Below are 132914 nucleotides of genomic sequence, written 5' to 3' on the forward strand. Positions count from 1 at the left end.
TCAAATTCGATACTTCAGGATGCCCGAATGCTCGTTGCATTTTTGGATTATTGGTTCTTGATTTGCAAGAACTTTATTCACCTTCCTATTGTGTTGCTACAGCTTTCTTACACTACCCAAGAGACATTTCAGCTGTGGCTTTGTGGACATCTCAAATCGCCTCTCCAAACTCATCTTTGGAGTGACTGAAGCAATTTTCTCATACATTCATCATTGGTACAATAGAAATGGACACTTGCATATTTGTTGTGTTCATATACAATACATGAAATCGGTCATTTTATGTGGATGAATTGTGCAAAACATGAAGGCATGATTATAAAGGTTTAAGGAGGTTTGACTAGATTGAACTTGGAGACAACAACTCTACTATTCAGATGAAGAGATCAAACATCAAACTTGAAGATCTCAAGCCCTGATTATGCATCATCACTATGTCAAACAAGTTGAGATTTCTAGGAAGATTTTTCTATTTTTCGCACATACTTTGCACTATATCATGCACCAAACATACTGCCTATACTTTGCACTGTACTCTAGATAAGTGCTTGTCTTATGCCCTTGTACTATCCACATGTAATTTGCACTGTATCATCCAGCATTACACTGTATCATTCAAATTGGCATATAGCCATCCTTTGTATATATATTTTCACATAGATATATATAGTGGCTCGGGTTTTTCCCTTGTACTCCCCAAGGGTTTTTTCATCCATAGCTAGAGGGCCTAGTTTGAGTGGGGGTGTTAGAGCTATATATAGCTTGCCCTAACTTAGCCTAGTTCTCAACTATATATATGCCTATGATCTATGAATAGAATCACTTTTTTGGGAGCAACTCTTGTGTCGGTATCTCTCCTCTTTCCCTTCCTCTCAACACAACTCTTGTGGCTGTCTCTCTCCTCTTTCTCTTCCTCTCAACATATCAGTGGACACATTACAGCTTGGGCACATTACAGTATGATGGGCAAAATGCATTGTCTTTTAGCTTGGGCACATTATAGTATTATGGGCAAAATGCATTGTCTTTCAGCTTGAACACATTACTATATGATGGGAAAAATGCATCTTAAGCACATTACAGTATGATGGGCAAAATATATTTTCTTTCAGTTTGTACTTTAATGCCTTATTGGCTATTTTATTGAAGTATTGTTTCTAAAGTCTTGTGAATTATTTCTCATGTAAGGTTTTCTACTATTATGGAGCACTCTCAAGAGATTAGAGCTTTTGTCTCTAGCACCACCTTACATTTCAATAGGAAAGAGTATGCCCCTAGTAACTTTGAAGGGCAGTGGACTCACATGCACATGGGAAGAAAAGTTTGGTTTCTCATTCAAAGAAAAACTGAGCTACATCTGACGATGTCGAGGAAAGATATGGAGCAAAATGAGGAGCCATGGAATGCAAGCTTCTCTAAGAAAGATATAACTTCTAGCATCATTGTGGGAATTACTATGGAACCAAACAGCCCATACTTTGATATTTTTGTGAAGTGCTCACAACCTAGTATTGGGGGTTATTGTTTTAACTTATCAAGATGTCTAAACAGGTTCACAATGCCACCTCCTCCACCATCAAACTTTGCAGAATTACAAACTCCATTACAGGCTCTCATGGATAAATGGAGTACATTTCTGAATGTAGAGGCAAGTAGGTTGCGTCAAAAGATTATGGTTGAGTACTTTAAGACATCATCACTCAAGATAGACCATGAACTCAGCCAAATGCAAGGAGGGAACAAGCAAGATCAAATGGATGCTAGTTTGGTTCAGAAACAAAGAGGAGACAAGTAGGATGAGAGAGCTCCTAGTTTGGCTCAAAAGCAACCTAGACAAGGAGCCCCACATCAAGGGTTTGTAGCAAACTCTTTGAGATAGAAGAAGAAGATGCTACGTTCGAACTGAAAAATGAAGAAGCGACACAACCATTGCAACCTAAAGAGATACAAAAGATAGAGGAAGAGGAAGGACGAGCCACGGCCACTTTGGTGCAACCTATCAAAGGAAAATAAAGATGCAAAATAGAAAAGATTAGTACTGAAAGGGCCATAGTTCCAAAGGCTACTTTCATAAAAATACAACGTTCCTCCATTCAATAAGTACAGGTAAAAGATAAAGAGGAAACAATTTCAAAGGCTACTTTGAAAAAAAGGCATCAGTCCTCCGCTCAGAAACTTCATGTACAAGATTAAGAGGAGGATAGAGAAAATGTAGAGGAAGAAAAGTCAGATCAAGAGGTTGAGGAAGATCAAGATGAGTTCATGTCAATAAAGAATCTCAATCTACATCTCGATGAGACGATCACAGTAGATGATGCCAGATATATATGGGGACAAAAGCCCTATGCTTTGAATGCTCGAGATGTGGAGTCAGCATCTATTTTTACCAATAGTAGGAATCTTGAAATATCTTATGCGATGCAAATATTCAAAGCTTTGGTGGATGGCAAGAAACCCGTGGTCTCTAATGTGGTCTTACATCCAATCATGTTCTATCCAAGTATAGGTAGCTGTAACAATGGAGTTATGTTTGAAGAACCTACCCCTTTTGAGGAGACTTTCAGCAAATTCTTCACACAAAGCCTTCGACAAATTCCGCATGAACAGGGTGAAGAGGAAATTTTTGAAAGAGGCAAAGAGAAATCTCTTGTTGCATTGTAAATTTGAGCCGATTGATGGTCAACATTATGCATACGCTTGTAATGAACTTGCTAGACAAGCAAGGGACTCAAGAAGGCTCACTGCATAGCAAATGTCAAAGGTTCTTCCCTTCAATTTTTATATGGCTACCATATCCATTTTTAAGCATCCAACAAAATATTTGATTGAGTCCAAAGGAATGAATCATGATATTTTTGCAAAATGTAAGATAACCTCGACATCGGAAATCCTAAAATGAAAGCGAGGAATCTATAGACTACACTTGGTTCTCCAGCAACACATTTGAAAAGAACTGCCACAAAAGCAAATGCAGACACATTAGTCAACTTTTATACATGTTTAAGTTCAGTTGTACCAAGGGGAAGTCAAGAATGTGAAGAATCTCTCAAATGCTTCAAGGTAGCGAGAGATAGATATGCTGACTACACAAGTATTATTTTTTGACCTAATGAGGTGTTTAAGTAAGTTGTGGTAGTTTGTAGTGCGTATGAGAAGGGTGAGGTTACTTATGAAGGTACTTTGTTACTATTACAAAAGTTAAAGGTTGAGAAAAAAGAGGTGGCAACAAGAATTTGGAGGCCCGTGAAGTATTTGCTATGGATAGTTATGTAACAATGGCAACAAAACAACTCCTCAAGAAAGAATGGTTTTTTGGCAGGAAGGACAAAGATCATTGCATGGAGGAGTGCATCAACATACTGGTGAAAAATGATGCAATGGATAGTGCGATCAGATATTTGCTCATAGAAAAAGTAATTCCTACTGGTCAATGCAATATTGACCCTAATATTGTGAAGCATATAGCCGCCTTTTTGACAGCTAAGGAAAAGGCATGGGCACATAAGTGGACGAAGAATCAAGAAGATGGGGCTAAAGTCACCACCTCATTCATGAGAGCCCAAATCCCACCACAAGTGATTGCATATTTTGAGAAGCTTGTGAATGAGCATAAACTGAGAATAACAAGTGTAGTCAACCATGGCTTTCAATTCAATGTCAACATCACTTCAGAATCTAGAAATCTTGTAGCGTACAGGGGCATTTCAGATGAGGACTTTTAAATTGATGAAACAAGCTAGGACATGACCCAACTATTCTTTATCGATGAGGTTTCTTCCAATGATATTTGCCAATTCATCGATACAATACTATATACCACCATTAGTAGAGCTAGAATTTGCAATATTGTGATTTTTCTCAATAAAGAAAACAAGGAAGAGATATACATAAAACTTTGGAGAAAGTTTATGCCTCTAATTTCAAGATCTACAATGGTGTGTATGCATCCAAGACAAGCAAGAGAGAATGTGTATTAAAGATCCAATGCCTCGAATCATTCCTCTTATGAATGCGGAGTCCATATCCTAACCAATCTCTACAACATAACATAAGGGGGACTTCCAAGAGTTTGTGTCTCATGCTAGAGGAGAAATAAATCCACAGGTCCTCTCATCATCAAGCGCACTCCAAAATCTATTAATGTCCAAAAAGTGGAAGTCTTTTGATTACTATGCTAGAATACTTGCAACCACCTAATTGGGAGGTCACCCTATTCTGGATGGGATATCTTTTCGAAGATCTTCTCAGAAAAGGATATTCCACTAATATTATTGAAAGAAAGGCTTGCATGGAACACTTCCACTTGCAAGTTGATCTAACTGTCAGCTACGAGAAAGAGGTGGAACATAAAAGGATTGGAGATGACATGGAAGATCTTGATGGCCCCCCATATGAAGATGAAGGTGATGCAGATGATGACATGGATGATCTTCCTGGTTCACAAGATTACTCAAAGAAATCATGGACACATATCCTGGTATGACACTTTCAATTTCTTTTACCAGCATTACATTTAACAATAACCTATCAATCTCACAAGCTTTTGTATTTTTTACTGACGGCAGAGGGAATGAAGAAGAAATGAGTTCACGTGGATTTAAAGTGAGGAAGGCCACAATATTTCCTTTAAGTTCAATTGATAAGGTGATTGTTGGAAAAACTGAAAGTGAAATATTTATGGCAATAAAAGGATCACCGAAAGACTTTCCTGATATAGAGAGTCAACTACTTCGCTTCTTTGGGAACTCAAAGGATATGATGGTGGCACGGCTCACGCTTAAGAATTCTAAAGATTTATCCAACCTAAAAGCAATAGGAAGCAACTTTGATATTTAGGTTGTGATTGGACAGTGACCTCAATGTCTATCGTTTGGTCCAAAAGAGTTTTAAATCCTAAGATATCGAGAAAAAGAGGTTAATCATAAAGTCATAATGGCCACCCTCAAGTTTTATACAAACTTTATCTTTGCTTAGTATTTATATATTGATTAAACCTAATGAGCTAATGTTTGATTATTTTCTTTATCTTGGCTTAGTATTTATATGTTGATTAAATCTAATGAGCTATTTTTTGATGTAGTATAATGATATCTTGGTTTCCTGTAAATTTTGCAAAGTGTGTATATATCGTAGATTCCCTTCTTTCTACATGGCTCAACAATACTAAAAAGTCACTAGAAGATATTTGCACCTAGCTGCAAACTCTCAATATGGACAACGTACGAGTTATTGTCTTTCCATATAATGAGATGTAAGTGACATGACAACCTCAAATCTGCTAGAGAGCTAGAACCGCAACTCTCACATACAAGGGGAGAGTCATAGTAGTTCCACTCTCTAAATTTTATTGAGATTTACTTTTGCGAGCTGTAATATGGAGTCAAATAATAAAGATTCTTAATTGATCATGCAGGAAACATTGGAGTTTGGCAGCTTTGGACCTACAAGCCAATAAATGCTATTTTGCCAATTCAATGCCAAGATATCATGGCAATGTGTTAGTATAAGTATACAACTTTCGTGGTACACTTACTCTTAATGCATTGTGACTTTCATGCTATGTATCCTTTGTGACGCAGTTATTCATTCCCTTGTATGTTATGATGGATAGGTCCACATCAAGGTTAATAAGTGCAATTGAACAAGTCACAAACTATGATCGTGACTTGCAAGAAGAAATGGACTTACAATGATGTGAGGTTGTAGAGCAAAATGATCCATATAGTTGTGGGTCGAGAGTTTGCTACAACTGCAAGTTGCTCTTTGACAAAATATTTGATGTGAAGGCTCACAATCCTCAATGTCTACACATTCCGATGTAGAACTATATACATTTGTGGCTCATACTGTTCGATTCATAATTGCTCAATCTCCAATTAAAATAATTGAGACACTCAAGTTTGCATCAAAGACTCTCGAGGAAGTAGAGACTCAATATACTCCCGATCCATCACAACCTTTGAAGGAGTCTACTCCCAAAGCATCACAATCGACTCCAGCCACCGTTAAATTTGAGATTCAACATACCCCTGAGGATTATAAACCCAAAGCATCAGAAGGGAGTCCACTCGTGGAAGTAGAGACTCAATCTACGGCCAAAGAATCATACCATTTTGGGGAGTCTAGCATCCTAGCAAAGTCCACGAGTGGAAGTAGAGGCTCATAATACGCCGCGGGCATCACACCCTCCCGAGGAGTCTATGCCCAAGGAATCACCATCTACCCCACTCAAAAATAGAGATTCAATATATGCCTAGGGGATCACAACCTCCACTAGACTCTATGCCTAAACCATCACAACGAAGTCTGCACTTGGAAGTAGACAAATTCTATGCATGAAGGAAGAGTCTATATATGCTTAAAGCATCAAAGCCTCGAGAGATAGAGTCTAATTCCAAAGCATCACAATGGAGTCCATAGGAAGCATCAAAATCCACTTCATTTTGAAGCTTTATGATGGGGCTTAGCATGTACATGAGTTATGTTTTGAAGTAGAAAAACTTTATTGGCAAGTGATGCATGTAAAACTACAAAGTCACAAAACTTTGTATTTGTGATTTTGTTGCTCAAAATGTTATTTTGGTTGATTATGTTAAATGTGAATACATATAATGGGCATTCATCATGGATACATATTAAATGTGTGACTTGTTTTCCTTCTCTCACAATGTTATTTTGGTTGATTTTGCAATTAAAAGCAATAAGATAACTCAAATCATACTATAGGATCAAAGTTTATTACATTATAGAGTCATAAGAGCCACACTGCATGAGAATTTGCTACTAAAAAATAAATTGTATTAGCAATTCTAATATGATCTGCTCAGCCCTACCAGACTTGTTGCATAGAATACAAACGACTATTACAAGCCACACAGGCCGAGATCACACTAGAAGATCTCATCATTAGTATCTCTTATCTTGTCAATAACACAATCTTCCACGAACTCCACATCCGTATCCTCAACATAATTACAATGAAGGAAGAAATTCAAGTAGTCACAGATTGTTTCTTTATAATCTTTTTGGAGGCCCTTATTGTTCTTTCAGCATCTGCATCAAATCGGCAATACCGAGTGCTTCGATAATGTAGGTTGCTTAAGAAGTCCAAGAGACCTTGTCGTGCTTTTATAATACATTGTAAAAGTCGCTCTCTGCTATCTTTTGAGTCTTCTCCCTCTCTGTCTGCCTCTGTGCATCAAAATCCTCTCTCTCCATCTGTGTCAATGAGAGCCTTGTCGAATTCTTACATCTCTCCTTGCTCCTTCGTTAGCAATCCATTCTTTGAGACTGTCGATTCTAGACTGCACATCTTCGGATAGGGATGCGAAGGACATCCATGGTGGGTGGAGAGATGATAAATTAAGAGTGATGAACAAAAAATGTGCTTGTAGAAGGACTAGGATGGATGAAAGAAGGGAGTCTGATAATTATATTATTCTTGTCTTCAATCACTTTATTTCATAGATTTAAACTGATTCAAAATCTATCATCTCATGTGTCTCTCACATTTATGGTCTTTCATTTTTTACTTTACTCAATGGACAACTTGCGAAGATAGTAGGAGAGAAGGAAGGAGTCTCACTTGCGGCTTTCTCACATACACAATGGGGGAATACACACAAAGGTGGAGGCTGAAAATAGTTTTCCTCTTCTTAGTTGTGAAAGCCAAAAGAACTCAAGTACAAAGAAATAGAAGAACTCTATATGTGGGTCTCAAACCAAACTCAACTAACTAAGGTGGCATACTAACTAAGCCACGAACTAGAGTACATAAGGATAGTTGTCATCCAGCTATTATTCATGGGCGGTGTACCAACCGCAGCTACAGCTAACAAGTCAGTGACATAAATGCACAACGGTCACCCTGGCATATCATGAGTGGAGCTCAATATCTCAACACTCCCCCTCGAGCTCAATCCAATTTCCTACACACCAAGCAGGTCTCTGAACTTGCGCAGCTTCTCTGCACCCAATGCCTTCATGAATATGTCAGCTACCTGATCCTCTGTGCTAACATAAACTAGATCAATAAGGCCTAGTAAAACCTTCTCTCGTACATAGTGATAATGCACCTCAATGTGCTTTGTTCTAGCATGATAGACAAGGTTATTTGCCAAGTGTATACTGCTGATGTTGTCACAATAAATGATAACTGGCCCATCTGTAGATTGATACATATCATAAAGTAGCTTATGCAACCAAGCTACCTCACATGCAACCATTGCTACACCCCTATACTTAGCCTCTGTGCTCGACAAAGGCTGTTTCTTACTACTCTAAGTGACTACAGTACTCCCAAAAGAGAACACATATCCACTGGTAGATCATCTATCAGAAATATTACCAACCCAATCAGCATCATTGTATCCATGCAACTGTATCTGAACCCCAGTCTCATAAAATAGTCCATACTCCAATGTGGACTTCACATACCTGAGTATGCATCTAGCTGCATCCAAATGCGATTTCCTTGGAGCCTACATAAACTAACTTACTAATCCAACAGCATAGCTCAAATTTGGCCTGGTAATAGTCATATAAATCAAACTTCCTACTATGCGCCTGTACATAGTAGGGTCTTCCAGAAGCTCACCTGCATCTGCGCTCAGCTTCACATTCTGCTCCAAAGAAACTGAAATAGGCTTATAGCCTGTCATCCCATATTTGGACAGCATGTCCAATCCATACTGCCTCTGCAAGAGCCGTATCCCACTTGGTGATCTAATCACCTCAATGCCCAAGAAATAACGCATCTCTCCCAAATCCTTCATCTCAAACTTCTGCTTCAATAGAATTTTCACATGAAGGATATCTTCATCACTATCACCTGTGATGATCAAATCATCAACATAAATGACAAGCAGCATAATATCTTTCTCTGTTTTTCTCACATAAAGTGAGAAATCTACCTTGGAAATATGAAAGCCAATAGTGACAAGATACTATCATATCTTGTCAGACCATGCTCTAGGTGCTTACTTTAAGCCATATATGGCTTTCTTCAACCTGCAAACAAACTCAGGATGAACAGCATGAACATAACCTAGTGGCTGCTCCATGAAGACCTCTTCTTGCAAATCACCATGCAAGAAGGCATTCTCTACATCCATATGATGTAAAGACCATCCCTTTGATGCAGCCATAGCAATGACTGCTCTTATGGTTGCCATCCTTGTAGCTGGACTGAATGTTTCTTTATAATCAATGCCATATGTCTGTGCATACCCCTTGACAACTAATCTTGCCTTGTATCTATTCACAGAACCATCTGCATTGTGCTTCACCTTATAAACCCACTTATAGCCAATTGCATTCTTGTCTTTAGGCAAAGGCACCAATTCCCATGTAGCATTTGCTTCCAAGGCATCCATTTCTTCATCCATGGCTTTCTCCCATTTTTCTTTTCCCATGGCTTGCTCAAAAGAAGTGGGTTCTAGTTCCTGTATCACTTTGACCATATAGGCATAGTGATTCGCTATAAATCCATCATATTTCAGCCTATCCACAGGATACCTAGCTCTGGTAGACCTGTGCAAAATAGGCTCACTTCCAGGTGCTCTCAAAACATCCATGGTCTTCCTTACTCCATGTGTAACAACATAAGGAATACCCAACTCATCATCAATGCTCTATTCTGAGCCACTGGATTCACCATCCACATAAGAGTGACCTACATTCACATCAAACATGGGTTGATCTACCTTCTCTTTTCCTTTTCGTGATACCTGCATACCACTATCTGCATTGCTTTGAGGAGATTCTCCTGATCTCAATCTACCTATCCATGGTAAAGTATGTAAACCACTGCTAGAGAACACTCCAGGTCCACTAATATTTTGTGATTGCTATTGTGAATTCTATGCAGCATTACCATTTTGTGCATCTACATCATCAATCACATTTACCGGTTTATACCAGCTGCTCATCTCATCGAAAACAACATCTCTACTCACTGTAAACTTACAAGTAGAAGGGTTATAGCATCTATACCCTTTCTGCTGCAGAGAATAACCAATAAAGATGCACTTCTCAGCTTTTGGATCCAACTTGGACCTCAACTCATTTGGCACATGAGCATAGGCAATGCAACCAAAAATTTTCAAATGAGAAATATCTGGTTTCTTACCAGTATACATCTCCTCTGGTGTCATGCCATGTATTGCTGCCGTGGGAGTCCTGTTCATTATGTAAACTACTATAGCAACTACTTCAGCCCAATAAATATCTGGTAGGTCTTTTTCATTTAGCATGGCCCGAGATACCTCTCCAATATGCCTGTTTTTCCTTTCTACAAGTCCATTTTGCTATGGGGTATGACTGCATGAATATTGCTGCTTTATGCCATGCTCCTGCAAGATCCTTGCAAACTCATTTGAGAGGTACTCTCCCCCTCCATCTGACCTTAGGCATTTTATTTATAGGCCTGTTTCTTTTTCAACCATAGCTTTAAAAGCTTTGAAATGCCCAAAAATTTCACTTTTCTTTTTCATAAAATACACCCAAACTTTTCTGCTATAGTCATCAATAAAAGTGACAAAATAATGACAGCCTCCAATAGATGCAGCTTTAGGAGTCCACACATCAGAGTGGATTAATTCCAATGGCTTCTTACTCTCTTGAAGATGTCTAGGAAATGGTTTCCTTGCCTATTTTCCAAATTGACAGGCTTCACATAACTTATGCATTTCTGCAACCTTGAATTTAGGCAATCCTACAACAATATTTTGGGCCTGCATTGATTTAAGTCATTGTACATTAACATGACCAATGCGTTTATGCCAGATACCAATATCTGCAACTACATCGGTCCCATGTGCAAACATTTCTGCACTCAATTCAAGCATGTCTGCATCCAATGTAAACATCCTGCCCTTCTTCTTTCCTTTTGCTATCAAGCGACTGTTATTTTCCATATCCTCAACAAAGCATCCATGAGGATTAAATCTGACCTGCAAGCCCTACTCAACCATTTGACTAATAGAAACCAAGTTCTTGGTGATATTCGAGACATGAAATACATCAGACAGGTATTTCTTTTTCCCATCCTGCATAGACAAAGGAATTTTACCAATCTGCACAATAGGATGTGCAGTATCATCACCAGTCTCCACAAATCTTGGTCTTTCCATTTTCCTTGAATCTTGCATCCATTTTGCATGACCTATCATGTGGTTTGATGCACCTGAGTCAACATACCACACATCATTGCTTTCTTCTGGACTTGTCATAGAATTGGTCATGTGATGCACCATAAACAGATGCTCATTTCTGTCATCACCCTGTCTACTAGAAGATGCATAATTCCCTTGCTGCAATTTTCCATTCATGATGTCATTCTGCTTTTTATAGTAGTCTTTAGCCATATGACCCATTTTACCACAGTAGTAGCATTCAACATTGTTGTTTGCATTTTGGCCTCTCTACCATCCACCACGACCTCTTTGGCTCCCTCTACCTCTAGAGTTACCACGTCCTCCTCCATAGGACTGGTTTTCTTGAGTTTGCTACATATTTTGATTTCTAACACGGCCTCTAGATCGGCCTGCTCTACCTCTGCCTCTACCTCCTCCAGCATTTGAGTAAAAGATAGTTTCTTTTGAAGTTCCTCCTGAAGAAGATGCACCACCATTTCTCTGCTCTTCAGAAATTAGAAGAGCAAACAACACCTCAAAATTAGGAAATTTTTCATCGACGGCAATGGATGTCCGGAACTATGCATAATCCTTTCCTAGACCATTCAAGGTCACAGAAACTAAATCATCATCTTCCACTGGTGACCCAATGGAAGCAAGTGCATCTGCAATTTTCTTCACTTTCATGTGGTAGTCATTGATGCTCATATTTTCTCTCTGCACATTATGCAACTCCTGCTTGAGCTGCATTTTCTTGGCTTGTGTATTTGTGCTGTACATTTTTGCCAAAGTATCCCATGCCTCCTTTGGCATACTTGCATCCTGAATATGCACAATCATAGAATCTGAAATACTGATAGACAGCCAGTACATAACTTTCCTGGCTCTCTCAAGCCATCCTTTAAATGCCTGCATTTCCTATTGATTGGGAACATTAGGAAGAACTGGTTCTTCTTCATTTCCTATAATGAACTCCCAATAGCCTTTTCCCATAAGGAAATTCGTCATTCTAAACTTCCATGCTTGGAAGTTATTCTTGTCAAGCTTTTCAGTGACAATCTGTGAAAGAGAATCAGACGCCATTACAGAACACTACAAAATATTCTATCACTGCAAAAAACACACGCTTTTGCCTCATAAGAGCAAATTTGCAAAACTGACAAAAGTGATATTTGACCACACAGTCACTTCCTAGTGACGATTTTGCATCAACAGGCAATAAGGATGATTTTGTAACTCCCAATATCTCTGCGCACAGGCATACGATGCAATTTCTATGGCAACTTTTCACTAACCTGCGGAGCAGTGGTCGCATAACAAAAACAAGGCCTTTTTCTCAGTGCTTGTGGAGAACTTTTGCCTCCAAAACGGGCCCCGAAATGGCCTCGAATCAGAAAAATAAATTCACTAAGGGCTTTGCCCTTATCCACAGCATATATTGCCCTCTCACCACACCGCAAAGGGCATCTCAATCTGAGACAATGCACTCTTGCACTTTTTGGCTGTGCTACCTACAGAGGTTTGCTCCCAAACTCGAACAAGGAAAGCAACACTGGTCCTCTTACCAGGACACCGCAAACTTGGTTTGCTTTCTTGAGATCCTTACCACAAACCAGGCTCTGATACCATGTGAAGATAGTGGGAGAGAAGGAAGGAGTCTCACTTGCGGCTTTCTCACATACGCAATGGGGGAATACACACAAAGGTGGAGGCTGAAAACAGTTTTCCTCTTCTTAGTTGTGAAAGCCAAAAGAACTCAAGTACAAAGAAATAGAAGAACCCTATATGTGGGTCTCAAAACAAACTCAGCTAACTAAGGTGGCATACTAACTGAGCCACGAACTAGAGTACATAAGGATAGCTGTCATCCAGCTATTATTCATGGGCAGTGTACCAACCGCATCTGTAGCTAACAAGTCGGTGACATAAATGCACAACGGTCACCCTGGCATATCACGAGTGGAGCTCGATATCTCAACACAACTCACCTCTCTAAATTTATTAAATTCGTTTTTACTTTTTTGGAAGTCTAACTTATAATATACAATAAATATCTCATGATGAGAATCTAATAATGATATCATTCTTGTGTTCCATCACTTTATTTTATAGATTTCAATGTACTCAAAATCTATCGTCTCACATGTCTTGCATTATTGTCTTGCATCTGCAAGTCTAACTTATTATATAAAATAAATATCTCATGATGAGATTCTAATAATTATATCATTCTTTTGTTCCATCACTTTATTATATAGATTTCAATGTACTCAAAATTTATCGTCTCACATGTCTCGCATTACAGTCTTGCATTTGTTACTTCACACAATCTAGTCATCTCAACTTCTCCCAATTCTTTATTCTAAATCTTTTATCTCACATTATGATTTTGTAGTTCTATAAATCCCTCTCTAGTCGTTCGTCTTCTACATCTCTCCAGCAACAAACACTTCTTCCACTTTGCTCTCGTTATCGTACTCCTCTCCTCAAGCTTACTCCTTCCATCTTGCCCACATCTTACCTCCTCTCCTCAAGCCTAGTCCTCCCATCTTGCCTTACCTCATCTCGTTACCTTCCTCCTCTCATTTCCATGGATCTTTTGGAAGTCATCGATTCCATCAAGCAAGCCATTAGCACCAGCAAAGAATGGATTACCGAGAACCAGGGGAAGAGGGAGGAGAGAAAGAGAAATCCATCTCCATTAACCGAGTATGAGAAGGACGAGTTTTCTTTTCTGAAGGGCTTAGAGAAGGAGGAGAGAGGAAAAATAAGTATGGCTACTAGTGAAATAGATAAATTGCATTCATATAGGAGAGAGCTAGCAGACTTTCAAAGTGAGATATCTCATGTGTGGTTTGTTATGAAAGATTTCCACCCCAGGAAGCTCAAGCCATTCGGAATAAACAAAGTGCTATACAGGAGAAAATCCATAATTCCTTACTTCTCTTCTGTAGTTTTAACTACATCAATGATGATGAGATGAACTCAGCCCTTGAATGGGTTGAATGTAGGATTTCAAGAGAAAATAGATTTGCCTTCCAGTGAGAGGCTTATTGTAACTTTTGGTGTTGGTCAACACCTTTATAAATATTGTGAGATTTTGCTACGTCTAGTTGTAACTTTTGAAGATGTTTCCTAAACACCATTATAAATATTAAGAGAGTTTACAACTACTGAATCTTATTTTTTGGTGTAACTTATCTAAGGCTTATTGGAACTTTTGGTGTTTGTCAACACCTTTATATATATTGTGAGAGTTCCCTTAATACTGTAACTTTTGAAGGTGTTTGTTAACATCATTATAAATATTAAGAGTGTTTACAACTGTTGAATCTTATTTGTTTTTATGTTTTCATCTGTGCTCTGAAGATTGGGTTTTTTCTTAAATCCAAAAACTAATCCAAAAGTATATGTAAAAATGAATTTGTACATTGACAAGTCCAAAATTAATGAAATAAGTATTTATATTGTGTTTCATTATTATGCCAAGAACTAGCACAGTATTCTCTCCAAGCCAACCTTCAATTTAATGATTTGCATGGGTGTGGTGCCTAGTGACAAGTGGCAAAGCTGTGGCAAAAGGTTGCGTGATGATAAGTGGTCAGGCAGCTTAGGCCAGAGACTGCGCTGCGTGAAGTAGTGCAAAGATGCACGATGTAGTGTAAAGCTTTCATGTGTCAAGATATGTGGTGTTCTGAATAAATATATTGCATCTTATTATTACGCCAGTGTAGTATCATGACGTCAGGAAAATTTCTAGCAAGAGTGTGGGTGCATGCAAAATTCAAATATTCACCCAAGAGTGCATCGCGTCGTGGCCCCGAAATGGCCCTGAAAATAATTCTGCGACTGGCAACACCCAATCAAACATTGACCCTTGATATAAAAATTATGGGAGGTAAGTTGGTGGCCACAAGGAAGGTATAGAATGTTCCATGGTCAAAAGAATGTATGATTGCAAAAGCTTTATTCTACCTTTCATACAAAAAGGTGGTGATGCCTTGATAGGCCATGGCACTCCACACTACTTTCACTTTTTCTTAAAGGATGAAAAACCAGTGATGTAGTGATAACACTATTCTCATGATACAAAATGGGAACCTGAAGAACCTTACAGTCGTAGTCTCTTAACTTCAATTTTAAGCAAAGAAATGCATCCAACATGGACTCCCACAAAAGAATTCAACATGAAATCCAAAGGTGAAACAAGAAATACAAAATTAGGATTTAATTGTAGTTTTTACACCTGGGGCACCAACTCCCTTTAGTAAGCAAATCTATCAAAATCTTGAGTATGAGCTTAATTTAACAATATTCCATGAGTAAAAATTATTGAAATTAACATGGTTGTGTTCTACACTAAAAGAGCTTCAAATATGTCTTTCCACCTTGAAATTTGGGTAACACATGAAAAAGTTACATTACTTGCAACACAGGACAAGTCTTCTATACCAGTGAGCCTGTTCGAGTCACTTGCAACACATGACAAGTCTTCTATACCAGTGAGCTTGTTCGTCACTTGCACCACAAGACAAGTCTTCTATACCAGTGAGTATATTTGAGTCACTTGCAACACAAGAAACCTTTTCCACATCAACATCTGTTACTATAATGTCCTCAATACCTGTGAGCATGCCACTATGATACTCTTGATTACTACTATAGCTTCTTATCAATTTGGATCCCATTTGTGTTATAGTCTTTTTCTTTTGATAATATTATGTTGTGTCTTCCATGACATTGAAGGAAACTGTCTTGGGCAAACTTGATTTCAAGAAAGCTAGCCCCCATTTACAAGTGCTATGAACTTGTAGTTGATACATAGTATTATGGACATCTAAATGTGAAGTACTATCCATTGCATTTTGAATGACACGTGCACTAGTTAACTTAATTATCTCCACTATACAGAGAAAACTCTGAGCATAGCCCTTAAAGTTGCCAATTGCTAAAACTTCTCCGGAGCAAGATAATATCTCTACTTTTTCCCCCTCAAAATAAGTTTTCTTGATATCTTGAAAGTATGTCTTTGGAACAATTTCGTCTTGGTCCCAGAGTGTTCTGTGTGCTTGCATATCAAATATGTCACATTGTAAGATATCTCCCAATGTTTCAAAGTCTCCATGTGGATATTTTAAATGTACTTCAGGATTTACAATGTTGGTGATTATCACTATACATATTCTCTCACCACAATGTTGGAAATGACACACATTCATAGGATCAAGCCTATGAATTCGTCCAAAAGTCACCACTTCATTCTTCTTATATAACACCACATCCATACCCTCTGTTAGGGTGAATACCTGTTTTATGTACAAAAATAGATTAGCAACTCAAAATGAACCTAATAAATAATCGTTGAGCTTATTATTACTTAATAACTTCTATATCAAAACTAGCAGAGAAGGCATTGAACCTAAACCCTACATCCTAAACTTTAAATAATTAATACCAAAACATCTTAACCACCTTAAATCCTAAACTTTAAACATTTAATTCCTAAACCCTAAGCCCTAAATCCTAAACTCCTAAACAATAAATCTTAAACCTTAAACCCTAAACTCTAAATCCTAAACCCTAAATCTTAAATCCTAAACCCTAAACCCTAACCCTAAAATACAACCAAAATTTAATGAATTTTTTTTATTTGTGCAACAGGTTGGATAAATCCCCCAACCTATTGCTTGAGCAACAGGTTGGGGGATATATCCAACCTGTTGCACAAATCAAGAATTTTTCCTTTTTGTGCAACAATTTGATACAAGCACTTACTCCATACTTCACATCATCATTAACTGAGTTTGGAGCTTTGAAACCATATGGATCATCAGCGATTGCTAACATATAAGGACGAGCTGTCACAAATGTGTCCATATCCTCTATTCATCCTTCATGAACTGTCCAAAGAAAAGGAGGCTCATCCACATCATCTAAAATATATTTGTGTAAATTGGGAACATTTTTAATTGTTTGTTCTTGCTCTCTTCTTTTCCTCCTTGTTCGACAATGAGACAAAAACTATTTAAAGGGTTGAGAAATTTCCCTCAACTTAACATGAAGGTCTTAACATGAGGGTCTTGATTATGCATTTCATACATATTAAGTAAGACCCAAGATACTTGGAACTTAAAATGGTATCAAAGAGCTCACATTTTAAAATGTAAATTATAACATTTGACAAGAATTGAGATTGTTAATCCTTAAAAATGAAATTATTGATCTTAGAATCTCACATATGACCTTAAGCTAGAACCTAGAAAGCAAAATCCATGTTGATGAGACTAGAAGTGGATTCTAGAATTGAAAGAGTGTACATGTGACCTTAAGATGAAAACTAGAAGAAGAACCTTACAAACGTGGAGGTAGGATTCTCGAATCCACTTACACATTTTTCAAATAGAAATAAGAATCTCTTAAGCTCCTTTGGGTTACTTGAATCAGGATGGTATTTCCTAGCTTCATCCCAATCCACTACAATTCAACTTTTCTATCATAATTCTCTGCATGTGCAAATAAAATTTTTTCCTGCAAAGACAAAACTACATTTATTAAGAAGCTAAAAGCAAGTTCTTGAGTGAAAACAATTATTATAACACTTGAATGAATGAGCAAAGTAAGAAAATATACCTTTCAAATGTTGCTCCCATCTCCTCTAAGGAGATGTTTCTAGCCTTCACACGTGCTAGAACTCTTACTATTAGAGATGTATCATGAATTCCTTGCAAATATCTCTCCAAGGAGTTATCTTCATGTCTTCAGGAAGAGGCTTTATGGCTTCACCTGTCTTGGCTTTCCCATGAGAGCTAGAGGGAGCCTTCAACATCTTTTGACCTTTCAACTTTCCTTGCTCCCATAAATCAAGAATCTCTTCTTGTAGGTTCCAGACATCCCCATCATGAAATGCCAACTGAAAATAATTATCATAATGCTTGATGTTAGGCTTTTGGTCAGCACCACGTGCAATATTCTTGTGTAGGTGTAGACCACATCTCTCATAAAGCGTGACTCAAAATTTATCATTAGCGATCCGGCCTTCACTTCGTTTCTTGACCCATTCATTATGAAATAATCTAATTTTTTGAATGAAAGTCATCTATATGAAATAATCTGAGTTAACATTGTGATCCATGGATAATATTGTATACTCCTCATCAGTCAAACCCATATAAATCCAACAAATTGTTGTCTTATAACTATCAATGTGGTCATATTCTACACAAAGTTCTTTTTTTGCAAGCAATCCGTGGGTTCCACCTCGAACATAATACTTGTATAAGAATCTACATGAGACTTTATCCATGAGTTCTTTGTAGGAAATTGATCCCTGTCCACCAAAACAAGTAGTGGTAGCACCATGGCTATAGGTTTTAATTTCAATTTTCTCTTGAGGTTGGAAACATGCACTTCATTGATACGTCATAGTTGAAGTGGCCTTTTTCCTCTCTTGGGATCAATGGGAAGTAGTTCAATACAATTGATGGGTAGCTCACAAGGCAAAGGATCATCCATCTTTGTCTTCTTACACATCTCGCAAGTACCATTATCTAAATTCTCACCTTGTGGAGCTGACAAGGGTGCACCTAGACCTGAGGGCACAATCCCAGCTTCACTTAAGAGTTGTTTCTCTCTTTTTTTTCCTTTACTACCTTTTGTTATTGTGCCTTGCATAGAAGTTTCTTGAACTAGCTCCTCTTCACTCGAATCATTAGTGTCGGTGTCCACATCTTCTTGCGTCTCTTCATCTTCATCAGAAGTACTTGCAAAATCTGAACCACCAAAAATACTCTCCATGTGCTCCGAAAATGCTTGACCAAAACTCTAAAATCCAACAAGAAAATAGGAACTTTAGAAAAAGAACATGCAAATTACAGTTAGAATAACTAGGAGATGAAGAGGAAATTGTCTTACCAAACCTCTTGTTTGCATCACATCTTCAAAAAATTGTTGTGTGCTTTTGGGATTGACCTCTTGTAGCTCAAAGTCCTTTTAAAAAAGGAGTACAACAACTTCAAATGATCCTAGTTCATGCTCAACTAGAAAGAACATATTTTCTCATCTTTGATCCATTACATTTATGATATGTCCAACCCATTGGAATTGATTAGTATCACTTGATAAACCTTTATGTTTAGTCACGAACAAAAAGGTAGTACTAGGCTCAACTACTGTCCTATGAAGGCCAAGAACTCCCATGGTCAATCCAACCATGCCCATACTTTGATTTTTTATTCTTTCCCTCAAAAGAATCATCATTGCCAGTAGTTTTTGAAGCCTTTGGAGTAGGAGCCTCCATATCATTTAAAGAGCACTTACCTATACGACCTTTTATTCTTGATGGTGTCGACTGGATTTGCTGTGGAAATTGTTCTGCTACTACAAGAAGAGGCTTTTTTTAAGACACTCTGTCCCTTGTTAGCATGACCTCACTTTGCTGTAGAGACTATTCAGGTGCAAGAAGCTCTCTCCTTGATGAAGCATTTGGTGAGTTGATTGATCTTGTCTTTGCAAATGATGGACTCATGGGTGCTGCTTGCAAATGAGGAGGAGTCAGGGAGCCTGAACACCCCAACCTTCCTCTTCCATCACCTCCCACCTCAGAAGGTGATGTGTTTTTTTACATTTTGGACTTTTTATTGGAGTGGAGAAGCTGGGATTGTGATGCCATTGCCTAGAAAACAAATACTGAGATTAAGAAAACTTAAAGTATTGGAGGAAAGAGAAATCAGTGAAGAAGTGCTTGTAGGAAAAGTCACATTAGCATGCCCCATCACGAAACACTTTAGAAATTGGATTCTAGAATCCAAATTAAACAAAAGAAGTTTAAAGAAGAACTAGAGAAGTGGAAAGTAGCATGGAAGATGAAACCTAGAGTGTTGTAAAAGAACAATGAGTTGCAAATGTAAGAGATAGGATTTCAGAATCCTAGTTTGAAAGGTACAGAAATATGAAAGCACAATATTTACCAAAAAACATCTCAAAAACAAAAATTGAAGAGAACATTGCAAAATCTCTCCAAATTCACAAAAAGTTTGTGAAATTGGGAGATAATAACTACAATATTTTGACCAAATGAGCACTTTCCTCATTTTAAACATATAAAAATCGTTGCTTCCACTTGTTAAAGAAAACAAGAAAGACGCTAAATAAAGAACATTTTTCAAGAAAATCCCAAGAAATTTCAGCTTTTATAGAATTTGTAAACTAAACATGATTCTTATTGGGAATTCTCACCTCTTTGTAAAGAGCATCGATGGATGGAACTTGATAACAAGGAAGTGCTAAAATTATGTTTGTTGAATGCGGTTTTTGTGTGTTGAATGTAGAGTTAGTGAATCCAAACTGAAGGATGGAATTTGATCCACTAACACTCATGAATACATTGGAGAGGTAAAAAGGAATAGAAGATCCACGATCGTAACCACTTTCCCTTCTTCTTCTCTTTTTGACATGATTTGCAAGATTTCACAGAACCTGCTAGGTGTTTCCCCTAGGTATAGAGAACTCGGATTCTAGAATCTGATTTCATGAAAACAAAGGGGCATAGACAAGTGCAATAAACAATAGTTTGAAGCTTCCGTGTGACGTAAAAGTTGTTTGTGTTGATGTTAACATAATCATGCTGATTTTTGGGATTCTAGTATCCCAAGTATAGAGAATTGGGATTCCAGAATCCCAAGTGTAGAGAACTGGGATTGTAGAAACCAACCGTCAAAGAAATACAACAGTTGCAGAGAAGGAAAGGTAGCTTCTATGGCGCTTTTCGGACTTTTGCACTATATTCCAGATGATTGTGTTCCTCCCCAATGCAACCATGCTGTTTTTTGGAATTCTGGTATCCATGGATGCTTTTGTCGAAGCTATACTTTTATATTAATATAAAATCTTGGCGAAAGTCTATCAAGCTAAAATGTTTAATTTCACAATGTTGACAAAACATAGTATGATTTTATATATATTCTTTTGAATTTCTAAGTAAAACATGTAAATCTTGGCGGAACTTTTAAAATTTTTGCATAAAAGTTTCAAATCTTGGCGAATATTTAAATTTTTATTTTAATTAGGGCATATAAACTTTTAATGCCAATATAAAAGTTTCACTTCTTAATCAAACTAGCATGAAAAAATCATCCATGCTGGTATCCCAAGAGTAGAGAATTGGGATTCTCAAATACAACTTCAAAGAAAAACAACAGGCTTCAACAAGGCGAACATGCTTTTGACCCTTTTTGAGAATTTGCGCTGTGTTCCAACTGATTGTGTTTCGTTTTGGGATTCCAATATCCCAAGCTTACAAAATGCGGATTCTGAAATGCAAATTACTAAAAAAGAAGAGACTCCCCAAGCGGAGTGAAAATTCATAAACTGGTCATACCGTCGCTAGGGGTGTTGCCCCAAACCCCACCGTTGGGGACATTGCCCCTAGACCCCTGGGGGGCTGTTGCCCCCTGAAACCCCTGCTATCAGGTGAACTACCCACAAAACCCCCCTTGATGCTTGAAGGTTAAAAAACCTTCCACTACATGGCAAATTTTGTTTTAGGATTCCAAAATCTTTCACATCTTAGTTCGACTCTAGAAAAAATCCACTCTTCCCAAACTTTGGGATTTCTGAATCCCAAATAGAGCTAAATATTTTGTTTCTTTACAACCAATACAAGCTTTAAGGTTAGGTTCCAAATCCCAATCTTCATATGAAGTGGATTCTAGAATCCTACTTTCCTTTTCACTAGTTCTACAGAACCATTTCTTAAAAATAAGATTTCCAAGTTTTGGATTCTAGAATCCAAACTTATTTTCCTTTTGGAATGGAGGACTCATCTTGAGAAGATTTTTGTTTTTCCCTTTGGATGTTGTGTACTTTCACGTGTAATTATGTTTCAATAATTATAAACAATCGGCCCAAAGTTTACAGACAAGAATATCTCCTCATAATTAACTCTATACCTCAGACTAGCAAAATTTGTTCCTTATCTTTTCCAAATATATGAACTCTCATAAAAATTACCTTTGTGGAATCCCAAAACATTAATCACAAATTAAGTAATGTTCTCTGAAAAACTATATTTTTAGAATGTAAACTAAGCAAGACAAGTAAAAGACCAACCTTTGCGTAAAATTTGTACAAAAATGTGTGCAAGCCTCTATAGTGCTCTCGAGCTCCAATTCCAACTCTTGCAATTGAGCAATAAGGCCCTCCACCTCCTTTTAAAGCACTCTTTCTCTATTTTTAGAAAGTTTAGATATTTTTTAAATTTAAGTGATTAAATTATATTAAAAAAGGTTACACAAACTCTTTCCATATCTCTAAAGCCTCATTTACAAGGTGCAATATTTCATTTGTGTTTGGTGATAGAGTGGTAACATGGAGCTCATGAGCAGTCCTAGCAAGTCCTCCCTTTCTTGTCCATCTGATTCACAAACTTCCACTTTTAGCAAGGATATTAAAGAAATCAACCATGCCCGCTCCTCAAAGAGACTTTGATTTCGACAATCAGCATGCACATTGAGCACCGATGCCAACAATGCTAAGCAAAGAACTTTAAGAAGTGCAAGGAAGGAAAGGATACTTTCAAGAATTTCCATACGTGATGCAAGTAGAGCATTTCGTTGTAGAAAGAATTGCTTGAGGTCACTAGGATTTAAAAAAATTAAGCAAGAAATGCATCATTTCTTTGGGTTGAAAAGATGGGAACAAAATTTCTTTTTGAGAACTCCAATGAGAGCCTCCTCCTCCTTGGCAACCAAGTACTTTATTAGTGATATGATGGTTTGTAGAGCAAGCTTCATGAAAGTGTTTTCCATTGGAAACTTAAGAATGGGGAAAATAATTTCAAGCAAAGAACTTCAAGAGTTTCATCCAACTTATGGCTCTCAGGAAACACCACAACTTTCATTGTTGAGACAATGGTTTCAAAGTTTTGTCTTGCTCAATAGGGAAGTCCTCCCAAATTCTACATTTACTCATTTGCCAGATAGTTTCACAAAGAAAGAAGTCTACAATATTTATGTAGATACATTCAAGAAGAGTATGCAAGAGGTTCTCTCCCTTCCCTCATTCTTGAGAGTCTGGAGGCAATATTTCTCTCATGTGAAAATTTCTAAGAAGAACAGGTTGGGCGTTTGTCAAATTTGTGCAGAACTGAAAGCAAAAAGAGACACCACAAAGACCAAAGAAGACAAGGGTGAGTACATTAGTTTCTCTAAAGGGTTTTTAATTTTTTTTTAAGGTACATAATTGAAATTTAAAAAATATTCTCATCTTTTGTGCTTTTTTCTCATACATTGCAGAGCAAATTCAGAAAGCTTTATAGATTCATAGAGAACAACAAAGCACAGAAAGACAAAAGTTGGCAAAGCATAGGAAGAAATGTTTGGAGAAGAAAGAAAAGTACTTGGGCTTAGTCATTGATGGTATGGATCCAAAAAAAACCATGCTACCTCACTTCATATGCACTCCAAAAAATGTGAAGGAGGAAAATTTCATCCAATTGCATGTTGTTGGAGCGTTGGTGTTCAACAATGTCTTGTCATCAAGAGTGTTCATCAATTTTCCTAACATTTATAATGATCCAAACTTGACAATTACAATACTTTAAAAGATCATTGGTGGATGGCCTAGTCAATTACCACCTATTCTTTACTTGTAGCTTGACAATACAAGTAGAGAGAACAAAAATCAAGTTCTACTTGTATACTTGAACATGCTAGTGCATAGAGGGATTTTCAAAAAAAATAAAATTGGGTTCTTGTTGGTGGGACACACACATGATCAGATTGATTCAGTAGATTCTCCGTCAAACTTGCAAAGAAAAGTGTCTTTGATCTTCCACAAATTTGTAGTGTGCTACAAGATGCATATGTTCCAATGCCTGCCATTGAAATAATTGCGGAGACATATGATTTTAGATCATGTGCAACTGGACCAGGTGTCTCTATGATGCATCATTTTTGCCCCTCAATGATCATATCTTTCAACATCAATTTAAAAAAGAGAAACAGGATGAAAATACTCTCATGTGGAGCAAAAAATATTCCAACCCCGAAACTTGGCTTCCACAAGAGGGACTCAAGTTCTTATTGTCGATTCCAGCATGTGCAATAAATCGAGCTAAGCACGTTGTGTGGACAAAAATGTAAATATGTGTATCACTTGTTGTATGTTGATGGGTAGGTACATAGCTATGTACATAGCTAGTAGGTGGTGGCTTTGAGTTATAGACACTCTCATAAAAACTCTATATTGATGTAGATATTCTCTTGAGTTGGTAAATATTTTTAGCGGAGACTCTTAGGATAGGATGAGGCAAGTGTAGATGCACGAAGCATCCTAGAGCATGTAGAGTCCCTGTGTAATTGGTTTTGGGCTTGGGATATTTTTATCTTTAGATGTGTCCTTTTGTGATCCTCAATGAAGGTTTTTTCTTTCACTGAGAGAGCTTCCTGTTAATGTGGAGTTTACATTTGTGAAGTATGTGTGCCCTAGGTGAGTGCCTATGACAAGTATGTGGGTTTTCATGGGCTTGAGGAGGTTTGTCGTCACTGAAATTTGAAGTGGAGGTGCTAGATTTGTGCCTTGGTACTGGTCTTTAAAAATGGTGACGTGGCTTATATCAAAAAGGTATCCATGCAATGTGGCTACGTGAGGACGAGGGAGCAGCTTTTGGATGGCGAGGTGGCGATTGCAAGCGGCATGCTACGTGAAGGTGGCTGGGGAATGATCGAGAGGGGGGAGTGCATCGCTACGGAGGGACAGAGGATCATCACGGGAGGGGGAGTTACTGGAGAGCTCTACAGGAGGAGGCTGCTGGTGAGAGGTACTATTGGTGCGGAGGATTCTCTAGGAGGGGATGCTAGCAGGAGCCGGGGGAAGGATCGCAACAACTGTAGGTTTTTTGGTAAGGGAGGGCTATGAAGAGGAGAACGGTGAGCAGGGGAGGTTAGTGGCTGCTCTGTGGAAAGCTTGGCTGGAGAGGCTTGTGTGCAAGAAGGAGCAGACGGAAGGACAGGAGAACTAGAGGCTACGGGTTGACGAGCTGGAGGCTTTTGGTGGACGAGGGAGGAGGTGATCGTGAGCTCGGGGGAGGATTGGGCATCGCCAGAGAAAGATGCGTGGCGGTGGTCTGGAAGCTCATGAATGGGGAGGCGATGCTACTACAGGAGCCAGAGGACTTTGGATGAAAAAGGGAGCTGGGTGACGAAAGGCACGGCTATGAGCTGGTTGTAGGGATGTGAGCGCAGAGAGCTGCCTCTCTTGATGGAGCGGTTGATGGGTTCGTAGAAGGAGGCGAGTGGACAACAACCAAGAACAAGTGGCAGGGAGCATTACTACTACACAAGCTGCAGGCTTAGAAGAGACGGGAGCTTCGTGACCTCTGAGAAGAAGGGAGATCGGCTGTGCTCGTGGGGGAGCCAGAGGCAACTACGGGAATTATGGCAGAGGATTTGAAGGGGGCTTCAATCGGCCTAGCCGAGATGGTGGGTTTCAGGGAGATGGGGTTGATCACAACGAGCGAAGCTTCAGTAACTACCGCAATGGCAGTGGTTTCCAAAGTAGTTGGGGAGGCTACCTAGGTCGTGGACCCGCCTTGAATGGAGACGCGACACCTCAGGAGAGGACGCAGAAGGTTGATGCCAATTTGATGGTAGTCGAGGTCGTGGCCGTGGGCCTCTTCAATAACATAGTGTGCAAGTTTGTGACTGTTTGCTCGAATAGCCTCAAGTGCATCGTCTCTTCCAAGTTTGTCAACAAAGTGAGCATGTTATACAATTGCATGTGTTTGGTGGCTGGCTGTAGCATATCTGGTGCTCGTTGTTGAACAAGGGAAGACGCCTTGGTTGAGGTAATAGGACTATGGACTGCACAGCGGATAAGGGATTTGGATGCTTTGATAGAGGAGGCCGTAAGGCATCAGAGAAAGGCAGATGGTGTCTTGCCTTCACATTGAGTTTATGGTAATTCTCTAAGGCAGTGGGATGCTGACAGAAGGTATATGAGTCCTTATGGGCAGTGGTTTGTGAGTAGAAGGGAAACTTCAGTTATGGATGATCACGTGAAGGAGATGGGCTATATCATTTCTAGTACTTGATTTATAATCTTGGGAAAGATAAAATAGGATTTCTTACCGTGGTCAATTTGTGGGTGGTTGTCTTGTGAGTTGTGGGATTTTCAATATGAGGTGCACTTCTCAGTTGTGTCACGAGATACATGGCATCTGATATTGCATGTAAATAATGAAGAGTGGATTGATATGAGTTTGCCTGATCAGGAGAGTATTCCTAAGGAAGTTTTTTATCTGGGATTATGTAAAGATGAGGATTTGGAGTAAAAGTACATTTTGTGTGTTGCGGGTGGCTTCAATAAATGTGAACTCTGGATGTGATAGACTATAAAGCTATATATAGCTCTACTGTGTTTTTTGCATCCAACGTGCTACTCTCTTCCACAAGTGAGACAGGAAGGTCCCAAAAAGATAATTGTTCAATGGATTTTCTTCAGTGCTTGAATGAAATTAAGGAGACAGTGTGGGGTGCACATGCATATATTCCAGCAAGTACACTACAATGGTGGCACAATTTTTTTGTACAGCAAGACAGACTCATTGAGGAGTTCAGAAATGATGCAATTTAGCTCAATGTACCATTTGTGTGGGTGAAATTGAAGTTTTTAACACAAGCACCATGGATTGTAGTGCAACAGTCCATGACATGCCAATTGGAGAAGAGTTATTAGCAATGGTCCATGGAGAAACTATTGGCCCTAGAAAATCAACCAAACGTCATCTACAAGAGAAAGAAATGTGGGAAGGGAGTGTAAATGAGCTAAATGAGGGCACAATGATAGCAGTTCTTACTACTGAGATGATGAAAACAATCATCCATTTTGGTTGGCCAAAGTCACAAAGCTTACCTATGAGGGCAATGTTGTTACTACTGTGGAAGTACATTGGTGCACTAAAGGGAAAGTATGATCCAGAGATGATTAAACAAAGGAAAAAAGGAAAGAAAAGTGAAACCCATTGCCGTGTGGACATTCTTAATTTGTAGGATGTAGAAATTCTTGTGTGTGGATTTTAGTAAAAAGTTCTGGACATTTGCGCCAAAAAACCATTGATATTTTAAAGCAAAAGGTGGAAGGACTCTCCTAGTTCAATGGAAGAGATTCTTATTCTTTATAATTTGTCATGTTTTCCAATTTCAATAATACAACTCTTTTTGTAATTCAAAATTCTAGCATTTTTGGGTTCTAGAGTCAAACAAAAGTACTATTTTATGCATTCTTTTCTCATAAAAGTAGTGGTTTTTTTTTAAATTCACATGGAAATATATTTTTTGTCCCAAAATTATGAATAAAGGTACACTTTTTGGTGTTTTTCCCCAAAATGGAGTTGAGTTGTAGTTTGCATGATTTTGTTGTCTTTTTTAATAACTCGTTGTTATAGTAGAATTGAGTCAGTACCTCAAAAAGATTTTTTATTTGTTATTGATAGTTGTACATGCATAAAATATTATTTCTTGCTTGGACTCTTCCAGAATTTTTTGATTTTTTTTAACTTTTCCCCACGTTACGTTGGCCCATTGGTTGAGAGCTATTTTTCATTTTAGCCAAAAGGCCCCAAAATGACCTCCCTTTCTTCCTAATGGTTATAATGGTGATCCGACAAGCTTGCAAGAGAGTGATTGAGTGATCGAAGCTTCCTCTATTTTTGTGTATTGAGGGCCCAAAAGTGATGAATACTCGGGGTCGCAAAGGTCAAAAACTGGAGCCCCAAATCATGAATAGTCCTTGACAAGGCCAGCTGCACCCAAGGGACATTTCAGAAATTACAAGAAAGTCTTTTTCCCATCTATCACCCTTACCCCAATTCCCAAAGACCAATCCCCCATGGCAGGCCAAAAAATCGATGTCAAATTTAGGCACATGGGTAAGCGCTCAACGGGAACTTGCAAGATCTGATGTCCCTTCATATCTCTGCTAAATCCGTGCTGATTGATAAATCTGTCATATGCATCTAACTGTCAGGGCTCAGTTACTAGTGCTTGTGATGAATGGGGTCCGAACTCCGTTTAGCCGTAAAGTCCAAGACTGCAGCGGTCATCCAATTGTAAAAGGAGGTTGGCGACCCCAACCGCGTATTTCAATCGATTCGGACTGATTATTTTTTGGGACTGGGAAAAATAATCTGGAATAGGCGGTACATAAAAAGTACACTCATAAGCTGCATTGGTAACGTGGTACGTTCTGTGTATAAAATATGAGAGATGTGAACTTACGCTGTTAAAAATAAATCTGGCATAGATGTATGAGAGCCTGCGTTGCGCGTTCGAAGATCGACGAGTTTCTGCGTCGATGATCAATGAGTCCGTCTAACTGTGGAGTTGGGTCCATGATCGAATAATTTATGAGAAGGCTGCTAAATAAGCCGATGCATGATGCATCATGCACATTGCATATTGCATAGTTTCAGGCTGCATAGATATCATTGGATGACCGAATAATTTATGAGCTATCTGCTAAAGCTGATGCACATTGAATATTGGACTGCGTAAATGTCATTGGATGATTGATGAACTGGCGTTATTGGCCGCTGTGTAGACTCTAGAGACGATTTGACTCAATAACACGTTATAATTGATGAGCGGCGCTGGTGCCCATCACAAGCAAGTTTGCTTCTTTAACTACACTTCATACTATCTAGGCATAGCCACATTCTCCAATGCCATAAAGCTACATTCTAGCCATAGATCCCTTTCCATTTGTAACTATTATATGAGCATTAACTCCCACCAACCCAATTGTCCATCGATGATCCTTAGTAGTAAATAACGACTCTACTCGTTGTGTTCCACCTAGTTTCCCTACATCTACGGTCTACCTCATTGCATTGTGCAACAATCTTGTCGCTATGTGCAAATTACAATGCAATTCATCCTAGTAGCTTTTGGAGCCATTGTTTGTAAAGTTGTACTCTTTCATTCGTCGTTTTACCTTTAGAGTGGGACATTGGTTATTCTTGTCGCTACTTTAAGGTGCCTTAATGCAACTATACTACTGCAACACCATTCTTTGCATTCATGCACCGGTCCCAAGCTCACACAAAGAAAAGGGATGGGCAATGGGCATAAGGACATTTTTATGGGAAATGAAACCCCTTCTCTTAGGGAACATAATGCTCACTTTCTCTCACCTACATTGAATAAATTATATATTATTTTTTGCATTCATGCACCATGTCCCAAGCTCACACACACAAGAAAAGGGATGGGCATAGCTCTATCCATTAGAACATTTTGATGCATAGCTCTATCCATTAGAACATTTTTATGCAGAATGAAATACCTACAACGAAAGCCCCTTCTGATGGGGGACATAATGGCTCGACTTTCATAAAATCAATTAATTAGTTTTGTCTAAGACACCTACATTAACCTAATTAACCTAGGCCTACCCCTCCCCTCCCTTGCGCCTCACCGTCTCTCAACCCCCCTTCCATCCCTTCTACCAAGTTGCCACTGCTTAGCCCCCCTCTCTTGCTTTCCCTCTCCCTCCGCTCAGCCCCCCCTACCTCCCTCTCCCTCCCCCTGTCTCCCTCCTCTGTTCAAACCTCCCCATCTCTCTCTCCGCTCAGCCCCTTCTCTCTCACTCTATGTTCAGCTCCCTTCTGTCTCCCTTGACTCAGCCCCCCCCCCTCCCACTCTCACTAATCTACCATCCAGCCTCCTTCTAGCTTACTCCCTACGCATTTCTTCTAGGTGTTGAGGATTTGGAGGTCATTGGAGCCATCACATAGTCATTGAAGAGAGAAAAATGTATTGCAGGCGAAGGATCATCATAGAATAGTACTACATGCAGTAGTAGTAGTCTATAGAACTAAGCATATTATTGGGGGATAGGAAAATGCAGCTGACGGAGGAGAACTCGGTCGAGATTTGGAGACTCTATTCATCAATGACGATTCGCTCTAAGTTAGCAGAGACTCCCATTGTGGTGCTATTGAGGGAGAAGAAAGAATGAAAGGGGCGAGAGCAAGGAGATTCTTTTGTAGAAAGAAAGAAAGGGTAGGAGGACTAACTGAGAGAGGTGAACAATGTCGAGAGCAAGAATATATTTTCACAGTGATGGCGATAGGAGATCTTCTTCGATGATAATTCTTACATTAGTCGATGTTAATACTTTCAATGTTGATTTGGATACTCCTAAACTTAGCTTAATTTGTCATGGTTATTTCGTAGGCTAGATTACCAACGGGATTTTCATTTTTAGTTCACTAGTGGGACATATTATTTGGTGAGAGAGATAATTAATGGGAAGTTTTATTTTTAGTTTGCTAGGGGGATGTTTAAGTTGCCTCTACAAGATTTATTCATGGAACTATTATTGTTTGTTTATAGCATCTTATTTCATTTCCTCCATGGAAAACATACTTAAGCTGCCTTTGAAAATTGACAGAAATAAGTATGGAAATAGGTAGAGCTTTCCTCTCCATGAGTCATCTCCCTTAGGGGATGTGCAAATGGGGCCAAAAATGTGTGACCATTTGCTCTTTGCCAAGGCCACATGTAATAGGAGCAAATTGATGCAACTCCGATGCAACTTTGGTGCACAACATGGCACTCCAATTTTGGAGGGTGAAGTTTTACAGACTCTAGCACCATTTTACAACCATCCAATTGCAAGTAGCTTTTATCTTAGTTCCGAGTGGCTTTATTGTTCCTTGAACAATCCAGAACAGTACAAACACTGACAAGCTACTTTTAACAAACCCGTGAAAAATGCCAAGATACAAAATTTGTTCACAAATACATTTCCCCTTGCACGTAGTCAAATGTAATAAGTGGTTGTTCAGCTAGTTGGGCAATTAGCCAGCATGAACAAGAAGCTAAGCCTTCTTCTTATATTGATAAGTTACACATTTTCATTTACCACAAAATACATCATATATGCCTACTTTACATGAAAGTTCTCCATCTTCCCATTTTTGTTTGACACTTATAATTTCCAAGCACTGCTTATTGATAAATTAACAAAGACCCTAATGACAATGAAGTCGATGTTAAATTTAGGCTTACGGAGCTACATAGCAATAATTGTTAGCACCAATTGCACATTTTGGCCTCATTTTGGGTCTATGTGCACAAGCTCTTTCTTTTTTAGTTAAATTTTATTAAGTAGATCCGGGCAGGTAGCTGTATTGATGAAGAATATGCATTATTTGAATTTCAAAATTTTAGCATATAACTACACATTTTGATTAAAAAAATAACATTTGCACATAGCACTTTGCATTTCGCATATAGCACTGTGTTATGCACATGTATAGTACTTTGTATTTAGCACATAACCACATATTTTGTAGGGGAGAGTTGGCACACTTCCTCTCCAAACATCATAAGACCAAGGAGTGTGCCCTTTCTTAGGGTTCATCTCAATTTGCATTTAGCATAAAGCAATAAATTGATTTTTTCACATAGCAATTTGAATTCAGCACATAGCACTTTGCATTTAGCTTATGGTACTTTGCATTTAGTACATAAGTACACATTTGTGTGGGGGGAGAGTTGTTTAGCACAAAGCAATTTGAATTTTTCACGTAGCAATTGAATTTGGCACACAGTACTTTGCATTTAGCACATAACCACAAAGTTGTGAGGGGGGAGAGTTGGCACATGTCCTCTCCAAAAATTATAAGATCAAGGAACACGCCCTTCCTTGGGTTGCATATAGATTTGCATTTAGCACAATGTATCAATTTGCATATAGCATATAGCAATTTGAATTTGGCACATAGCACTTTGTAGTTGGCAATCAACATAGAAAAATTTGCATTTGCATGCAACAAATAGCACTTTGCATTTGTAGGATAAAGTAGAGACTTCCCTAATGTGGTGCTATTTGCGACTATCTTGTCAACCTTATCTAGGGTAGGCAAGGGCCTTAAGGTTCTTTTTGGAACTTGATGATTGGTGGATAGTATCCATGCCTTTGTTTGTCCTGAGCCACTGCTCAAATCTCTCCTGGCATTCTTGGACTAACCATTATGGCTTTGCCAAGCTTTGCTTTTTAATGGTTGGATCGGGGTATTCATTTTGATCGACTAGGCTTACGTCCCACCATCTATGTTGGTGTGTTTCATCTACTGTAACCTAATCTTTTGACCATGGCATGGTGGGGTTTACGATTGACTGCAAAGGACCCAAGGTGGAGACCTCTTCACCCAAAGTACTCTGAATGACAACCCAATCTGAACCTTTCCCTACCTTAACTACACTAGCTCCACCTTTGCCCTTAGACTGGGAGGTGGTTGCCTTCTCCCTATTAGCTTGTTTGCGAAGTTCCTTACTCATGGCCTTAGCTTGGGTCCTTGTGATCACATTCAGTGATACTGAAGACACCTGGCCCCTCTCAATACTCAACAAGTTAATGCTAGCCTTTGTATAAAGAGCTACTCTAGGAGTTCTCCTCATGGGACAAGCTTTATACATATGATCCACCCCACAACCAGAACACAATGAAGTGCTTGAATTAGGTGGCAATAGGCTCAGGGTCTAGGCTCAAAAATTTGCAGGGGTAGGAACTTGGGTATCTTCTGCATATGAAGGCAATATCAGACAAACCATCAATAATTATAAGCTACATTTGTTATTTTCTCAGTATGTGCTAGAGTAGGTACTGAAACCTTCTCAAATCATCTATAGTATTAGCTACTAAAATAACAGTTTTTTATCACATGTTTTATGGTGTGCAAGCATTTCATTGTATTTTGTGTCTAAAGTTCATTTGTTTAATGGGTCTAGTCAATTGTTATTGAAGGTTTCACAATTTCCTGGCTTGGGAAGCAAAAAACTATTGTAAAGAATTATGCATCCATACTATCTAGTGGAGCATGTAAGCAGTTAAAATGAAAGTCTAGTTATCAGTTCAATAATTCCCTCCCTCTTTGTTGGTTTCTTTCAGCTGTTTGGGTAACCCTCCACAAATGTGGGTGATGAGTTCTCTAACCAAAAGGTGACCCCTTAGAGACTGCATCCCCATGCCCTCCGTAGTACTTTTCCTTCCCTATTAGTTGGTTATGGATCATCTTGCTGATGTTCAGGACTTTCTCTCTTATTGCCCTAATATATGGGCCAAACTTGCCACCCAACCTCTCTCTTGCTCAAAATCTTTTTTCTATGCACTCTTCTGCCCTTCTTTCTTCTTGCATGATTATAATGTTGCTATCATGCTACGGTTCCTATTTTTGTGCACATTTATTTTGGTGTTGATAAACTCAATGGCATGTTTGGGTGTTTCAAATGGAATATTTTTTGCCCGATTTGAATTCTAGTAATGTCTTTCGAGATCCATTATTGATCTTGGACCTATTATTATAACCATACTATTTTTTCTAACGGATTTCGGTTGATTGGCTATACACACCTACCTGCATCACTCATCACATAGTTTTCCTTCCTTGTGGCTACCCAAATTGCAGTCTCCGTCTCTACCAGAAGTGTGGCCACCATCACATCCTCTGGGATGGCGATTAGCACCTTCCTAAGAGATTTTCTAGTGCACTCTAGATCCTTAGCCATCTCTCGCTTGCTGGCTCTGTATTTATGATCCCAACAAGCTTTGGCTTCTATGTGCACTCTCCTGATTACTTCATCCCATCTGGAACCCTAGGGTGCTAACTCCCCTTACTAAGAAAACCTATCAAAATCTTGAGTATGAGATGATTTTAACAATATGCCATGAGTAGAAATCATTCAACACGAAAAGAGCTTCAAATATGTCTTTACACCTTGAAATTTGGGTAACACATGAAAAAGTTACATTAATTTGAAAGGAGTTGGGTTTTCATATTTTAGTGTATTTTTTGTTTTACCCCCCCTCATCCAAAAGTCCCCCCCCTTGGGCCTCACATATTATGAAAAATATGTACAAATCTTAAAATCTTGCATATTATTCAAGGTATATACCTTATGTTTTGTGGGAAGAGGGACATTAATTTTCATATTTTTCCCTTGCATATTTGAAATTTTTAAAGGAAATCCATGAATATTATATATGGACCATGTCCCCCCATACCCTAGATTTTGCACAAGGGTAATAACATATTACATATTGAGTTGGTGCCCCTGGTTTGGAATAGGGGTCTTGAATCTTACCAACCTCCTTCTTCTATTCATTCCATATCAATCTACAAAATCTCCTTGAGGATAGGTGAACTTTGCTAAAGGAAAAGGGACACATCAACGGGCTTCACCCTCGGGGAGTGCACTACTAAGAAATTATTTGTATCACATGTGTTCAAGGGGTATTTTAAAAACCCCTCAACTAAAATTTTTCCTTCAATAAAAACACCCCTATTTACTTATGAACTAAGTGATTTTTTCCTAAATTTATATTAAAACCCCCTTCTGTTATTGTAATCCTATTAAATATTTCCAAAAACTTGATTTAAAATACCCCTCCTTTTGGATGCACATGGTACACTAAATTTTTTCAGGTCAACCCCCAAGGGTTCACCTTAGAAGAGCACACGCAAAATCACCAAGAGACCAGGATGTGGTCCGAAATACTAGTTTGAGTTACTAAACAATCTCCCTCTATCATCGGATGCATCCACCAACCTTCATTCGAGGCATATGATCGACCCAATCTACCTAATCTGAAGTTTGTTCCCACTCTACGGTTCGACCAAGTAAACCCTTCCAGATCTTGATGATCAAACTTTATGCAATTCACTAGACCTTTGCTGAGTGTTAGCACTTCCCATGCATCACGTTCCTCGGGCAATGAAGGGGAAGTAGCATGCGACCTATCGTGAGAAGCTTTGGTGAAATTCCAATCCCCTCTAATGAGCCATTGTTCCCCTTCAAACTTGGATTTCAACACCTTCTAGCACTCTCATCTATCGAGGAGCATAAACACACGCATGTCCCCTACTATTAGATAGTTCAGGGCGTCTTGTCCAAAACATTTAATAATGCATCCGAAAAAAAATTAATAATCCTCCCGAGGTTACATTGTGTCCGTTGGATCTGCAATTTCCATGCAATGTGAAAACGTGCAGTTCTTATAATAGCAGGAAGCTTCGGATCCCGTCCCGTGTGGACTCCTTTCAAAGCTATTTCTATGTTGCCTTTGTTTTTCGATTTGTAGCTTCAGCTTCCCCATGTCGACTTCCCAGCTCTCCCCTCACCATCTCGTCTTTGCCAAACGATGGGCTGGTTTTGTTTCCGCCATCTGGCTCACGCAGCTTTCCGGTACTTATGGCTTCTCAAACTACTCCACTGCTCTCAAGAACGTCCTTGGCCTTAACCAGGAGCAGCTCAATCGCCTCAGCGTCGCCAAAGACCTTGGCGATTCCCTTGGAATTGTGGCCGGTATCTTGATCACCCATTTGCCCGCTTGGGCTCTCCTCCTCATCGGAGCTACTACTAACATTGTCGGCTATGGAACGCAATGGCTTGTAGTCAGCGAGCTCATCAATCCTTTGCCTTACTGGATGGTATTTTCGACCTTACTCACTCCTCTTCAAGCCACTGAACTTCTGCTAAGCTTCATTACTTACTCATCGATAATATTTCTTCCTTGACACTAACTTTCATTTTTTATGCCTGTCACAGATGTTTATACTAAGCGTAGTTTCCGGCAACACTGTCTCCTGGATGAACACCGCCATTTTTACCGTTTCTGTGAGGAACTTTCCTCGCAACAGAGGACCTGTTGTCGGTCTCTTCAAGGCCTATATGGGCTTGTCCGCAGCTATCTTTTCTAGGATCTGCGACTTAGTATTCTCAAGCTCAGCCTCCATGTATCTGCTCATGGTGGCGGTTGTCCCGACCACCTTCTGCATAATTTCTGCCCTTTTTATCCGCCCAGTGCCTCCGGCTGAAACGGAGGAGGACGAAATAGAAGAGAAACGGAGCCTCTTTCTTTTCAATCTGATCGCGTTAGGCTTGGCCTTTTATCTCGTGGTCATTAGCATTTTCCCTCCGAGTAGTACCCTTCTTGAGTACGTTTTTGTAGGCCTCCTGTTCTTCATTGTTGCCTCCTCCATCCTTGTTCCTGTCTTCCTCTTTTTCAACATCAAAACAGCATCAAACCTTTTTGCGGGACAAGAGACTAATGGTGAAGGAAGAATCGCGAAGGGTAAAACCGTTCGTGAGGCGGGTTCTCGTCATGTGAGTGCAGAATCACTCGAACAGCCTTTGTTGAACGATTCCCATTCAGAAGATACCAAAATGGAACCTTCCTATTTAGAAGAATCTACCAAAGTTGTTCCTGCATCTGGCAGAAGATGCAGCTGTCTCGAATTACCTCTGCCAGAGCTTGGTGAAGATCGCGGTACGCTGGCACTGTTTAGGAGTTGGGATTTTTACGTTCTTTACATCGCACTATTCTGCGGGGCTGGATCTGGCATGACGTTCAGCAACAATCTGGGCCAAATCGGGCAGTCACTCGGCTTCTCGAGCGCGACAATCTTCACATCTTTCTTCAGCTTGGGGAATTTCTTCGGGAGGATTGCGTCCGGGAACGTATCAGAATACTTCTTGAGGTAGGGGCATGAATGTGGCGTGTATGTTGTAGCCTCAGATGCAATGAAGCCTGGCATGCCTTTAATATCCGTTGCACCGATTACAGCATCCCGAAGCCTGATTCCTAACTTAAGCTCTGTGCCATGTGGATGTTCGTTTTGCAGGCGTACCGGTCTTCCAAGGCCTGCGTTTATGGGGGTGGCAAAGCTACCAATGATCGCCATCTTCGCATGGCTAGCGAACGGATCAGCAGCTGCGCTGTACGTGGGCTCAGTGGTGGTGGGTTTTTGCCATGGATCACTGATAACACTGACGATACCGACAGTGTCGGAGTTTTATGGGTTAAAGGGTTTCGGGACGAACTTCACGGTGACGAACACGCATCTACTGGCGGGATCATTGGTATTTTCGGGGGGGCTGGCAGGCTATTTATACGACGCACAAGCCACGAGGGAAGGGGGAGACAGTGGAGGAGGGGGATCGGTAACGTGCTATGGATCGGAATGCTATGGGGAGACGCTCAAGATATTGGCAGGATTGCTGGGGGCTGCTGTTGTGCTAGACGCCATCCTCACTCACGCCAGTAGAAAGCTTTACAAAAAACTTCAGTTTTAGTTCCTTCTTCACATTGCATTCCCCATTCAAACCTCCATATTCAAGACTAATTGTTAACCACCCTCTTCCTAATCTGATTGTATCCATACAAAATATATAAGAGAAGATTTCAGTACCCCGCAAAAAAGTCCATGTTAATCCTCATTCTCCAAATAAGACCCTCTCCTCACAAGGAGGTTTCTCTTCAGTTAAAGTTCTGCGGAGGGCATTCCCAGACGAAATATAGTCCGCATGCAGGAAAATCGCCTTGCTCGTCGGGCTGTGAAGCTCACTATTAACATCGGAAAATCCTTCGATGTTAGGTGCAAAAGTAGGATGCCCGGGTATTTCATTAACGTTCATCCAATCGTCCACCAAAACATTGACTGATAGTACGCGTCTCAATCGCAAAACAAGACGGCGGGTGATGCAATGAACCGTTCCCTCGCTCATTTCAGCCAAATGCATTCCCATTCAAACATCCATATTCGAAATCTATTTCTAACCCCCTTGTTCCCTCGCTCATTTCAACCAAATGCATTCCCATTCAAACATCCATATTCGAAATCTATTTCTAACCCCCTTGTTTTGTGCGTTATCCTTCAATTATATCTATACATAATATATAAGATTTTAGTTCCCCCCAAGAAAGTCTATCTTATTCCCCATATTCAAAATATCAATAATGTAGCCCCTCACGCATGAGGTTCCTTCCTTGAGGGAAATCAAACACGAGCAATTGCTCCTTTGGACAAGTAACTCTATATCAAAGTAGGCCACACATGGTATGTCCCTTGTAGTTGACCGTGAAAAGGTCGGGGGGATAAAATAAATTTTAAAGAAAATATAGCCCCTTATGAAATGGGTCTTTGCTTTCCCAAGACATCAGGTTGGTACAAGTAAGGATCATGCTATGGTGACTCTTCCTCTCTCCCTCCTACAAGGAGTGGCACTATAGGAGTTATCTTCCACATGGCACCTCCCCTCCCTTGTCAAGAAACTGTTTTATTTACTCCACAAGGATTGATATGGTCCTTTTGCTATAGGTAGTCTTTCACACAACACCTTGCTCTCTCTTGACAAGAAACTATACTGATGCTCCACGATGATTGATGTGGTCCTTTTGTTGCAGGAATTGGCAAGTCCTCTCACTTCACAAGAATTGACATGGTCCTTTTGGTACAAGGAGTGAGACTTGAGAGCTAGTCCTTCACAACAAGGTGTTGTCTCTCTTTGTAGCCTTTAATATTCTCATTCCTTGTCACTTTTATGGTAACAATCTTTCAAGTTCCAACCACTCCATATTTGAAAAAAACATTGGGCATGTTACACGTCACCCACACATATGACAAGGAGTCCTTATCATTTTTTGTTTCTCAAATGCACCCTCCTCCTCATTCATCTCCACCCCTTGCATTTCAAGTTCACTTCAAGGAAAAGTTAGCCTTAACATACTCATTTTTTCCATTTATTGCACAACTTGAACCATAAAAAATGTGGAACTATTAATAATTTGATAACTTTTAGAATGCACCTCATGATAAATCATCAAGCTTCACTTCAAAAGAAGTATTGTAACAAACTTTGTTTGTTTCACTTTACACCTTAGGCATGCAGGCAAATATAAGATTACCATTTATAATTAGTTTGAAGTTGAAGTATGCTTGTTATGAGTTGTTTCTAAATTTTCAAGCTGTCAAAATGCTCAATAATATAACATGGCTTCACTAGCTATCCACATCAATGCATCTGTGAGGCGCAAGAAAAGGTGGTAGGGGGAGAGAGAGAGAGAGAGAAAGAGAGAGAGAGAGGAGAGAGAGAGAGAGAGAATTGGAGGACCATGAGTGGGATTGAAATACACACATGGGGAGGAAATGGTACAAGACTTGGAGGGAGATGGGGAGCCACCTATCCACATCAATGCATCGGTGAGGCATAAGCACAGGTGGTAGGGAGAGAGAGACGATTGGAAATGGTGCATGTCTTGGAGGGATATGGGAAGGTAGCTATCAAGATCAATGCATCGGTGAGGCATAAGCAAAGGTGGTAGGGAGAGAGAGAAAATTGGAGGACCATTAGGGGGAGTGAAATACACACATGGGGAGTAACTGTGGAAAATCTTGGACGGACGAAGCAGGGGAGGGGGCGTGGGCGGGCACTCACAGATATGTAAGCACGACACGTGTGTTCAATAGAAGAGGATTTTAAAGTCTACTCTTTGCACATTTTTTGCATAGAGAAGGGTGCCATTTAAAGGTGGCATTCACACATTTTACTCATGAAAATTTCATAGAATAGGGACCCTGAGGATATATATACATGCGAGGAGTTATGAACAATGGAGAGAGTCCCCCTCAACTAACTATAGACACTTCTCCATTAATTGATTGGCATTGCACATGCAGAAGTTGGGTGGGAGCTTCATCCACATGAGATTAAGGGCCAAATATCACCAAGTGGGTACAACAACCCTTACCACTCATTTTTGCAAAATCAAAGTCAACTATTGAAAGTTGGGTGGGGGTTTCTTCCACGTGAGATTAAGATCCAAATAACCTTAGTGGGTGCAACAACCCTTAGCACTCATTTCCATAAAAATACAAGTCAATTCTTCAAAGGGTGTTTCTTCCACATGAGCTTAAGGGTCAAATACCCTTAATTGGGTGCAAGAACCCTTAGTATTGATTTCCATAAAAATTCAAGAGAAGTATTATATGTCAATATTGGGTGACTCGTACGCATGTTATAAGGATTCATAAATGTCACAATGATCGCTTGTTGATATCAGTTGAGAGATTATGCAGCATGTCAAGTTTCATTTGCAATCAAGCGGAAGTATTTTCTTTCTTGTTAGGGTGGAATGAAAGACCCCAATGGATCGATACCTATGGCTTTATCTGATAGAACCTAGGAAGTCTTTTGAGACACTTTGGGGGTAGTAGTATCCATGAACACAATGTTCAATTGCATGCTAAGGTTCATTTCTTGTTTAATAAGGTTATTTGAAAGATTTTTTTTTAATGGTTTTAAGTATTTTTCCATTGCTTGAGGCCTCAAAGATTAGCCTGAATCGCATCAACTTGAAGTAACAATGACAAAAAACTACTCAACAAAATTGACCATAGCTATAGACAAAGCATTGCAACACAAAAGAACAGCAACAAGCAATGGATGCATCTCAACTTGTCACAAGTGAGCATGTCACAAGGATAAGCAAGCAGAGCAACACCACACAAAAGCAGCTACAATGCTAAACACAATTCAACTCATAGGCACAAGATGGAATTCAACATAGGATAACAACAAGCAACACAACTTCAACACTTACATAGGCAAGCAATAGCATCAACACGCAACACACAAAAAAGGCAACAACACTACAAAGGAGGATATCTAGAAGAGAGTATTACAACTAAGCTCTCTACCTAAACTATTGTGTTGGCAAACTACAACTCAAATGATTGATGCACATCAAACACAAACAAAGGCATAAGCAACAGAGAAAGCTATGACAAAGGCAACAACTACATAAGTCACTATGATGACAGCCAACGACTACCAAAGCTAGCAAGACAGAATAGCAACAAGCACGAACTCCAGAGAAAATGCAAAGCAATAAGCAATAGGTGAGAAAGGCATATTGTAACAACCAATGAATGAAAGAAACAACAACACAATACAGCAGCAAAGCTGAGAGATCACCATCGTCGAGCACCTCCCTCCATCACCACCATAGCTGCCTCGTAGCTCCATAGCTCCAAAGTTTCTTCTTCTTCTTTCTTCAATGAAAGGATTTATTTGTATCTATTAACTTCAAAAATATTACATATCAATTCTATCTAAAAAATCCTCCCATGAGAGATACATAATGCCCTTGGTCCAGATATCACTATAACTCTTAAAAAATAATTGAAGAATAACAGGAATCAAAAAAAGTCTACACCAATAGTAAGTATCTACCATATCCAATCCATAGTAGAAGCAATCAAAACCTAGAGAGTGAGCACTGGCATCTGCAGCATTAGGGCTACTCTTCTTTAACTTTGTTATAGTTAGGTTGAGGAGCCTAGTTGAGATCTCCATGGGCAAGTCTATCCACAAATTCAAACATCCATCTCCTTCTACAACTAAGTGGGTGCTTCATTGAAGTTTAGAAACTCCTTGTTGAGTTTGTTTTGTGCCTGTTAAACCAATTACCAATTAGTATTAGTATGCACATAAAATTGATTTTTGGAAATCCAATTAAACCAAATGGTATGTGCTCTAGTTTGAATGCATAAATGCTATTTGGCCCAGATTGATTCTCCTAAAAGGATGGCGTCTTAATTGATTTTTTCCCCCTATTTGCATTTGCATCAAATTCCAAACCTTCCTAATATTTGCACAAGCTATGAAAAGGTGAAAAATGTTTTCTCCATGACTTGGGAATTGCTTGCATGTTTTATCACCCTTCCCAATTCTTTCTCCTGAGCAGTAGTCAATAGTTCCTTGTGTAAGGTAACCATAGGAGCATAGATATTTTTCAAGGATGATTTTGATCTAAATACTTTCAAACCTAGCCTTCTACCTCTTTGTATTGTCAATTAACTTCCATCTAGTATTATGGGTTCTAAAGATCCCCTCGATATTAGATAGGGGTTTGGGGATGGGGAAGAATTGTGAGGATCTAACAAAACCAAAATCTTTGCGATAGAATAGCATAACTCCCCATTTCAACTACAAAGTACCAGACCACGGTGCAATACTACTCATGACTAACCCATACTCATGATTAGCCAATTTGAATTGTTGTTTAACCTACAACCAAGGATTCCATATCATATCCTCTCTTTGAAACAACTTCCCCTAGCTTTGAAGCCAAGGCAAGTTGACTTTGATGAAGTTTGCATCATTAAGAGAGTTTTCTTTGTGAATGGCAAAGACCCAGATAGAGTCTAAGCTCATGAAAGAGCCCTTACTACTGAAAAACAATCTATATTTTTGTTTACTCAAATGCCTTCCACAATGACTTCCATAGTGTACTGCCTTTAGTAGAGCATGGTCTAAGGTTGCATACAGAAGCCAACATGGGATGGTTTTTCCATTTAGTTGCTCTCACAAGCCTCACCTAGCAAATTCTTCTTAAGAGAAGCTGAGCCTAGCCTGAATTAAGATCAAGAATGGCCTTGATTATCCATGAGGCTGAAAGCTTAGAGGCTACCTATTTGATGTCAATAATCCCTAGCCCTTCTTCACTTTTAGGTACTATACAAAAAGACCATCCAACTTTATATGTCTCCTCCCAAATAAAAGGCGTGCAATGCCTGAGAAAGTTTTTTAAACCTACATATGATGGGGACCAGCTCTAGATAAGTTAAAAATGGCAATGGGATAGATGCATTGGTTGAATTCCATTCTCCTTTGTGCTAGGTTAGTCTAAAAACCTCTCCATTTATCCAATTTCTTTTTAAACCTGACCAAGAACCAGTCCCATTGTCACATCCCAAATCAGCCAGATCTGACCTCTCACTTACACCGCGTCCCACTTCCTGCACACTCTTCACGAAGGGGGGTGTCAATGATGCTGTGATGAAGCTTCATAATGGCCAAGTGAAAGACCATGAGGGTCTATGCACTAAATTCATTCCATTAGCAAAGCTATTTAATGAAGTTGTTTGCCTTGGCTTCCACCCCAGTTGGACTGTTAATACTATCTCACCCATCCACAAAGCAAGGGATCCCATGAGCCCGAGGAACTACAGGACCATTAGGATCAAACATGTCATGTCCAAGATTTATGCATCAGTGCTTGATTCTAAGGTCAGTCGATTCGCAGAGATGCAGGGGCTTAGAGCATATAGATGGGCCGGATTCCGACATGACCATGGATCTCTCATGCTTAGATGTATTATTGAGGAGGCAAAGTGCATGGAAGCAGAGGGTTTATTGTAGTGTTGTGGATTCCCGCAAAGCCTTTGACATAGTTCCAAGAGCCCACCTCATCAAGTACTTGCAGGATGTAGGTTATGATTAAGAGATTATTTGGGTTGTCATGGCACTTTACGAGAGAATCTCAAGTAGAGTTCGGACAAGGTCTATACTTGGGGGTTCTCTTTTTCGGACCTATTTTCACCATGAGATCGGTGATGCACGCTCACTTAAGCAAAGGGTACGCCTCGTTGGCCGTATTAGAGTCAGTGCTTTCGCTCACACTTTCAAGACCCTCTGACCAAGTGCTTACATTTTTACACCCCTAGTCTGACCAATGGGGATGTATGGTAGCCCTTGCTAGGGGCCATCTCTATCAGAGTGGGCTCGTGTGGAGCACCTACAGGTCCTCATATTATCATGGATGATTCGTTGTAAGACGTCAATTCCTCACTAAATCATCCAGGTTGAGTTTGGATCATCTCCATTGCAATTGGATGCAGCATTTCAAGTCATCACCTACCTCTATCGAGTCAGGGCATATGGGGATCACACCTCTAGAGGCAGTAGATTACTATGGCTAGCATTGTCATCTTCTGTGGCACTATCAACTGCAGGTGACCAGAGATGCTGGATTGCACACATAGTGAGGTGGTTTGAGCAACTACGTCTCCACATGGACATACTTCCTCCCTTCTAGTGCAACATTGATGCGTCATTCTCCCTACTCCGCTATCATGAGGTCAACTAGGTCACGTGAGGATCTTCTGCACCTGCATACAATTCGGACCTGGTTGGAACCGAATGAGCTTCCAGTGAAGCTCATCTTCTACAAAGATCATTGCCTACATATCTCAAATGAGGGGTTTATTGACCCACCAGGATATACGCAAATTCATCTACTCCATTCACTAAGGATCTCTATTGGGCAGTTTTGGGTCTCCTCACATAGACTCGGTATTGAAAGTGGTCCGGCAAAGGATTTACCCAAGGAGAAACGCATATGCACCTTATGTAACCTAAAGGAGATTGAGTCTGAGAAGCATTTCCTTTTCAAATGCCCAGTGCACTATGAGACTCGGTGCTCTTCTATTGTATATTCTGAGATAGCTATGGGTTGTAATCCCACTTCTCTTTTCCACATTGAAGATGCTTGGCCACGTTCATTCACGAGGCAGTCAGACATCATGAGCGCCTACTTCGATCACAAAGACGAGAGGTGCCTACCTCGTAGACTTTTCGCAGAGCATGATCACAGGATTTTTTTAGCCAACCCATACAAACTCCCACCCTATAGGCCCTAAACATAATCGAGACCCAAAGCCAATGACACGACAGCTCATGCAGAGGGTTCACGCATAAATTACGCTTGGGGACATCCCTCCTTGTTCAGAGTCAGAGCACACCCAAAAGGGATCATTGTCACCCTTGTTAGACGTAGAGCAGGACTGAGCCCACAAGCAACAAATAGTAGCATACTATCTCTGACTTCATGCTCTCGCTCCCCCACCCTTGATGAGGGGCATATAGTGGACCACAGTCCAGACACTTTGAGCATATTTCACTTTGTATTCAGATGACATATGATCTAACGATGATGATGATGATAGTGAGGATGTGGAGGACTGTTATTCTAATATGACAATGTAGCATATAGCTTTTTTCTTTTTGCATGGGTATTGACGCTCAATTAGTAACTCCACCCTTTCAACTTGCTTGTATCAAGTTTTCTCACAATCTCATAGACCCATTGGTCTTCTTAAGACTTTAATAAACTTTCTCACTTTCTTTCTTACTCTCTCTCTCTCTCAAGCTGTTAAATGCACAGTATCTTGGGATTTGTTAGAATATATATTTATGCATGAGAGCATGTGCGTGAGTACATCCAAGCATGTGCACGCCCATGCTTTTACAAAAAATGTGTGTGTGTGTGTGTGTGTGTGTGTGTGTGTGTGTGTGTGTGTGTGTGTGTGTGTAGATATATACATAAATGTCTATACACACCCATAAATATGTGTACGTGCACGCACGTGGATAGATACATCTATATACATACATGTGTGTGTGTGTGCACGCACCCGCACATGTATACTCTCTCTCTCTCTCTCTCTATATATATATATATATATGTATGTATATTGCATGTGTGTGTGTGTGTGTGTGTGTGTGTGTGAATACATCTATATACATATGTATGTATATGTATATATATACACACGCACACGTGTATGCTCTCTCTCTCTCTCTCTTTCTCTTTCTATTTATATTTATATTTGTATTTGTATTTGTATGTATGTATGCATGTATGTCTATCCATACATACATATAGTATGTATATATGTTCATTGATAAAGTAGAATAAAGTAGAATAGAGGGGGGTAAATTCTTCTCTAATGATATGCAAAGGTTCATGCATGATAGGAGCATGAGAAGACAATGCCTTATACCCTACAGCAAAATCATGTTGCTAAAACAAAAAACCATTTTTTCTTTAGAATCTTCTCGATTGCCCTGTTAGTGTAGGTATTCGGCAAGTATTGCATTGGCCTCCACATCCTATTCTCACCTCTCTTTTCTTAACATTCCTAACCCTTTCTATAATAAATAAACGAGCTTCATACGTGTAATCTCCCTCTCACATATAGCATACACATTGACCATCTAGTTTAACACTCATCGGGATAAAAAGTAATACTTAATGCCTATAATTGCTTGGAATTGTTTCATGCAAATCTCTTTTTTGTCTTCTTTGGTATGGTCTCAACGGAATCCCATCTTACTTTGTTGCTCTCTTTCTATGTGGGATTACTATAGAATTTCATGTCACACCATGTATAATTGCTATTCGTATGCTGGCTACTTATTTATTTTAACTAAAAATAGAAAAGAGCGCTCCAAATCATATGGGAATGATGCTTCTAAGTTTGCTATATGTGTAGATTCATGGAGTTTCTCCAAATATGTATTCTGTTAATCTAGTGTTGTCAGACCTTTGCATTAATAAAATATAATGTGCCACTATGCTATTTCTGCTACTTCTAAAGCATCATGTCTTGCAACTATTTCTTCTACTCATACAAGCTATCATCAAAACTTTCTAATAGTTTATGTGGAGCTTTGTAAATTAAATATCGTGTTCCAAGTTGGCCTCTATTGACTATTGCCCAACGGAGCTGTGGTGCCAGAACATTGTAAATTAATAAGCGTGTTCCAAGTTGGCCTCTATTGACTATCGCCCAACGGAGATGTGGTTCCAAGTTGGCCACTTTTGAATTAATTTTCATACTAGAAGGGGGCACGCAGTGCCAAGAGTACTACCCTTCTCCCGAAGGAGGCTACACTTAATATATGGCACAAATTATGCACAAAAAACTAAAGGATACATTGCCAAGAAAAAGCATCTAACCAAAAATAACCATATGGGAGTAGAACTCAAGTCCTAGAAGAATGACCTTAGCTTAAGTCCAAACACTTCCATTATCACTATCTCAAGGGTAGTGCTAACAAAGTATACAAGCCCTTATACATCTCTAGTATCACAATCTAAGATAAGGGTGTCCAAATTCAACCAAACCCACGAGCATGTTTACTTACTAGGCCAACCACTTTTGGCAAAAAAAATGACCACATTTCTTATAGTATTTTGATTTCCCTATGCCTTAACAAGATTTAGTGTACCTCAACTTGTGATTCCAAGCTCATCCAACAAACAATGTAGACTACCTAGAACCTCCGTGAGGTAATTTGCCAAGCTAGAACTGTTTTGAAAGAATCATAATGCTCTAGCGCTTAACTCTCTACAAAGTTTGAATTTACCTAAAGAAGAGATTTGGAGAACGGATGCACCCAAGACCAAGCTTTCCTTATTTCAAGAGACTTGCTCTACACGACTTTATGGAAATAGCAAAGTTCACATCTAGTTTTAATAAGTCCTATACTAAACGAAAATTTGTTTGTGCAAAAAATCTCTCCCCTTTGGTCCACACCAACTTCCTTTTTTATAAGATACCCATACAAATAAGAAATATAACTTTGTAAGACCAGAATATATCCAATCATACAAATTCATATTTTTTGTTGTTCTAAAGTTCAGAATTTTTAGCTGCCGGGGCTGCTGCACCGCGTAAGATATTTCGATAAAGTTGAACAGCTGATCACCACTTGGACGAAAATTCAAAGAATTTGCATGTCCACTAAGGTCATAGAAAGATATACCTTTGTAAGACTAGAATATATCCAATCGTACAAATTCATAGTATTTTTAGCTGTTGGGGCTGCTGCACCTGCATAAGATATTTTGATAAAGTTGAACAGCTCATTACCACTTGGACGAAAGTCCAAAGAATTTGCATGTCTGCTAAGGTGATAGAAAAATATACCTTTGTAAGACTAGAATATATCCAATCGTACAAATTCAGATTTTTGCTGTTCTAAACTCCAGAATTTTTTGCTGTTGGGGCTGCTGCACCCGCATAAGATATTTCAATAAAGTTGAACAGCTGATCACCACTTGGACAAAAATTCAAGGAATTGCATGTCCGCAAAGGTGATAGAAAAATAAGACTAGAATATATCCATATAAACAAGAAAGCCAACCTTTAGGACCCCAACCGTACTAGTCCCACAATGATCATATACTTGTGAAGGAGAATCTTTTCATACTTTAGCATGGAAAGAGCTAGTTGAGCTTGATAAGTAGGATGTACATTTAGAAAAGCTACTTCACATCCATCTAACAGATGAACCGTTGATTTTACTGCCAATGCTATGATTGTCTGAACAGTGGTCAATTCTCTTTGTCGAGGAAAATGTCTCATAATAATCCAAACCTTTTGCCTGCGAATAGACCTTGCCAACTTATTTGACCTTATATTGATTCCAAAGCACCATCAGATTTATACTAGACCTTGAAAATCCAACTTGTGTATTCTGTTTTGGCTATCTCACAACCTAGTCCAAGTGTGATTCTTCAAAATAACTCAATCTCTATTACCATAGCAGCTCTCCACCTGCGATGACCCTTTGCTTTCTCAAATGTCCTCGGCTCCCTGATCTCGTATCTAAATCATTAATGCATAGCTCTCAATCTCTATCTCTTGCAGACAATGAGATCCCTCTACTATGGGACTGCTCTTCAGGATATCCATAACCACCGAGTCCTCTAGGGTCTTCAAATAGCATCAGAGTACCTTCCTGTTTCGGAGAAGCCTTCTTCAGGGAGTCTTTTACTCCTCTATCTGCAGCTAGAATCTCCTCTTCTTAAATAGCTAATCTAAATACACTTAGGGGTGCAAGAGGAGTAACCAGTACAACTGTTTCATACTGGAGCTTCGTCTCCTAAAACACGATGTTCCTGATAGCCACAACCTTCATCATCTTAAGATTGTGCAATCAATCAGCTTTGGCCTCCTTATTGCACCCTGCGAAGATGCACTTGTTGCTCCTTTCAATTATCTTGCTCCTCTCTACTTTGTTAACATGCACATAAGCAACAGAACTGAAAACTTTCAAATAAGAAAAGACATATTTTCTACTTGACACCCACAGGTCGGTCGAGTAGGATTTTTGGTATAGGGTGTGGTCTCCACAATGGACATCCAAATGGAGGCTCACTAATCAGCCATATGTGGGCCCATTTTCCCCACAAACTTGTTTGGACGCCACGAAGCAGGTCAGCAGTGGGCCAGACTAAGTCAGCAGACTGAGTCGGCAGTTAGGTGGGCCAGACGGCCCCGACCATGTCGGGCGGTTTTAGGGGGGTTATATTAGGACCCCCATTTGGGGTTCCACTATCCAAGGAGTTCAGTCTGCAAATTGTCTTCCAGAGTGGAGCAGAGGCCGATCCAGTCAGGTTCACACCCAAGGAGGTCTTGGAGAAGGAACAGTCCCAACCATCTGCAGCATACTAGATGCAGACCTACACCCTGTAGGAGAGCATAAGGAGGTGCATTAGAGGGAGCTTTGTCTGCAGGGAACCCTAGAGCCAAACTTTGCAGAAGTGCTCCACCTTTAAGCAGCTACTGAATCCTAGAGGTGCATTGGAGGGAGGTTTGTCTGCAGGGAACCCTAGAGCCAAACTTTGCGGAAGTGCCCTACCTTTAAGCAGCTACTGAATCCTACACAAAGACACATGGCAGAAGAGGAGTCTACTTCAGAGGGTGCAGCCAGATTTGGTTTTTACCTCAGTGATTGTTTACTGAATTTGTTCGTACGTTTATTGGCAGTTCTTGTACTTAGTATCTACCTTTATATATATATTCCCTTTTGGCTGAACGTCTGAGTTCTCATTCAGATGTTTGTTGCTTTCTTTACTATTTAATAAGCACACGCAGTTTTCTGTCTTTCTTGAAGTGTCGTGATTTCGGAGCAAACCCTCAAGGGCTATAGCAAGCAACTACCCTATATTTTCCAAAATGGTATCAGAACCCAAGGTTGCCATCTAGGGATAGCCTTGTTCATGATTCAAAGTCCAGGAGATCATAGACTGGGACCTCCTCCAAACTGAAGGGTGGGGTTCTTGCCAACAGAGAAGCAGCATCACATTCAGGTGTGTTTTTTTGGCTTGCAGTTAGAGCAGGAAAATCTCCATCGGGTCCCTTTCAATGGCGACCAGCTCACTCATATCAAACTTTGGTGAGGCAGGAAAATTGAATGGAACGAATTATCCATTCTGGAAAGTAAAGGCAATGGGACCAATGAAACCGGCCTCTAATCACTCAGAGGGCAGTGGAACTAAACCTTTAATCACTTCGGCACTTATTTACAACAACCATTAACCATTGCATGATCACCATTTGGCATTTACCCATTTGTTCACAAACAAAACCACTGAAAAAGGGATGGAGGCTAGAATGCCCCTGCTCAACAGACATAGACAAGTGCACCCGATTGGCCCCAAACACCGTGGCACCCCTTTCGGTATTTCTTTATATTTCACAGTGAAATGATTACAAGTTGCATCTGGGAGACCTTCCCTCCAACTGAGCACGCAGCCCCAATTCACTAAGCCTTCGCAAGGCTTTCAAGCATAGAAAACCATCACATAAGTGCACTTAACCCAAAGGCTCAATCCAAAGGCATTCTCTTTTCCGAGTGCAATTCCATTGGCTGTCCAGATGCAATCACACTGCACCCCAGCTGCACTCTCTTTGAGTGGTTTCCAAATGGCATTCACAAAGCTTTTCAAAGCTCCAAAATAAAATCAGCAAAGTACCCAACCAAAGAATGACTCATGTAGCACTGCCTGGGCACCTGTGAGCCAAGAAAGAGGCGGCACACGAAGCCAACCAATAGCTTATGGCAAAAAGAAATTGCAATAGCAAAATCACAACTCACCAAGCCCTGAAAACTCGAACCAAGTCCTCAATCGCCAAGAAGACATAGTAGCCAATGCCCAATTGCATTCTCAGCCAAAGAGGAGTGCAAAGACATGAAGAAAGAGCAGTTACAAGAGCCGACCAGCAAGAATTCCACTGAAAAATGCGAAAAGAAGCACTTCTGTCGTGAAGAAGTGGGAGTTCTTGGGCTCAAAAGAAGCGTGCTTCAGAGAGGAATGCATTGAGAAGGTTTTGGAGAAGTTTCATCGCCGGAAAGTCCTCCAAAACTGAGAAAAACCAGTCAACCAACGCATGGGACCACTCGAAATTCAACAGAAAGCTGTAGCTTTGCAAGAGGAGAGGCCGAGGAGGCGGTAGAAGCAAAAAGGTCCAGAAAAAGCCACTTTTGCAAATTCGACCAGCAAAAGAAGTGCTCAGCTATGCCCGTTCTACCAAATGCACGGAGGGAAAAGCATATCACTACGAAGGGGAGGCAAAGGGGAAGCCATCGGGCCAAACGGAAGTCCAGGAATCCAAACGAGTGAGGAGTTATGAAGAAAAACGGAATTCAGCTGAAGGAGGCTGAAAAACCAGTCCAAAATCTCAACAAAGGGAGAAGATGAGAGAGAAAACCACACATGTGAAGTTTAGAAGGCCCAGGAAGATCCAGGAATGGCAAAGGAGCATGTAGAAGGCACTAGAGCCACCTGGAACTCTAAGGGGGCCACTGAAGGTACATGGCCCTCTAGGGGGCCCATTAAAAATGCCACATCATCATTTCCCAACAACCACTCTTTTAATTCCTTGGAATGCCTTTGGGCCTAGGGATTAATTACGCTTATGTGCTAGGCACCATGCCGCGTTTAATTACACATTATTAAGCCCACGCTTGGACTTTTAAAACCAAAGTTGTCACGGTCTTGTAGTACATTAAAGTACCTAGAGTTTCACGCCCCCACGGTAAAAGCTCAAAGTCATCTGGTGATATGATAAACGACAGAAGGAATGGAGCTGAGACTTATCGACATTGTGGATGCCACAAGGAAAGTCACAATTCCAGCAAATCCAAATAAAGTGAAGGAGGACTGGAGCTGAAACTTATCGACATTGTGGATGCAACGAGGAAAGTCACAACTGCAGCAAATCCGAGGGAGTCGCAAATGAGTGATCCAGTTGCGCTCTCCATGATAATTGGGGCGAATGTAGACGATGTGGTATCCCATATCCAGTTGTCGTATAAGGCGCATGAAGCATGGGAGATCGTAAAGGACCCCTATAAGACGGAAAATAAAGGGAGGATCATCACGCTCCAAAATCAGTTGTCTACCCTGACAATGGAGGAAGGAGATTCGGAACACGACTTCCTTGTTGAAGTAAGATTCTCAAAGATCAACTGGGCACAGTTGGATCAAAAGGTGGACAATAACCAGTTGGCAATGCATATGATCAGTGTCCAGGGTTGGTGATGACTCTCACACCTGGAAAACGAACAAAGCCAATCACTTTCGAAGACCTGGGCCCGTTGTTGCTTCAAAAGGAGACAAAAATGAAGTTGTACAATGAAGGAGGCCGTGACGATCAAGCTTTCATGGTCAGGAGCAAGTCTAGGAACAGAAAACAACAAACAAAAGAAGAAGAATTCCAAGGACGACGAGGACTCAACAGAAGGTGAAGCCAAGAAAAGAAGTTTACGCTTACTATGACAACCCAGGACACTTGCGAAGGATTTTGGAAAGGAGATGGCTGGTCAAGCAAAGGAGGAGGACCAGTCAAAGTCAACGGAATCAAATACTAAAGCAAATGTGATAGTTGATCAATTTCTCTTAGTGGTTGCTCCCAGCATCCTTGAAATGAGATTTGCAGACCCAGGGTGTGACTGTGTCTGATGTGGGACATTGTGGAATGGTTCACGGACTTGGACTTTGTGGTGGAGGATGGCAATGTTGCTCAGTTAGAGTTCCTTAAGACAAGGCCACCCCATTGACAAAGATGAAGAGGGTCACTTCAAGGTCATCATGGGTAGTTCAGAACTACACAACTGCACAATGGTTGGTAATACTTCCAAGAGGTACCCAGCTTGCTTCAACGGCAAGCAACAATCTAAGTCTCTAAGGTATGCATCATCAATTTGTTTTCATAAAAGACTTTATCAGTTTGCTTTTGGATGACTGTGTCTACAGGAGTTCTCAGTTGCAAGGAGAATGGAGGGTAAAAACCTTCCATATGGACAGAGGCGGAGTTCTCATTATGAAGGCATCTAGCGCCTGCTCCAACATATCTTAAGAGGTTGGTGATGCAGACTCAGAGATGTTAGGAGGGGCCAAAGGAGCATGCATATACCTGTGAGAGATCAGGTGGTTTTCATGCTCAATGTACGGATGGTGTCAATTCATAGACGGGTTTAAACAGACCTAGGGGACTTGGTGTTTTGCAGGATTTGAAGCGTTCTCAACTTATGAGGGAGACAACTAGATGGATTTGTTCTTGGTTCATTGGATTTAGCGCACCCTGGCTAGCATCAATGACTGGCAAAGGCCCTGAAGATGGATATGTACGGCAGCTACTGCCCTGGTATGAGCAGGAGTGGTGCCATCAGAACGACAATTTACAGGCAGTCTGGTTGGGATCACAAAGTCTAGAACCGTGCCAATGATCATTGACAACACCCCACTCCAGCATCTTTGTCCTGCGACTCCTTGAGGCTCCTTGAATCCTTCCAATACTTTTTTGGCAACAAGGTGGCACCGGACCTTGGCCTTCCACACAAAGGGCAAGTGGTCCGATCCAACTTGCCCCCCTCACCAAAATTAGGAATATCAAATGTTACGCCATAGCAAGCAAAAGTAAAATGGGAATTAAAACAAAAATGTAATGTACAGCACCACGAGCAAATTAACTGAACACAAAGTCTCATTTCTTCTTGGCAAGAGGCCCCTTCCTTTATATATGGGAGATAATCATGAGAATAATACCTTTGGCTCTGATACCATGCCAGAAAAAAAGGGATGCTTGCAATAGCCAAACCTCCCGCAGTGGAATAACCTCATTGTTCAAAGAGGCACACAACAAAATTACAAATCTTGAAATGAACAGCAGGTAGAAACAATCAAATCTTGCATAAATTAACTCCACCCAAAATGGGAAAATATGCACAAGGATGTGCTACAGACTTCCAGCCAGGTGCTGGGAAGGGAAAACGACAGCCAAGGGAAGGCTGAAAACTTCAAAACGGAACTTCTCCTCCGTGCCTGTGGAAGAGGCTTCAGAGGGGAGTGGCCAAGGGCACTACTTGTAGGCTATATATAGGAGGCACTCTGCTTCCTTAATCAGCCAACCGCAGGAGGATTAACCAACCCATACCGGACAGAATAGGATCTCTAAAGATCCGACTGGTGTGTCAGACCAGCTTGGATCAGATCTATGTATTGCATGCAACCTCTAACTGAGGCCACATGCTTCCCTTCCTTTACCCAGGTCTACTTTGTTCCTATGGCCTCCTCATATGGGCAAGGCAGCATCACAGTTGCAAAGGATATATGCTAAAGAAATCTTTTACTTGGCACCTCTCATCACTTTACTGAAAGCTAGAAAAAGTGCTACTTTCTCGTGTTGGCATATTTGTTTTTTCTTTTTTGGGGGGAAGGGGAGGGGAAAGCGCGGGGGGGAGTGGAGGTGGGAGAGAATTTTTATTCTCACCTATATTCTCCCACATGTGAAAAGATTGTTGTCCATCCACCTCCATATCTTTTAAAGATTTCAACAATAGTGGTCAACATACAACAAATACTTCCACTAACATACTGAGAATTTCCATTTGCCATACAAATGAAGGCAAGACAAGTGTTAACAGAAAAAGCTACAGCATGGCAAGGCTAGTTACTTCCGCTTTTTTGGCCTTGGAAGGCTTACATCAACTTTCTCCTCCTCGTCCGAACCTTCTGGGACCGTGTCATCTCCAATGTCTGGCATGGAATTATGGCGAAGAAGATAATCTTTGAAGAACTCCATACACTGCCCTTTAAGCTCAATCAACTTTTCAGACAGTTTAGCATGTTGGTCACTTGAAACAACAAGACTGCACCGCTCAGACCCAAAACTTATGCGGGCCTTGACGGGTGGTTGAAGAGCATCACTCAAGCAGGAGTCCACCATCGCAAAAGCTGGATCTTAGATTTCTGTATCCAGGAAAAAAAAAAAAGGTCGCCTTACTATAGCAAAAGTCCAAAAAAATAGCTTGAAATGTGCCATCCAAAACATCAATAACAATGTTCAAAGTCTCTGTAGTGAATGTCTAATTTTCAAGGCTCTATGCAAGAAGTAAATCATGTGTATGAAATAATGCTGCAAATCAAGAGAACTCTAAAGGAGCTGGATTCATTCCGAGTTTGAGGGTCTAATATGAGCCTATGTTTGAGCTTGCAGAACCAGATTTCTGCTAAGAGTTTGTCTTGCAATAGCTTCTCTCTTGCTCTACAGCTGACACGTTTAGGTACATAGATCTTTGCATTTGCTGACTTCTGAAGATTAATGCTGTTTTGTAGAGCTGAGGCTCATCCCACAAATATCTGCACTTTGAGAGAGAGAGAGAGAGAGAGAGAGAGAGAGAGAGAGAGAGACTCGTCTACTAAGGCCAAAGGGTCTATGAGACTGAACAAAACCAGATACAATGAAAGCTGTGAGAGAAACCCAAAAAGGGGAACATCAGGGGCATAGTTGCAATGAAACATTGGGTTTTTGAAACACATTTTTTTGGAGGGTGTTTTGGGTGCAAAAGAAGCTAAGGTCAATGTTTTTCCCTACTGTACTTCAAAAGGGGTGCTTTTGGTGTTTTTAGTGCAAAAGGGACTCACTCCTGAGTTTTGAAACATGAGGCCATCATAATTGATTATTGAAATGTTTTCTTCTATGTTCCTGAGTGTTCTGGGTGCCATAAGTGTATGAAATATTACATTTAGGATATAGGCATGTGTATTTTTATACTAGGCATTAAAAATTTTATAACACAGGCGCCTAGAAAAGGTTTTGATTTGAAGCACGTTTGGAAAATTTTCCAAACGTTTTGAAACGTGTTTCCAAATGTCTGGCAACTATGAAAAAGGGAAGCCCCTAGTCATCTACCAATTGGTCAGCTGTCCATCTGAGTGACTGGACCTAAGTATGTTTGTGGGACCAACTCCACCAGACAACTGAGGAGAGACAACAGGAGCCCATTTCACAATGGCTCTGGATCTGATAAGGGATGGTATTGAGGAAGAAAATCAATGATACATCGTTGCTGACGCTCGGCCTGTCCAGGTCCATCCCTCTGTAGTCCCTGTAAAGTAGCTCGTTGTCTAACAAGTGCTATCGTCACTCCAATGGTCTGTCTCCCACGTCGAAAAGAGAGGATATGTCTACACTCCTCATGCGAGTGTCCACCCACGATTCTGTATCGTGCTCTAACTAGGCTCTATCGGTGCCTCGTGTGCTCTCCTCTTTGCTCATATGAGCTGCTCTTTGGTCTCTTGGCCTCAAGAAGGAAAGTGGCCAGACGTCGCTAATGAAGATATGCCAAGAACTCCCTGAGTGGGCCAAAACCGCTACTAAAAAGACAATGGTGTCATCCACAGCTCTTATAGTACACACAACATCAGAATGCAAGTGATCTTCCATCTTGGTCTCCTGCAAGTCTCTCATGTGGGATGCGCTTTGCCCATCCTGTCTCAATTGATAGGTTGTGTCAAGATACTGGGAACTGACCAATAGAGATCCTCGGTGCATGTGGGAGACGAATCTGATTGTAGCCCAATGGATCAATAAACCTCTCCTCTGACATCCGTAAGCAATCATCTCTGTAGAAGTTGAGTTTGGCCGAAATCTCACTGGGTGCGAACCAAGTCCTGTATGTGTGGAGCTGCATGATATCCTCTCTAATGATCTGATTCACCTCCTAGTAGGCAAGTGGAATGGATGGAGCCTCATGTATATACTGAAACCGCGGCAGTCTGCATCAATCTGTAGTCCCAAGCCTACAAACCATTTGTGTATCCGAGCATACCAACTCCTCAGATTCCTCTCTGCCTCCAATGTATAGATGAAGGCAGGGCTAGCCATGGGAATCTATGCCGTCCAAATGTCATGGTACTAAAGTAGAAGACTGCATCGAACTATAGAGGAGCAGCCTCAAACTCTACTAATGGCTTTCTGCGGATCATCTGAGCCTTGAAGTCACTCTATGTGGGACCAATCTGTCTCCAATAAGTCTGTCTCCCAAAAGAGACTTATCTTACGCCCCTGCTGGGCGGACAAGCGATTTAAAGAGAAGACTTGGTTATAGAATCCTGAAAATGTGAGTGAGAGCATGACACTTAATTCTGGCTAGTGCAGCATATACCCTGCTCAAATGGGCCTACATAGCGGGTCGCATCGTGATGATCAGGCCTAAAATGAGAACCATAATATATGGATAGGATGGAACAATCTCCATTGAAGCCGCATCAAAGGTAAACTAGTCTCTGTGCACGGCTGCTTGGGATGTGTTGAAAATCATGACCTTGTTTTTAGCCAAGTTAAGCATCATAGCTCCAACAACAGGTGGCTGCTCTATGCCATTTGAATCTCCACATTTAGAATGACATGCCTATCAGTTCTAACAGCTGAATATGTCAGGTACAACCACCCTTATATACATCCCGACCTTGCAAGCTGTGTCCTTGCAATGCACTAGCCTGCGAGGCAAAGTGTATTTCACCTTGGAGACCACCCCAAATCTGACGCATGACAATCTTCTCAGTAAGCTCAAAAGATAAAATGCTTGATGCAAGACATCCAATGTAATGGGGTACAACAAATTGTGGATGGTATCTAAAGGATTCGATTGGGTGTGAATCTTCCTCACATTGAAGCTGCCCTAAGCTTTTTGCATGCTGATCAAAGCCCTGTATAGGCTGCCCTAAGCTTTTTTGCATGCTAGTCAAAGCTCTGTATAGGCTGCCCAAAGCCAGAGGCATGTTGCCCCATGTTCCCTCCATAGGCATTTGACTGTCCCATGGTGTGTAATAAATGTTGTAGAGGGCGTTTTACTTTTAGAGGGACATTGTGGGAGTGTAATAAGGTCCCAATCCCCGATGTGATTTACCACATTTTCGCATCACCTAATAGCCTGGAATCAGAACGCTTCCCAATTGTAGGCAAGGGAAGCATGATTCATTCTAAAAGTACGGTTGTCTGCATTTCCTTCGGACAGTTTTCCTCTCTGAAGTCTCAAAACATCTCCTTCATTTCAAATACTACTCATGCCTCACGCCAATACCCAGCTATAGGCTCCTCCTATATCTATCAGTATGCAAGCTTCCAAGTTCGCCACTCCAACCTTCCTAAGTGCAGTTTGGAGTGCTCATGCAAGGGGCTGGAGGGTCTCTTCTAGAGAGGCATCTAGAACAGCATCAGAAAATATCAGAAGGTGAAAGCCAATGAAAAAGGGAATTAAACTTGCTTCCTCCAAAGAAATCTTGACCGGCCTGACTAGGCCGCTGCATGGGCCAAAATCAATCCTTGGTTGGTCAGTGCATTTGACAGCCTCCAGCCTTATAGCTACAGCTGCTGTCCACATGTGCCCCATGGGCTACAAAATTTACAAGGAGTCCGCATCGAAAGACTCCTCTACTCTTTAAAACATGAATAAAATATAGTCGACTGAAACACAATTAGCGAGAAGTGAGTCTACTAATGCATATGACAAGAAAGGTTGACTCACAACGTCAACTTATGAAAGTTTAGGAAGAAGGAAACCCAGCTTGCTTCATCCATTGAGAATCCTGAACCAGCCTTTTGAAAAGATATATGGTGTCCAAATAACCAAGATAATTATCCTCTATGAGAGAGACACATGATTTCATCCCTAACCTCCCCTAGCACATTAGGTAAGCGCCCTGGAAGTTACATATGGAGTTCATTACGAGCTCCCCAAACTCTTAAAGGTGGGCAGAACGTCACTACTCCTCTGTAAGAAATTTCAATTGCAAAACCAGCAAACTATTTTGCCCTCGGTTTGACAACTCCGACACAAAACTAAATTGTTCGTGCGCGTTTCATCCTCAGTCAAGTAAATGATGCAATATTTTTTGGCCTGCTACAGCTTTGCAAGGATTTGCGAAAAGAAGTATATCCATTGGTGCAAGCTAAATTCATCCCTCTAAGATTGACCTCTAAGATTGACTGGACCCCAAAGGCAATCGTCACCCAGAGACTCAAGAAGGGCACTCCAAGCAAGCAAACCAAACGAACGCAGAGAAACATTAAACCTAGGTGCAGACCGCTAGACAAAAAGACTCAGAAATGAGAAAGCTGTGAAAAATTGCATCCAAACCTTCTGCACAAACAGGAAGACAGCTTCATCTACTCTAGCTTCATCGAATATGAAGTTGCGATGGCCATACCTTGCACGATTCACAGAGCGCTCCAAGTCCTAAGGGCTCCAAGCTTCTGCATTCAACAAAATTTGATGCAACATTTAGTCTTCACAGAAAACCTTTTTCTCAACTTGGGGTTCAAAATTTTGAAGTTTTTCTTGAGAATTTGCAGATTTTTAAGCTAACATAGAACTAACTTTTGCAAGGTTTACAAAATTGAGAAATTACTTTTTACAGGCAAAAATCAAAATGTTGCAGGTTCATTGTATGCCATTTGGACGTTTTCTGTAAATTGTATGTCATTGTGTGAATTGTATGTCATTGTATGTCGTCATCGTGTTTTCTACATATGTTTGTTTGGCTTTGTTTCCTCCAAGTGTCATTTGTTTTTAATTGTTACATTTGTAATAGAGCTAAAGGGATAGTGAAATTCACCACTCTGTGAAAGGAAGAAGGTCAAAGGTTTTTGGGTAAAGTGTGATACTATAAACTTTTCATTTCAAGGTTTTGAGGTCTAGAAAGATATTTGTGTGAAGTTAAAAACAATACTGTACAAAGGAAACTTTTCATTTCAGGTCTGGAAAGATCTTTGTGAGAAGTTAAAAACAATATTGTACAAAGGAAGCACTAGGGAGCATTGTGAATGTCTGATAAAGATCACCAAGTGTTACGTGTATGATTTCATAACCATACCTTACCCACTTAAATTACCCTTACACGTGGACTACATATACAAATATTGACCATGGATCAAGGTTAGTATAATGCAACTTAAATCAAGCATCTTTAATCCACTAAGTAGATGGTATGGTCGGATGATATAGCTCGTGTATGGGCATCTAGATGTGCAACATGAACGTTGCTATGATGTGCCATGATGGGTAGTTGATGATGGGTATATCCCGTGAGATATGCTTATACAACCCATGATATGGTAGGTTAAGGGTTATATTCGAGATATCCTATAAATCCACCCTATAAATCCACTCTATCACCTAATATATATCCTATAAGGGATATATCCTACTGCATACAAAGAAAATAGTGTGATTATGACTATGCATGCTTAATGGGCTTATGAATAAATCAGTTGCTACATGTTCATAAATATTCATATAAGCCACTTGGGTTAAGTTAAGGATTCTGAACTAGGATTGGATTCACATGCACCTCTAACCATAGTTGGTAGCATAAGGTATCAAACCATAAAAGACCTTTTGCTTATGATTGGATTCTAACTCTTTTATTGAGCTATAGATGCAAGGAAATGGCTAGCCAAGATGGCATGCAAACTTTTTTAAATTATTCCACAATGCAGGAATGTAGATGAGGGATATCAAATCCATAACCTCAATCTTTTATGAGTAGTTCTTTGTGGTGCCATCCAAGACTCCAAGTCTATCCAAATAGCATATCTTTATGTCATTCACATGCTTCTAATATAGTTTGTGCACTATCTTATGATGTAGCAATCAACTATCAAATCACATAAAATTCATTCTTGCAGTCAAGGCTACTAGGCCTTTTAATACTTAGCTCCTTTGATGAGCTTGTAAGAATTTGTATTCATATGATGCTAATAGATGTTTAGTCACTTCTATTGTAGATTATTATCAGCTCATATTGCTTCAGCATTCAGATTATTTAGGCTACAAGCCTTCTCAATGGAATATATCATATCTCTCTACTATGAGGCAAGCTAGCAATGATGTTACGCCTTTCCAAAAAAATTGGCTAATGTAGCAGAGCATAGACTCTTATCCATAAGTTCCATACTTGTCCCTTGAGCCCTTGATGTCATCCAGTCCCTTAGATCCATATGTAAAAAATGATTATGCAGTCTTCTACCATCCCCCATTAACTAGTTGAAAGAGCTTATTCCATTTTGGCATATCTTCTGTATTTTATCTTGGTCTAGTGACACCCTTGTTTGTCACAACCTTCTAGAGTGCTTCTTTGTATTTTTTCCCATTAGCTTCTCATCAGCTTCACAATCCATTGAGATGTGACATGTTTTGCTTTAACCCAACCACCTATGATACTTAGTTATCAATTATTCATCTAGTCTTTGACCTAGGAGGAAGACTTTTTTCCTTTGTCATAGTTCCATCTTGCCTTCTTCCTATTTTCTTGGTTTTGTTTCTAGCAGCAAAAAATGGTTTGCAACTTGAGGGGGGGAAATTAAGCAGATAGTTTTCCTACTAGTTAGAGTCAGTTGATTCATATGAGCCATAGCTTTATGTCCTTCTCACACCTCACAAGGATCTTAAAGCCTTCATTGATTGCACCTTTGTTCCTCATGCTTCTGAGCTCTCATGCAAGCTAAGTTGATTGACTTTTGGTCTCTACAAGCCTTTAATCCCTCATCAGGATCTCACAAGCCTTGATGACAAATTATTGACTAATTAAAGGGATGGCATTGAGTAGAAAGGGTACTATTGAAGGGAAGGCATTTTTTTTTTTTCTTCGCTTAATCCCTCATTGGGATCTCACAAGAGTTGATGACAAATTATTCACTATACAGATTATCATTAAAGGGATGGCTTTGAGTGAAAGGGATGTTATTCAAGGGAAGGTGTTGTTGGTTTTTTCTTTGCTTAAAGTCTAAATGGCTAGCCATGCATGCCCTTACTCCTCTAATGATTTCCAATTCTCTCTTGGGCCCATTTTGTAAACCTCAATGGTATTATTTCTTCTTTGCAACGTGTTCAAATGAGCGACTTGCTTGCCTAAGATCTTGATGGAAGTCTACAACCTTGCTAGGCTTCAAACTTTGCTATTGTGCTTTCAAGCCTTCCTTCACACCACACCTCAATCTTACTTGAACCCTTTAGCCTTAGAAAGACTTCAAAGACCTTCATAAGCCGATTGTAATTCAATATTTCCATAAATTAGTGTCAATGTGTCTAAAGCTAGGTAAAGAAGAGGGAGGGGGCGGGGGTAGACTGACACATTGAATAACTCTCTCAATGTTGAAATTTCAGTCTCCAAACTGGATTTCTCTCACTAGACTTTCCTAATAGGATGGTTTCTTGCTCTCCCTTATATCCATTCAATCTTGGACACTCTATAAACTCTATGTGCTATATCAATACCAACGTAAGTAGGAAGAACACATCTATGGTAGTTATACAAAATAATCACATTAGAAAATGAACATGATATCATATATTTATAACGTTAACAAGGGTTTGCGTAAGACAATAAGAACATTCACAACTTGTCTTAGGTCCCCCACTTAGGGTGTGTATAAATCTACCCTTCTCCCCTGTAAACATATATACCACCATTACATTACCATTTTATCCATACCATGAATTGGATTGTGGCACACATTGTAGTATGTACTCAACGTTCTACTATTTTTTGCTTTACTTGCATCTTGTTTCAATGCCTTTTTTATGCCCAATTTGGATTTTTTTCCCAGTTCACTCTTCAATCTATCTTCTTCTTCTTCTTCCTTAACCCAACTTCTTATAAGCATTGCCCTTATTGAAAAAAGGAAATGGAGAAAGGGAGGAGTAGCATGTGTACACTATAATCCACAATTCCTATCATAGGGGAGTGAATATATACAAAGTAAGTGGATAAGGGGATAAGCTTCTAGATATCACATGAGGGGTGCAATCTCTATTCTTAACAATAGAATCAACTTTTTTCTCTACAAGCAAAAAACAAAAAATTTCAAGCAAACAAATGTAGCAAACCCTTCGACATGAAAGTTGGGGAGTGACAACCTCACCATGCAACACATGGTTAAGATGAACCCCCTCAAAGATGAGGATATAGCATACTAGCCATGCCTAAGTGTCAATAAACCATGCATGGGTGGTGGTGGTTAATTGCGTGAAGCCATTATGGAGTGGTTCTTGGAGACATTGTGGAGTGGTGACCGGGACGACTCTTGTCGATGGTGGTCTGCAATTGAGGATTAGATGCCATGTTTTCAATTGACATATAACAAGCTCACATGGCATAGGTGCCATATAAGGGGTTTGACAGACAAAACCTGTGATGACAAAATTCCTAGTAGAAAAGGAGCCACATCATCAACAATGTAAGGACATGTAATAGTTGTAGAGATATTATCAACTAGGTGAGGTGCAAGACCGTATTCACATGGTGGGACATGATAACCCATATGGTAATTAGACTAACCAAAATGTTAACCAAAGGAGCCAACCAAACTCTCAAAAGAGACTGAATCAAGCTCCACAACACTAAGATCAATCAATCTAAGGCAGAGTTTTGGATTGCATGTAAGGTTCAATTTTCCAAATTTTGGAATTTTTTTTTGTGAAAACTTGCAAATTCTAGGCAGTTTTGCCACAAAAGAGTCAAATTTTGAAAGGCTATAACTTTTCACTATTTTTGCTACAGTGGGAATTTCTTGAACCAAATTAAAGAGCAAATACACTGTACAACATGTATAACTAAAAGCAAGATTTTAGTGAGTGGTGCAATTGAAAAATTCACCCACAAAATCTCAGTGCATCAGGAAATATTTTTGGGTTTTGCTTCTCCAAAGTGCATCAGCCGTCACTAGGATGCCATTAATTGTAGAGTTTAGGATGCCAAGTATGTTGGTTTTTTACAAGAAGGACTTGCACATATTGAATTGAGAATCCACCTGTCGCGCAAAAGTTGGGGTCACTAAATGCTTGTACCACAAAATGCATTGCAAGCCTTTAGTATGATGGAAGACTATGTGGAAGATGCATTAGTTGCAAAGATGCACATGTCACTCAAAGGCAGTCTTCCTTGTAAACATGCATGGTATAGTTGAAGTTCTTAGTCTAAGAGTTGATAAAACAAGATCAATCAAAATTAGCAAAAATCTCATTATAATGCAAAGAAAAAGCAACTTGAAAAGATCACATTGAAGTGATTTAATTGTGCAAGATGGGCCACACTAGCAAACATTGATGCAATCAGCCTAAGAATGGGCAAGACAACAAAAGAGGCAATATAGGAATAATGCAACAGAAGCCAAAAATGCCTTTGAAGGGTTAGACAAAGTAGATTACTTACACCATGTACGTTGTGCCATGTCAAGAGGGGTAATGGATCCCAAAAGCCAATGCAAAGATCTAGACTTCTCAAAACCACCAAGATATTCATAGTTTTTCTAGCACTATAGGACTTTGATTGAGACATTCGAATAAATATTTAGGTGCTTGGTGGCACATGTGTTACAAAAATGATTTCTTTTCAAGATGCTCAACCATCCACTTCCAATCAAAGGGATTCATGGCATACCAATCTAGCTTTCAAATAGACAAATCAAGTCATTTGATGATGTGTCGTACTTGCATACACTAGCTATGATTCTTCTATCAATCTCATAATATGATGAGTAGAATATTTAGGTACTTTTTCATGGAAAAAGTGTTATCTTATTCACTAAAGATGGAACCATATCCATGGATCATGAGATGACATTTTCTATAAACTAGTAGCTATACCCTTTGGTCAAATAGTCTGTATGCTTTGTGGATATTCATTCAGATCCATGTGATCCATGTCAATGTGGATTTGTGAGAATGATGCCTTCATGGGAAATGTGACAGAGAGTAACTAGGCATGAGACCAAGATCTACTGTTAGAGTTGGTGCATACTAACATTATAGGGTACACTATCCCTCAATGATTATAAATACTTAAAAGTTTTATTCATTATTATACTACTTTATGAAGAGAATAATCGTTGGATCAAATACGTATCCTCATGTGTCAAAGGACAAGAGGGGTGTCTGATGCCAAGAGTGAAAAGTGCATCATGATTGAAGATGAAGCATACAACCTATATAATCCAACATTGCACAAAATTTTTGCTAATTGTGGTGATGATTTCAAGATGGATTGTTGCACAATAGAGGACAACATGGGAGACAATGTGGGAGATGCAAATGATGTGTGAATATCCATAGATGGGTTGTTTGAGGATATGCTACCTAGCACTAGAACGAGTAATTAATGGAATGGAGGCATCCCAAGGCAATCTATAAACTCATAGTAAGGGGCTACATCTCATGTTGACCTTTGGTCATTAATACTACCAGCTGAATGTGCATAGGTACAACCATGCAAGCATATTCCTCCTTCCTTGGCATAAAACAAGCCAACATTTATTGTGTCTTTCACATATTTAACTATTCTTCTCACCACATCAATGTGACTCTTGCAAGGTTTTTGCATAAAGTTACTCACAATACCCAAAGTATAACTCAAGTCCGATCTAGTGATGGTGAGTTATTTGAGATTTCCACCAACCATCTTTCGGAACATAGTCACATCCTACAAGTAATACCCATCATCAACCATCCTAGCATTTTGCTCAAGTGGTGTTTCAATCGGTTTACAAGCTGTCATACCATATTTTCCCAGCATGTCCAAAGCATATTGCCTTTATAGCATCCAATTACCATATGGCGAATCAATTACCTCAATCCCAAGGAAGTATCTTAGTTGTTCAAGATCCTTCATGTCAAATTTTTTTTGACAATCTCTTCTTAGTTGCCGTAATTTCTACATCAAGACTCCTTGTGATGATTAAATCATCCATATATATGATCTCAATCACCATTTTTGCTCCCTCTCTCTTCACATATACATTTAAAAATGAATTTTTGACATCATTTGAAATCGCTTCCACCCATGCATGCTTGCCAAAGCGATCACTATGGGTATGGTGGTCATCTTTGCTAAAAAGGTTGAATGTTTCATCATAGTCCAACCCATATGTTTGGGCATACCCTTTTGCTACTAATCTTGCCTTGTATATCTCCACACTTCCATTCAATTTGCACTTCACTTTATAAACCCATTTGCAACCAATCACTTTCTTTCCTTTTGGGAGTTTGACAAGTGTCCAAGTGTTGTTCTTATCCAAGGCATCCATTTCTTGATCCTGGGCATCCCTCCAATCTGAATTTTTGACAGCCTCCTCAAAACTTGAGGGGTCAACATGTTGTAGTTTGCTAACCATGTATGCATAGTGCATCCTCATAGATCCAGTGTAAGTCATCTATCCACGGGGTGTCTCACCCTTTTCAATCTTCTTAAGGGTTGTGTACTTGCCATTTGCTTTCTAGCATGTGGTGGCACATACTTTGAGGCATGCTTTATCTCTTGAGCTTTAACTCACTCCCTTCATCACTACTTGCATCCTCAACACTCTCTTCTACTTCAACTTTTTGCTAGTCTTTGTGCACATGCTTGCTCCCCTCAATCTACCACTTCATGGGCTCACAGTATCAACACTTTCCTCAAGTTGTGATGGTCCTGACATCACTTCACTTGCATGTCTAGCTTGCTATAATTTCATCTTTTCACCCTTTGGCATATGCTCATCCTCTACCACAATTGGTTTGGGCTACTAAACTTCACATCCTGGCTCTCATATACTTGTCTAGTGATGGGATCATAGCATTTATATCCCTTTCGCCAAGTATCCCAAAAACACACATTTTATAGCGGCACATGTATATATCTAGTGTTTTCATATACGAACAATGGTGGAGAATATATGTCCTATGAATTTTATGAGTTTCTGCGTGGCCAAGGCATTAAGAGATGGGTCACTTGTAGATACATTCCCCAACAAAACTCCGTTGCAGAAAGAAAGAATAGGATAATTAGTGACATGGCTAGAGCCATGATGGATGAGATGAATATGCCACTTATTTTTTTGGGCTGAAGCGGTGCATACGGCCAGGTATATCATGAATAGAATACCCACAGATGCCATACATGGGTTGACACATTAACAAACATAGCCAAACACCTTCAAATAAGACAAGGTTGTCTTGTACCCATAAAGCTTTTCAAAAGGTGTCAACCCATGTATGGCATCCGGGGGTATTCTATTCATGATATACATAGCCATATGCACCCCTTCAACCCAAAAAATAAATTTCATATTCATCTCATCCATCATGGCTCTAGCCATGTCACCAATTGCCCTATTCTTCCTTTCTGCACAACGGAGTTTTTTTGGGGAATGTATCTATATCTACAAGTGACCCATCTCTTAATATCTTGGCCATATAGAAACTCATCAAATTCATAGGACATATATTCTCCACCATTGTCCATATGAAAGCACTTTATATAACACCAAAGCTCTCTATTATTCTCTTAAATTGGCAAAGGCCTGAAAGATATCAATTTTGGCTTTCAATAATAGACCCATGTCATCTAGCTATAATCATTTATAAAAGTGATATAATATTTTGCTCCCCCAATTGTTGCATTTAAGGTGATAGACACCAAATCATCATCTTCCATATTGCAAATTATGGAGCTTAAGTCTTTCATAATTTGCCTTATCTCAGCCACATAGTCTGTGATGCTTCTATTTCCTCCCCACATTTTGTTGAGCCATTGTTTGAGCTAAATTTTCCTTGCCTCTGTGCTTGTACCATATAATTTGCAAATGATATCCCAAGCTTCTTTAGGTGTACTAGCCTTCTTTATGTGGGGGATGAGTGTATCGAAATGAATAAAGATATCCACCAATGCATTGTTTTTCTTGATTTCCCCACCCATGTTTTGTACTCCAATTTTAACTCATCTGATGGTTCATCCCATGGCAACTCTGGGCATTCTTCTTGCTTGTATCAATCTCAAAACACCTTTTCCCATGAGGAATTTTCCATTCTATAAGACCACACACTATAAGTATCCTAGGTCAATTTCTCACCCACTATTTGGGTTACTTGAGCGGTCTCACCCATGCTTGATTGACAATACTTGCTTCCAAATGCAACTTAGCAAATCTAAAATCAATGGTGCTTTTCTAAATTTTTTGAGCACACTCACTTCAAGTGAGGTAAATGTCATCCAAATCTGAGAATTCACCTTCTTTTCAAGTGCTTACACTTGCTCAAATTTTAGGCATCTAAGAGCATCAAATTCGATCACTAAACAATCCACTTTTGGGCATCAACCAAGCATATATCAATCCACTTATGGAATTTCCCACTTTCTATAAATGGACATATTTTGGCATCAAACAACCACCAAATGCTCTTCAAACTTGCTCTTGCAAAGATTTTCCAAGCTGAAATGTATCCCTCTCTTTTGGGCATCAAATGCATCTGATTTCAGGCATACACACCCTTATATGCATTGTTCAATTGAAATTTACTAGTGGCAAAAGCTTATTTCAAGAGCTCAAATGCATCAACACTATCACCAACCGGGCATATGACCTCTGGTATCAACACTTTTCTACCCCCAAATGTGTAAGTTTTAGATTTTGGCATGCAATTCCTACAAGTAAATGCTATCCCAAATGGCAATTCCTTCCACCCCCACGAGCACTATGCCACTTTTTTGTTGCAAAAATAAGCAAGAAAATAAAGTAATATGCTCTTAATTGGTCTCATTTTTCATACTCCACAAGGCATACATGGCATTATAATGCATTCTCTTTAACAATTTATGCAGTTTACATATCCACCACCATAATCCAAAAAATACACTCAAGTATTGAGTCCTAGCCACTAGTAAAAACTCTTAATTCCACAACCAAATTACACCCTCATTTAGGGGTACATTCTTGACCATAAGTGATCACAAAGAGTCACTAATATATCATTCGCATGTCACCAAATGCCTAAACATTAGCAAAAAGGAGATTCTGCAAATCTCTAAGAACAAAGCCTTCACTAAATTTCTGAGAACACAAACCCAAGCCTTGACTCTGTTTCTATTTGCATGCCTATCCACAGATACATCAGGCATACCACCATAATCCATGGTTGAAGGTGCAAGAAATGGCTCTAATCAGGGTGCCGTTCATATTCTCTCTCCATCCAACCCTCAAAGGTTGGCTCATTTGTTTTTGGCACCCTATTCTTCAAATGTGTTGGCCACTACTCACAAGAGTATTGCCATTGAAGAAACCTCCGATGAAGATGTTGAGAAAGTTGATCAAACAACAAATCTTGGATGGTGACAAGGACCTTTCTTTGTGTGCCTCCACTTTCAACCAAACAAAGAAAATACCAGTCACTGGGGCTCCAAAGTTCTGAGGGAAATGTAAGATGAGGATCACCACAATTTCGCTACAAATTGAGACATGGGATGGCATTGTGTGCAAATCAAACAACAAATCAAGTGTATAACTAATCTGTGTTGGGCGGTGGAGAGGAGAGTGTAATCTTGTTAGAAAGTCGTGTTGAACGTCTTGTCGAATTTTGCTTCCTGCCCAATTTTTCATCATGTGTATTGTTGTCTAGCTCATGCATTTGAATCCACTATGATTTCCTTGTTTATCAACATTCATCACCTATCTCAATGTCAATGAAAGCTGCATCGACATGGGACTTGCTAGTACTAATCCGCTCCAGCTCTCAATGCCATGGGAATTCAAAGCTCTCAAAGATGCATCGACATGGAAATTGCTAATCTGCTCTAGCTCTCAATACTGTGGGAATTCAACTGGAGCAATGAGTCAACAGTGCTGCCTTTCATCTTTTTCTTTCTACCAAGGTGCAAAAAACATGCAAACAACTTTACACTTAGCTATTTCAAATGGGAGCTCTGGAGACGTGCTCTCCAATCAAAATGCCAGTCACCAGTAGCTTAGCTCAAAAAATGTCACCCTCCAAGCCTTTCTACTATAATGGAAGGAAGAACTATTGTTCAAGCTTCTCCTTTGTATTGTTACAAGTAGTCGCCAATGCATTCCAAGTGCATTTCATTGCCCACATGTTGAAGGAACCGGATTCTCCACAGTGTTGTCTAAGTGCCATTGTGTTACACTCTTCAAATCAAATATTGTGACTAAATGCCTGTTCTATAGCTATCGATTAGAAGGGACAAGAAGATATCTATACACACCCCATGGCCTAACAGCTCAGTGAAAAAAGTTGGAGAGCTTTAACTACAGATTTCACACTTTCTCTATTGTCTTGCTTACACTAGTGCAATTTCACAAGAGTCACCAAGAAGATATGGAGAATAAATTTTGATCTCCTTCTCTGGCTCTAATACCAAAATGTTGAGATAATCACATTACAAGAGAGACTAGATGCCCATGAACCTTCATCTTCATTCAAAATGCTAGACTCCATACATATACTCTTCACTTCTACACACATATACAAGAAGGTCCTAAAACCTTTCACACCCATACCTTAAAGAAGAATTCATACATGCATATGCTCTCATCCTATATATCTACATACATGCATATGCTCTCATCCATACATCTATGCATCTATAGAATTCATTGCAAGGCTCAAAGAGCCACTTTGAATGAAGGTAGAATTGAAGCTAGTAGCAACTTATCAAGAAGGTATTGCACCTGTTTTTATGAAAAGTGTTGAGGATAATAGTATTTGCAAAGCGATGCATGAAGTGGGGGATATCTTCAAGAACCTTAGCCTCAATCTTTTGGGGGGACCAGGTTGAGGACAAGGGAGAGGATTTAGGCATCCTTACCAAAATTAGGAAGATGCCATGCAGAGGCGAGGTGAAGGGCAAGCCTTATTTCAAGGTGCAGGTCCATGGAGAGGAGCTTATCCAAGGTGATATGAACCTTATCAATGTTTCAATTGCAGAGACAAGGGTCATATGAGTTCCAATTGTGACAAGCCACTTCAAAGAGGTGAGGATATGTTCCCATTACCTAACAATCTAACCAATCGACCTAATGATTTTGGGATAGAGGTCAGAGATAAGCCTAGTTTAAGTGGGGATGAATTGGGAATGCTAGCTTTAGAAAAGGTTGAGGAAAAAGAGTTTTATGTGGGGCAATTGGAGGTTGAAGAAAAGACAAGTGTGGAGGAACTAGAGACTTTTATGAATCCAAATGAAGACAAGATTTGTATATCTAATTCCAAAAATGGGAGCTCTAATGATGGTGATGTTGAGATAAACAATGATGCCGATACATGTGATATCGATGTCTTGGTGTCTGAAGAGAAGATTTCTCATCTTGAAATGGAGGATTCCTTGACCAATGAGGCCATATTTCAATGAGCATCTTGATGAAGAAGGGGGAAATCTCCCCTATTAAAGGGTTACCGGAAGAGGACATGCACCAAGGTGAGAAGGGTTCATGGTTTTGACTTCATGCAACTAGTAGAAGAAGTTGCGGTAGAGCATATGCAAGTGTTCAAGAGCACAACAATCATAAAAAAGATGGCATCAAAAAGATGAAGTGAATGTAGCTGATGAAGAGAGGTATCTTGATGTTGTTAGAGTTAAGGAAGACGAGGATACAAATGTCCCTCCAGTGCATACACATAATGTTCATGGTAGAGGTTTCATGTGTTGAGGAGCAGGTGTTTGTGAAGTTTGCACAAATTTGTAAAAATTGATTGTGGAGAAGATATCATTTTATGTACCAAGGGTACTTTCAAAGGTTCTGTGGGTGCCAATTTTCTAGTTTGATTGGCAAAGAGCATCAATATAATTGTATGGGGGTCTTCCCTATACAAGTTTTTTCTTTCTTTCTTTAGAATATACAACACAATGCATGTGATTTGTCAAGCAAGTTTTCTTGCTTGGATGTTTATGGGCTTTATGGTGTGTGAAATGTCTTGTGTGCTGTCTAAAAAATAAATGAAATGTGACATGTATATGTAGCTATAAAGGTAGTTTCTTGTCGCTCTACCTATCTTATCCATGTCATGTTGCACAAATCAAAGAGCTTATAAGCTTCTAAGAGGTAGTACAGTCTAATGAATGTCTAATGTATGATGATTGGGGAAGGCATTATATGGTCTCTCAAGCAACCCTCAATGGCTTGGTACTATAAGGTTGACACCTACTTCAAACATGAAGGATTCAAAAGGAATGAAATTGATCATGGATTGTACGTGTGATTACACTCTATAGTAGGAACATCAAGTTAATCGAGCAAAATCTTTTCAAGTAGGTTGAGATGGATGGCCTTAGGTTGCTATACTATCCTTTAGGTATCAATATTTAAAAAGAAGGCATTTTTCTCACTCTATCTTGGTATATTAACTCAACGCTAGAGAAACTCAAAACAATGGATGCCATACCCATCAGTACACCACCATTCTTAGATTCAAATTTGTATGGACAAGGAGTTGATAAGCTAATCTATTTGATGACATACATGGGCTAACATATGCTATGTGTTGGTTAATTTATGGCAAATCCATGTGTCCATTGTTGGAAGGGCATGAAGTAGGTATTTGAATATCTTTGTGTGGGACAAACAGTCCTAGGTTGGAATATTTGAAGAGAGACTATATCAAATCTTAGCTTGTAGGGTTTTGTGTATAGATTGTAATTGGAAGCCCAAAGGTAAGCATATTTCTCAGAGAGACACTATATAAAATCTTAGCTTGTAGGGTTTTGTGAATAGATTGAATGAGATCCTAACTCATAGTGTGCTACATGTGAATTGTTGATTTGAAAAGAAGTGAAAAATGAAAGTGTATAATCTCAGTGATACACATTCATTGCAAGTTGATTTCATTAAGAAATGTTTTTTGAGAAGGATAGTCATGAAGCATGAGAAACCTTTATGTTTAAAGGAGTCACATCAACCAACTTTAGGTACTCCCAAGATAAGATATGTGTTATTGATATAAACTATGTGACTATGTGGGTGGGGGCAAAGGTGTTAATAGAAATGAGAGAGGGAGAGAGAGGAGTTAACACAAGATACTAACTATACACTAACTATATTCCAAGGAAAATAGGAATATATACACGAACCCCTTAGGGTTAGGATTAGGGTTAGGGTTTATCCCATAACCCTATGGTGCAATTTACACCATTATGAACACGCTCTCTTAAATTGCACTGCATAAGAAGAGGGTGCTTTACAAAACACATTTTTTGGATTTTCTAAATTTTGCATAATGGCAACATAAATAAAGATAAGAAAAGATGCACGAGATTGCAAAAAGAGCACAGAGGAAAAACTACGTACAAAGGTGTACAACTTAACCTTCACTTCTCCCTCTTAAGTTGCAATTGGCAAAGACCAAGTTGATGCCAAAAGTGCAAACTTATCAAGGGAAATTGTCTTGGTAAAGATAGCTGCGACTTGTTCTTGTGTTGGACAATGTATCAAGTCAATTTCTTCATTGAGAACTTTCTCATGAACGAAGTGATGATGCACATTGCACTTCAACGTGTTTAGTTTTGGGGTTCTTTGCCAGTTCAATGCTGCTCATATTATCTGAATAGAGCACAATAGGGTCTCTAGAAAGTATCTCAATCTCTGAAAGAAGCCTTCTAAACCAAATTGCTCCACATGTTGCATTGGTAAATCCTCTATATTATGCTTCGGTGGAAGACAATGCCATTGTTGGTTGCTTCTTGCTTTGCCATGACAAAGTTGCAGAGCCAAGGCTAAAGTAGTATCCACTGGTGGATCTTCTGTCATTTATACTTCTTGCCCAATCAGCATCTGTGTATCCATGGAAGTGTAAGTTGGATGACCTAGCATAATGTAGTCCATGATCCCATGTACCGTGAAGCTATTTGAGTACTATCTTTGCTTCAAGCATGTGAGTTTTTTGGGGATTCTGCATGAACTGGCTGAGCATACCAACTGCATATGATATGTCTAGCCTGGTGATAGTTAAATAGATTAAGCTACCAATGAGCTATTTGTATTGTAGAGGATCTGAAGCCCGAGAAATGTAAAGTGATGACAACTTGATATTGCATTGCACAGGAGTAGGGAGTGGGTTGCAATCATGTAGATGAAACTATTTAAGTACCTTTTGAGTGTACTTGCCCTGTGAAAGTGTGATCCCTGTGTCATCTCTCCATATTTCTATACCAAGAAAATCATGGAGTTCTCCCATATCCTTCATGTCAAACTCTGAGGTGAGCTAACTCTTTGTTTCTGAGATGAGAAGTCCATTAGAGCCAGTGATTGATCAAGTCATCAACATAAAGCACTACAAGAAGGACATCTTCTATAGTCTTTCTGATGTAAAGAGATGGATCTAAATTAGATGGTTGAAAACCAGATGTCAAAAAGTGATGATGAATCCTTGCATTCAATGCACGATGAGCCTATTTCAAACCATAAGGTGATTTTTGCAACTTGTAAACCTTTTGTTCCATCCCGATAATAGCATATCCTGGAGGCTATATCATGTAAATTTCCTCATCTAGAAAACCATTGAGGAAGGAATTCTTCACATCCATCTAGTGGATGGGCCAATCAAAGTGAGCTGCAAGAGCTATGGCTATCTTGATAGTAGTCATCTTTGCAACTGGTACAAAGGGGGGCTCCTCATAATCTGTAACATACTCTTGGGCATATCCCTTGGCTACCAACCTGGCCTTGTATTTGTCAACCTCACCAGCTGAGTTGAGTTTGACTTTGTAAACCCATTTGCATCCTATGGGTTTCTTCTATGCAAGAAGATGTGTCAAGGTCCAAGTCTAGTTCTTGAGAAGAGCATTATACACTTTATCCATTGCATGTTTCCACTCAGGGACTTGCACTACATCTTTGAAGGAGGTTGGCTCATCAAATTCCATCACTTTGGCCACCAATGCATAGTTTCTCTTGTAGGTCCACCTCTTAGGTGTCTTTGAATCACGAGTAGATCTTATGATATTGGAAGTGGAACTTTCAAGAATCTCAGTGATAACCATGGTAGTTGATGTATCCACTATGTCAAGAACCTTCTCTTTACCTTTACTCTGAGTGGTCAGGGTGGACTACATAGTATCTAACTCTGTAGGCAAAGAAATCTGATGTATCACTGGCATTGCTGGTGGATGAGGCAGAGTAAAAAATGTAGTCGGACTACAAAGCATGATGAAGCCTCAGCAATGATAACATCCCTGGATATAATCAAATTCTACTTGATTGGATCATAGAGTTGGTATCCCTTCGACTTTGCAGCATATCCAAGAAAAACACACTTGATTGATTTGACATCAAGTTTAATCCTAGGTGCATCAGGAACATGAGCATAAGAAAGAGAGCCAAATACTCTCGAGTGACCAATAGAGGGCTTAGTTTCTGTGAATGCCTCTTCTGGTGTTATGTCTTGCAATGAAGTAGTGGGACTCCTGTTCATCAAGTACACAACTGTGGACTCACATGCCTTGGCCCAATACTGTCTTGGAACATTCTTCTCATTGAGCATGCATCTCGATGACTTTGCAATCACCCTATTCTTTTGTTCATCAACCCCATTTTGCTAAGGGGTATATCTGCGTGTGAATTGACAAGTGATGCCATGATGTCTGCAAAAGGCATTGAAATCTGTGGACTTGTATTCATCTCCATTGTCACAATGGAGGATCTTTAGGTACTTATCGGTCTGCTTTTCTACCAAGGCTTTGAAGTCTTTGAAAAAGTTAAATGCATCAGACTTTTATTTCAGGAAGTAGATCCAAGTCTTCCGTGAGTAATCATCGATGAAGGTCATTAAATACAAAGCCTTGCCAAGAGATGGTATAGTAGTTAGACCCCATAGATCTAAATGAATGATCTGAAGAACATCATACTTCGAGTCGAAGATGTTGGAAAGGGCTATCTATGTTGCTTCCCATGCAACAAGCCTCACATACATATTTTTGAAAGTACAACTGTGGAAGCCCCTGTGCCATGTTTGTCTTTTTTGAGGGCTACAAGGCTTCTGAAGTTGAGGTGACCATACCTCTTGTGCCACAATGTACTCAAATAAGCAACCTGATTTGTATCCAATGAGATGCTAGGGCTCTCTGAATCGGAATGGGAGAAGAAATCTTGAATATTCCTCCAATCTTGACACCCTAAGCAATGATGGATTTGAGACTCTTTATCTCTCTCACGATGCATCCATACTTGTTGAAGACTACTTCCATATCACTCTTAGTCATATGTACAACAGAAAGAAGGTTATGTGCCATTGTGGGGATAGATGGGGGTAACTAGATCCCTCTAGCTAGGTTACATGATAACTAAGTCCAACAGATTTGGTTACGCAAAACTATGGTCCACCAAAACCATGGTTTTGCTGAACCATGGGCACCAAAACCATGTGAAAATTGGTGGGCCACTGTGGGCTCTCAATTGGTAGGCTAAACCATTCCACCATTATGATTGCACCTAGATGTTGCCAAAAACGACACCTACAATTTTGCCCCTCTTCCTTGGTTATAGGGCCCCTCATCATCACATTTTCATGGCTTTTGTCTTTTCCCACATGCTCTCTGCAACCCCCTTTCCAAAGGCACCCCCTTGAACTTGCACGGAAGCTGCATATTGGTCTCACATTTAGACATGATATGGGATGAAAAAGCGAGGTCTCCCCTCTTTGGAAGATGATCCTTTACCTTCTGCACCATGGGAGGACACTTTATGCAAGATCTATGTCCTAGGATGATGGATCTACCCATTGCTTATTTCTTTCTTCATTTTTGTATGCGCGAATTCCAACTAAGTAGAACTGTATATGTGATTATGAATACGAATGCTTATTTAAGCATGGGCTCATGAATAAGTTTAATTCCACACATGTTATCAACAACAACTAGATTCTATGCTGACTTCAATGAAGGTCCACTAAGGCGGCTCACAGTAGCGCCTCAACCATTAGCGACCCAAGTGACTTCACAAACTCTATAGCGCCTTCAACAAACATACGAACTCTATATATTACTTTGTATGTACCCATATTTATGCACTTAGGGTGTTATAGATACACTTGCATAGTGAAGTCCCCTTGGTATTTCTCCCTAGCCTTATGGATGTGGGAAGACCACCCCATTGTGTCGATATGATCTTATAGGATTGGGTGAGTTTTGAAGATAAAGTCATTAGGGGTGTTGTGAGAGTAGTGACCTTGTTGTACCCACCCATCTCATTGTGAATGCACCATAGTTTTCATGTTTGAAGCCTTCGCTTGTTGTTTAACTCAAAAGTCTATGCCTAAGTCTAACTAAGATGACACAATATAGAACTAAAATATCTACTCATTTCAAAGCAAAGGTCTAATAACTCTACTTGTTCCAAAGCACACATGATAAAAAGTCTCATCTTTAGGCCCTACGAGACCCTTGCAATCCATGCAACTATGTCACATTTTTAGAATTGCATAGCATTCTTATCTCATATGTCTTAACGCCTTCCATTCCAAATGTTTTGAGGTTTTCTTCAAGAAGCAGCGGGTTCCTAGTCTAACTTGAATTGCAAAGGGCCTTTTTTTATTGTGAGGTAAGGAGGATTTGTTAATATTGTTAACAAAAAAGTGCATTCCTAGTGGGATTCTTCATGGTTTAGTAATGCTTGTGAGGACAACCAAGCAAGAAGTTTATATAAATGATGTGAGAATGATGCTTAACTTAGTGAGGATGTTCCTATAATTTTTGTTTGGAAAACTATAGAACATGGTTACTTTTTGAAAGCTATAAGAAGGATAACCCATTGCAATGTTTAGATTAAATAACGAACTTCATAGTAAGCAGATACCTGAGAAACAAATGAACTTGAATTTGGCTTGTTAAAGTCGATTTTAATATTAAGTAACCTATTTATGTTACGGTATGGGGGAATTAAGTTCAATAATGAACTTCATACTAGGGAGATACATGGGAAACAAATGGAACTGGACTTGCCTTGTTAAAGTCAACTTTAATATAAGTAACTTATTTATGTTAAGGTATGAGGGAATTGGCCCAAAATTGCTTAAATCTAGACTCCCTATTAAATATTAAAGCAAACTTTAATATAAGTGACCTATTTATGTTAATGCATGGGGGAATTGGCTCAGAGTTGCACAAATATAGGTTCCCTGTTGAATATTAAAGTCAACCTTAATCTAAGTAACCTGTTTATGTTAAGGTATGGGGGAATTGGCCCAAAGTTGCTCAAATCTAGACTCCCTTAGTCATACAGTCACACACTAGCATAGACACGGCAACAAAATTGTATTTTTTCATTGTATAGGAAAAATCAAGACATCGCCTTCTTAAGAATTAGGAGAGACTAAGGTGTTGCATACATGCCACTTTTTGTGAGAGTGGGCATCCAAAGAGAAAGGCCACTCTTTGGATGTCCACTCTCACAAAAAGTGGCCAATATGAAACACCTTAGCCTCTTTGCCCCTAATTAATAAAGAAAGACAACACTTCGGTCTTTTGGCCCGAATAAAGTTCTAATTGGTAATCAACACCTGGCACCTCTTTTGAACCATTAGATCAATGCCTCGATTGCCTTTGCTTGTGTGTTCTGAGTTCTCCCTAGTTGGATCCAATGACTTGCGAAAAATCCACTCTCTAATTGTGTGAGGCCATTATTCTTCACTATTGTACCAACTTGTGCGGGTTGGCTTAAATTATGCCACCTTTAGTTATGCCTTTACCTTCTAGGGACCTCCATGTGTGGTAGTGGCTATACCTTTTTGGCCTTGCTAAGCGTCTTCAAAAATTTGGGGATTTTTTTGGTTGATGTTTGTTTTCCTTTGATTCTAGTTAAACTAACCATGCTATAATGTAGGTTAATGTTTAACTTTGTGTTAGTTGTTGTCAATGGTCACTAAAGGATAGCCTTTGACCTTGACTTCTCTTCCTTTCATTAAAGGAGGGCCATAAGGGTTTTTCCACCTTCTTAAAACTATGCATTATCAAGTAATGTTTTGGAATATTCGGTCCTCTTTACCATAATGGGAGGCCAACAATGGGAGGATGAAGAGGCCACCCCCAGACCCCGCTAGGGAAGTTGCACCCTCTCATGTGCAAGGTGTTGTCAGATGGACGAAAGGTGCTAGTTTGTGTTACCATACCCCGCTTTGCAAAACCGGCTCATAGCTGTTTAACAACCAGTGACAACGGGCGTGTTGTGGTGGAGATGAGTTGTCATGAGAGGACAACTTTAACACGTGCTAGTTGAAATACCTACACATTACTGAAAGATTCAATGTAGGAGGTGGGGGGTGCCCATCCCATTGGCAGCCCTTTTTTTGTGCGGCCATTAGTTTGCGGACGTGTGGCGGCCATGTATGTACACACCCCTACCTGCCTAGACTTGGCTAGTTGGTGTGTAAGGCTGGGTTCAAATGGGGGTGATGGCCATCCTCCCAAAGGGGCTTGGGCATTGTAATGCCATGTTTAGACGGGGTGGCCAGAGATATTGCCATCAGGTATATGCCCCCGAGGACCATTTGTTAATTTGCATCGACAAACCTACCGTCAGCAAGTTCGATTGGTTGACGGGTGTTCTTTGCTGCCGACGCTGGATATGTCGGGATGGCTAGAGATATTGCAAGAGATATGACCCGAATAGCTTCACATCCAATTGGTTGATGGGTATGTGGGCAGGAGCTTGCCGCTGCCGCCTGACGGGTGCGTGGGCAAGAGCTTGGGCAATCTTCTCTGCTGCCGCCGCTGCCAGATAAGTTGGGGCAGCTCTCTGTTGCTGCCACGAGACGGCCAAAGAAATTGCCAGAGATGTGTCCTGATGATCATTCAATCAGAGACATGACACTGCCACGGGTGCATGCCTGGGAATGACTCTATGCCCTTTTTGCGGTCATGGTCACTACCCCCATTCAACAATTTGTGCCGTGTTCCAACATTCATCCACAATTGCATTCCTCGCAAAAACGGGATTTTTAGTTAATGCTTCTAATGCTGCATCAAGGATTTTGATCGCTAGACGCACTTCCAATCCATCATCATCAGCTTCCCTGTTCACTGTGTTTCTGATTTTCCTCTAGCACCCATTTAGCTGCCCTTGCTCGAGAGTGCTTGAGATGGGCGAGGCTGGCCTGCTGGCCAATTGCAGGGGGCTTGTTTCAGCTCCAGGAACTCGCCTTCCAACTGCCCAAGAGACAATCCGCCCCCAAACGATTTCGAGTCGTTCAAATTCGGCCTTGTCTCTGGTTTTTCCTTGTCGATTTTGCAGCTCAATTCCGGTGCCCTCTCTGCATCTCGTCAACAGCCCAGCAGGCGGAAATGCAAAATTAGTCCTTCGTTCCTTAGCCTCTCAGGTCTGTTTTCCATGTTCAGACCTCAATTCTCACTCGATCGTACTTTTCAAATGATGGTGTGCTCGCTTGTTAGGACTAGCAAACAGTGTCGTTGGTCAACACTTCAAATATGTAATCCATGCTCCCCAAAACATATGCTCCCCAAAACCTGCCGAAAAGAACCTGCACCTTACCAGGGGAGAGAAAATTTGAGCGTCTGTAATAAAGTCAAGAGTCCTCTTTGTCAACATCAAAGTTAGCAGACTCGTCATGGACATGAACACCCTGAATTACTACTGTGCCTTCCTTTCAGGAATGTTCTCAACCATCCTCTCTTAGAGGAAACATATCTGATCTACAAGGCAGAGGAAAACAATGATCGCTTATGCCGTGCAATAAAGTGAAAGCATCACAGTGTGGACTCTGGAGGGCCGTGGCAAACTGCTGCTCGCTCCATGCTGATGACTGCACACTGATGGATGGAGAGAGAGAGAGAGAGAGAGAGAGAGAGAGAGAGAGAGGGGCTATTAAAAGTCTTGAATGACCGAAAGGTCTATGACACATACAATGAGCTGAATGGGTGGAGCCTCTATGCGGGCATCCACACCCAAGACAAGTGGAACATAAACATAAAAACTCTAGTGCAAAGTGCAACTGTCTAAGCCTATGGGGAGCAAGGAAGCTGTGGTGTGGTCACTGATCATCTGGATGCTGGCAGAGGAGTCAACTCCGCGGGAGGCTCTGGTGATGTAAGGCTGTGGCGGCATAAAACCTGTGATAGAGAGCTGGTGACGATCATGGGTGGTCTGCTGTGGTCTCCTAGTTGTGGCCCTTCACCGCCCAAGTGCCAGTGTCTTCGGCTGTGCCTCTGGTTTGGTGAACATGGAGGGAAGATCCCAGAGTGCATGGACCTGCAGACAGGTCTGTAGTATTTCCTGCTCTAGATCTCGGCTATGCTGTCTGCCAGCCTGTTGGCCCGTGCCATCTGCTTGGAAAAACTCAGTGATCACACTATGAGTGGAATCTTTCTGGACACCCTGATCTTGTCTGTGTAAGGAGCAAGAGCAAGAGGCGAGCAGGGGGGCTGTAGGGAGCAAGGGGCAGCAGTGAGCTATCATTCTGCCGTCTTTTCCCACAAGGGACAAGGCTATGTATGTGGATATGTACAAATTTACAAGTGCATGTGGAAGGGTCTGCACACACTTTTAGATGCTGATAATTTGGTGGGGATGACACATTAGCTAGTCCTGCTATATATGACGGAATTGATGAGTTTTATCTGTGTGGATGACTAACATGATTTGCTTTCACAGGAGCAATTTGGGCGTGTCCCTGGATTGAAGTAGATACATATACTGCCTATGGATTTTCTGCAACTATAAGTCTTTAAAATATCATTAAGATTGAGGTCAGAGGTTTGCAATGTGAGTTCCACAATCACTGTTGTTGGCTTGTTTGCTTTTGAGGGTCTCACGGCACCCTTGTGTGTAGTATTGCATCCTGGCTCCAGTCCCAACAGCTTCCGCAGCATTATTAAGAGTGAGACGGGATGCACGTCACATCACACTTTGATGTGTGTTGTTGCAACCTTTGTGTGGTAACTCTCCTTTTGAGTCAAGTCTGAAAAGGAATACCACTGTGGTGTTGCATACTTGTACCTTTGTGAAGGATTTGGCTTAATGATCATTTTTTAATTCACTGCTAAATGGATGACTGTGCAAGACATGGATTATTGATAATGTTAATATCTTTGAGGTGTTTGGATCGATACAATGTTTAGTTTGTGGAGATTTTTCTTTTTAAGCTAAATGCACAAAAATAAAAGAAGCATGGTAATTGGCCTCATATCAATACGAAGGAATGAGGATTTATTATGAACCTTTTGCTTTTGCATGGATGGGCTCAGAATAATGCTGCACTGCACAACACATTGATTTGTCTTTGTGACTGGTTCAGGGCTTTTCATCAAACAGTTCTGATGGGAATTTTGAAGAGGACATCTGGCAGCGAGTGCAATTACTAGAAAGGTAGCCATTAACAAAAAAGAACACAGCATAAACTGGCACTTTTGGAAGTTCCCATCTACAAATGTCGTATTTTACGCAAAGTTTGAGAGAATTCTTTGTTGCATACATTAGCCATTTTCCATACGCGTACTCGTTCCTACATGAGTTCAACCATGTGTTCATATGTATCGATGAATTATGCTCCATACTTCTGGGGCACCTTGCGTATGAATTACAGAGGCTCCATGATGCCTTTCAACTCCAGTTGTTCTTATAAAAGGCATCTGCATTGATTTAAGAATCTGCATGTACATAGTAGGAGTATTTTTCTTGTGTGTAGTTTGCTGGATTCGAAGCTACTCTTTTTTTCAACAGATTAGACACGAAAGTGTCATAAATGGCTTTGTTGAATGGCGGGACAGTCAATGGCAAATGCATTCTGACAGCATACATAACCTATGGTAAAATGCACCGACTTAAAAACAAAACCACCAACTCCAGTTGATTTGAGGGGTGGATAATGCCATGTGTAAAGCACTGCACCATGAGTACCTAAAGTTTTGCCAGAGGAAATGACAGCAAGCCTTGACTACTAAAGCTAGTTTTTGAATGCAGAGAGCCAACATTGACGCCTAGGGTCAAACAGATATGCCAAAAAAGAAATGGAAAGATCTTTTCTTTAATAAACTTTTAGTGCCTGTGTAATCACTTTTGTTTCCTTTGAGTGTGTTTAAAGTTCTTTTATGTTCACTTGTAGAGTAACACATTTTCAGAGTCAGCTTCTTTGGTGCAGTACAGAGTGCTGGAGGTAGCTATTATGGAGGAAAATTACTCTGAGGCAAAAAGGTTACAACTTTAATTCTGAAACGAGTGAATTCTTGTAGTTCGCATGGACTGGAGGGTTCTTTTATTCTTACACCTTCATTTGAGCCATTGTATATGCTGCAATGGAAAATAGTATCTTATATCAGTTTCCAATTCTGTCTGTAGGACTTCAGGGGTGAATAATGTTTTCACTTAGACTTTTCTTCTCTATGTACAAATTTACAAAGACATGAGTGCAAGGGCAATAGATTAACCTCTCCTATTATTTAAACAGGATTCGTGACCAGGTCATTGAACTGAAGGCTCAGTTATCAGAAGCAGAGCGAGTACAAGTTCTAGCTTTCTTGCAGCCGCTTTTGGTCTTTAAGTCTTCCAAGCTGGCCTTGCTTCCACATTCTCTTATTGTGCATAATGTTTTGTGGCATTAAAAGGCTGAAGTTTTAAATTATGTTGACACAGACGCTGCTGGAAAAGGTTAGCTTTCTTACAAAGAGTAGCCTCAACGAAAAGATTGAAGTGATTACTGTAAGTTTCTAGAGCATTCGGAGCTTCCTGGCCTTATTATGTAATATAAAGTATAGAAATGGAAAACATGTAGTGTATTGGTTCTTATCCATAAAACGAGCTTAATTGTCTTTATGGCTGATTCTGCAGGTTTTGGGCAACTTAGGGGACAAACGTGTTCTGCCAGCTCTGGTTGATGGGCTTCGTGATAGGGACCCTCTGATCGCATCAGAGACGGAGAGGGTTAGTCTCTCTCTCTCTCTCTTTCTCTCTCTCTAATCCAATTCTGTTTTAATGTAGGATGCATTTAGGTGAAGCTTTGAGTTATTCAATATGTTTTAATGTAGGATGCATTTAGGTGAAGCTTTGAGTTATTCAATATGGGAAAATAGATGACATGAACTGTATTGAGGTTAACCATTCACAGTGCCCTTGATGAGTCTCACTTGCCATGGAGCTCCAAAAGGCAAGTATGCTAAAGAAGCATAGCTTGAAACATGATCCAGTAACCTAGTTTTGGAAAAGATCATCTTTGAGTATAGTCACTTGAATCTCAAAAGTTAAAGCGAAGTAGCAAGCTTACTCTCATGCCCACTGCAAGATGGCTCAGAAATCAATAGGAAATATTTGCGATTAACATGTAATTTTTATATCCATGTTTGGACATAATGTGGCTAGTGTTAAAAGGTCAAGCTAACCTTGAGACGGATAGGACATGACGTACCCTTGGTACAGTTAGGATAGTCTTAGGGTTGAGACGCCTTGGATACCCTACTATCTATGTGTGAGCTTCAGCTCATTTGGTATTTTTGGGAGTGGGGCCTCCTGAGAATACCCAGCTAGGGAGCTCGTCCAGGCCTGTCTCCTAATGACATCTGTGCACAGATGGGGCTGCATGATATGGGACGCGTAGTCTTACCTGGGAGCTCACCAGTCTTGGTGAACTCTTGGGGCTGTATGGTATGGGACATGTAGTCTTACCTAGGAGTTCATTGTTCTTGGGTTGTGCTAGCCTACACCATGTGTGTCTTGTGTTTGTGTTCTAACCTCTGAAGATGTTTGTAGGTAGCTTGTGGATAGAGGATAACATGGCACCTTCGGACTAGCTGTGGCTAACCTGTTAGGGTCTTTTAATAGGACCTGTAGTGAGATCTTCTTATTCCCTTGTTTTGCTCTATCGGATTGATGTTTTTTTATAATGTTCCTATTAGTACCAACAGTTGGGTACGGGTCCAAATTTGGAGCCTCTGCGCCGAAGGATATTTGATGGTAGTGGATCTAGTAAGGGAGACAGAAATAAGCTTGTTGATTTGACACATGTAGTAATTGATGAGGCTAGGATGCACTCTTCAGAGATGAATAGACCAATGACAGAAGCAGAAAGTATGAGAAAAAAGAGGAGTTCTATATGTTGAGCAGTGGTCCATGAGCTTGATAGTCATTGCTTAGAATACATCACCATTACAACAAGAAGAGTGGTGGGAAAAAGAAGACACCTTGAATTTACAAGTCCTTCAAACTAAGTAGTTTGTAGAGAGACAAACATTCATGATGCCAACTGGGAGTAGACCTAAACATAATGCAATTGAATTCAAAGTAGACCATTTTCATCCCAAAATGTTGCCTTTAATTTTACCACAAGGTCCTTTTGCACATTTGACATATTCTGAAATGATTTCGTGTAAGCTTGCGTTTGTGTAAACCATACCTCTGCCTTTAAATGTGTAAGAACAGTCTTTTAAGAACATTATTGCAATTTTTCCTCATATTGGGCCTCAGATTCACTTGAAAGGCTTATCTGTCTTCTAGTAGTGTAGAACCATGCCCCATTTTAGATAGACTAGTCCTTCCATTGTACCTCTAAATCTTTTCTTAGGTCCTTGCCTTTAAAAGGACACTAGTTAAAGCGAATTGCGAAAGCTCCCATAAATTTTTGATATCCATTCTTTATCTTACCATTGTAGTCCTTCTCCGCCACTTCTTTCTCCCAATGTCACTCTTTAGCATTACCTCCTCAAAAAAGGTTATTGTTCGTTTCTATCATTGTTTCTTTTTGTGTACTCGCTAGGTCAAATGCTCTAGCCTTCTTAACGGCTGGCTGATGTGCTGAATTCACATGATTGACCAAATTGCAAACCTTCCAGAGAATCCCTTAGCTTTTGTGTTTGCTTCTTTTTCATCCTTGAAAGCTTAGTATCAATCATGGAATTCTCAGGTAAGGAAATACTTTTTAATGGAGTCAACTTTTAAGAAGAAGCCTTTCATTCTAACTTCCCTGATTATGGATTAGTGAAGGGTTTTCTTTGTGTGCTAATTTCAAGCTTTGATTTCGTGGATGTTTGTCTTGTTGCTAGGGGCTTCGCTTATTTGAACATATTGCCAAACGTTTATTTGTGTATTTGGGTGAGGACAATTAATTGACTGATATTTTGTTTTCAAAATTTGTGATACTAGGCTATGTGGAAAATATTCATGCGCTCTGGACAAGATGACGTAGATCGGCGACTACAAGTGGGTGATTATTTTTTTCATGCCTCTTCGTACTTTCACATTCCTTATACTAAGGTTGCCTTTAGATTAGCATAGTTGTCATATTTGCTTTTATTAATGAGATGTTTGTTACTTCTCTCTCGAGGAGCGCTTCATTGACCTACCAGGCTACACACGTATCCACCTCCCCACTCTTTGTGGATTTCTATTGGGCAGTTATGTCTTTCCTCACATTGACTATGTATTGAGACTGGATGGGCTGAGGGCATACCTGGAGACGGCTGTGGAAATGGAGTCAGAGGAGTACTTTGCTTTTAGATGCCCTATGTACTTGAGATCCGAGATCGCCACCACTGTCTTGTTAGGGACTGATTCGGACCCCTCTCCTTTTTCTTGTCTCACATACATTAGATATGTTTGGTGACCTTCATTCATGAGGTCGTGTGATACAGAGACCAGCTCCTAAAGGCACATAGACGAGATCAGGATGCTCAACCAGACTCCACCCAGCGTGTTTTGCCAGTTGGATAGCATGGACTAGCAGGGCCCATAGAAATAGTGCAGCCAAGATCCGAAGCGAGAGATACGACAAGAAAAAAGGGAAGCTGGGGATTACAGCCACCCAAAAAAACTGTCTGCCTGCAAAGAAAACTGCAGATGATAGAAATGCAGTTTGAGGCACTGGGTAGATGGCGAGGTACCTTAACTTTGGACAAAGCACAAGGAAGATGTAAAAAGATACCAACATAGCTCCGGGTGGAGTTGGGGCCTTGAAGGCTGAGGTGAAAAGGCCCCCCCAAGTCATTATAACCAGACCTGGGGAGCAGAGAAACGGCACAGGGCAGTGGAGGACATCAAGGAGGGCATAGGAAAGTGCGGCAACAGAACAAGGAATGTGCAAAGGGGGGATGACACAACAAGCAAGAGAGGAAAGGGTGTATAGTGGTGGGCTGAGAGGGGGTGGATGTAGGTGTGCCTGCCCAGGGAGGGATGTAGTGTGTGAGTCCTTTCTCATTGTGTTTTAAGCAGGGTAGTTCGGAGTTTAGCTAGGGCGCATTTGCGTGGTTCGTTAGAGGGCTGCACATTGGTCTTAATTAGGGCTTGGATTGGCCATCGTCATCAGCCCCAGGGTTGGGACCAGATTTGGCCACCCAACCAGGTCGGGTGACCCGAATGGTTTGGTCTGGTTAAACCCACCATACCCGACCTATTTGGGTTTGGTTAGACCGACCAGAAGTCAGGCCAATCAGCAGGGGAACTCCCCCTATAAATAGGACCTGCTACCCTCTTGTATTTGTACCATTTGTGGAGGTTTTTCTCAGTAGTCAATGAAGAGTTTTCACTGACATCTCCTGCGCATCTCCATTGGTCTCCATTCACATCTCCTTGCTGCTTCAGTACGCTTGTTGTGCTCTCAGGTTTTGTAGTTCTACATGGTATCAGAGCAGCAGGTCGTCTACAAGCTTGGAACTGGAGAGCGTTTGAGGCGTGGACAATTTGGAGTTTGCTACTAGCAATGTGTTTGGGGCTGACGTAGTTCGGAGTTTGCTGGTATCAGACCTTTAGGCTGACTCTGAGAAATTCTTTAGGTTGACTTTTAGAAATTGTCATTTCCCATGTCCCACCCACCCTTACCACATCGCACATGGATGAAACCATCGCGTATCTCTTGATTGTACGATGATTGCACATGTAACAACAGGGCACAAGATCGTGTAAAGTCTGATCTAGGAGAGCATGAGGTGCTGACAGAAGTTGCTGGTGATTTCTGAAGATGTGCACAGCCTGGGAAGAAGGTGACGTTCTGTAGAAAGTGTGTTGCAGGTGTGGACAGCGAGGGAGTCAAAGACCTGTTGAGGAGGCGATGTTTTAGCAGCTCCTTCACTCTTTCTTCTTTCCCACCCACCCTTTCTTCTCTTCTTTCCCACCCATCCTCCCTTTCACAAGAGCAAGCTCTCCCCACCTCTGAGATGGCTAGTTTGTTGAAGATGGCTGAGAAGCAAGTCAAGATTCTAGTCCTTGCCATGTTTCCCGTAGATCAGCAATTGGATGGCAACTGGTGATGATGGAATCAGTATACGATTTGGCTGACTTCATCCTTGTTGGAGTTGAAACCCTAGATCCAACTCAGGAATTCCTTTGGATTATGGAGTTGAAGGAGGCAAAGACATTGGCCCAATTGTGGGATCTCATAAATGCTCGGTTCGTTCTTTCATTTGTTCAAATTGTGCTCCTTAGGTAATCAACCACGTCAAGCACATGATGCTGGCAAAGGAGATTTGGGAGCATCTGGCGTCCCTCTGCAACCGGGTCTCCCTAATGTAGATGTTGGTGCCATTAGGTGCTGCCAAGGATGGACCCGTGTACTGCGAAAGCGGAATCCGACCTCGTGGAGCGATTGAAAAGCCAAGAGAAGACTATGACGACATCAGAGTGTTTGAGAGGGCTATGACACGGGAACTATTGGAGCATCTTCATCGACGGATTTGGATCAAGCCAATGTGAGTTGTTAAGAGGGGGCGTCGGAATAGGGCTGGCCACCTCCCCATGTGTGAGCCCCCATATGAGAAGTGCATCGGGAGTGTGGACCATAGAATAGATTAGTAATGGGGCTGCCACATGGGCAACACGTGGGCTGCCATGTGGGCAGCAGAGAGAGAAGGCATGTACTTGGCAATTCGAGGCCACCATGAAGGGAAGATCTGGCGTTGCTATGTCCAGGAGTTGCCCACGATGGAAGGGGACTTGATTGCGCAGGGATTCCAGTAAGAGAAAGGGCCTGGGTCAGCACCATTGGAGCACGAGACCCTGCAGCATGTCTACAGACGGTCATCGCCTATGTACGGGCCTGGTACGGAGCATGGGCAGGTGTCTATAGGGTCAGAGGGAGGCTGAACAGAGGCGGAACCAACAGAGGCAGAAAGCCGGCTGATTGGGGAGCAAGAGGGCCTGGTTCGGGGCCCAAGATTGGGGCAGGAAATAGTCCAAGGCATGGCATTGAGGTGGGGCCTGGTTGGGCTGGTTTAAGCCAGCCAACCAGTCTGTTATGTGCAAGCAAAGGGGCCGACCCCAGTCGGCTGTAGGCAGACCCCTGGGTCGCCAAATTGACTTAGGGGTTTCAGTTGTTTTGGGAAGGATTGGAGAAGGGGCCATTTGGGGCCTCCATGCTCATCACTTGGAGCAGCCCTCAGACAACAGACAGACGCAGCAGCAGGACCTACCTTGGCCTTATTCAGGAGGAGAAGGTGCCCTAGAAGAAGCTGCAGACTGAGCTAGAGGTGCTGCACACCTATGCTGGCTACCAGACAGCAAGGTGGAAGGGATCTTTGGACAAAGAGTCTACATAAGCTCAGTGGAGCACGCGGGATCCGAGATCTAGAGGTGCCAGGCATATAGTAGGAGAACATTTTGGTATTGTATTGTATCAAGTTTGTGGACGGAGAAATATGTATGTGTTGCTTCTATATTTGTCTTGGATACACTGTTTATTCTGGCTTTCACACACACATCTATGATTGTGAAGTACACACAGTGAATGAATTTTGATTCCATAGTGAAACACTTCCGTGTGTAATCCCTAGGCTCATCTATCAGTCTTCCGCTGGCTAGGATACCCTCTGGTGGGATTTTCTTTTTTAACATAACCATAGGCATAACCTCCTCAAGTGAGAGTGTTCAATCTCCCACTGGTGATAGAGAAGAATAGATTGCTGCATATTGGGAAGATAGTGGGACAGCAACGTAATGGCCATGTCCTCTAATGAAATCTCATTGCTTGCTTGGAGTGCCTCTTTGCATCTTCACTTCGAGAGAAACTCTCTTCAGTCACGAAGCCGCCTCCAAACTTGAGCACTCAGGTACCAGTATCCTCCAACTGTCCCCCTCATGATGGGTGAATGGCCTGAAGTTCTCCAGGCACCAGCTCTCAGGGTCTGTTTCAACCCGTCCTCCATTTGACTAGGTCTGCAACGAAACAACATTCTCGAGACATCATATCCGAGGCATAAATCCAGATTACCTAGACTGTGAAGCTCCAACGGTGGTTCTATGTTGTCCCACTATCATAGCCTCCGCCTGACCCTGTGTTCTTAGGTCCTGGCGAAGAATCCCCCTTTGCTTCAGCAACACCAACCAAGCACCTAGATGACTCCAGTCACTCATCACTGTCCATCACCTTCACGAAGGACTCTGACTCCTCTCTTGACCAATCCTCAAAAACTGACATTCTGACACTAACACTTGGGGTCCACCAACCTAATCTCACCAGCAGTTGGAGTTGCAACCAAGAAAAGTTCCTTTGTCTCCACCAACTGAGTTGACTCCTCCAGCTTTGAGCTGGCACCCTTCTTCTTTTTCTGATCAGCCGCCTTCTTTTTGCAATCCTTCACAAAATGACTTGGCTCATCACAATAGAAGCACTTCTTTTCTTTTTTTCTCTTCTTCTTGTTGCCTCCATCTGAAGAGTCCGCTCCTTAGTTAGATTTGCGCTTGCCTTTGCCAGGCCTACCCTTGCCCTTGCCTTTGCTCCTGTCCTGAGCTATTAGGGCCTTGTCATCCTTATCCGTACCATTGTACTTCTTTTCCCGAGCTGCTTGTTGCAGCAACAGTGGAACTAGCTCCTCAAAAGTCACCGGCACGGCCCTCTGACTTGCAATCATTGTAGACACAAAACTACTATAGCTCCGGGGCAGCATTCCCAACAACAACCTTGCCATCCTGGTCAAGCTCGTCCTTTGACCAACTGCCGCCATCTGATCCCACACCACCTTCATCTTGGTGACGTGTTCCTGTACCGAATCCCCTTCATCCATCCTCATGCCATACAGCTCCGTCTCAAGGTCCAATATTTTCGCCTTGTTGTTGAGCTCATACATTTCCTCAATGTTGTCTAATCCTTAAAAGAAGAGATCGCCATCTGAATATGAAGAAGCACCATATCCGCCGTCGTACCCACAATGATAGCCAAGGCTTCCACGTTCCGGATTTGCCATGCTCTCACTAATACGGGGTCCACTACTGTTGTCACTGCTGCTACCGAAGTTGCTGTGGCTGGGGTAGTCGCAGTGGCTTGAGGCAACAACTATGTCCACGTCCCAATCCCCCATGACTCTCAACACTAAGTGGTCATTATCCACAACGGGTAATTGGTCCAATTGAGCTTGCCTGTCTCACCAAAATTTGGGATCTGATATCTATTGGCCATGATAATGAACTGAAGGAAGTAAAGAGGGGAGGCTTAGGTTCAGGCAGGTGTACGACACAATCCTTTAGACACCGAAGCTAATTCCTCCGAGCAATGAATCAAGGTCGTCTTCAACAAGGTCCTTGCCTTTAAGCTCCACTTCCCAAGAACGTCTGTCAGGGCTCTAATACCATGTTAGAAAAGAAAATCCCACCAGAGGGTATCCCGCAACGGAAGACCGATAATGAGCCTAGGAATTACACGTGGAAGTGTTTCACTATGGAATCACACGTCATTCACTGTGTGTGTACTTCACAATCATGGATGTGTGTGAGAATAGACAGTGCACCCAAGACAAATAAATAAGCAACACTTATATATTTCCGTTTGTCCTCAAACTGGACACAATATAATACCAAAATGTTCTCCTACTATATGCCTGGCACCTCTAGATCTCTGAACCTGCGTGCTCCACTGAGCTTATGTAGACTCTCTGTCCAAAGATCCCTCCCAGCTTTGCTGTCCGGGTAGCCAGCCTAGGTGGGCAGTACCTCTAGCTCAGTCTCAGCTTCTTCTGGGTGACCTCCTCCTCCTGAATATAGGCCCATGGTAGGTCCTTCTGCTGCTCCTGTCTGCTGTTTGAGGGCTGCTCCAAGTGAAGAGTATGGAGGCCCCAAATGGACCCTTATATAGGGCTCCAACCCTTGCCAAAACAACCGACCCTCCTACGTCCATTTGGCCGCCCCAGGTGTCTGCTTACAGCCGACTGGGATCGGCCTCTTTCCTTGCACATAGCAGCCTGGTTGGCTGGCTTAAGCCAGCCCAACCAGGCCCCACCTCACTGCCAGGCCATGGACTATTTCCTGCCTCAATCTTGGGCCCCAAACCAGGCCCTTATGCTCCACCAATCAGCCACCTTTCTGCTCTGCTGGTTCCGCCTCTGTTCAGCCTCCCTCTGGCCCTAGAGGCACCTGCCCATGCTCCGCACCAGGCCCGTACATAGGCGATGACTGTCCGTAGACATGCTGCAGGGTCTCATGCTCCAATGGTGCTGATCCAGACTCTTTCTTTTGCTGGAATCTCTGCGCAATCAAGTCCCCTTCCATCGTGGACAACTCTTGGACATAGCCATGCCAGATGTGCCCTCCATGGTAGCCCTCTCTCTCTGCTGCCCACATGGCAGCCCATGTGTCAGCCCCATGACTAATCCTATTCTATGGTCCGCCCCCCGATGCACTCCTCATACGGGGGCTCACAAGTGGGGAGGTGACCAGCCGTATTCCAATAGGTTCTTGATCAGGAGGATTGTTTCCAATCCTCCCCAGGATAGGAGGTGCGGAGGCATTGGCTGCTCGGCAAGACAAAGGACAGACCAACAAAGGAAATGGTAAGGAACTCTTCTTCATCTTAATTTACAAGAAGTTTGATGAAAGGCCTTGAGTTTGGACCGAACATGTAATCACTGTGGCACGAAGGGCCACTACTGGAGGCAGTGCCCTAAGAGGAGTCAAGGCAAGGGTGTCGGTTCCTTGGGTGCAGATGCAACTACTCCAGCCTTTGTTCATATAGAGAGCTTGGAAGCTCTATCTTCTTCTAGAGGAGAGAGGGCTGCTTTGACCATTGGAGATTTCCCGGGAATGGATACTTGACAATGGTGCTTCTAGGCACATCACAGCTTCCCGTGATATGTTCAAAGACCTTCGGGGGAAGTCAAGCCACATCTACATCGGAGACAATTCCACAGTTCTAGTTGAGGAGAAGGAAAGCTCGAGATCGTTCCAGATGGTAGAGGGGGGAACCTTTCCTCCCAAGTATTGTACGTTCCATCATTCGGCTTTCATTTGCTATCAGTTCATGAAGTATGTGAACTTGGCACACGTGTAGAGCTGGAGGAAGATTATGGGGCCATTAGGGACAAAGTTAGGTTGTCTGGGGTGGCACGATGGCTAATGGCATCTACAAGGTCTTGGCTCTATCTTCTATCACACATACCTCTCTTGGTGACCTATGGCATTTCAGTGGTCACTTGAATGTGGATGCGCTGCAGCAAGCCTTTCGAGAGCACATGGTGGATTTCTTACCTGATGTGTGCAACAAGCAAGGAAGCTGTAGTTCCTACATCCAATAGAAGCATCACAGGGAGGCCTTTCTGAAGCAGGCTGATAGGCGGGCTTCGAAACCTTTAGAGATGGGTCACACAGATCTTTGTGGGCCTATGCACATCCAAACTCTAGGTGGAGCTCTCTACTTTATGCTGTTAGTTGATGATTTCAGCAGATTCACCTGGCCTAGAATGATCTAGCATTTACCCGGTTCCGCTAATGGTGTGCTCTGGTAGAGGAGGAATCTAGGATGCCTGTTAAAGCTCTTTGGACTGACAGAGGAGGTGAATTTTGTTCCCATGCTTTTGAAGATATTGTGTAGAGAACGGCAGCAGGAGGGAGCTTGCAAACATGGGGATTCCTTCTGAGAATGGAGTGGTGGAAAGGGACCAAAGTGGAGACGGCACGGACCATGTTGGAGCTTTGTCATATTCCCCGTTCTCTTTGGGGAGAGGCAGTGGCGATGGTAATTCCATCCTTAACCATTCTCCAACGGCTGTTGTCCCAGAGGTAACCCCTTTCTAGGCATACTTTGGTAAGAAGCCAGATGTGTCCTACTTCCACGTGTTTGGCTGCGGTTCCTATGTTCATGTTTTGAAGAAGCAGAGGGGGAAGATGGACTCAAAATCCCAAAAGTTAGTCTTTGTAGGATACAACTCTCTATCAACAGTTTGCAGGTTGTGTGACCCCATCAAGAGAGAGATTGTGGTCAGCAGCGATATGATCTTCGAAGAGCAAGTTCCGGTTTCCATGGTTGACGAGCCACAGTTTCTTGAAGATCTGGGTGAGTATGAGCCGAGCTATTGTTCCTGCCCTTGAGCCAGAGCAGGTATTAGTAGCTGATCCAGAAATTGATGTTGAGCCCCCGTAGTACGAGGAGACTCAGTGTTCTCGTTGTGTTTCTAAGTGGTTGAAGAGACTCTTCGAGATTCTAGAGTGACGGATTTCCCTCCCGAATGGCTTGTGCAGGAGAGACCACATAGATAGCATCGAGGGAAAGACAAAGCCCCGGAGGAGGCACCCCTGCAGGTGAATTATGCTTTGATATTGCGGAAGCCACTGGTGAAGCCCAAGAAGCCTTCTTGGCCGCTGCTCGATGCACCTTCTAGCTCCCTAGGGTTGATTCTACATCTAGGATCTGAAAGGGGGTGTTAGTCTTCTCCTATATGTATATTAGAGAGATAGGGCTGCTGTGTGGGTGTGCCCACCCAGAGAGGAGGTACTGTGTGAGTCCTTTCTCAGTGTGTTTTCAGTTGGGAGTTTAGCCAGGGCACATTGCCAGGGCTAACTGCTGGTGGGAGGGCTGCACATAGCTTGGATTAGGGCTGTTTTGGAGGCTGTTAAGGACTAGATTTGGCCAGCCTCATCTGCAGGGTTGGGGCAAGATTTCTCTCTTTTTTCGTCTCTTTCATTTTATTTTCTGTGTAGATTTTTGGTCTTTAGAACAACAAAAAATCTAACTTTGTATGATTGGACTTATTCTAGTCTTACAAAGGTATATTACAAATCACACTTATGGATAAGTTTGGCTCTGATGCAAGGACAGTCCCAATCCACTATTGCTTGTTGCTTAGAGTTGAGTGTTCAGAATCTGGGGGGCAATAGCCCCTTTATGTAGCGCTCAAGGGACCTCACCATATGGCTGCCTAGGAATCGCCGATCAGCAGGGCTCCAGTAGTGGCCACCCAAAACTTATTTATAAGTCTAGAACCTGTGGGATGGTGATGGCCAAATCAGAAAAAGGATCTGCCAGAGGTTGGAATGATGGAGCCTTCCTCCCATGGAGTGGTGAGTCCCATGCTGCCTCTTTATTGGACTGTCCTAAAATATCAGCGCTGCCTAACAGGTTGGACTTGTGTCTCACTGGAATTTAGAAAGGTGGGTAAACAGTAAAGCACTTGGTAGGGGCATCTTGGTAGCAGCAGAGAGGGGTCCATGAGTTCTGTCTGTGAATTTATTTGAAACCTTAAAACTCTCATGGATGGTTATTAATTGAATTGTTCATGTAATACTTTCTAGTATGAGTGCATACACTGAGTTTGTCTTAGACCTAAGGTCTTGGTAGGCTTTGCTAGAACTGTTTTCATTTATATAATGGTTTTGTTTTGGCGTTAGACATCCTGCATATGGGCTTCCTCTTGAAGCTGAGGCTTGCTTTCTTTCTACCCGGGTGTTGTTCCAACAGTTCTGAGGTTTTTTGCAGGAAGGAGTGACATTAATGCTTTCAAAAGACTTTGCTTTGGCGAAGGATGTTTTCAATGAGGTATGTGAGTAGTTCTGTGGAAGCTTACTTGATAGGTCATGAAGCAGGTTTTAGACATAGAAGTAGCAAGACTGTAGTTGATAGCTGAAATATTTGTGCACAGGACTGAATTAAGGCATTGGATTTGATAGCTTGGAATGGCAGGTTATTAAAATGGCTCCTTTGTTTGCGGAGGGTTGGAATAAACGGGCTACTATTAACTATCTTCTACAGGTGATTTTGTCTGGCTGTCCTTGTGTATGCATATATACCCTGTCATGGAACATTTTACTGATGGTTGTATGTTTGCAGGACTATCAAGCATCAATACAGGATTGTAAACAGGCTTTGGAATTGAATCCTTACCACTTTGGAGCTTTAAGTGGTAGGCTTGCCGCTTACTTTTACTGCAGCACCGATGCTTAGTTACAAACTGGAAGACATGGTTAACCTCTAAGCATTTCACGTCTGAAGTCTTAGTAATGTCATTTTCTATCTTTGATCTATATCACTAATACATAATCTCAAAATATAGTTCAATATAAATGTGACTCATTAGAGTAGAATTTCAATAATACTATTTATGAGCTGTCATGGTTATTAAATTTGAAGTTGTGTATTGGCTAGTAGCTTGGTATAAGAATCAATGGTAGTGCTCAGGATTCACCAAGAAGGAAATACACGAAGTTTTATTGTGTATCAAAATGAACAGCAATGAGTTCCACAGTGTAAGGTTGGTTCTGAGCCTTTGAATGGCAGACTTTCAGTCTGTTGTTGGTTGTTGGTTGTTGGTTGGTAGGCCATGTTGTGTCAGTGCTACTGCAGACTTATGTTTGCCCTGTAGCAGGTCGTAAGCTTTGTACCTACTGCTGGTTCTGCTGTCCAGCTTAGTGCCGACAAGACTGGAGACCGCAGAAACACTCTCCTTTTGTCGTCTGGTCCACGATCTATCCCACAAATATGTGGATAGCTTTACAATCTTCAACATAGCAACGGTTACTCCACAAATGTTTAATTGCTTTATTTATTAGATCTTTGGGGTAAGTATCTGAAGGGCCTTCAAAATTCTCCTGCCTCTTCAATATTATTTAGTCATAACTTGATTTTCTGTATTGTGTCTCTGAGATTTCCCATCTAGCAGCAATACTTCAACTAAGAATATGTGTGACAACGTCCATTTTTTCATTGCATCATCCGATTCTTTCTACTGAAGGATCCACTCGATACCTTTCTCCCTCTATCCATTTCCTCTAGCATGTGTTTAGCTATGGTTGTTTATTAAGGCGATGGGTTTGAGTCATTTGTGTAAAAAAGGATAAGGGGGTCAATTATTGGAAGATAACTAGCAGATCCGGACAAACTCAGTTCATGGATAGTGTACATTTCAGTTGCTGGATCCCAAGGTTGCAGTTTTTTCTAGTGAGGGATTTGGAAAAGCATATGTTGTATACTGCTATTCCATTTTGCTATGATCAAATTTGATATGTAGTTGTCAATTATTATCCCTAATATGACTCTATTTATAGGACTTTCGTAGAGACTCCACATTTGACTTCAAGAGAACGTTGTCATGTTCAGGAATGGGACTTTGCTATGTGGCAGTAAAAGATTTTGAGTCAGCTTTATTTTGGTTTGAGAAGGCAAATGCAATGCATCCTGGCTTGGGTCAAGTATGAATTTATTTTTCCCATCTGAAATGAAGGGTGATTTTTCATGCTTTTCCATTTATCCAGCTGTATTGACGTCTAATGTTTTTGTCAATGCAGATTAACAAGTACATTGAAGTGTTGAAGCAGGTGCATCATTTTGTGTTTGCTGTGCATGATTTGTCTTTAATTTTGCATCTTGATGGATTTTCTCATTTAAGGAAAGGACTGTTAGAGCTTGGGGTGTTCAAATTGCCAATGGCTTGAGTCATGTTTTTTCTTTTTGCCCCTATTTTTGTGATTTAAAAGTTTTGCATGTGAGCTACTTGTTTCAGCTGCATTATGATTCTGAAATGTATGGATTAACAACTCTCTGCATGTACAGAAGCTAGCACAGCCAAGGAAAGAAGCTGAAAATAAGAACAAGGATGATGCTTCATAGGGCATATGAACTTCCCTCAGGGTACATATGTGAAGATCATCAGGTTCAGATTGGTTCTCCACTGTCATGATAATTTATGGTTGGCTATGCACTCAGCTGGCTACATGTGCATATATTTCTTGGATAGTCAGGACAGCCTTTTATATTTCTTGGAAGGGCTGTATGTGCATATCAGTACCTTTTAAAGCCTTCTCATGATTTTAGGCTCCATTATATTTCAAGGAATTCCAGAGATATCATGGAACGCTGACACTTATCTGTCTTTGTTTTGCTGATTTATGTGCATAAAGATTAATAAGCGCTGCTGTATCTGTATCTTCCATACTACCAGCTGATGCTACCCCTGCGAAAATGATGGAATGCAGAATTTCAGATTTGTAATGTACCTGTGGTATTCTGATATTTTACATCCCACAAACACTCACCCAAGTTACAAGCTCTTCCATGCTGATTCTTTGTTGATAGTTTTGTAGCACAATGTACTTCTTGCTCCAAGTAATTAGGTTTGGGTTTAAATTAAAAAAAGGGGTCATACTGAATTCTTACCTTCAAGTGACAGCAAGCATCTTGCCCGCCAACAGTAATATTGAAAGAGGAAGAACAAAATGGTGATGTATCAAATGTTTCTCATTAGTGCAAGCATTCATGATAGACTTGATTGATAAAACCTCAGACTTGATTGATAAAACCTCAGGAGTCAGCATGTTGCTGTGTATAATTAGTGCTGTGTGTTAAATTAACAATATACACAAGTCCCTTACTACTTGAACAATGTACAGGAGAAATTGGTGAACGTAGTGACGGATCAATTTTGTTTTGGATAGTTGAAGAGAGGTTTTTCAAGCTGGTGCCAGCTGGAAAGTCATACTTTGACATCGAGAAAGAAAACCTTTAGTAAAAAGTTCACATATTTGTTGCAGTCTTGCTTATACTTGAAGTAGCTAGGGTAAGACAGAAGGATATCGGCTAGACACTGAGAAGTGGGAAGTTTTTGTTAGTTTGAGGGGTGTTATTCAATGAGACACTTGCAGAACTTTTGGACTTTTCAGTTTTTTCTCGTGATGAGTCCTAAGAACAACGTGATGGTGATGGATCAATTTTGTTTTGGATAGTTGAAGAGAGGTTTTTCAAGCTGGTGCCAGCTGGAAAGTCATACTTTGACATCGAGAAAGAAAACCTTTAGTAAAAAGTTCACATATTTGTTGCAGTCTTGCTTATACTTGAAGTAGCTAGGGTAAGACAGAAGGATATCGGCTAGACACTGAGAAGTGGGAAGTTTTTGTTATTTGAGGGGTGTTATTCAATGAGACACGTGCAGAACTTTTGGACTTTCAGATTCTTCTCGTGATGAGTCCTAAGAACAACGTGATAATGATCATAATACACAGAGATATCCAACATGGGTAAGAAGGACAATTGGGTCATCAGGTTTTGAATATTTTCCTTCCGGACCAAGCCGATCGAATGTTTTTAAGTATAAAAGATGCTAATGTTTGTCATAACGTTGTTGAGAAACCACCTTCATATATAGAGGCTTAATCTTCATGGAAGCAATGCAAAAAGAGTATGATCAGCATGGAATTTGTCGAGTTACTCAAATGAAAGGATGCAAAACTATCACTTGGTTCTAAAGGAAGCTACTTAGATCACATAGTATACAGGTCAATTAATTCTGATTATTATTCTATATGTTGATTATTAGTTTTTGGTTTACTTCATTTTTATCTTGGATGTAAAGTGTTGAAAATTATGTGTCGCAACAAAAATATGTTAGCAGTACACTAACGCATTTTTTGTATGGACAATTCTAAGAAAGTTTGAACAATCTTGGTTCAAGGAACAAAGTTTATATGAGATAATAGACATCTTTTTGATTCTATAGTTTATGGAAATGCAATCGTAGTTTTACTGTCTTGATGCATACAAGATTGGGGCAAGTCAAATTGTTAGTTTTGTATTGAATAAAATGATTAAGTTTTGTGAAGATTCAAAAAGGCATACATTGGGAAAGTGTTCAAAGACTTTTTTAAAATACTTTTCAAGTACATGAAAGCAACAATTAGTTATGATAATGTGGGAGTATAATGTTTTTTTGACATTAGTTTTGTATTGAATAAAATGATTTAGTTTTGTGGAGATTCAAAAAGGCATACAATGGTAAAGTGTTCAAAGACTTTTTACAATAACTTTTTAAGTACATGAAAGTAGCAAATAGTTATGATATTGTGGGAGTATAATGTTTTTTTGACTAATATTAAAACAAGATGAATTACATTCAATGGGCATGCCATGGTCGCTATACCGCTAATGAATATGAAATGTCAATGTATATTATTGAGTGGTCCGATCAATATGTGAAATGTGAACTCGCAAGAGAGTTACTCTTGAATGTGTTGGTCCAAATGTGATCTAATGTTGAACCATGAATTGTAGTTGGGTCACAAACGAGTTGTTTCATGTTATGTTTTTCCATGTACAAGTGGAGTTTGTCCATGTTACTTGTTTGGATAGTATAATCAATGTTGAAATCCCCTAATACATATGTTGGAATGTTTCTATGAAAATGTTTGCGTAGGTGATCTGGTGTTTTGATTAGAGTGTTAATTTTTGATGTTGGTGGTTTGTATACATTTATTATTGCTACATTGTTTGAGCTTTGTGTTTTGAAAATTGTTAGCAAGCATTGGATTCCGCCATTGAATGAGTATTTCGTTTGAAATAAAGTAAACTCACTCTTGTAATAAGTTGAAATTCCAGCACCCATTGTTAGGGTGATTTGTTTGAAGTTTGGTATATTTGTGTCTTGGAAAGATTTCTTGTGTGTTTCTTGCAAGAAAAATACCTTTGAAGCAAGAATATTTTCATTGCAAAGGATATCTTCCTTGTGTTCTTGTGTTCAATGATTGCAATATAGGTACATTAGCATATTTCTTGTTGAAGTTGATATAGTTGAATTTCCGTGCATGTGTTGTTGTCAAATGCTCAATCTCTTGCAATACAGTCGTGTCAACTTTAATGTGTTTCATTTCTAGAGTATTCAATATGTAGAGATTGGAAGGATCTCTAACTCTTGATAATGCCGTATAAGCAAGGCCATGTGATTTAATGCCCATTGGCTTGAATGCCAATGAATCCATGGAAAGCCCTTGAGAACGATGAATTGTACGAGTTGTTGCTGGTTGCAATGGGAATTGATGCCTACAAACAATGTTTAGGTAGTTTTTGCCAATTTGGTATTCACCAGTGGCTTGGAAAATCGGAGTCCATGAAGAATGAATATTGTTTGTGTAGAGCATTGAGTTGTCGTGCCTTGCTTTGTATCCTATTTTTGTATTGTTGAAATCAACCCACAAAACGAATGGCTTTTTTTCCATGTTAGAATCCATAAAAAGTACATCTGCTCCAATCACTAGGCCATCTGCTGTTTAATTTCACCTTCTCTTGCTTGTATAGTGGTGTAAGCAAAAGCTCATTCATTGCACACATTGCGAGAGTAGGTCTTACCAAACTACTTATATAGTAATGTGAGTACTCTAGTTTTCTTTTTTTAGCAACGATGGCATCAATAGACAGTGCTCTTATTTGCACGGAAGGAATACGAATTGATATCAAACAAGCTTCAATATCGTTCAATTATTGTGCGTGCTTTGTAGGCACTGCAACAAGGGCCATGTTCTTATGGTAAAATATGGGTGCAACATTGTTTTTGATGTGTCGAAAGCAGCTTGAACACAAGCATTTTTGTTTTGTAGTGACATCACTTTGAATGATGCTATTTTGAAGCAAGAAAGTTCTGATGGATGGTTTTACTTTGAAAGAAACGTTAAAACATTTGCAAGCATGTTTTGGAGAGTCTTGTATAGTGTTTAGGTATTTTGTTTGAGCATTGTTGCCAGTCCTTTTAGCTTATTTGTATCATTGACGCCATTTGTTTGTATTGTTTGGTTCGAAATGCAATTGTTATCCAATCCTTTCGCTACCGGAAAGCTCAAATTCTTCATTCTATATATCTTACGAACAATTGCTTCTATAGTATAGCGTGTAATTTCATGCGTGCTTATGAATTTCATAGCAATTTCTTTGGCGCTCGCATTGGGGTTACTTTGAAGAATTGCAAAGAGGAGGCTTTCAAGTTGCTTACCCCAAGTCAAGTACGCACGTTTATGACAAGATTCAAGAAAAGGTGATATTTGCATAGGTATAGTTGTTTCATCAAGCAAAATAGTGTAAAAGCCTATGCTTTGAACATTTTGAACATGGAATGATTTGTATGCATGTGTAGGATTTTGGAAAATTAGTTTAAATGAACTACTTAAGATTTGCGAAAGATTAGCTAGGCAACTATAAACTAATGTTCTTGAAGAAGAGATGTTATCAACCATCTTTTCAATTTCTTCCACACAAGAAAGTTTATTTTGCCAATCAAATATATGAGGACTAAGAACATTCCACGGACATGTACTTGAGTTTGAATTTTGTTGGGCGCAATCAACAATGATTTGTAAGAATGAAAAATATGTTTGCGAAGGAATTAGCTCTACTAAACATGTAATAATGTTTGGGTTATGCGGGTGTCTTAGGAAAAAACTAAAATTTTTAGAAACATCAAATGCATCAAGATTATCAAGACTTTCTTTTTCAAAGGAGATGTCCATTGCTTTGCAAGAAGAAAAATACACGCAATGACAACGAAGACGTAGAAGCAAATTTGCAAGGAAAATTCAACTTTTTATTTCCAAGAAGGCAATACAATCTTCAATGCATCAAGAATTTCCCTCAAAGACAATAGCATGGCCGGAACTATTTACAGTGAAGGTGCCACTACGCTTTATGCAGTGGAGCATTGAGCGGGCATGGAGGACACTTTCACTATGAAGCTGCAGAAAAGGTGCTTCCAATGAGAGAATGCTATCAACATGAGAGCCACGAAGCTGAATAGTAACTTCTTCCCCACCCCTTTGAATTATTTTTCCAATCAATTTAAGAGTTTGGATAATGTTTTGAGTGCGGTCATGGTTGTAGCAGAAAGGACATCGAAGGTCATGGGGTTAACACATGTTTCGGCACATAGCTCACAAGAGAACTCCATGAGTTGCGAGTTAAGATTTGTAAATTGGAGAATGCCACTCACCTGCAAAGGATATTCAAAACAATGATATTTGCAAATCTTTGAAATGAAATAGGAACGAACTTTACCATATGACCGTAGCCAAGGTTGGTGACTTGGGTAAACAAATACTTGCATGAGATCCTCTTTCTTTGGTCCGTCTGGAATATTGGCCAAGATTGTAAAATCAAATACACACAAGGTGTTTCTCACTGACATGTATGACACATTCTTCAATGTGTACATCACAATGCCCTCTTCATTGTACTCCTCCACAAGTCATGCAAAGAGTGCTTTGCACTCATTCACAAAAGTGAGCTACAATTCTCATAAGTTAGATACTCATTTGTGTAGGCAATTCCGAGAAAAAAAATTATTTTGCAAATACACTCACCGCTGCTCGATCTTCGTTTTGTGGTCCATCCGCTATAATGAGTTGGTTAGCTGCCCCTCCATCCATGTCAACCTTGATCACCACAAATGATATTGTGCCCATTGCCATGTTGATTTGTTTGAGGGACCTACAGTTTTTCGTGACAAAAGGCACGTACTTTGAAAGTTTGTGGTTGTTTAACAAAGTGATAGTCCCTTCAAATGGCTCCCCTTTGAGTACACTAGTTGTGGCATTAAGGTGGATTAAAAACTGATAAGTTCCCCCTTCATCAATTCCCCTCTTTAGCACTGTAGGTCCTTCAATCCTATAGAAGTTATCTACTTTTGTCTTGGATTACTCAAGACATGAGTGGGGGATCGCAAATGTGATTGTATCACAATTGTGCTGGTCGGTAAAGTTAGGCCGTAGCACAACACCATATTCAAGATCTTTGGCTTTGTATGTTCCATACTTGGCTAAAAGTTTCCCTTCAAAGGCAAACTTATGACTAATGCAGTCAGCCAATTGTCATATGTATAGGACAGGAAGCAAATTGGGATTTTGCAAAGCGTTGTTGTGAGCGGGGACTATTGCTTTTGAGTTTTCATGGTCATCACCAAGTGTAAATTTTTCACATCATCACTTGGCAACGAAAGATCGTCTAGTGAATTTTTAAGTGTTGTGGAAGATGTTTTGCTCGCTGCAAGCAAATAAGAAATTAAGTCAATTGTTTGGCTTTATTGTAGTTAGATTTTTTTGTTCATTTTCACGACTTGCTTGTACACAAATGCAAATAAAGAAGATGAAAATAATGTGTTGCTATAAACTTTTGAATTTATAATATCTAAATGTCTAAGGGCAATTTTTTTATAAACACAAATAGTTCGACGCAAACACTCCAAAACAACCATAAATCATCTCTAAAATTAATCTAATCTACCTCATTTAACATGTGCGTAAAAGACATATTACTATATTCGCAACAACTCAGCAAACTAATTTTTCCAAAGCAAAAGCAGCAATCTGATTCGCACAAAGCAGAAGCAAATCGTCAGACATTTGACATCTTTAAGGCAATGAAAATTTTGAGCTAGTTATGCTGTGTTTTCGCTCGAGTTAAAGTCCATCGGATTCCAGCTGTGGCATAAGAGAACACAGCTGTGGCACTCCAGTTAAAGGCAATCAAATAGTCTATGAGCTAATCTGCACAATTCTAGTAGCAAAGCTCATGTGCACGATTCTAGAAAACTCTACGGAGCATCGTATTGAATTACATCGCATATCGCTTCAGAGAGTCCGTACTTCCACCAAACGTACCTGCATGCAATGACTGAACATAATTATAAGAATAGGGACACAAAGTAGAAGGAAAGTGAACAAAAAAAAAAGCACGCTCACCTTCAGCATACGCAGCCTTTGCAGCTGCTTGAAACGATTTGCACAATGACTTCCTTGTGGATTTAGTTATCGCTGCTTGTTTCAAGAAGTACGAATCTTCAGGAGGCTTTCCTTGACTGGTTTCCAACAGAGGACTACAAGGAGAAGCAGCGAACAAAGGACTAGAGGGAGAGGCGTTGAAGAAGAGATGAAGACTAGAGGGAGAGGCGTGAGCAAACGAACGATCAACGTTGACAGGCTTCCCCAAACTCTCACAATCTACAAATACCAAACGAGAAAATTAATACTGGCCGATTTGCATGCATTACTTCACACCCTGCGTGCATGCAAGACCTGATAGGTATTCCGCTTGTTCTTCTTGTTCTGCAAGTGCTTTTCCATAACGCTTTTGAAGTTTTGCATATAGAAGACAAGCCAATAAGTTAGGATGACGAATGAAGCAGCAAGATATCAATCGAATACCAGAATAGAATCTGAAAGCAATGAAGTCGAAGCAAAAGAAGAAAATTAGGACAGTTTACCTTTCCCAAAGGTGGTGCTGTCCGTTTCCATCACCTTTGGAAGGTCTTCTTTGCCAGCAATACTAGCAAATCGCAATTCCACAGGCGGCGAGAACTATGTGCGAAAGGATTACTTATAGTCACGAAGACTATAGGCCACAGCTGGGATTAGCCGCCAAGCGAATCAAAGGAGGTAGAGTCCAACATGCCATCAATTGCATGGCTAAATTCCACACTCAGCGATGCTAAAAATGCGCTTAGAAAGACACAGCGCTGCAAACAAAGAGCATTTTATAGTAGGATTCATGTACCTAATTACTTACCCAACCAAAAAATGCCACGTGGTAGTTGCAAATAAAATTGAAAACAAATAATTTACCTTTCCTCAAAGACAAACCTTACCTTAACCCTTCCCAACAAATAATTTACCTTTCCTCAAAGACAAACCTTACCTTAACCCTTCCCACACTGCAGGCCAATAAAAAAGGTTTTGTGCAGTTTCAAAAAGGCATACACTGGTAAAGCGTTAGACTTTTTAAAAATACTTTTCAAGTACATGAAAGTAACAATTAGTAATGATATTATGTTTTTTGACTAATCTCAGGTAGATGATATGAAAATAGGAAATTTAAAATATAACTTTGTTGTACCCTAGATGCAAGTTATGTGTCATGGACAAGTAAGAATTGGCCTAAAGTTTAGATATCATCTAAGTTATTAAGGTGAAGATTTTATAGGGTAATTTGGTTATAATCTATGCTAATAGATATGTAGCATGAATAGGTACATAGGCTATAGGCTTCAATGTGATGATCAGACTTTAATTGTTATCACAAAGAACCTTTTTCATGCATTCACATTACTGCACGGTGCAATACTGGAGAATAATTATTACAAAAGCTTTACTTGCAATAAATTTTGTTGAGTTTCAAATTCTTTTTGGGTCTAGTTATTTTTGTTGAGGTGGGGGCAATGAAAAAATTTCACGCTTTTGAAATGTTTTCTTAAGGAGGGGATATGTTAAAAAACACGTAATTAGTGGTGATATATTGAGGAATATTTGGTAATATATGAGAAACATGTAGTGAGATCTAAGTCTAAAATTGTAGTAAAAAGAAGGATTCTATTTGAACCTATTTAGAAGGATCTATAGGTTATCAATGAAGCAAGAGCAAGTTGCCACATGGCATGGAGGAATTATCCCACTTATTAAAAAAGCCATGCAAGTATATATCCACTCTCATAAAAGGAAGATAATTTTAATGTAATAATATAAAGCAAGCTCTCAATGCTCCTTATGAGTACAAATCTCGATCTTATAACCCAATTGAACTAGAGTTTGTGCTTCATTAGTCTATATCTTTATCCTTGGGGGGGGGTCACCTCACAAAATGTTAGTGCATTCAAAAGGTGTGGTTTTATAATTCAAATTTAGGCAAGAATTTAATAGGATCACACTAACAAGAGGGGTTTCAAATTCAATTTTAAGATAACATTTATTAGTTCATAAGTAATAAGGGGTGGTTTTATTGGGGGGGAAATTGCTACTTCATTAGTAATGAAGGGTGGTTTTATTGGTTGAAAAAATTGAGGTCATGGATTCTTAGAACCTTGAATGCATGTAATACATAGGATTTCTTAGTAGTGTAGTCCTTGAATCTTCATAATCATATGTGTACTTAGGTTGCATCCACCTTAGATTAGTTTAGGCATGTAATAAATCCCAAGGTATGATTTGAACATGGTACTAGAGCTTGATCATGCCTTCCACTATGGCATAGTGTTTATGGAAAGATTGAGTGAGCTTCTTTGTGAGTTTTTCTTTTTGTGAGAGAGGTTGATTGATGTTCATTCTCTATTCCATTGTGAGATCTATTTATTCATTCATTCTTCTCCATCATTTGAGTGAGACGTAGTTGTTAGACTATCTGAGAGAGAGAGAGAGAGAGAGAGAGAGAGAGAGAGAGAGAGAGAGAGAGAGAGAGAGAGAGAGAGAGAGAGAGAGCTTATTGAGGGCGGCCCTGTCTTGTGGAAACCCATTGGCTAAAAAATGGCCGACCTCCTAAGCCCATTTCTATACAAGGAATAGTGGGGCATTTGGGAGACCATTTCCAATGCCAGTTGTGGGCTCTCCATTGGGAATCTAGGACATGTGGTTTGCCATAAAGTGTGCTCGTTTCTTATGGGCTACAATGGAGCAATCAAACTCAAGTAGTATAATCATCTACCATGTGATGCGTCCGGTCCTCATCCAGTCATACAAGGCTTGTTCACTAGATAGAGAACCACATGATGGTCTATGAAAAATACAAACTTGTTCGCCAACAAATAGTGGTGGAATTTCTTTATGGCATAGACCATTGCGAGACACTCCATTTTGGTGGTTGCATAGTTCATCTCCACGTCATTGAGTTGGCAACTCGCAAAATATATGGGGTAGTCTAGGTTATACTCTCCTCGACATGCCAACACACACTACTTCAAGCTTTGAAGAATTGATATGTACATGGAATATTAGATTCTAGTTTGGTGCTCACAAAATAGGAGTAGAAGCCAGGTCGAGTTAAAGAGTTTCAAAGGAGGTTTGGCATGCCTCCATCCACTTGAATAAAATCAAAAGCTTATATAAGGGGCCTATGTAATATCGTGTGTGCCCTGTGAATCACTATACACCCTTTGCATTTTGTAGGGGGTGGTAGCTCTAAGATGAGATTCATTTTGTTGTAATCCATGGAAATTCCTTTTTTGGATACACGCCTAAGATCAACCTGTCTTTGATCTAAAACTAGCACTTTAGAGGGTTGGGGGAAATCCTGTAGAGGCGACACCTCTCAAAGACTAATCTGATATGTCTAAGGTGGTCATCCCATGCCAAATGTACACATCCAGGAATACCTATAGGAAATTTCTCAAATATTCCTTAAAGGATGTGATCAACAGCCTTTGGAATGTTGAAGGAGCATTAGTGAGCCCAAAAAGATTCAATCTATAAGCACCATTCCATGGTGAATTCCATTTTATCATGATCCACTAGAGCTATGGATACTTGGTTGTACCCAAAGAGCCCATAAAGACCATTGTAGACTTCTTTACCTATGACTCTCTCTAATACATGATCCGTGAATGGTGGTACTGGTGGATAGTGGTTCTATGCATGGTAGCATTAACCTTTTTGAGATTGATGCATACACTAATCTTGCCATTCTTCTTTAGTGCGATGACTATGGGGGATTCCCAGTCCATATGTTTGATCTCGTACATGAATCGTGCATCGATGAGCTTTTGTATTTATTCCCTCATTATGATCATCACGTACTTGGGATTCATGGGATAAAGCCTCTGCCTAATTGGTCTAATATCATTCATCATAGGGATGGTGTGTTAAATGACCTTAGGAGCTACACCCTTCATATCCATATACTTCCATGCAAAGCAATCCTTGTATTCTCAAAGGAGGTCAATTAGGGCCTCTTCCTGCTTGATTGTGAGGTCATTGGCTATGTAGACTAGTTTAGGGTTTTCATCCCTGGATGTGAGGTCTACTTCTTTAACCTTAGCTGAACCATCATTACCATGGTGATTTCCTCTTCACTTGTCTAAGGGTATTTTGTGATCTTGCTTCTCCTTAGGAGAATTATTTTTTTTCTTGACCCTTGGGACCTTGGCTAGTAGTGGGGCCTTAGCTCCTGATGAGGACCTCCTGATGAGGACTTAGCCTTTGTGGAAGGGCTTTTTCTACCTTCATAGACCCTAATGGGGCCTTTACCTATCTAACGTAGCTCCTTAACTAGAGGAGAACTCGTGGTGCTTGCATCGTAACAATACCAACATATCTTAGCCAGTACTTGACCCTTCTCACCGCCATTCCTTCCTCCGGTGTCGTTAACATATTAATCACATTCAAGGGGACTATATTACTTAGCACCTTGGAATCAAATGTAGCCATCTGTGTTCCTATTTTTTTTTGAGTGAGTCTATGGTTGCAAGGATGCGCATCCAAATGTGGGATAACTTGGGTTCTAGTAGGAGAGCATACCAATGTTAATGTTGATCCTCTCTTGTAACCTTTTGATTCATGCCTAGAACATGTTCACATACGGTCAACCCTCATGATCTACTTGTCCTTGCATGAATATATTTGGTGACCAGTCATGGAATAAGTTACCAAACATGGGATGGGCTTTCCAATTTTGAAGTTCAACCCTCATGATCTTCTTGTCCTTGTATAAATGTATTTGGTTTGAGTACCACTCATGGACCAATCCTATAATGCACATGATTTACTCATCCTCGTGTAAAAATATTTAGTTTAAGGACCAATCCTATAGTGCAAATGAAGGGTGCACCTGGTATAATGTTGTAACCATCTGGTTGGTCATGGAAATCCATAACCACAAACCATATGTGGTAGCTAAGCCTGAATGTTTTGATTTTAAGATCTCTCAACACTCCTACCTATTGGGCCACCACTCTATTAGCTAAGTTGACCACAAGATTTGAACTTTCCATCTTGGGCCATCCCCACTTGGCCCAGCACTATTTAGTGATTATGCTCACCCCTACTCCTCCATCCAAGATTGCCATGGCATCCTTGTTCTAGTAGGCGATAGTGACTATAGCATTGATATTATGACTTTTGAAGTATGAGCCTAGCTTATTCATTGGTACCTTGGGAAGATTTGGTTCCTCAACAGGGGGTTCTATTACCTCAACAGACACCTCCTCAGGGGGGGACCATTTGTCCCTTCAGCCAATCAAAGAGATCCCTCCAAAGGGTGGCGTTCCCTCTTAAAAAGTTGGCAATGGTCATTTCAACCTCCACCATGGACAAGAATGTAGCCAAGCCGACCACATCTCGAGGTTGTGTAATAGGTTCTCATCCCACCGAATGTGGCTCTTCAAAGCCACAGAAGGACATGATATCCTCTTCTACAACTTGGGTGCCATGTGGGGTCCTCCTCAAATGTTTTATCTTTTAGGAGAGAATGAACTGATGAGCCACTTGATCCTTCCTCTTCCACCTTTTAATGGGAGAGGCTTTAGGGGCTCTATTAAAGGTTTTATAGTTCATATGGATCATATCCTTTCCCTTGCTAGTCTTGAGCCATTGCTCAAATTTCTCTTGGCAATCTTGTACCAATTGTTGTGCCTGAGCAAGGTACTATTTCTTGATAATGGTTCTTGATATTTAGCCTCACCCTTAGGGGCTAGTTTTTCTTATAACTTGGCATCTACCTTATACTGTCCCTACCTCTAGGTAGCTAGTTGTTGGATTTGAAACCGAGTGGGTATCTCCCGAAGATGATAAAGTGGATACAGTGTCTATGTCCTCATTGGACCCATCCTGAACGATTACTCTATTCGATTTTCTTCCTACCTTAACCGCACCTAGATGGTTCGTGTCCTTGGGTTGAGTTGTACTTATTTTTTCCCTCTTGGCCTTGTTCTAGAATTCTTTTCTTAAAGCTTTGGCCCGATCTCTGGGGGTCTTATGTTTAGGGATACTAAAAAAACTTGGCCCCTTTTTATAATTTGCAAATTGATGTTGGGGTCTTAAAATCTGCACAACCGTTCTCAAGTCCTACTCATTGGAAAATCTTTCTAAAGATGTCACAACCATAGCCAAAGCACAATGGTGCACTTGTATTGGTGGTAGTTGCTCCGGGCAAGGGCTGGTCATCTTTATGAGGATAATCTCTTAGAAAGTGAGGTCCTTGGCATTTATAACAAGCCACCGATTGATTGGCTGGCATCTTATTGGACACTCAATAGCTCAATGGGGGCCTTGACATGTATAGCATTGTAAAGGTGGTCTCTGGTTCAAGGTGTTCATATCCCTGGCCTTTTTTGAGGCAGGAGCCATTTGATAGATGGGGATATATTGTTCTTCCTACATGATAGAATGACTTACCTAGCTACATTAGTATGGAGGACTCTCGTATTACGAGGAGTCACTTGCAAAAGAGCATGGTCAAGTTCTTCCCACTCATTGGGTGGCTCCTCAATTATCACTTGCTTCATAGGGATAATCCATGGTGGTTAGTGTTGAGGTCCCAAGACTAGTGGAGGTAATGGGAGGTTTTGAGCCATATATTTCCCTTGAGTGGCAGGAGGGGCTCCTTGAATGGTTATCTATCCCTAATTGGATGGATTTGGTGGTGTAGGCAAGGTTAGGGATGACCTTGGGTAAGGAATAAAATTTAGATAGTGATAGTGGGAGGTCTCATGGTTTTCTTGGATTGGAGTCATACCCTTTGTGGTCGGACTGGCATCGGATTGCCGTTGGGTCCAGGCTTTCCATTGTGGCCACATCTGCTAACTCCCGTGTAGCTTCACCACTTATGTGATTGGATCTATATGGTTTAGAGAATAATTGAGTTTTGCTAGAGATGAGGCAACTCATTTCTTTTGTGTTTGTCGGACTGGCATCAGATTTCAGTTGGATCTTTTTGTTGTGTGTCTTGTTCTCTGAAGCTTAGCTTTGGCATTGAGTTTTCTTTTAGGAACTGTAGTGGAGATTGTGTAGGCACTTCCACCTTGTGTAAAACTTGGTGACCTGATATAATATCATTGTAATTTGTGGAAATAAGTTGCAACCCATAGAAATGGTTGCTGGTTGTATTCTTTGGAGTCATTCTTTGTTGTTTTTGCTGAAGCAAAATTGTATGTTGCCTGAGCCTTGATATTTCATTGGCTGGAGTAAGGTTGTCTGTAGCAGAGTCAGACTTCTATCAAAGTCTGTTGTACACAAATCTTTCAACTTGAATGGCTAAAACACAAACATCATCTTGATTGATGTAAGTAGAGAGATATAGAGAGATTGTATTTATCTTTGCTTGAGTGGGGTCAGGCCCAATATAAGGTTTTAGCCTGAAACCATTCATTGGTATGCCAAATGCATTGCCGTGAAGGTCAGCCAATTGGAAGGTGCCTTGATCAAAAGCATCAAGTAATATAAATATGTAGCTACAAATTTATTTCACATAAGCCGATAAACAACTTGCTCATGGATGAAGAATACTAGTCCTTATGCCGGTTGGGGTTTGCTTAGGCTGACCCATAACATCTCGCATGTGGATATAAAGTTTATATTAATGCTTCATAAAGTAGGACTCAAAAGTGTAGAGAGAATGCTTGACTTTGAGCCAATTGTGGACTCACTTATGCTGGCCGTTTTGCATCTCGCTTGATGTCTAGCCAGTTGTGGAGCTTGCAATTCAAAATCATCATGGAATTGCCTCCTCCTACAAATTCCAAAGGCATATAGGTCTTTATGGGACATGCTAGCTATTATCAAAGATTTATCTTGCGGTATGCCATGATAGCCAGACCACTTTACAAATTATTAGTGGAATTCTTATGGACAGAAGAGTGCGACCAAGACTTTGAGCTTTTAAAGTGGTGCCTAATCACAACACCCATCCTTCTATCTCCCAATTGGGATATTGATTTTCATGTTCATATTGATGGATCCAAGTATGCAATTGGGAGTGTGCTTTGTCAACATGGTGAACATAAGAAAGACTATCCATTCTACTTTGCCAGTCGATAACTCAATGATGCAGAGATCAACTACTGGTTTGTAGATATCATAGGATACTTAATGGTAGGAATCCAATTGTTCCTTTTGTGCCTGTGCCCATAGCTGCACTAGGTGTGAATCGGATGCCTCATCGCTGAAGCAGTATGGGCCGCATGGGTCTTGGCACTTCTATATGATCTTGCAAGCCATGTGATGTACATGGTGCTTATGCAGGCGAGAATGAAGGAGATGGGAATGTATCTGCTTGTGCAGATAGATTGTGCATTTGTGGTGCAGGCAAAAATACGGGAGATGAAAATTAGTCTACGCATGTGGTAGGAGGCACAAAAGATGTGGTGAAATGTGATCATGCATGTGGTGGGAGATGTGAAAAAGGAGGAGGAACTTCTAGGTATGAAAGATCTTGGAAAAAAGGGATACGGGGATTGACATGTTGTGGTGGATGCACTGGTGCATATGTGTGGCATGGCTACAGTGGTGCTTGCGGCTGCGTTAGGTGGAACGACATATGATTGGGGATGTGGGTGCATTGGTGCTTGTGGTTGCGGTGGATGTAATGCAGCATCTGACTGGGGGCATGGGTGCATTGATGCTTGTGGTTGTGGTTGTGCTTGGGACGTGGGTGCATTGATGGAAGGGAGGTCGAGGCAGCCCCTTTGCCTTTGTAACCTCGCCATGCATTCTTGATGTATGTGACCCTGGCATCTACATTAGGACCCTCCCACTTTGTGTCATATGAGTTTATGTCTCGATCTATTTGACCGAGGCATCGTCGGCCCTCCATTGCTAAGTGGTACAAATACTGGTCTATAGACTCTACTGTGAAAACATCTGGAAATCGATCATGCAAGGTCCTCCCTCCATGCTCTGTCATTGTCCTCACCAAATTTTGTACACCACTTTCACCATTTTGGAAAGCTGTCTCAATGATGTCCTGATCGACATTCATTAAGAAGTGTACATTCTCGTTTTTCAGCACCTTCCTCTGAGACTTTGTGAGATCAAGTTGTTGACACTTCCTCTTCTCACCTACATGAGCCATCTCATATGTAGTAACTACAACATAGAATTCAAAAAAGAAATCAGTGCCAGGTGTAATAAGAAAATCAATGCAAGCAGTCTAAGAAATTACTTAGGTATAACCTCTCAACTCAAGCTCAAGCCTCAAATCATGTAACATACTATAGAAAATCAAAACACAAAAAATAACCTAGGTATAACCTAATCGTGGACTTCACCATATAACACTAGGATTCAACTGCAACACACAACTATCAAGGGACAGTTGAGTGCCAGACTAAGTGTCTAAAAGCACATCGCATGATTTCTAACTTAGGCTGCAACGCACAACTATCCAGGGATAGTTGAGTGCCAGACTAAGTGTTTAAGACAACGTCGCATGATATCTCTCTTAGATTGCAACACACAACTATCAAGAGACAGTTGAGTGCCAGATTAAGTACTTGAAAACATCTCTAAACTTATACTGTAACACACAACTCTTAAGGGAGAGATGAGTGCCAGAATAAGCATCTATGAAAACATCACTAAGCTTGGACTGTAACACACAACTCTCTTAAGAGAGATGAGTGCCAGCCCAAGAGTTCCTACAAACAAACATTTTTATACAAACTGAGACTGCAACACACAACTCTCTTAAGAGAGATGAATGCCAGTCTCAGGTAAAAGATTATTTATATTATAATTAAAATTGCAACACATGACAAAAACAGACTGCAACACACAACTCTCGCAAGAGAGATGAGTGCCAGCCTATATTCTAGACACACACTTAAATACAATACAAAATAAATATTAAACAATTTAAAAAGACTGCAACACACAACTCTCCTAAGAGAGATGAGTGCCAGTCTTAAACAAAACAAGAGAGAGAGAAACATTGATTACTAATGAAAGACTATAATAAAAGTAAGGTGCAGTGTTACGCAGGATGTGTACACCATGTCTCATCACATCCTAAAAATCTTGGACATTTGTGCACCATCGCCAAGTATGAGGCCCGTAGAAGCTCTAATCGGGCGTTTATGACGATTTGCGGTTCAAGGAAAGTCAATCGAACCGAATAGACATCCAAAACTACAGATTTTTGTGGGATTTTTGGCATTGCTCCAAGATGTGGTATACAGCTCAGTCCAAACCAAGGAATTAGAGCAGCCAATAACTGAGTCTTTCTTGGACGCCAAGATGTAACATGAGTGACTGATCATGGAACTTGTAACACTTTTAATTTTATATATCATCCAAGTTTGGATCCACTCCATTGTTTGAACAGTTTGTATATTTACAGTGACATGATAAATGATGCGATAAGTAATGTTTAAATATTGTTTGTATGAGTAAATGATGCGATAAAAATGATGATCCAATTGTCAAATATGATAAATGATGCAATAATTAATGTTTGAATATTATTTGTATAACTGAATGTTGCGATAAAAATGATGGTCCAATTTTAAAATATGATAAATGATGCGACAATAAATATTTAGATATTATTTGTATAGGTTTAATATTATTTAATTGTTTAATATTGTTTAAATATTTAATATTATTTGTGGTTACAAATTAATTTTATCTTGTTGTCATTTTTTAGGCTAAGTATGAGCATGGAGGGAGATAACTTAGAGAACATTCTCCCATAAGATCCTCCCCAACCAGAGCAACCTCCAGTCCAAGAGGGCCCACAAGGTGCTTTTGTGCCTCAAGAGGCTGATTTAGTAGACCAGCTAAATCACGCTGAGGCTCAGGCTATCTTACAAGTGCAAAGAGAGATGCTGGGCAAAGAGGGACTAGGTATTTTTGCTGCTGGTCCAGTGGATGACAATACCATGCAAGGCGACCCGGTCTCTCTTCGACAAGTACAGAGACTATGCCCATGATCAGAGTTTGTAAGAAACACCTTGTTTCTTCGTTTAGGAAGTGCTAGGAATAAATATGCATAGCCCAAGTTGTCAGACTTGTGGCATAAAACCCTAGTCCACATCCATCTCCAACGATTCATAGAGGTGGAAGGAAGCATTCCAAATAACCAGTAAATACCCATGTATTTCATCCAACAGGTGTATGTCTATGACGTCTTGCATTGACACGTGGATTGGAATAACAAGCATCACTTGTTAGGAATAGGAAAGGGGCATCCTGCAGAGCGCAAGCGAGCAAGGATAGAGAACAGAGAGCCCGTGTCTCAGAGACCTTGTGTGCTAACTCCCCAGGCACACAGTGATCTTGTTGACTTGGCCACATCTGCCATACCTCTCTGTCAACAAGGTGTTATTGCTGAGGAGTTACAAGATTGCATTGCATCACAAGCCAAAGAGATCGAGGACCTATAAGCACGCGTACAGACGTTGGAGTCTGAGCTTGCACACTACAAACAGTCCTTTGGAGATTTGGATGTAGCTGAGGATACCGATATTTTTGATTTTGAGGACCTCACTGATATAGATTTGCAAGGTGCAGGACCAAGCACTTAGGGAACGGTAGATGTGGACCCTACTGCATAATTATGTACATTGTAAACTTCATATATAACTTTACAATACCTCTACAATACTCTTCTTCTGCAACGATGGTTCAAGTGATATAAGTGAGTTAAGTGGACTAAGTGATTTAAGTGGTACAAGTGATCTAAGTAGACTAGATGATTTAAGTGACTTAAGTGATTTAAGTGGACTATGTGATTTAAGTGATCTAAGTGAATTAAGTGGTATAAGTGATTTAAGTGGACTAAGTGATTTAAGTGGTATAAGTGATCTAAGAGGACTAGGTGATTTAAGTGATTAAAGTGATCTAAGTGAACTAAGTGGTATAATTGATTTAAGTAAGTTTCTATGGATTTAAGTGATCTAAGTGAATTAAGTGGTATAAGTGATTTAAGTAGACTAAGTGATTTAAATGGACTAAGTGATTAAAGTGAACTAAGTGGTATAAGTGATTTACGTGATTTTCAATGGATTAGGTGGACTTGTAAAGTTAATGCAAAAATATTAAAATATATCGACGTGAATTAGTGCACATAATAGCTAGATCAACCCTTGAGACTTGAAAATATAACTTTCGATTGCGCATATTCGATTATTCTTTCCAACTTTTTGATGTTCCCTTCGATGTTGCCTTGAAAGTATTTGCAAGTCACAAGGTTGTCTCTAACTATTATGTATACCAAAATCATCCACAATCTCAATAATTACAACACAACATCGCTTGTAGCCCACAAGGTTCTAGATTTCAATACAAAAGGAGACGAGATGGATACGAGCATATGCACTCTCTCATCGCTTGACATATTCTCCCATCCATCCCCTTGCATACAACATTATATCCGATATAATTAGAGCTTCATCCACCGCTTCTATTACCTATCATATTCTTCTATCACTCTATATTGCATTCAACACAGGTACAATATCATCTATCTCTTCGCCTTCGTTGTTGTCACTGAGTAGCTCAAGCTTGTCTTCCTCTTCACTGAATGCACCCTCAGTAACTAATTTTGTAGTCAATCATTGTCTAGCAATTCTCATTACAACAGCTTCACTTGCTGCCCTAGCCGCAATATTAAATCCTTTCAACAATCGTAGATTTCCAAAGCAAAATACCAAATTTGCAGCTCTTAATGGCTTTAAGCGATTGCGTCTCTTAGAATGAATAAAATCGTATGCACTCCAATTTTGCTCACATGCACCTGATGATGCAGCAACAGAGAGCACACGAGTTGCAACATGTTGTAACTCCAATGTCTCTCCACCATATTCCTTCCACCAAGTAGGTGCAATAGTCATCTTAATAGCATCAAGATTCCAAGGATCTCTAAAAGAGCCTTTGCGATTTGTATATCTCACTCGTTGCTAGTAGGCCAGTTTTCCTTGATCTCCAGGAAGTAACTTTTTACAAACCTCTCGAAAGTTACTTATGGCTTCAGGATTCTATGATTGAGCATGCATTTGATATTGTGGATGTACTGCAAACGCAACTCCATGCAAAGGGGTGTGCATTTGCTTCCGTCTCTTATCGGCCAAATATACCACTTGTTGCTTCTCCCTAGGAGCAAAGCGCATAAATTCTTTAACTTGTCGTATTGCTTCTAACATCTTCCAATACACTTTACCCATAACAAAGGCATCAGCATCAACCATCCTCAATACTATTACAAATGGTTCTACACCTTCTTTTATTCTTTCAACATTTTTCTAGAATAGAGATGATTGTACAAGATGTACACATTTAGAGCCTGGTATTGCGTACTGCGTCTTTTTTTCTAGCCAATTCACCCATCGTCTATCAGCAACAGTCTCACTTGACGCACTTCCAACAATCTAGCAAGAACTAGAAAAGAAGTGGCAAATCTAGTTTGACGAAATTGCCTGAGTTGCTTGACAGAGTGCTCTCTGAATACTGCAAGCAAGTATTGATGACTCTTTATAAAACTCACTACAACATTAGCATCTTGCAGTATAGATTGCATAAATGGTAATTGTCCAATATCCTTCAACAATAAGTTGAGAGTATGAGCACCACATGACACCCATGTCAGAGTGGGATACTTTGCCATGACCATCTCACCTGCAGTCTTGTAATTCGATGCATTATCTGTTACTAATGCAGTAACATTCTCACTACCACCAACTTTGTGGATTGCTCTTTCGTATATTTTTACAATATATGCCGAAGTTTTTTCTTTTAGAGACATATCAATACTCTCCAAAAACATAGTTCCCTTGGGAGTAATGCACATTACATTTATTTGGCCTGCTTGCTAGTCCATCCATCAAACGCAAGAGTGCACCCATATATAAGAATAAAGTCCAATATCTTTTTTTTCAAGCAATCCGCCACAATTTGTTTGACTCTATCAAGATGATCGGTACGCATTTTATTATAATCTGGAAAAATAAATCCTAGTCTAGCACATGATTTCAAGGCATTACGAAATGTGCCATCTCTCATGACATTGAATGGTATACCATTTTTAACAAATGCTTCTATCCATCTTAAGTGCTCTTCATGCACTTGTTGTCGAAGAAATCCATCCTCCATAGAAGATTGTTCTCCCTTTTTTCTCTTCTTTACCTGACAGACATTAGTCACATCAAAACTCACCTGTGACCCGCTTGCTAGCATATCTATATCACCTTCATGTATGGATACACTCCTCGCATTTATTGGTGCTTCTCCTTCAACCGTCTCATCAACCTCAGTGCTCACATCTTTTTGATTTGCACAATTTCTTATTAGGGTTGGATTAACCACTTTCTTCACTTTCTCTAAATATGATTTGCATAACGGAAGAACATCAGACGAAGTGCATGTGCAAGCTCCATGTGCAAGCTCCAATTGTGAGAAAGGGGCTTGTTTTTGTGTTTATGAAATTATTAAATTATTTTGTGGAAGTTCTAAGATTCCTTGTTGAGTTCCTTAGATCTTTTGTGGGAATTTTTGTATGTGGGAGTTTTAGGATCTTCTCGTTGAGTTCCCTATACCTCATGTGAGAAATATGATTTTATTGTGTTTGTATTCTCACACTTTCTTTGAATGAATATGTAATATTCTTTCAAAAGAATGTGAAAGAATACAGAGTTTTAAAGTGTACGAATTGACAGTTTTAAATATACTCAAATTAGTTTTTTTTGCATTTTGTTTTTGGCAACTTCAAAAGCATGGTGCGCAGCAAGATCTGGTCATACGTGACAGAGATACGAAAACAAGGAGATCCTAAACTCCCACATACAAAAAACTATTCACATGAGATCTAAGAAACTCAACAAGGAGATCCTATAACTCCCACAAACAAATTTTATAGACACAAAAACAAGCCCATTTATCACAAGAGATCTAAGGAACTCACCAAAGAGATCCTAGAACTCCCACGTACAAAATCTATTCACATGAGATCTAAGAAACTCAACAAGGAGATCTTAGAACTCCCACAAACAAATTTCATAGACATAAAAACAAGCCCCTTTATCACAAGAGATCTAAGGAACTCACCAAAGAGATCCTAAACCTCCCATGTACAAAAATCTATTCACATGAGATCTAAGAAACTCAACAAGGAGATCTTAGAACTCCCACAAACAAATTTCATAGACACAAAAACAAGCCCATTTATCACAAGAGATCTAAGGAACTCACCAAAGAGATCCTAAACCTCCCATGTACAAAAATCTATTCACATGAGATCTAAGAAACTCAACAAGGAGATCTTAGAACTCCCACAAACAAATTTCATAGACACAAAAACAAGCCCATTTATCACAAGAGATCTAAGGAACTCACCAAAGAGGTCCTAGAACTCCCACGTACAAAAATCTATTCACATGAGATCTAAGAAACTCAACAAGGAGATCTTAGAACTCCCACAAACAAATTTCATAGACACAAAAACAAGCTCATTTATCACAAGAGATCTAAGGAACTCACCAAAGAGGTCCTAGAACTCCCACGTACAAAAATCTATTCACATGAGATCTAAAAAACTCAACAAGGAGATCTTAGAACTCCCACAAACAAATTTCATAGACACAAAAACAAGCTCATTTATCACAAGAGATCTAAGGAACTCACCAAAGAGATCCTAGAACTCCCATGTACAAAAATCTATTCACATGAGATCTAAGAAACTTAATAAGGAGATCTTAGAAGTTCCACAAAAAAATTTCATAAACACAAAAACAAACATATTTCTCACGAGAGATCTAAGGAACTCAACAAGGAGATCCTCAAACTCTCAAAAAAAATTTATCTCACAAGAGATCTAAGGAACTCAACAAGGAGATCCTAGAACTCCCACAAACAAATTTCAACACATAAATATCTAAATTATTTTTATCACAAGAGATTGCAGGAACTCAATAAAGAGAACCTACAACTCCCACAAACAAATTTCAAACACATAAATATCTAAAATATTTCTATCACAAGAGATCAAAGGAGATCTCAAGAACTCAGAATGAGATCCTAAAGCTCCCTAACAAAAATCTATCTTATTTCAGACCTTCTAGATTGCTTTCATAACCTTAAAGATCAATCTCCTTCTTATCCTTTTTAGATCTCTTATGCTCGGCTGAGGAACTAAGCGTGAGATAAGAAAATTTGGCAGACAATGAGATTATATGCAAAATCGAAGGAATGTATTCGTCCTAATACAAGTTTATTCATACGAATGCTTATTCGTACAAATAAAAGTTATTCGTACGAATATGTTGTGATGACGTGGAGATTTATATAAAAAATGTGATGTGTCACCGTTTTTTTAATCGATTTTTTCTTCCATTCGAATCATTCGAGCAATTTTCTCGATTTTTTCGAATCACGAATTCGAATTCTTCTACTTAGCTCTCAATGAGCCTTAACGAGTTAGTAGTTCCTTTGTTTCAGTGATTTCTTTGAACGGCAGAGGGTGTTGCAATAGCTTAAAGCAGAAGGCGTGTTTGTTTGTGCTTAGAAGGCAGAAAGCAAAGGTCATGTTGCTTCAAGAGGTGAAGTGTGGTGTGGATGATAGTTTTTGGATTTCTTGCCGAAATATGAAATTTGATACCCTTGTTAGTCGCCCAACGTGCGGGAAGGGATGCTCAGCAATGCTCGTTTATTCATCATTAAAGGCTCAAGAGGTGTTTGGTAACCCCTTGAGTTGTCTGATAGTAGTCTTGATAGCGCTACAAGGATTCAAATTTCATGTAGTCCTAGGTGGCGACTAAAATGCTCCATCCCCGCCCATTTATGGTTTAGAGAAGAACCTTGTGATGACCTTGTGATTGACTTGGGTCTAATTCACTGTAGGGATTTAGCTCCAGAGGGAGCTATTTGGTTTACTTGGAATAACCAAGGATGCACTGAGGAATTCCATGCTAGGTTCTATGTTTCACTAAAATGGTGGTAGCTCAAAGATCCCTAGAAAGGAGACTATGTTTATCAAGCCAACCTTTTAGATCATTTGCTAGTGAGATGGGTTTCTTGTGTGCCCATCAGAGGTACCCATCCCAAGGAGATCCCGTTTAAATTTAAAAAGGCCTTGTCCCGAGGAGTTCATGATGTGAAAAACCCCTATATCACGTGCATTAAAAAAAGGGCTTTTAAGTACCCCTTAGACCTCCTCTTTATGCATATTTTCTATAACTCCATAAGAAAATAAAACCCCTTCTGTTGAATTCATGTCCTGTCTTACATACTGTGTGGTGAACTTTGTAGGGGCCTTGCTGCAATCCCAAGCCATCTGCAGTGAACTAAGGAGAAGCTAGGTGGCCATAGAGCTGGGCATCATCGATTGCTATCAAAGGTGGGATGCCACAATTAGAAGAGTACACTACAAGGCAAAAGACCTAGATTGTAGCCACAAGAATGAGAAGAAAGACTCAAGGGCACAATTGTTTGAGATCAAGAGATTCATCAGGGTGGCGGTGGTGATGGCGGTGGGAGTGGGACTGGGACTGGGACTGGGAGTGGGAGTGGCAGTGGCACTAGGAGACACAATTCTATCCACCTAAATGGTTGATATTGTAAGGGTGATGTGCAGATGGATGAAGTTGAAGAAGCTGCAAAGTACACAAAAGTCAAAAGTAGATAGTTGTGGCTTTGAGCTCACGACTACTACCCATTGAAATTTTTCTTTGAGTTTGTCAGAAGGAAGCAATCCAAGGAGGCAATTGATAGGATCCAAGATGTTGAAGGTAATGTGCTGTCAAAGTATTGGCTCATTACATATGTTTTTTTGAAGGAGCTCAGCTCCAAAGTTAGTGAAGTTGTGGCTCAAGACATGGAGTGGGAGGCAGGCATTCACAAGGTCCTGGCTGGCATAGATGGCAGGGTGTCAGATTACCACAGGTCTCCTTTGGACAGACCTTTCTCCTTACAAGAACTTGAAGAATCCTTAAAGGCTATGGTCAATGATAGAGCCCAAGGGTAGATGGCCTCACCACCAAATTTCACCCAATGAATTATGGGACATGCTCAGACCTGACCTAGTTGAGATGGCCAATCAAGCTATCACTAGAGGATGCCTATCTATAGATGTCAATGCAGTCCTAGCAAAATGATTTAGCAAAAGGAAGAGTAGGATGAATGTGGGGGATTGGCACCCAATCACCATGCTTAACGTGTCTTACAAAATTGTGGCAAAAGCGTTGGCCATTTGTGTCAGAGAAGTGTGTATGGCAGTTGTGGACCACGAGTATTCTCAATGTCACCTTGGACTTAGATTAAGCTGCCATAAGGGTCAAGAGGAAAGTATGGTTTTGACGTGGACAAAGCATGTGATCGAGTCAGGTTGGGATTACATTGTCAGAGTGCTAGAGAAATTTGGGTTTGGACCACGATTTTTTTGCATGGTCTCCACTTTGTTTGGCAACGCTTCCACAACCCTTTGCATCATTGGAGGTGCGGATGGTAATTTTCCCTTGAAAAGGTCCATTCGCCAAGGATATCCCCTCTGCTATTTGTTTTGGGGATCAGTCCTTCTAATTAACCTTGTGAAGAGTGAAATGAAGGCAAGCTAGATCAAAGCCGTCACACTACCGTCAAGAAATCAACTCGGTTCACATATGTTTAACGATGATATGGTCACTTTCTCTGTCAAGGACCCCACTAGTGTAATGTGTCTTCTTGGACTCATTGATATGTCTTGTACAGTCTCAAGGTACCGTTGCACGATGGAACAAAACCTTTGCCTTAAGAACTGGATGCAGTCCGCACCCCGGTTGGCTCCTTAATCAGCATGAGTAGCATGACCCGTCTATGATGAGTTAAAGACCTGCTCCACTGGGTCTCAATGGCTCTATGCTCAATTTACTCAAGAATTCAGATAGATGCACGGCCATGTGACTTTTATTAAGGGGCAAAGCATTCACGCAAAAGATCACTGTAACTCTCCCGCCTAGACACACACATCTCTCTCTCTCTCTCTCTCTCTCTCTCTGATACACACACACACACACACACACACAGTCATGGTTTTCCCTAGTGTCCAATGAGATGTTAGGACTATGAGAGTTTCAAGAGATTGATGATGTGTAAATTGCAAGCTATGCACTATTTTTGTCTTGCATTGAGTCAAGGGGAAATGTAAGTAGATCCACGATCATTGCAAGATGTTATATGGAAGTGAAGTCATAAACTATGAAAGCATTATACCAACTTGTGAGTCTTGGAGAAATGCAACTTGCATGTAAATCTCTTGAAAAGGGAGCTCGATAAGCTCAAACAAATTAATAAAATTGGGAAATTTATTGCATAGTAGTGTTTTTATCAATTTTTGGTATAAATAAATTTTCTTGCTACTTGGTTAAGCTATAGGTTAAGTGGATTCCTAAATAAAGAAGCCTAATTGTGTTTGGTATGTGCATTGGAGTGTTGCCTGGTTTATGTATGATTGGTATGTATAAAGAGGTACTTGATTGCTAACATCTACAAAGGGTATGCTGCAAACCATCACAAAGCTGATCAACCTGTAAGCCTAGTACCCAAAATATCTCAAATAGTTGGACCGAGTTTATGTTAAGAAACTTAACTTTGACCCTCACCTAATGTCCTTGTCCATTTCTAAGGGAAAAGAACCACTTTACATATGTTCAAAAGCACCACTAGCTTGCTACGATTAAATATATTAAACCAAAAAATAGCATCAAATATGAAGTAGCAATATAGGTATGATTCAAAATCTAAGAATGGTCAGGTAGATCCAAAATTTGATTTACTTAAATTTGAGAGTTAGCACAAACAACAAGCAATCAACGCATGCCATTTACCAAACTTAGCTCTCGTAGGGTCCAAATTAAAAATGTCTTAATTTGAAAGTAGTGGTATCCCTCTCCTTACCATGTATTATAGCATCATAACATGTTGTCATGGCTTATTTCCACAAGACAAGGTGACTATAAGATTGCATGGGATAAATGAACAAGACAAGTAACTGTTAGCAAATTGATTTATGAGAGCATTGGTCAATTACATTTATTTGGTAGATTATGGACCTAATAACATTGTTAAATGTTGGATATCTAAAGCTACATAATTAACAAACATGCAGCTATTAAAACAAGAAACATGTTCACTCCACAAAAGAGACATTGAAAAACAATGTGAACATATCCAAGACTACTCAACAAAATGCATTTTCACTTCCTCTGTTGAAAGAACAACATTTGTTGTCGTTGTTATGAATAGGACCTAAGGGTACTCTCTTCGAGAACTTTCTCCAATTTCTCATCTTCACATAAGAGCTAAAACCATAGTTGTTTCTCCTTTGAATTACCTATTCAAGTCCTCCTCCAAAAATACAAAGAGGGAACAATTTGATAAGGACCAAAATACAGCAACCAAACAAAAGATAATTTGTTCACACCATGTGGAACTAGTGTTATAATATAGCAATGAGCACATCAATAGTGCTATGGAATGGGAAGTTGTGCTAAACTGTTTTCACATAAAATTCTAGAAATTCCATCTCTACACATGGAGGTAAAACCAAAGTAGTAGTGAACACAACTGAGATAAATAGAGATGATCTCCTAGTAAGTTTTATGTGTTTCTAGTAATATGGAGGTGTTCACATGGCAAGGCCATAGAGATTCTTGCTACTTGGTTAAGCTATAGGTTAAGTGGATTCCTAAAAAAAGAAGCCTAATTGTGTTTGGTATGTGCATTGGAGTGTTGCCTAGTTTATGTATGATTGGTATGTATAAGGAGGTACTTGATTGCTAACATCTACAAAGGGTATGCTCCAAACCATCACAAAGTGTAATGTAGCAGATCAACCTGTAAGCCTAGTACCCAAAATATCTCAAATAGTTGGACCGAGTTTATGTTAAGAAACTAAACTTTGACCCTCACCTGAGGTCCTTGTCCATTTTTGAGGGAAGAGAACCACTTTCCGTATGTTCAAAAGCACCACTAGCTTGCTACGATTAAATATATTAAACCAAAAAATAGCATCAAATATGAAGTAGCAATATAGGTATTATTCAAAATCCAAGAATGGTCAAGTTGATCCAAAATTTGATTTACTTAAATTTGTGAGTTAGCACAAACAACAAGCAATCAACGCATGCCATTTACCAAACTTAGCTCTCGTAGTGTCCAAACTAAAAATGTCTTAATTTGAAAGTAGTGGTGTCCCTCTTCTTACCATGTATTATAGCATCATAACATATTGTCATGGCTTATTTCCACAAGACAAGGTGACTATAAGATTGCATGGGATAAATGAACAAGACAAGTTAGCAAATTGATTTATGAGAGCATTGGTCAATTACATTTATTTGGTAGATTATGGACCTAATAACATTGTTAAATGTTGGATATCTCAAGCTACATTATTAACAAACATGCAGCTATTAAAACAAGAAACATGTTCACTCCACAAAAGAGACATTGAAAAACAATGTGAACATATCCAAGACTCCTCAACAAAATGCATTTTCACTTCCTCTGTTGAAAGAACAACATTTGTTGTCATTGTTATGAATAGCACCTAAGGGTAGTCTCTACGAGAACTTTCTCCAATTTCTCATCTTCACATAAGAGCTAAAAGCATAGTTGTTTCTCCTTTGAATTACTTATTCAGGTCCTCCAAAAATACAAAGAGAGAACAATTTGATAAGGACCAAAATACAGCAACCAAACAAAAGATAATTTGTTCACACCATGTGGAACTAGTGTTGTAATATAGCAATGAGCACATCAATAGTGCTATGGAATGGGACGTTGTGATAACTATTTTCACATAAAATTTTGGAAATTCCATCTCCACACATGGAGGTAAAACCAAAGTAGTAGTGAACACAACTGAGATAAACAAAGATGATCTCCTGGTATGTTTTATGTGTCTCTAGTAATATGGAGGTGTTCACATGCCAAGGCCACAGAGATTCTTTGTAATCTTTTCAATGAGACCATCACACTCTCTGATGTAGAAATTCCAAGCTTGTATGTAGAATCCAATGAGAGTTGAGTGGACCAGTATCAAGAAAAACTTTGTTGAAGACCATATGAACCTGACTCTTAGCTTAGATCAATTCCCCTGGAACCTGGGGGGAGTATGCCCTCTACCGTTTACTTCAAGCTTCCAAAACTAAAAGACTTGACATCAAATTTCTAGAAGCCTACATTGGTCAACGCACTCGCCGAATAGTTGACCAATGGCTCGTAAAAATGCGCATGTATTTTGATAATGTTGACCTCACTGAAGGCAAAAAGATCGCCTTGGCAGCCTCCCTCCTCAAGGATACAACATTTCTATGGTGGCAAAGATGCTTAAAGGACAGCAAAAGTGTGTTAACATGGGAACGTTTTGAACACGTGCTCCGTAAGCAGTTCATTTTCGCCAATGCAGACTTCCAAGCACGATCAAAACTCTGATAGTTGGAGCAAACAGGCTCCCTATCTTCCTACATCTCTCAGTTCACCACATTGGTGCTGGAGATTGATGGTTTAACTGAGGATGATCGCCTTCATGCTTTCATCTCAGGCCTAAATCCCTCGTTACGCATTGATGTCCTTAAAGCAAACATCACCACCACAGCTGGCGCTATTGCTTACGGAGAGCACATTACAGATTTCCAAAACACAGGGAAGCATGGTACACAGAACTCTACTATGGCCAAAGATGCTCACCCTCAAGATAACACCAGGTTTCGAAAAAACTTCGGTAATCAAGGTCACGACAGTCAAGATTCCCAGAAGTCTCAGAAATCGTATGCTGGATTCCAACAGAAGCACTCCTCCAAGGATCGCGCCTCTTCTTCTTCACAAAGTCATTACCGACATCTCCAACATAAAGGTGTGGCCACTGACAAGAAGAACAACTCCAGCACAAAAGGACTTTGTACCATCTGTACAGGTGACCATAGATGGTTCGATTGTCCCAAGCGACCAAAGCAAAATTCCAATATAGAACCTAGCACTTCCCAGACAGTCCCAGACAGAAGATGCTACCCCAGCACAAGACAAGAAAGGAAAAGCTGTTCGAATGGCCAATACCATCCACCTGAGCCTTGCCAACAACCCTGAACCTTCCTTGGCCAGTCAAGTACTTTGTGTTCAAGGATCGATTCGTGGAACAACGGTCACTATCCTCATCGACAGTGGCTGCTCTCATAATTTCCTAGCTAGTTCTATGGTCGACAAACTTCGGTTGACCACCAGTCCTAGTCTCATGGATATCAGATTGAACTCGCAAATGGAACTACCTTCTTGTGCAACACCAGGATCAAAAACTTGTCTTTTCACATCCAACATTATACGAACAAGTTGAACTTCGACATCATGCCTCTTTCTCGGTATGATGTCATACTTGGACAATAGTGGCTCTACGACTATGATCTATCAATTAGTTTTCACAGCCATACTATCCAGTTTGTCCACCAGGGAAAACTTATTGAGCTAACTGGTTCTAGGGACTCTCCTTCAACCCCAGTTGCCTCTGCCCTACAAGTAAAGAAGTGGGTTCGTAAACGTCAAGTAAGACTTCACTTTTGTTGATTACGGCAGTAGAGGAGACACCAACAAAGGATCCTCCTGAATACCTCAACCAACCTTTTTTCCAGCCCTACCTGGATATTTTTCCACAGGAATTGCCAAAGCAGTTACCACCTTGATGACTAGTGGATCACCCAATCGAACTTATTCCCGGCAGTAATCCACCGTCGAAACCTCCTTATCGGGTTTCTTATACTCAAAATGAAGAAATCCAAAGACAGGTCACTGAACTACTCGACAAAGGTCACATTCGGCCCAGTCGCAGCCCTTTTGGATCTCTTGTACTACTTGTGGAAAAAAAGAATAAGTCAATGCGCCTCTGCATCGACTACCGAGCCCTCAACAAGCTCATTATAAAAAATAAGTATCCATTGCCTCGCATCGATGACCTCTTCGATCAAATTCTACATGCAACACAATTCTCAAAGATTGATCTTCGTTTAGGTTATCATCAAATTTGCATACGAGAAGGCGATGAGTACAAGACAGCTTTTCGAACAAAGTATGGACACTATGAATGTTTGGTCATGCCTTTTGGGTTAAACAATGCCCCGGCCACGTTCTTGACACTCATGAATGACATTTTCAAGCCTTTCCTCGATAAGTTCATCATCGTTTACCTCGATGACATCCTCGTTTTCAACAGATCCCTACATGAGCACAAACAACATCTTCACCAAGTTTTTGAAGTTCTCCGCGCAAATTCTCTCTACATCAACATTGAGAAGAGTAAGTTCTTCAAGACCCAACTCGAATATTTGGGACATGTTATTTCAGCTCAAGGCATCTCTGTGGATCCCAAGAAGGTCGAGGTAATCCAAAACTAGCCTACTCCTAAGAATGTTCATGATGTCTGCTCTTTTCTTGGATTGGCAAACTTCTACCATACAAAGGTCTATCAGTTTTCCGAAATCGCAGCTCCTATGTCCGAATTATTGAAAAGCACAACAGTTTTTCAGTGGCTTCCCGAAACAGAGTATAGTTTCCAACAACTCAAGCAAGCACTCACTACCACACCAGTTATGGCTATTGCTGACCCAAACCTATGTGTGGTACTGTGAGAATCTTGAAGTTGTTGAACTTTCTGGACCAAGTCGAAGATGCTGTCCTGCAGTTGGGAAATTTAAAGTTGCAGTAGTGTTTCGCCTTGTACATTGACTTCAGGGGTCTTTTTTGGACTTGAGTCTTTGATCTCTGGAGAGGCCTCTGGAGAGGCTACACGCGAGCGTTGCGACATATCTGAGGTCCCTGTGAGAAAAGCACGAATCTGCACTGTAGTTTGTACCATTCTTGGAAGAGGATTTGGGCTGCTCCCTGAGGTTGCTCATGTTGGAGGGGGCAGGCGAGGCAGGATGGAACCACCCGTGGAAATCTAGTAAAGGAGGTCCTATCTCAGGTAACACTGGTGATGCCAAAAGAGGTGTTACTGCTCATGAGAGTACAGGAGTAGGTTGCAGAGTCCACGGATCTGAGAAGGGATAGGGAGCTACTATCGGAAGTGGAGGATATCCAGGAGGAGTGCCTTCAGAGTGTAAATACTGTCTTGGGGAAGGTACAACTTGTATAGGAGGATATCTGGGAGCTGAAGGAGGTGGAGAGTACCTTGGAGATGCCGAAGGTGAGGGGTAAAATTCTCTCCAAAGATGGACAACAAACTCTTGAGGAATATCGAGTTCGAGGTATCTTCGTGTCTCGTGGAACACAACCTGGACCGTGCTGAGGAAGAAATGTAACTGAGGTGCCTCATGCAGAAGGTATAGGATGTGGTCCAAATCACTAGGAGGGCACGTGACACAGAAGACCCACGGTGCCAAAGCTCTGAAATGGGCTGGTTGTGCAATTTGAACATGATATTGTGTGGTAGATGATGCCTGAGGTGTCCTTGAAAATTCGGGTGAATTACCAGGGGTTTCCATGCTTTAAGGGAGCGTCTTTCATTTGCTGTAATTTGATAATGACAAGAGAATCCTTAAAAGCAGAATGGAAAGACTCCACTTGGCAATGATTTAATCTACCAAATTGTTGCGTAGAAGAGGCCTACAGATTTCTGTTCGGAGGTCCATGTTGCAATGGGTGGCGAGGAGCAAAACTGGGCCTGGCATTTAACAGGCTATCTTCATCGCGATAGGAAGCTGAAACTGCTGCTGATCTGGCAGGAAAAAGGTGGCGAACCAAGGGGAGCAGGCTATCAATGGCGAAAAAACTGGTTGTAGGCTGATTTGCGGTAGAATGGCTAGCTGGCGCTGTGCTCACGCTGTAGGCTGGCAGGAAACAGGGTTGAAAAACTAGCAAGACTAGGGGCTACATATGGCTAGGGGGCTGGCAGCGAAATGGCAAGGGGGTTGGCAGCAAAATGGCAAGGCAGGGGCTGGCAGCGAAATGGCACAAGCAGGGGCTGGCAGCGTGATGGCACAAGCAGGGGCTGGCAACGAAATGGCGCAAGCAGGGCTGGCAGCGAAATGGCGCAAGAAGGGCTGGCAGTGAGATGGTGCAAGCAGGGGCTGGCAGCGAAACCAACTTGATTTGACGAAAAATCTGTAGGGCGTTGAAAAGGTACGTTCCGTTTGTTTTTTTGTGTTTGGGCTGCCTACATGGGGTGGTTGCCCAAAAATTAAAGGGTGGGTTTATTTAACCCTTGGGTAGCTAGGGTGAACCTAAGGTTTGGGGCTGGGTTTTCCATTTTAACCCCTCTAGGTACCCTTTTTATAAGTGCTTGGTGCCTAAAAGGTGTGCCTATTCGAAGGGGTGTGACCCTTGGAATAGGTGCACCTTTTCATGAAGGGGTGTGTCCCTATTTTTAAAAGGGGTGTCCCTACATGAATAGGTGTGTCCTTTTGTCCACGATGGGGTGTGTCCTTTGGGTGAGGAGTCAAGACTCTTCATCAAAAGGTGTGTTCAATGGTGGAAAAGGTGCATCCCTTGGTTTTGGGACAGCCCAAGCACCTGTAAAGACACGATTTTTGTCGTGTCCATTCACATCAACTCATGATGTGTGGGAGATGGAGAGGCCATAGATGACTTTAGGTAGGGTTGGCGCGAAAATTTTTTATGCTCATCCTCTCCATCTCTTCCATGCACAATGTGCATGGATATCCTTCTAGTGGAAAAGATGTATCAGATCGGCGCTAGAAGGTGGGGGGCATTTCCTACAGGCAAGAGCGAATTTTGCTCTGATACCCCTGTAAGAAATCCTAGATTTACAATATTTAAAAATGTGCTAAGGAACAGAAAGGAGACTGAAATAGCAGAGAACAAGAAATAATTATATTGCTTGAGTGTCTGTAGTGTAGTTGTAGTGTCTGTAGTGTGTCATCCATACAATTGGGCCTCTCTTATATAGAGAGTGAAGAGTCAGACATGAAAAGGTGTGTACTCCAAAGTGTATGTGCATGAAGAGGTGTGTACCCCTTGTGAAGGGTGTGACCCTTGATGAGAGGGTACATTACAATAGGAATGTCTCGTCAATAGAATGTCTCTTGTGAAGGGTTGTGCCTCATAGGAAGTGTCCCATCGAAAGGGCATAGGGTTGTGCCTCATAGGAAGTATCCCGTCGAAAGGGCATACCCTTCCACAAGTGTCCATTCATCAAACCATCCATAAGTCTAGAAATAGAGAAAGGAATTCGTCACAGATCGTGACATTGTAGGATATGCTTGCCTTTGATGAAACCTTTTCGGCCTTCTCTATCTAGGCTTGCATCTTACTTCTGATTGCAAGGGCAAACCTTGGCTATAATATTGTCACTCGTGTTCAGCCTAGTCAATGGCCTCTAATTACAGATACTCTCCTTGGAGCCTCCCTTGGGAATGAGTTTGACGCTCTCATCAAAAGAACCTTGGTCACACATCTTACCATAGATCTAGCAGCTTGGGGCCTACTGTATCCAAAAATCATACGTAAAATGCAATCGGTAACCAATCTTCACTGGGAGTTTTTTTTTTCCATAAGTGATACTGCCTCACATGAAAGTATTGACTGTCCAGAATGAGGCATCAAATCCTTACACCACCTTAGGTCTGACTTCTCTTCTTTTGGAGCTTGCTTTCTCAGTTTCTCCATGTCCACAGTCTCTCTACTCCCCTAGAATCTTATCGAAATGGTTCTGAACTTCCTAAAAGATTCCTACGTCTAAAGAAGCAACTCTATGTAGCCAGACTAGCCGCTCAATGTGTTCTTGAGCTGATTTTTTCCTCAAAGACTTGTTCATGTCTACATTAGCCTTATCACTTCTCCCTACCTACCAATCCCTCTATAGATGGTTTGCTATCTGCAATGACTGATTTCCTCCTCTCTCAGCCTAGCTTTCACAGTCTTGAGCTGTTGTTGCCCCTAAATAGACCCATCTTTTTCCAAATTCTTGAGCTCATCCTCAAGAACCTTCCTTCTCTTTCTTTTAGCATCTCTTGCCCTTCTTCTCATCACCTTCAAAAAAGATTGGGGTCGTACTAATTGCTCTAGCCCAAATGTTAGAGCATGAAGCAATCTCGCCAAAGGCACAATTCGAGATTCTATTTATCTTAACTTGAAGATAAGGGAGCTGAAAAAAGAATGGGTTGGCTTTATAGTGAGAACAAATAGATGCTTTTCTTTGATTACTCCCCACTTAATAGTTGCACCAAGTGAAAGGCATCTAATCTGACATATCCACAACACTTTGAGTGGTCCTTGAACTTTGGCCAAGCATTGAGTTCACTACTACTAATCATTATCCCCTTGTTCTCCCATCTATCCACACCAAGCTCAAAGTCCCCTCACACCAAGGAATCACCTGAGACAGAGCAAGAATCCCATAAAAGTGTTCTCTCCCTAACAACATTGGGAGCATAAAAAGAGAATACATCGCAATTCAGGCTAGTTTTCCTGGATTCAACTCCTACCCCGTGAATCCCAAAGATAGTCAGGCATCTACATAAGCATTCCGAAATTGTTTTGCTGAGCGCTGCACCACCTTTGCTTGCTTTGTGGTGTATGACGAGCACGCTATCTTCTTATCATCTTCTATAATTGCCACTCCAACCTGTTATTCTTACAGACCTAGGAAATTAGGTTTCAACTCAAATGCTTCAGCCATCTGGTCTAAAATCGTTGGACAGATCTTGAACATTCGAACTCAAAAATGAAAATTCTGTTTGGGTGTTCTCCATAAATTGATTGAGTTTTTTCTTTTCGCTTCTTTTTAAATTGACCTTGCTTAAGAGCTAAGTCGAGGCCACGTGTGATCTTCTTCCTCTCATTGTTCTCCTCTCCAGTTTAATTCTTGTCGTGGAAGTCTCTTG

At 40.5% G+C, this 132914-nt stretch overlaps 2 protein-coding genes, 1 long non-coding RNA gene and 1 pseudogene across 12 annotated transcripts; 2 read left to right on the top strand and 2 right to left on the bottom strand.

Moving 5' to 3' along the window:
* Positions 1–17835: 17835 nt before the first annotated feature.
* On the bottom strand, positions 17836–18929 carry LOC147887223 (uncharacterized; annotated as a pseudogene).
* A 16341-nt stretch (positions 18930–35270) lies between these two features.
* Positions 35271–37350, top strand: LOC147887224 (protein NUCLEAR FUSION DEFECTIVE 4-like). The gene is made up of 3 exons (XM_087394799.1): positions 35271–35628; positions 35747–36678; positions 36823–37350. Exons 1-3 carry the CDS (start codon positions 35293–35295, stop codon positions 37271–37273), a joined length of 1719 nt encoding a protein of 572 aa, XP_087250925.1. The 5' UTR covers positions 35271–35292; the 3' UTR covers positions 37274–37350.
* A 21542-nt stretch (positions 37351–58892) lies between these two features.
* Positions 58893–59210, bottom strand: LOC147887225 (uncharacterized). Its single transcript, XR_015543245.1, has 2 exons — positions 59094–59210; positions 58893–58938 (listed from the first exon to the last, which is right to left on the bottom strand). It is a non-coding gene; the product is annotated as an uncharacterized LOC147887225 (long non-coding RNA).
* Positions 59211–79255: 20045 nt separating this feature from the next.
* On the top strand, positions 79256–97662 carry LOC147887226 (uncharacterized). 10 transcript variants are annotated; one of them, XM_087394746.1, is made up of 13 exons: positions 79256–79810; positions 81746–81816; positions 82594–82641; positions 82895–82946; positions 83080–83145; positions 83275–83367; positions 85579–85639; positions 95106–95161; positions 95306–95374; positions 95453–95525; positions 96719–96810; positions 96907–96936; positions 97172–97662. In XM_087394746.1, exons 1-13 carry the CDS (start codon positions 79574–79576, stop codon positions 97226–97228), a joined length of 1005 nt encoding a protein of 334 aa, XP_087250872.1. In that variant the 5' UTR covers positions 79256–79573; the 3' UTR covers positions 97229–97662. The 10 variants fall into 10 exon arrangements, with proteins under 10 accessions (XP_087250872.1, XP_087250871.1, XP_087250875.1 ...); XM_087394745.1 differs by having other exon boundaries at positions 85579–85635; positions 95102–95161; XM_087394752.1 differs by having other exon boundaries at positions 79788–79810; positions 82553–82641; positions 85579–85635; positions 95102–95161.
* Positions 97663–132914: the final 35252 nt, after the last annotated feature.

Source organism: Dipteris shenzhenensis, chromosome 23, assembly GCF_047967505.1.
Source record: "Dipteris shenzhenensis isolate YYH24624 ecotype China chromosome 23, Dip_SZ_1.0, whole genome shotgun sequence".
Classification (NCBI taxonomy): domain Eukaryota; kingdom Viridiplantae; phylum Streptophyta; class Polypodiopsida; order Gleicheniales; family Dipteridaceae; genus Dipteris; species Dipteris shenzhenensis.

What these genes read in the sequence shown, in the direction of transcription:
- LOC147887224 (XM_087394799.1), top strand. Translation starts at nt 35,293, where the DNA reads ATGTCGACTTCCCAGCTCTCCCCTCACCATCTCGTCTTTGCCAAACGA. An exon ending in ATCCTTTGCCTTACTGGATG is followed by an intron (nt 35,629 to 35,746) that starts GTATTTTCGACC and finishes TGCCTGTCACAG; the next exon opens with ATGTTTATACTAAGCGTAGT. An exon ending in GTATCAGAATACTTCTTGAG is followed by an intron (nt 36,679 to 36,822) that starts GTAGGGGCATGA and finishes TTCGTTTTGCAG; the next exon opens with GCGTACCGGTCTTCCAAGGC.
- LOC147887226 (XM_087394746.1), top strand. Translation starts at nt 79,574, where the DNA reads ATGGGCGAGGCTGGCCTGCTGGCCAATTGCAGGGGGCTTGTTTCAGCT. An exon ending in AGTTATCAGAAGCAGAGCGA is followed by an intron (nt 82,947 to 83,079) that starts GTACAAGTTCTA and finishes ATGTTGACACAG; the next exon opens with ACGCTGCTGGAAAAGGTTAG. An exon ending in AAAAGATTGAAGTGATTACT is followed by an intron (nt 83,146 to 83,274) that starts GTAAGTTTCTAG and finishes CTGATTCTGCAG; the next exon opens with GTTTTGGGCAACTTAGGGGA.